Source organism: Canis lupus, chromosome 13, assembly GCF_011100685.1.
Source record: "Canis lupus familiaris isolate Mischka breed German Shepherd chromosome 13, alternate assembly UU_Cfam_GSD_1.0, whole genome shotgun sequence".
Classification (NCBI taxonomy): domain Eukaryota; kingdom Metazoa; phylum Chordata; class Mammalia; order Carnivora; family Canidae; genus Canis; species Canis lupus.
This window is the reverse complement of record NC_049234.1, coordinates 59,652,706-59,796,884: the sequence shown is the minus strand read 5'-3', so window position 1 is coordinate 59,796,884 and position 144,179 is coordinate 59,652,706. Positions and strand designations below refer to the sequence as shown.

At 37.5% G+C, this 144,179-nt stretch overlaps 3 protein-coding genes and 3 pseudogenes across 14 annotated transcripts; 5 read left to right on the top strand and 1 right to left on the bottom strand.

The window, feature by feature from the left end:
• LOC119876914 overlaps nt 1-9,174 on the top strand; it is a 12,419-nt pseudogene extending 3,245 nt beyond the window's left edge.
• Nucleotides 9,175-15,102: 5,928 nt separating this feature from the next.
• LOC119874461 (UDP-glucuronosyltransferase 2B31-like) lies at nt 15,103-29,681 on the top strand. Of its 2 annotated transcripts, XM_038556228.1 has the most exons (6): nt 15,139-16,015; nt 21,007-21,155; nt 23,224-23,355; nt 25,269-25,356; nt 26,206-26,425; nt 29,006-29,681. In XM_038556228.1, exons 1-6 carry the CDS (start codon nt 15,244-15,246, stop codon nt 29,283-29,285), a joined length of 1,641 nt encoding a protein of 546 aa, XP_038412156.1. In that variant the 5' UTR covers nt 15,139-15,243; the 3' UTR covers nt 29,286-29,681. The 2 variants fall into 2 exon arrangements, with proteins under 2 accessions (XP_038412157.1, XP_038412156.1); XM_038556229.1 differs by lacking the exons at nt 26,206-26,425; nt 29,006-29,681 and adding an exon at nt 26,452-26,883 and having other exon boundaries at nt 15,103-16,015.
• Nucleotides 29,682-33,482: 3,801 nt separating this feature from the next.
• On the top strand, nt 33,483-34,030 carry LOC100688888 (annotated as a pseudogene).
• Nucleotides 34,031-34,894: 864 nt separating this feature from the next.
• Nucleotides 34,895-63,660, top strand: LOC480777 (UDP-glucuronosyltransferase 2A1). Its single transcript, XM_038555084.1, is given in 7 exon segments — nt 34,895-35,000; nt 54,806-54,900; nt 54,902-54,961; nt 57,188-57,275; nt 60,785-60,858; nt 60,860-61,009; nt 63,409-63,660. Coding segments are annotated over 7 exon segments (825 nt in total).
• Nucleotides 58,150-60,314, top strand: LOC482177 (annotated as a pseudogene).
• A 21,550-nt stretch (nt 63,661-85,210) lies between the features above and the next one.
• On the bottom strand, nt 85,211-124,789 carry YTHDC1 (YTH domain containing 1). 11 transcript variants are annotated; one of them, XM_038556214.1, is made up of 17 exons: nt 124,409-124,789; nt 114,254-114,355; nt 113,583-113,914; nt 113,034-113,466; nt 107,133-107,222; nt 106,611-106,664; nt 105,975-106,069; nt 104,330-104,438; nt 104,131-104,248; nt 95,777-95,861; nt 94,443-94,609; nt 91,896-91,978; nt 90,592-90,628; nt 90,456-90,519; nt 90,287-90,349; nt 88,668-88,826; nt 85,211-86,220 (listed from the first exon to the last, which is right to left on the bottom strand). In XM_038556214.1, the coding sequence occupies exons 1-17, from the start codon at nt 124,434-124,436 to the stop codon at nt 85,996-85,998; spliced, it is 2,244 nt and encodes a 747-aa protein (XP_038412142.1). In that variant the 5' UTR covers nt 124,437-124,789; the 3' UTR covers nt 85,211-85,995. The 11 variants fall into 11 exon arrangements, with proteins under 11 accessions (XP_038412142.1, XP_038412150.1, XP_038412140.1 ...); XM_038556222.1 differs by having other exon boundaries at nt 124,604-124,789; XM_038556212.1 differs by lacking the exon at nt 124,409-124,789 and adding an exon at nt 123,518-123,862.
• Nucleotides 124,790-144,179: the final 19,390 nt, after the last annotated feature.

The following is a 144,179-nucleotide window of genomic DNA, read 5'->3' as shown; positions in this document are numbered from 1 at the left end:
CATCTGAAGGATGTGCAGTTGTAAGAGGAAGAGATGGGGAGAGAGGAAGACTACAAAAAATAAATCAGGTAGAGTAATAATGACATTTCCTGAGAAGTCTGAGTTCTGTCTGGTAGAAAGAGGCTGAATAAAGAGGCAGATGATGCTAGAGAAGTATGTGAGAGGCAAAGAATTACGAGGATTTTGAAGTATCTACTAAGGGCATTAGGGAGCTAAGGAAAAGGAGAAAAGGGGTGTGAAAAAGGAAAGATACGATCAGATTTGCTTTTTCAAAAGGCTCTCAAGACGCGATCACTGGATTGGACAGCAGAGGGGCAAGAGTGAAAAAGAACCAGTTAGGAGGTCGTTGCAAGAGTTCAGGTAACATGACAGAAGAACAGGACATTAAACATATGACTATGCCTACTCTTTACAATGCCAGATAGCCTCATATTTCTATCCAATGAGATAACTACTTAACATTTACAAAATTTTTGAAATTTCTCTGGCGCATATTGATACAGAAGGAATATTAAGTGCCGTCATGATTTTGTTACTATTATGTTATTAATAACCCAAACTGTCAGACTAATTTGATATGATTCCTCATTAAATAAGAACTGGTTTCCAAAAGATAAAGATGGCATTTTCTAGCACAGCCATAGAGAATAGATATTCTGTGCAGTACTTAAGAGTAAATGTGTAGTTTGGCAACCAGATGAGGGCATTGAAACGCTCAGAGTATTCGGTAAGAGTTAAGGCTCTTAACCAGTATTCTAGCTTACAGGGAAGACCATTCCCCAATAATATTGCGTGTGCCCTAAGAAAATTGGCAGCCAAACCCAAAATTACTTGGCTTCTTTACAGCCTTTAAATAATTCCTCATCTGTGATCCCAGACTTTGACATTTAGAGCATAAAATGGATTAGCTTTTATTGGAGTAAGTCCGTATACCATATACCAAACCTGTGTGAAATTTCAGTAAAGATCCCATAGGGAACACCGTTCTAGATATCATAGCTTCCTGTCAGTCAGCATGATCAAAGAGAAAATGGGCATGGCGTGTATAATAAGGATTATACATTCTGCACACTTGTTACATTTCTACACTTCTCTCTGAAAACTCCCTAGAGACTAAAATTACAAAGTGATGCTGTTAGTACATAGAATGATATTCCTTATGAGAGAAAGAGTCTATATGTTTTAAACTGATGGCATATCTTTAAGATACTAATAGACAATAAGCATCCTTTACTCAACTCTTAATTGACCTATTAAGAGATCTTTTTTGTCTACCATTTGAGGGCAACAACATAAAACTGAAATCTTGTTCAAGGGTTAATGCAATTTCTCTTGATTACAAATTATTTAGGCCACCTGTGGAAACTTTCACAAGGGTAAAGGCCGAGGTAAGATTAGGGAAAGTGCTATGCAATCTATACCTATTCTTGAGAGATGTCCCCTTCACACTAAGATAAGGTGACAACATCAGTAGGAGTGGAAAAAGAGGAAGAAGAAGAGGACAAGGAGAAGGATGAATAGATGTATAATCATAATGATTAGTACCAGTAGCTGCTGTTATTAAGTTGCAAAATAAGATCCGATTCCAAGTCAATGATTGTGAAGCCTGTCTAATATTCTTTAATATATAAAATAAATTCTTCTTCCAAACGACTTGCTTTCCATTAATTATTAGGATCCCAGGATATTTCCATACTCTCCATTTAAGAAATAAGACATTTGGAAAATTGCAATAAGAATCTTTAAATGTGGGATCCCTGGGTGGCGCAGCGGTTTGGTGCCTGCCTTTGGCCCAGGGCGCGATCCTGGAGACCCGGGATCGAGTCCCATGTCAGGCTCCCGGTGCATGGAGCCTGCTTCTCTCTCTGCCTGTGTCTTTGCCTCTCTCTCTCTCTGTGACTATCATAAATAAATAAAAATTAAAAAAAAAAAAAAGAATCTTTAAATGTGCTTATGCACTTTGGGGTGCCTGGGTGGCTCAGTCAGTTAAGCAACCGCCTCTTGATTGTGGCTCAGTCTGTGATCTCAGCATCATGAGGTGCTGAGTGTGGAACCTGCTTAGGATTCTCTCTCTCCCTCTCCCTCAGCCCCTCCCACCACTCATGTGCATGCTTGCTCTCTCTCTCTCTCTCAAAAAAAAAAAAGTCTATACATTTTGACTTCATAATATGCACATATAAAACTATACAGAGAAAAATAATCAAAATGTGCAAAAATGTATATATTTTTCACACCAAGGATAAACGTGGATGGAGACTAGGGAGTGAATCTTACTTCCTTTTTTATTCTCTTTCAAGCTTTTCCAAATGTTCTTTCAATAAACCCATGTTATTTATTTTTAGAAGAATGTTATAGAATGAGAACGACTAGTCTAAGTCAGTGATGAACCGAAGGAAAGATTATAGGGAGCTATAGAGAAGCATCTTCTACAGCATGGTTGAAGAAGGCTATCAGCAGGGAGCTAATGAGACAAAACATTGAACATAGGTAACTATCAATGTTGCTACAGGTTACTGACTCCCAGAGATCACGAGGATGCCAAATGTTAGTCATAGAAGAGTAGAGTGACCATATGTGAAACTAATATCATTAGGGTGGAATTATACTTTTTTAAAAGATTGTATGTATGTACGTATGTATGTATGTATGTATGTTTGTATTTAAGCAGGGGGTGGGCAGAGACAGAGGGAGAGAGAGAATCCCAAGCAGACTTCCTGCTGAGGGCAGGATCCTATGGGGGGGGGGGGGTGACCTCACAACACTGAGATCATGACCTGTGCTGAAATCAGGACTGGAACACTTAAATGACTGAACCACCCAGGCACCCCTGGGTAGAATTCTACCTTTGAAGAAGTCTCTGGACACCATATAGTGAACAAGGTCAACGTTTGAAACTTTTTTTTATTCTATTTTTTTTAAAAAAGCTTTTAGAGAAGCTATACAACAATGAGAAAGAATGAGAAAGCATACTCTTTGTATTGGAAGGATTAATCATTATTTTCCAGAGAGAAAATAAGAAATAATGAATTTAAAACAGAGAGACCAAAAGGAAACAAAACGAAACCAAAAAGGTAAGTGTAGTATTGACAAGATATCCAGGAAATTTTGGCTCCTTTCCATTTGTTTCTCTTCTTTCTTTATTTCTTCTTTCCTTTTTTTTTTTTTTTTTTTTGGTAGGAGAGTGCATTGAGCAATGAGGAATTATTCTAGCATACAAAGTAGTAAATATTCTTAAATTGGCAAGGATCCGGGACTACAAGCCAGAATAATTACAAAACAATTCCAGTAGAACACGGCTTTACCAAGAGCTTTATATAGTCTGAATTGAGCTACTCAGGAGGGTGACCACATCTCTGCTAAGCCCTGCTGTACCTCTGCCACTGTGGTGCAAGTGCTACCCTGGGCACTCACTGTGGGGATGACCAGGGCCCCTCCCCTCACTGCCACTAATGCATAGCACATTCTAATGAGACACTAATTACACAAAATGATTTCAGGGCAAGAGATGTCATACCTAAGGAAGACAAAAATATGGTCATTGAAGTAAGTTACTATATATTTCTGGAGTGTCAATAGGAATCACAGGACTACTTTATGCAAATTCCAAAAAGAGAACCCAATTCGTGAATGACAGCACGTCTTAGCCTCTAATCCTTAAAGAGCGTTTTGAGAGGAGGGCTTGGGAAATGCTGGCAAAGTTTAAGGTTAGGTATAGATGATGAAGCTAAGAGAAAAAGGATATAACGTCATCTCAATCACAATATGATTTTTTTTAGTGCTCACAGTCAAAGAAATAAAATACCAATGACTAAAGAAAAGCAACTTTTCAGAAAACCTGCCTAGACTAAACACAAGTAGTTTAATAGGACTATAATAATAAAGAAGTAAAGGTGAGTTCATATCCTGCTGTGTGGCCTCCTTTCAGGAATCTGTGTTAGTCATGATAACATTATAAAGAATCCAGGTATAATCCAACACATTTAAGAGCATTTCCTCCTTGACACTGCATACTGGCTCTCCTTTGTTTCTTGCTTGTACATACAAACACACACATCCACATAGAAATGCACACTCAGTTGTACAAATATACTGATAAAGGAAATCGATCTCATATCAATTGTATACTCCAAAAGGAAATGAGGGATTAGATCTATTATAAATAACACTGACGAAAAGGGGATGGAGGCTCCTGAAAAGGTAAAAATAGAATTACCATTTGGTCCAGCAATAAGACTTATGTATGGGTCCATATGCAAAAAGAATTGAAATTAGGACACCCATCTTCCTGACATCGCTATTCACAAGAGCCACAAGGTAGAAACAACCCAAGTGTCCACTGATGAAGGGATCAGTCGATGAAATGCCGTATATGCACACAATGGAATAATACTCGGAAGAAAATTTTAACATGTGCCATCACGAATGAACCTTAGGACTTTTTTATGATTTATTAAAAATTTATTTCATGTAATAAATTATATAATCCACTTTTATTTTTAAACAGTCTACACCAAAAAATATTTTTTTGAAACATCTTTTTCTTTTGGTAAAACGTACAGGGTAGCAGGCTGACATGAGCTTCAATTCTAGTAGGTAAAGTCCCCTCACAATTGTTACGGTGAAATGGGGCCATTTACAAAAAGACAAATACTGTATGACACCAGTTCTAGAGGAATCTAGACTGGTCAGATTCATAAAAATAGAAAGGAGAATGATGGTTGCCAGGGAATGGTGAAGGGAGATATGGGGCATTATGCTATAATAGGTTTAAAGTTCCAGTTTTGCCAGAAGAGAAAGTTCTACAAAGTGAACATAGTTAACACTACTGATCTATATACTTAAGAAAGCTTAAAATGGTAAATTTTATGTTATACCTATTTTACCACAATAAAAAAATCCATTACTTTAATAACTCCTGCTAATACATGATTCAGTTGTTCGTAGCAATCTTTTCAAGAGTAGTTTCCACGCTGTTATTCTTTTATGATGGAGCAAATCTTTCCCCACAGGAAATGGAAGAATTTGCCAGAGTTCTGGAGAAAATGGGATTGTGGTGTTTACTCTGGGGTCAGTGGTCAGTAACATGACAGAAGAAAGGGTCAATGTGATTGCATCAGTCCTGCCCGGAGTCCACAAAAGGTTACATAAAGTACCTTATAGTGGACAACCACGGTAAAGGTTCCGGGGCGCCTGGGTGGCTCAGTGGTTGGGCGTCTGCCTTTGGCTCAGGGCCTGACCCAGTGTCTGGGGATCGAGTCCCGCATCACATTCTCTGTGAGGAGCCCGCTTCTCCCTCTGTCTGTGTCTCTCATGAATAAATAAATAAATTTTTTTTTAAAAAAAACCTCTGTAAAGGTTCTGATCATTCAAATTTCATGCATGAAAATGAAAGGTAAACTATTATGATAGCTCCAATTTATCTCAGGTATCAGTTTAAAAACCAAAATAGATAAAGCAGGTGCTAAAGTGGGTGATTTGATTGACAATAATTTTGGCATTAATATTGTAATCAAAAGAAATAGTGTCTAAGAGGTACAGTGTGAATTTTGGTATTATAATAGTATCATTGGCAAGTACAGAAATCATGAAATTTTGTTCTGTCATTCGTCCATTTTCCTTACAGGATTTCTGAGGGCTCTGTATACACCACCCATGTTCTCAGAAGGAAGGTAATTTTAATAGTAGTGTTAAGCAGGAAATCATGAAATCTGAAAGGCATCGGTCATGCAGTTTGGGCTTCCCAAGTAATCCAGGTCTCTCTTACTTCCCCTAAATTTTGGAATAGGCCTATTCAGTGCGTTTTTCAGGGTGCTGTTCAGAGAAAGGATGGCCATGGCTCACCAAACTATGTCTAGGTATGCATCCAGCCAGGATGATTTAGAAAAAAGAGGAAAAACGGCCTTAGGTACTGGGCCCTGCTAAGGCCTGAAGAGGTGGGGGGGAGCCCTTAGAGAGACCCTGTGCTTTAATCCATCAGGAGGACTCTGCTTCTAGGTCCCATATTCTTTCAGTTCCTGCCTGTCTTGGAAGCTCTTTATCTCTCCTTCTATTCTGAATGAGAGCCTTGCTGGATACAGTATTCTTGGCTGCATGTTCTTCTCATTTAGGACCCTGGATATATCCTGCCAGCCCTTTGTGGCCTGCCAGGTCTCTGTGGAGAGGTCTGCTGTTACCCTAATATTTCTCCCCATAAAAGTTGTCTCTACCTGCTTTAAGGATCTTCTCTTTTTCTTTGGAATTTGCAAGCTTTACTATTAAATGTCGAGGTGTTGAGCGGTTTTTATTGATTTTAGGGGAGGATCTCTCTATTTCCTGGATCTGAATGCCTGTTTCCCTTCCCAGATTAGGAAAGTTTTCAGCTATGATTTGTTCAAATACATATTCTGGCCCTCTGGCCCTTTCGGTGCCCTCGGGAACCCCAATTAAACGTAGATTTTTCTTTCTGAGGCTGTCATTTATTTCCCTTAACCTATCCTCATGATCTTTTAATTGTTTGTCTCTTTTTTCCTCAGTTTCCCTCCTTGCCATCAACTTGTCTTCTATGTCACTCACTCGTTCTTCTACCTCTTAACCCTCATTGTTAGGACCTCTAGTTGGGATGGCATCTCATTTAATTGATTTTTAATTTCTGCCTGATTAGATCTAAATCCTGCAGTCATGAAGTCTCTTGAAGGACTCTGCTTCTAGGGACGCCTGGGTGGCTCAGTGGTTGAGCTTCTGCCTTGGCTCAGGGCATGATCCCGGGGTCCTGGGATAGAGTCCCATTCAGGCTCCCCACAAGGAGTCTGCTTCTCCCTCTACCTGTGTCTCTGCCCCTCTCTGTGTGTCTCTCATGAATAAACAAATAAAATCTTGTTTAAAAAAAGGAATCTGCTTCTAGTCCATAAGAATATTATCTTCCCCAGATTGAAGAAGAAGAGCATATAAAAAGGAATCAACCAGAAGCAAGCCTAGCATGGGAAAGTTTCAGATGCCTCTTCCCTATAAGATAAAATTATAAGTTGTGTCTAATATATAGAGAATACACATGGAGTTTCTGGTTTTTGTGAACTAATTTTTAGTTTTCTTACTGGGATAGTTTTCTCCTTATCACCCTAATTTGCTGAGAACCTGTAGTTACTTTAATATGTTAACCACTTATAAATTAGAATCCAGCTGATGAGGATTGCTGAGAATTCCAAAATCTATACCTAATTTATGGCACTGTACTTGGAAAGCACTTGGCTATAGGAAAACACATTAATCAATGCAGTCAAAACACTGTAACATATCCTTGAAACATTAGGAGTCAGTTAAAGAAAAGCATCCATTTCAACAGCTAGACGGCTATTTATAAAGTGACAAAATGCTCTTCATTTCTACATTTAAAGAATCTTCAAATCCAGCCATTTTGGTGACACTGGATCCATTTTCAAAATTACTGCTTGAAATTTTTCTTGGAAGTGGTCACTAATAATTAGTAATCTAAAAGAAGCTAAGCATACTTATGAAGCAGAAATGTATTAGTAATAAATTGTTAAATATCAGTTTTCATTCTAACAAATAACCGTGCTGATTTGGTAAATCAAAAGATGTAAAACTCTAATAAAATAATTTGTGGACCAAGTAGATATAAATAAGCTACTTCCCCCATCATTCAAAAAAGAATTAAATAGGAGAGAACTAGTATAATAGTTAAATGACACATCATTAGTAGTTTGCTACCTTTTCTGACTAGAATTATAAGGACTAAAATGTTTTATATTCTTTAAGTCGTCATTGATAGTCTCATTTGCCTAACCCTTGAGTATGAAACATTATGATTGCATTTATACTTGATTGAATATAAAAATAAGTACATGTAGTATGCCTCTTCCTATTACATGAGTATTTCATTGGTTTTCCTTATATAACATCTCTTGTCCTCGTTTCCTTATCTGTCATATGTCAGGCCTTTTTACTAGATGTCTCTCCATCTATTTAGATTCTAACATGCTATCACTTCAAAGTTTGACTCATGAAATAAGGTATTTTCTTTACCTTATAGGTTCTATGGTGATTTGATGGTAAGAAACCAGATACCTTAGGGCCAAATACTTGACTGTGCAAGTGAATCCCGCTGAATGACCTTCTTGGTAAGACTCTGGAAGAAAAATGCTGAAATAAGTAACAACCAACCAGACAATGATAGTTCCCCAGGAAAGAAAGACACTGAACATTTCCTTTCTCATCAAAAGCTTCAAAAATTAAAAAAAAAAAAAATTAACAGCCTTATATATATTTCCCAGTCCTTGGGAGAAAGGATAAGATACAACAGTGGTATTTTATATAATTGTTAGCATTTTATTATACACAGTCACATTCCTGTGTAAAGAAGGAAGCTTCCTCTTACAGAGCATTTTCCAACACCTTTCTGGGTGGTGTCTCTGTCTCCTAATTCTCTGCTTATACCAACTCTTTTCCCCACTGTGGGGGTGTGTCAGGGGCCACTGAAAATTAGCATCTCCTTTTTTATTACCAGTGACTCTTTTCTATAGGAAAAAAAAAAAAAGCCCAGTCTTCCATAAAGTGATAACATATTTCATGATAAAGGACAGCCTTTCCTTCCTCTGATTCCTATGCCACTACCATCATACTTCCTGCTGCCTTGACGCAGTACTGGTCAGATTCAGCGGCTTCACTACTTAATTAAGAGAATATATTCCAACATGCCTCCAGATTAATACACACTCTTGTATATTTTTCAAGTCACAAGAAATGCACCGGTCTTCTCTGGAGCCTTCACTTACCTTTCCAGCCGACTTAGTACCTCTTCTTTTAAAGAATGTCTGAAAGACATTCTAAGGCAGTTTGAAGTGTATACAAATCTGTTGTATAAATACACTGCCTCTTTCAAAGCCTTAGATTGTCCTACTCTGGTTGTATTTCTAAGACTTATAATCAACAATTTGCTGAAATTCACCCCATCCTAGGTCATCCAAAAACCAAAGCCTTTATAACTCATGGTGGAACCAACAGCATCCATGAGGCATCTGCCCCGGGATGCCCATGGTGGGCAGCCTTTGTTTGCTGATTCAACCTGATAACATTGTTCACAGGGGGGTTAAGGGAGCAGCTGTCAGACTGGACTTCAACACAATGTCTAGTGCAGAATTGCCCAATGCATTCAGGATGGTCATTAGTGACCTTTCCTGAGTATTGTAATTTTTTTCAATAGATAGAATTTATAGATAGGTTCTTCTGTCAATAGTGACTAGGAGTTTCATCCCATTCTTAAGGGGCTAATTTTGAAATTAGTAAAGTGAAATAACTGATCTTAAATCTACTTTTCTTTTCTTTTTTTTTTTTACTTTTATTTTCAACCATTTATTTCAAAGCTGTACTTTAACCTCATTGGTTTAATAGGCAACTACTCCCAAAGCGTAAAATAGTACAAGTAATTGTAAAAACGACACTTCTTTAAAAATATGATAGAACCCACAGAAAGTGAGAATGATGAATTGGAAGAAATACCATAGATTATATCAATTCAGAATCTAGAATTTCTATAATTATAAAACTTTTTTACTGGAGGCGGGGCCAGAAGGCAGAAGAGTAGGGTCTGCGGGTCACCTGTCCCCTCCAAATTACCTACATAACTTCAAATCATCATGAAAACTTACGAATTTGGCCTGAGATTTAAAGAGAGAACAGCTGAAATGCTATAGTGAGAAGTTTGCGCTCTGATCAAGGTAGGAAGACGAAAAAAGAAAAGAAAAGAAAGAAAGAAAAAAGCATCCAAGAGGGAGGGGCCCCGCGAGGAGCCGGGCTGAGGCCGGGGCGAGTGTCCCCAGGACAGGAGAGCCCCGTCCCGGAGGAGCAGGAGCTGCACCGACCTTCCCGGGGGAAAGGGGCTGCAGGGAGGGGGAGCAGGACCCAGGAGGGCGGGGATGCCCTCGGGCTCCCGGGGACACTAACAGAACCTGCGCCCCGGGGAGAGCCCCACACCCCGCGGCTGAGCTCCCTAAGGGCTGCAGCGCGCACGGCGGGGCCAGAGCAGCTCGGAGGGGCTCGGGGGCGGGAGCGCGATGCCAGCGGCGCAGGCCGGGATCCCAGAGGCCGGGGACACAGCCCAGTATCCAGCGCTCGCCCGGGACAGGCGGAGGCCAGGAGGCCCGAGGACAGCAAGGAGCTCCTGCCCGGGCAGCCCGGGCTGTGCAGGTCAGCGCCCCCTGCCCCGGAGCATCCAGGCCCCTGCAGACTGGGAGCTGCGGTAGTTACTGCGGGAGCTGACTCCAGGGCTGGAGAGCTGGCCGCTGACACCGCTGTTGTTCCTCCTGGGGCCTCACAGGATAAACAACCCCCCACTGAGCCTCACAAGATAAACAGAATAAACAGCTCTCTCACAGGAATTATTTGTTCTGGTGCATTAAAACTCATTCAATGGTGGATAAATTCGATAATTTTATTTGATTCAATTAACATGCCTCCTATCACTAGCGAGGCTTGAGAACAAATACAAGAAGTAAGATATCAAGGACGAAATATCCAGTTTAATATTAACCTACACAACAGGCCACAGAGTTAGAAATATCCAAAGTTTTCAATAACTTTATGTCATGGACTCCAGTTAGTTTACATATATATTAATCGGATGTCTTATCTGTTAAATCACACACTCAAGGGAGTAAAATCCATTCAACATAAAGAGTTTATGAGCAAAATCTGTCACATTCATTATAATCATGGCATTAGTTCCCTCAAATTATCTGGGCCAGGATCAGAAATAGAATCAAATTTACATCCAAGATTTAATCATTTTATACAAAAATAATGTTAATACACATCGTTGCGATTTCTTTAGATCTCTGAGCAAAAATAGGAAGAAACAAAGTACAGAAAGTTGTGAAAAGTTATTTCCTTAATGTGAGATAAGATTAATATACCATGCCAGATATTGCAAGAGCATGAGAGGAAAAAAAAAAAAAAAAAAAAAAAAATATATATATATATATATATATATATAAAACTTTAAGAAAAGGCACATGGGTGACTCAGTGTCTGCCTTTGGCTCAGGTCGTGATCCCGGGATCCTGGGATCGAGTGTCGCATCAGGCTCCCTGCAGAGGTTCTGCTTCTCTGTCTGTGTCTCTCATGAATAAATAAATTCTTTAAAAAAAAAAAAAAAAACACTTGAGAAATGGTGAATTATTTGTAAATCTTGGTCTTGTTCAGTCAATTAATACAATAACACCTGAAAAAAAGATCAATAGATAAATCTTAGACAAAGTTTCAATTTAGAGAGCCTGTTGACAGTAGGAATTTAAAAACTAGAAAAGGTTGTAGTTAATAAATTTAGGGCTTTTCCTTATGTGCATATAAATTATTTAACAAGAGCACTTTCCTTCTTTTCCCAAAGTGATTGTATGTAATCTCATAATTAGGATGTATTGTCATATGTAGCCTTCACAATCTGGAAAGCCTACATATCAAAAGAGACTATGAAAAAATCACCAAGAGGAAATATGAGTCAATTCAATAATAACTATGTTGGACACAGAGTGACACACAAATGCATGAAGCCTAGTTTCACATTCTCTTTCACTTTATTCAAGGATTTCTATGAGGAGGGCAGATCTTTCTGAATACACAAGTCAACTGCTAACTCTTCCAAAAGCATACAAAAAAATAAAAAGTTGATCAAGCAAACTTAGGTTAATTTGACATAACAAGAAGGGAGAAGACCACCTTGACAGAGTTTTACTATGATTTGAGATGAAGGAAATCATGGGAAGATTATCCTAAGTTGTTGGTACTTGGGTTGGAGAACCCAAGAAAAACTTTATACCACATGGAAGTGGTTGGGACTGGGCAAAGTTTAGGACATAACTTTGGATTGCTGGACATAGCGAAGTAAGATCTTGAAACCTGTCTTGCTGAGAAAACTGTATTTTAATAAGTAAACTATATTAGCTGGTCACAGTTTGGGTTTAACCAACCCTAAAGCAAACCCTTGGGGGGCATAATGTCCCTGATCTTAGAGATATGACTATAACACTAACATCTCCTCCTCAGTGGTCTATCAGCATACACTCCTCAGTCACTAGAGCTAAAAATGTAGGTCTAACAGGAGGTGAGTTTACAAAGATCTACTTTCAGCCGCCCAAGAAATGCTTCTGTCCCTAAGTCCCTTTAGTAAACCATTTGTCTTCAAGCTGGACTTGTCAGCCTTTTTATTCTGTCTTCCAGTACTTCCAGCCTTTGGAAGTGATTTTGCATATACCTCCCTCTCATGGAGCACATGGCATATTCACAGTGCTGAAAGGAAGAAGCCTATAATCCAAAATACTTTACCTCGGCAGGACATCATTCAGAATGGAACGAGAGATAAAAGAATTTCCCAGAAAAACAAAAACAAACAAACAAACAAACAAAAAAAAACCTTGGATAAACTTAAGAGCTGAAACATCTACTCAAAACTATGAAACATTGATGAAAATCATTTAAAATGACACAATCAGATGTAAAAATAGACTATGCTCACTAACTACAAGAAGTAATATTGTTAAAATGCCCATACTACCCAAAGCCATCTATAGATTCAAAGCAATCTCTATCAAAATACCAATAGCATTTTTCACATTATCAAAACAAATAATACTAAAACCTGTATGGAATCAAAAATGACCCCAAATAGCCAAAACAATCTCAGGAAGGAAGAACAAAGCTGGAGGCATCACAATCTCACATTTTAAGATACACCACAAAGCTATAGTAATCAAAACAGCACGGTGCTGACACAAAAACAAATATACTGAGAAGTGGAACAGAAGAGAGAGCCCACGCATAAACCTACACTTCTATGGCCAATTAATCTAGGACAAAAGAGGTAGGAATATATGATGGGGGACAGACAGCCCCTTCAATTAATGGTGCTGGAAAAGCTGGACCACTACACATCAAAGAATAAAACTGAACCACTTTCTTGCACCATATGCAAAAATAAGCTCAAAATGGATTAAAGACCAAATGTGAGGCATGAAATCAAAAAGTTAGAAGAAAACATAGGCAGCAATCTCCTTGACATTGTTTGCAGCAACATTTTTCTAGATATCCCTCCTCAGGCAAGGGAAACCAAAACTAAAATAAACCATTGGAACTACACCAAAGTAAGTAGGAATGTAGGAAGCACAATGTAGGAAGCCATCAACAAAACGAAAAGGCAACTTACAGAAGAGGAGAAGATGTTCCCAAATGGCATACCCAGTAGGGGATTAATATCCAAAATATATGAAGAACATATACAATCCAACACCAAAAAAGTGAAATAATCCAATTAAAATATGGGCAGACAACCTGAATAGACTTTTCCCAAAGAAGACCAGCAATGAAGGGGCACTTGCCTGGCTCAATTGGTAAAGTATATGACTCTTGATCTCAGGGTCAAGAGTTCAACCACCACTTTGAACATGGAGCCTTCTGAAGAAGAAGAAGAAGAAGAAGAAGAAGAAGAAGAAGAAGAAGAGAAGGAGAAGGAGAAGGAGGAGGAGGGGGAGGAGGAGGAGAAGATAATGATGACCGATAGATGGCCTACAGATACATGAAAATATGCTCAACGTCACTAATCATCAGGGTAATACACATCAAAACCACAAGGAGATCTCATCTTACACCTGTCAGAATGGCTAGAATCAAAAAAACAAGAAATACAAGTATTGGCAAAGATGGAGGAAAAGGAACCCTTGTCTACTGTAGGTGGTGCAGCCACTAGAGAAAGCAGTACGGAGGTTTCTCAAGAAACTAAAAATAGAAATACCATATGCTCCAGTAATTCCATGATTGGGTATTTATCCAAAGAAAACGAAACACTAATTCAAAAAGATATACACACCCTATGTTTACTGCAGCATTATTTGAAAGAGCAGCTGATGGAAATACCAAGGGTCCATCAATAGATGAATGGATAAAGATGACGTACTATATGGAGACAATGCAATCTTATTCCACCACAAACAAAGAATGATATCTTGCCATTGGTGATAACATGGACAAACCGAGAGGGTATTATGCTAAGTGAAGTATGTCAGAAGGAGAAAGACAAATGTCATATGATTTCACTCTTATGTGGAATCTAAACCAAACGAATAAACAAACAGCAGAAAGACTCACAAATATAGAGAAATGATAGCTTCTAGAAAAAAGGGGGAGAGGGAAGGCCAAATGAGTGAAAGGGAGTGGGAGATACGGGCTTCCAGGTATGAAATAAATGGAATAAATGTCAGGAGAATAAAACATAAAATGCAGGGAATATAGTCAGTAATTGTGGTGACATTGTGTAGTGACAAATGGAATTTACGCCTGTGAGCACACCCTAGCGGATAGACTTGTGGAATCACTGTGTTGTAACCGGAAACTAATTAACATTGTGTGTCAACTGTACTTCAATAAAAAAGTAATAAAAATGATTTTTATAAAGTTCTCACCAGAAAAAAAGATAAGTGTGTGAGGTGATGGATGAGAATGGTGTAATCTCGTCACAATATATAAAGCGAATCAAGTCATCATGTTGTACACCTGACCACTGCACAATGTTATATCAAGGATCTCTCAATAAAGTAAAAAATTTTTTTAAAATAAAATAGTATGCTAATTAAAATAACCAGTCACAAAAGACACTTCATTTATACGAAATGCTCAAAACAGGCAATATATATGACAAAAAAAGCAGACAAAATGTTGACTAAGGCTGGGAAATGCAGAAAATGAAGAGTTCCATTACAGAGTGAAGGTTTCCATTTGGGGTGATGAAAGTGCTCTAAAATTGATCACCGGAGCGGTTGCACAATTCTGTGAATATACTATGAACCCCTGAACTGTACACTTTAAATCTGGCACTTGTACGGTATGGAAGTACATGTCAACCAAATTTTTATGAACAAAACAAAAACATCTCTCAGGTCATCATAACCAGAAAGATACTTTTCCTGTATAATAACTTTCATTCTTGTGTCAAGAGGACTGCAGTTACCTCGCAGCACCGTCCTCGACACTCTTCCAAAATATATTACGTAAGACAATGACTTGCACCTTGACTCTTAGCTAGATGATAGGACTAAAATCATCAAACAGACATTACACACATTTGCATACAAACAAAGTCGTCTACTTTGGCTTTTTCCACTTGCCATCCAAATGCTCGGACAGTTCATATAATGTATTTACTTTGAAAGGTAGGAGTTATAGTTTAACTTCCTGATTGATGCTCCTCGGATATAAGTGCAAGCAATGGCAGAAGAAGGCAGGGATTTCAGAAGAAGCAGCGCATCCCCCAGGATGTCTATGAAATGGATTTCAGTGCTTCTGCTGCTACAGCTGAGCTGTTACTTTAGCTCTGGGAGTTGCGGAAAGGTGCTGGTGTGGCCCACGGAATACAGCCACTGGATCAATGTAAAGACAATCCTGGATGAACTTGTCCAGAGGGGTCATGAAGTGACTGTTCTGACATCGTCAGTTTCCATTCTTGTTGATCCGAACAAATTATCTGCTATTAAATTTGAGATTTATTCTGCACATTTATCTAGAGGTGATTTTGAGGCTTTGTTCATAAAACTGCTCAACATTTGGATATATGATATGCCAAAAGATTCATTTTGGACATATTTTTCAGTAATGCAAGAAATTTTTTGGGAATTTTATGAATGTGCTCAGAAGCTCTGTAAAGATGTAGTTTTGAACAAGAAACTCATGACAAAACTACAAGAATCAAAGTTCGATGTCATTCTTGCAGACGCTGTCGGACCCTGCGGTGAGCTGCTGGCTGAGCTCCTTAAAATACCTTTAGTGTACAGTCTCCGTTTCTCTCCAGGCTACGCATTTGAGAAACACAGTGGAGGACTTCCTCTCCCTCCATCCTACGTACCTGTTATTCTGTCAGAATTAACTGATCAAATGACATTCATGGAGAGAGTAAAAAATATGCTGTATGTGCTTTATTTTGACTTTTGGTTCCAAACAATAAATGAGAAGAGTTGGGATCAGTTTTACAGCGAAGTACTAGGTAAGTCATGCTTTTCATTAGTAACATGAAGTCCTAATTCTCCTAGTGCTGGGGAGGAGAGTTTGTAGAAGTACTAAGAGGGAGGAAATTTGTCTTTTAGAAGTAAAATGATGACATGAAAGTATAAAATGATCTCTCAATCTCACAAACACATGCAAAGACTTATATGACAGGGCCAGTTAGAATCCCACTGTCCATTATGGGTACATCACACTCTAGGGAGTCAATAACTGACATTAGAGCACTGAGGAATTCTTGAACCAATGACATATCCATTCCATGTGTTTGTTTGTAATAGCTTTAAAAAGGGGTTTCTGTGGTTTGCTTTTTAATTTTTTCTCAGTAAAGTATTTTATCCTTCCTTGTTTATGAAATACACACTGAAAATATTACTTATGCTATGCTTTACTTTTTTAGAAGAATTTTAAGTCACAGCATTTTGAATCACGATTTCCTATATAACCCTCACCCCCCCACAGGCATAAGTTTCTCCATTATCAACATCCCCCATCAAAGTGGTACATTTGTTGCAAGTCATGAACCTACACTGACACATTATTATCATCCAAAGTTCATAGTTTACGTAAGAGTTTACTCTCAGCTTGGTACATTTTATGAGTTTTAAAAATTTATAATGATATGCATCTACCACTATTAGAGTAGTTTCGCTGCTTTAAATTCTTCTCTACTATACTTATTTTCTATATATACATTTTATTCTACTTTTTCCATCTTAAAAAAATGGCATTAGAAATTTCACTATCTTGATGAAAGCAGACATGTCAACTGAGGAGTCATATATTTCTAGTACAACTGTCTATAGTGTTGAGGATATTATTCCCACTTGTTTGCTCAGTTTCCTTAGTTAAGAATTAAAGTGTTGGGATGCCTGGTGGCTCAGCGGTTAAGCGTCTGCCTTTGGCTCAGGGTGTGATCCTGGGGTCCCGGGACAGAGTCCCACATCAGGCTCCCTGCATGGAGCCTGCTTCACCCTAAGCCTGTGTCTCTGCCTCGCTCTCTGTCTCTCATGAATAAATAAAATCTTTTTTTAAAAAAGAACTAAAGTGTTTACATATTACCTGAAAGAAATTTTAGGATCAAGGGAATAACTTGCTGAGTTGTAGAAATTAGACTGAGTATTCTAGGGAAAAGTGTTTCCATTGGTTAATTGACAGGGGACCTCAAAAAATTGTTTACATTTGCATCTGTCACTTTCGCAGCATTTCAGAATAAACAAATGCATGTTTAATTTGACAGTGGCTTAGGTTTAATAATGTTTTATGACTGTGAATACCTCCTTCATAATTCCTTCACCACAGCCAATTAGAAGGCTATGAGATACAATGGCTATGTTAGACTCAGGAATCTATAGTATGAAGTTTCTAATGATTACATATTCTTTCACCAGGGCTTATAAATCCTGTTTTTTTTTAATTTTTAAAAGATATTTATTTATTTATTTATTTATTTATTTACTTATTTATTCATTTATTTATTTATTTATTTATGAGAGACACAGACAGAGAGAGAGAGGCAGAGACACAGGCAGAGGGAGAAGCAGGCTCCATGCAGGGAGCCTGATGTGGGACTCGATCCCGGGTCTCCAGGATCACACCCTGGACAGAAGGTGGCGCTAAACCGCTGCGCCACCGGGGTTGCCCATAAATCCTGATTTAGAGTCTAAATCTTATTGAGGGGTGCACATACACGTTAATAGTTCACATTAAAAAAAAAAAAAAAAAACTATGTTACTGCCCTAAAGACGTAATGCGCCACCATTAAGAGTGCACGTTCTATTTCCGTACTTGTGGAAAATATTCCAGCTGTGACTTGCAAATATTATTTATTACATAAATATTGTTAAGCTCCAAATATTAACTAATTACAATGGTCGGTACAAGCCATACCTCCCAAAACTCACAGTTTTCTTGGAAAATCTCGGATCAAGGGAATAACTTGCTAAATTGTAGAAATTACACTGAGTACACGCGGGAAAGGTGTTTCCATTGGTTAATTGATGGGGGGGGGCTCAATTGTTTACATTTGCATCTGTTGCTTTTGCAGAATTCAAGAATAAATAAATGCATGGTTTATTTTCATAGTGGCTTAGGTTAACAAATTGTTTGGTTTTGAACGTACTACTGTGATGTGAGAAATGAGTCTTAACACTTTGTCTCTCATATTTGCATATGATCAATATATATATGCAAATGTATATATTTGCATCAATACATGTTTGTATCATATATGTGTCTGTTAGCAAACTACAAATACTTTTAACCCTTTTTTCTAACTAGTCAAAACTCCTTTCAGAAGATTCCATAGTAAATTCACATTCCATTATTCTCATTTCTTCTACTTGCTTGTAGTAGAAGTTGCTTGTTATGAGTTTTTTTGCTTCTTTATTTACTGCTAGTTTTCTACCACGTTTTAATTTTCATTCCAGGATAGTTAACAGAGTGTTATATTGCTTTCAGGTGTACAATATAGTGATTCAACACTTCCATACATCACTCAGTGCTCATCATGAGTTCACTTCTTAATCCCCATCACCTATGTTACCCATCCCCCACATTCCCCTCCCCTCTGATAACCATCAGTTTTTTTCCCTACAGTTAAAATCTATTTCTTGGTTTCTCTCTCTCTTTTTGTATTTTGCTTGTTTGGTTGGTTCATTAAATTTGACATATGGGCAGCCCGGGTGGCTCAGCAGTTTAGCGCTGCCTTCAGCCAGGGTGTGATCCTGGAGACCCAGGATCGAGTCCCACCTCAGGCTCCCTGCATGGAGCCTGCTTCTCCCTCTGCCTGTGTCTCTGCCTCGCTCGCTCTCTCTGTGTCTCTTATGAATAAGTTAATAAAATCTTTAAAAAAAAATGCCTATGCATGTCTCCTGCCCATTTTTTAAATGTGTTATTTGTTCCCTGGGTGTCGTTGTTGAGTTTGATAAGCTCCTTATAGATGTTGGATACCATCTCTTTACTGAAAATGTCATTTGCAAATACCCTCTCCCATTCTGTAGGTTGCCTGTCAGGTTTGCTGATTATTTCCTTGGCTGTACAGAAGATTTTTATCTTGATGAAGTGCCAATAGTTCATTTTTGTTTTTGTTTCCTTACTACCATCAATATATCTAGTAAGAAATTGCTCTTGCTGAGGTCAAAGAGGTCACTGCGTGTTTTCTTCTCCTGGATTTTGATGGTTTTCCTGTCTCACGCTTAGGTCTTTCATTCCACCTTGAATTTATTTTTGTGTATACTATAAGAAAGTGGTCAAGGCACCCCGGGTGGCTCAGCGGTTAAGCACCTCCTTCAGCCCAGGGCATGATCCTGGAGACCCTCCCACCTTGGACTCCCTGCATGGAGCCCGCTTCTCCCTCTGCCTGTGTCTCTGCCTCTCTCTCTCTCTGTCTCTCATGAATAAAAAAAAATAAAATAAAATAAAATAAAATAAAATAAAATAAAATACTAAAAATAAAAATAGAATAAAAAAGGGATCCCTGAGTAGTGCAGTGGTTTGGTGCCTGCCTTCGGCCCAGGGCACGATCCTGGAGACCCGGGATCAAATCCCACGTCGGGCTTCCAGTGCATGGAGCCTGCTTCTCCCACTGCCTATGTCTCTGCCTCTCTCTCTCTCTGTGACTATCATAAATAAATAAAAATTTTAAAAAAAGGATAAAAAAAATAAAAGAAGACTAAAAAAAAATGTGGTCCAGTTTCATTCTTTTCCATGTTGCTGTCCAATATTCCCGACACCAAGAAACTGTCATTTTCCCATTAGATATTCTTTCCTGCTTTGTCAAAGATTAATTGCCCATATAATTGTGGGTTCATTTCTGGGTTTTCTATGCTCTTCCATTGATCTATGTGTCTATTTTTGTGTCACGATCATACTGTTTTGATCATTATAACTTTGTAGCATGACTTGAACTCTTGTATTGTGATACGTCCAGTTTGGTTGTTTTTCTTTTTCAAGATAGCTCTGGTCATTTGAAATCTTTTGTCGTTCCAACAAATCTTAAGATCGTTTGCTCCAGTTCTGTGAAAAATGCTGTTGGTATTTTGATAGGGATCACACTAAATCTAAAGTTTGCCTTGGGTATTATAGACAGTTCAATACTTCCAAGTTTTGTGCATGGAATGCCTTTTATCCTCAATTTCTTTCATCAGTATTTTATAGTTTTCAGAGTACAGGTCTTTCACCTCTTTGGTTAAGTTTTATTATTTTTGGTGCAATGGGAAACAGGATAGTTTTCTTAATGTCTCTCTTCTGCTGCATTATTAGTACATAGAAATATAACAGATTTCTGTACACTGATTTGTATCCTGTGACTTTACTGAATTAGTTTATCAGTTCTAGGACTTTTCTGCTTAAGTCCTCAGGGTTTTCTATACAGAGTATCATGTCAACTGCAAATAGTGACAGTTTTATTTCTTCCTGACCAGTTTGGATGGTTTTATTTCTTTTCATTGTCTTATTGCTGTAGCCAGGACTTCTAGTCCTATGTTGAATAAAAGTGGTAAGGGTGGACATCCTTGTCTTGTGCCTGACCTTAGAGGAGAAGCTCTCAGTTGTTTCCCATTGAGTATGATGTTCACTGTGGGTTTTCCATTTTAGCCTTTATTTTGTTGAGGTATGTTCCCTCGAAACCAATGTTGCTGAGGGATTTTATCTTCAATGGCTGTTCTACTTTGTCAAATGCCTTTTCTGCATATGTGGAAATGATCATATACTTTTTATCCTTTCTCTTATTTTTTTTTTAGCTTTCTAAAGATTGATTGATTGATTGATTGATGATAGACACAGAAAGAGAGAGAGAGGCAGAGACACAGGCAGAGGGAGAAGCAGGCTCCATGCCAGGAGCCCGAGGCAGGAATCGATCTCGGGACTCCAGGATCACGCCCTGAGCCAAAGGGAGGCGCCATACTGCTCAGCCACCCAGGGATACCCATCCTTTCTCTTATTGATGTGATCTGTTTGTTTTTTCCCCTTCAGGAAGACCCACTACACTATATGAGTTAATGAGGAAAGCTGATATATGGCTCATTCGAACCTACTGGGATTTTGAATATCCTCGCCCACTCCTACCACATTTTGACTTTGTTGGAGGCCTCCACTGCAAACCCGCCAAATCCCTGCCTACGGTACCTGATTCCTGTTTCTTTTGCTTTGTTTCCTCTGGGCCATTTTTGTAGCTTAAAAAGATCATTCCTCAACAATGGTGTGTGCCCCAACAATATCTGCAGGCAAATCTAATGTTTCCTTGCTGTCATTCCAACTTTACACAATTCCTCATTTGAGATTCCAAGGTTTGACGACTTAGAGCATTAACAGGTTTAATTAATATATGAGAACATATGTTTTCCGCCACACACCAAGGCCAGACAAAATCTCAGTAAACCTGAGCACAGAGAAAGCTACACTGTGTATATAATGAGGACCATGAATTCTGCATATTTAATAAAGACCAAATAACTTCTACCACTTATATCTGAAAAAATCCATAGTATAAAATTGCAAAAGTACACTCTTAGCATATAAGGTGATAATCTTCATGAAAGCTACAATGTGTATTTAATGAGGACCAAGAATTCTGCATATTTAATAAAGACCAAATAACTTCTACCACTTATATCTGAAAAAATCCATAGTATAATATTGCAAAAGTACACTCTTAGCATATAAGGTGATAATCTTCATGAAAGCTACAATGTGTATTTAATGAGGACCATGAATTCTGCATATTTAATAAAGACCAAATAACTCCTACCACTTATATCTGAAAAAATCCATAGTATAATATTGCAAAAGTACACTCTTAGCATATAAGGTGAAAATCTTCATGAAAAAAGCAATGATGTAATAAGTTTTAGGTTGATATTGAACCTTCAAGACATAATTGAAAAATAAGCATCCCTTACTGAATTACTTGATGGTCTCTTCATCATGCTAGATGTCTACTAGAGGAATGAGCCATTGTGATTACATCTACCCTTGCCCAGATTCCACAAAAGGTTAGATAAATAACCTTAATCATATATAACTACTAATGAGTCTGTTAAACTCTGCAAAGGGTCTGATTACCCTGAAATTAAGATCTTATTCAATGGTTAACCTAATATCGATTTTGATTGCAAAATATTTAGGTGTATATGGTAACTTTCTCAAGGTCTAAATCCTGATGTAAAACTAGCAAAAGTTCTATTCAGTCTAACACAAGTGTCCATCAACAGATAAATCCATAAACAAAATGTATTTACACACAACGGAATATTCGGCCTAAAATAGAAGAAAATTCTAACACCTACTCCAAAGTGGCAAAGCTTTGGGATATTATGCAAAGTGAAAGTGGGCAATCATAAAGAGACAAATACTGTATGATTCCCCTGATATAAGGTATCCAGATCACTCAAATTCACAGAAATACAAAGTATAATGATGGTTGATAAAGATGGTCAAGGAGGGGAGATCAGTGGGTGGCTCAGCGATTTAGCACCTGCCTTTGGCCGAGGACATGATCCTGGAGACCCGGGATCGAGTCCCAAATCGGACTCCCTGCATGGAGCATGCTTCTCCCTCTGCCTGTGTCTCTGCCTCTCTATCTCTGTTTCTCATGAATAAAAAGATAAAATCTTTTAAAATAAATAAATAAATAAATAAAGATGGTCCATGAGGGAATTGGTAATTGTTATATAATGGGTACTGAGATCCAGTTTAACAAGGTGAAAAAGTTCTGGTGATTAGTTGACCAACAGTATAAAATATACACACTATTGAACTGCATACTCAGATATACTTAAAATGATAATTTTTATGTGTAGTTTATCACAATAAGAATCAATATAGGCATTACTCTAATAATTCTTGATGATATTTGATATCTATCTTTAATTGAAGAAAAATTTTTAAAGATTTATTTATTTATTTATTTATTTATTTATTTATTTATTTATTTATTTATGAGAGAGAGAGAGACTGCACATTGGGTGGGGGAAGGGAGCAGAAGGAGAGAGAGAACACCCAGGAAAGTCCCCTCTGGGCAGAGAGCTAGACCCAGGGCTCAATCTCACAATCCTGCAATCATAACCTGAGCCCAAATCAAGAGTCGGATGCTGAAACGACTGAGCCTCCCACGCAACCTCATAGAAATTCTTTCAATAGTGTTTGCTATGCTATTTCTCTTTTGTGATGGAGCAAATTTTTTCTTCACAGGAAATGGAAGAGTTTGTCCAGAGCTCTGGAGAAAACGGTATTGTGGTGTTTTCTCTAGGGTCAATGATCAATAACATGCCAGAGGAAAGAGCCAATGTGATCGCATCAGCCCTTGCCCAGATTCCACAAAAGGTTAGATAGAGTATCTTAATTGTATATAACTACTTAATGAGGCTGTTAAACTCTGTAAAGGGCCAGATTACCCTTTCCTTCATGATATGAACATCATTATGATAGCTCCAATTTACCTCAAACATGAGGAAAATATAAATGGCAGATGCTAAGTACTACAGAAGTTGTTTTGACAATAACTTTGCATTAACATTGAGATTGGAAAGAAATATATTTAGGACGTGCAGAGTAAAGCTTGGTATTGTAATGTGTCCTGGGCAGGAATAGCAATCACCAAATTCTGTCTGTCATTCTTTCCTTTTCCTTACAAGATCTGCATTCCTTTCAAGATTTCCAAGGGCACTGCCTACCTCATAGCTGTTCTCAGAAAGGAGTTAAATTTCAACAGTTATGTTAAAGAGGAACTGATAAAAGTCTGAAAAGCACCCTGCAGTTTACCCTTATCAGATAATCCAGGTTTCTCTTCCTTCCCCTAAATTTTGAGGTAAGCCTCCTCAGTGTGCTGTTCAGAAAAACAATGCCCAGGGCTCACCAAAGTATGTCTAGGCTTTCCTCCAGCCAAGATGACTTAGAGAAAGAGAAAAATTGACATGACTGATGGAATGGGCCCTATTACGAGTGAAAGAGTAAGATCAATGAAAAGGGAGAAGATGGGTCCACTCCTCAAGGTGACCAAGTGCTTATTAATATCTGGTTCCAAAGGACTCTAACTTATCAGAATAATAACTGCTCCCAATTAAGGAAGGAAAAAGAAACATATTAAGGAGTCAACCGGAAAGAAAGCCTAGCATGGGAAAGTTTCATATGCCTCTTTCTACATAAACTACAGTAGTAAATTCTTTTCCAATACATAGAATGCACCTGGCATATTTGGGTATTTGTGAACTACTTTTTGGTCACTGTAATAGTTTCTCCTTATGCTAATTTTTGCTTACCATCGCAAGTTACTTTAACATGCATATAGCAAATATATGCTACCCAATGTAAACTATAATCCAGTTATGAGGATTGCTGGGAAATTCTAAAATCAGAATCTATTTAGTACTGGCAATGGAAATTGCTTGGGCATAGATTTCATATCAATCAATGCTGTCAGTGCTTTGTAGTGCATCATTGACATGTCAACAACCAGTTCAATAAAACTTAGCACCACTACACTTTTGGAGTTTTTTTGACACGTATACTGTTATTTCTGAAGTGCCAACAGGCTTTTCTTCCCACATGTAAAGAACTGCCAAACCAAGAAATACTAATAATATTCTGCATTCATGTAAAAAAATTACCTTTTTCTTGGAAGTAGTGCCTAATCATTAGTAATGTGAAAGAAGTTAAACGTACTAAGGAGAAATTATTGATATTAATGAATTACTAATAAGCATAATTACTTGTTTCTCACAAGCAGCAGATTGCACATTTAGCTTTTTTGGGTATCAAAACATGTAAAACTCAAATAAAATAGCTTATGGAACAAGTGGCTATGAACAAGTAGATATAAGGGAACGTCCTTCTGTATCACTTAAAAAGATGTAAATAGGTTGGTATTACATTGGAAGATGAAAGCAATGATAACAGACAAAGGTGTGGATCTTAGTAATTTCCTATTCGTTTGCACTAGAATTATAGTAACTGCCTAAAAATTTCTTAAATGCTTGTTTTGTCCTTGATAATCTCATCTAATCTTCATGAGTGAAATATTATGATTACATTCATATTTGCTTGAATATAAAAATAAGTAACAAGATGGGGGTATTCTTACTATACTAGGGTTTTAGTAGTCTCATTTTTAATATCTTTTGCCTTGTTATTTATCAGTCAATGAAAGGAGTCTAACGATCATCTCTTAATTTCTTTAAAATGTTCACAACCTATAACTTCAAAGTTCAACTCATGAAATAAGGTATTTTCTTTCTAAGGTTCTATGGAGATTTGATGGCAAGAAACCAGACACCTTAGGGCGAAATACTCGGCTGTATAAGTGGCTTCCCCAGAATGACCTTCTTGGTAAGAATCTGGAAAATATTGAACTGAAAGGAACTCTAAACAAAATGATAACAGTTCACCAAAAAGCAATCTGACTGAGCATTTACTACTCAAAAACTCAAAACTAAAACTTAACTTTCTTATATTTGTTTTGCAGACCTAGAGGGAAAAAGATAAGCTGCAACAGTTGGCATGTTGTTATACACAGTCCCATTCCTTAGGGCCAGAATCAAAGTACCTGTATTTCAGCTGTAATTACTGCTCCCACATAATTTGTTACTAACTACCTAGAACATCGCTCTGTCTCCGAATTTTCCCACCTTATTCCTATCCTTTCTCCTTCTGCATGGGGATTCAGTGCCAATGAAAAATAATAGCCTCTCTTTTATTACCAGTGACTCTACATTTTCTCTAGAAAAATACCATAATCTTTTCCATGAAGTCACAACACATTTCATGATAAAGTGCTATCTTTCCTTCCCCTGATTTGAGCCACCAGCATCACACTTCCTGCTGCCTTGACACCTTACATGTGAAACTCAGTGACTTTACTGTGCCTTTAAGAGAATATGTTCTAACATGCCACCTGCCTTTCTTTTTTTTGCACCCTTTCCCTTTTTTTGGTGATAACCAGAATGTTATCGTTCAATTTGTCTGTCCAGCAATCTTGTATTCATTTTTCAAGTTACAAGCACCACACCAATCTTCATTTACCTCTCCAGCACATTTATCTGCTTCTTGCGCTGAGAGCCAAAAGACATTTGAATGCTGTTTCATGTTTATATAATAACATATGTCTTATGTTGCCCAATTCTCATTTGATTTCTAAGACTTACAGTTAATAATGTGCTGAGATTCATCCAATCCTAGGTCATCCGAAAACCAAAGCCTTTATAACCCATGGTGGAACCAACGGCATCTATGAGGCGATCTACCACGGGATCCCCATGGTGGGCATTCCCTTGTTTGCCGATCAAGCTGATAACATTGTTCACATGAAAGCTAAGGGAGCAGCTATCAGACTGGACTTGAGCACAATGTCTAGTGCAGACTTGCTCAATGCATTGAGGACGGTCATTAATGACCCTTCGTGAGTATTACTTTTTTTTTCAATAGATGGAATTTATCGATAGATTCTTCAGTCAACGGTGGCTGTGGATTTCCTCCCATTCTTAAGAAGCTAATTTGGAAAGAAGCCAAGTGATAGAACGGATCTTAAATCTACTTTTATTTTCAACCAGACATTTATTTCACAGTTGCATTTAAATCCCTTTGACTTAATGGGCAACCAATTACTGCAACATTTTTCTACATACACAAATGCAAACTATTATAGAGTAACTGTAAGAACATTTCAAAGTTCCTATGATAGAAACCATAGAATGAAAGAATGAAGAACTTGAAGTCATGTAAAGTGACTCAATTCAGTACCAAAATTTCCAAAGCTATAAATCTCTTTTTGCTCAAACATTGATTTTGGTTCTCATTGTTAATATATTTTATAATATGTAATTTGTGTACCATAAAACTAAAAGTATAAAACTCAAATACGTGTAGTGTATTATGGAATTATGAAACCATCACCATAATCTAAGTTTGGGACATTTTCATTAGCCCAGAAGAAATCACATACGACTGACTTAGGAGTTTTTGCCCATTACTCTTGCCTCAAGTAAACATCAATTTACTTCTGTCTCTACAAATTGCTGTGTTCTGGGTGTTTCATACAAGTGGGATCATACCACTTATGGGCTTTTGCATGTGGCTTCTTTCATTTGGCATGTTTTTGTGTTTCATTTGTGTGGTAGTTTTGTTTTGCTGAATGATAAATATCCTATGGTATGGATATGCTACAATCTATCCATGTATCAGTTCGTGAACATTTGGGTTATTTCCACAAATTTGGTATTATAAATATTGCTACACATTTATTATGTGAACAAAATTATTCACTTCTTTTGGGTAGACATCTAGGAGTAGAATTTTGGGTAGACTTCTAGGCCACAGATTATCTCTATGAGGAGCTGCCAAATTGATGTCCAAATAAGTTGCACTATTTTACATTTCCACCAGCTAAGTATGGGAGATTCAAGTTCTCCACATCATTTTCAATACTTGCTATCATCTTTTTTATTACAGCCATCCTAGTGGGTCTCTCCTTGTGGTCTTCATTTCATTTCTCTTACAGCCAAAGTTACAAAACATCTTTTCATGTACTTATTGTCATTCACATATCAGAAATACTGAAAAATGTATTATGGGGAGAAAATGGTAGAGTAATTGCATAATAAAAATACCTTAAAACAAGAGAGAAAGGTAAAGAAATATAAGGCAGGTTGGCCAAATAGAAAAGAAAACAGACTAAGACAGTAGATGAAAATATAAATATGCCAAGACATTAAATCTAAACAGACTAAATAATTTAAAGACAAAGATTGTCAGAACACATTTTTTAAACTATATGCCAGTTATAAGACATGTTCAAATAGAAATGTGCAAAAAGATTGTAAGTACGAAGAAGGTAGGAAATGATCTATTCTAGCAGTAACCGCAGAAAGATGTTGGACCCATGCTAATATCAGACACACTAGTCTAGAGTCACCAACAAAAATAAAGAGAAGTATTTCATAATGACGAATAGATTGATCTTTCAAAACAGTACAAATTACCAATTAGTGACGCCTACTACAAAAAACATCAAAATGCAGTAAAAGGGGGCCAAAGAACAAACATTCAAATTTACAGTCATAATATTGAATTTTTAAACATCTTTCTCAGTAACATAGAAAAATAAGATCAAAACAAGGGAAAAACGATAACAAGATAATGGAAGGGAGAAATACCTAAGTGTTTTGAAGGACACAATTTAAAAATGCAACCCATCTGACATATATATATATATATATATATATATATATATATATATATATATATAACAACAGAGAATACCCATTTTTCAAGAATGGAATAGATACTGGAATTAACCCTATGTGGGCCATAAACCAAAAGGAATTGAAAAATATAAATCATCAAGAGCACACTGTTCGGCTCTACTGGGATTCACTTAGAATCATCAAAAAGAAAGACAACTAAAACCTCTCTACATTTTGGAAATTCAGCAATATACTTCTACATAACTCAGCCAATAAAGAAATCCTACTCATAAATACACCTCTTCTCAGCAATTCCACTTCTACATATATACAAACACATGTACAAACATGTAAATCAAAAGATACAAGATTTTTATGGCAGCATTGGTAGTAATGGCCAAACAATTAGTAACACAAATGACTATTGACCGTTAAATGATGAAATCACCTGCGGTATTGCCAAACAATGGAATACCATACAGTGTGAGAAGTAACCAACAACTCTTACACAAAAGACAAAAGGAAATGAGTGCTCACTTCATATTCTAACATATAAATAATAAAAACTAATCTATGATGACTAAAAGGATCAGGGCAGACGGGGTGCTTCTGGGTAGCTTGTGACACCCCATACCAACATCTTAGTAGTAGGTACATTATTACATCCACTTCACAATAATATTCTAGCTGATTCTGAATGTATGGGTATTCCGTGAAGACTATTCCTCTCATGGGAATTCTTTGGTTTGGCAAATTAACTTCCTTTCAATGTCGGCATCTTTACGTTTCTCCCTTAGGTACAAAGAGAATGCTATGAAGTTATCAGGAATTCACCACGATCAGCCTATAAAGCCCCTGGACCGGGCAGTCTTCTGGATCGAGTATGTCATGCGCCACCAAGGAGCCAAGCACCTGCGGCCAGCCTCCCATGACCTCACCTGGTTCCAGTACCACTCCTTGGATGTGATTGGGTTTCTGCTGGCCTGTGTGGCAACTGCTATATTTGTCACCACACAATGTTGTCTGTTTTGTTGTCGGAAGGTCGCAAAAACTGGGAAGAAGATAAAAAAGGAGTAGTCGTATCTGAGGCCTCCAGCTGGTCGGCCTCCTAGACGGGCTCCTCCGGTTTCTGCCAGCAAGGAGTTATGATGCAAAGTTCCCTTCCCTGTGAAGAAACGACTCCTCACAACTTAGGTTCTGAGGTCAACATCTGTTCTCAAGGGATTTATTGCCTGTTTAAGAGTCAGAAATATGTCATGCCAACAGAAAAACTGGCAAATTAAAATTAAATTAAAATAAAACTCTACGGGAATTTACAGAAACTTCTTATTCTAAATGAAAAGTTATCCCCCTCCAAAAATTACTGAGCTTACCTGTGTTTCCAACATTGGGCATGAATATAAGAACATTAAGTAGGCTATTCACAATATCACTGTTACTGTGCAAATAAATACTCAGAATATTTTCACTTCATTTTGGTGCAAAATTTGTCGTTCCGTCCTTTGCTGGAGAAACTACAGATAGTTAAAATTGTATAAAATGACTTTTCCATCCATTTTGTTTTGGGTGACCACTAATTCTCCTGGGCTTTTATCGTGTACCCAGCCTGAGCATCACTCCTTACCAAAGAACATAGCAAGTTGATGGCCTTCTTCCAGTTTACTCATTTTTCAGTGAAATGTTTGTGAAATTAAAATATAACAACCACTACCTGCATCCTATTATAAAAATGAACTATATGAAAGTCTTTGATTTCAAGACCAAATTCTCTTTTCTCTCTTCTTGACCTTTAAAAACATTCATCTCGGGGATCCTTGGGTGGCTCAGTGGTTTGACGCCTGCCTTTGGCCCAGGGCGTGATCCTGGAGTCCCGGTTTCAAGTCCCACGTCGGGCTCCTGGAATGGAGCCTGCTTCTCCCTCCTCCTGTGTCTCTGCCTCTCTCTCTCTCTCTCTCTCTCTCTCTCTCATAAATAAATAATTAATTAAAACTTAAAAAATATTTAAAAAATATAAAAACGTTCATCTGGTTGCTTTCACTCTCATGTTCAGTCTTTGATCATGCATGCAAGGTCTTATTAACTGGCTAGTCCCCTCATGGTTCAACAGAGGCAGCAGACAGAAATGCCCATCTACCTTTTTCCTGAAAGAGGCTCATTTGCTTACTTTAAAACTGCTGCCCAAGGATTGCATTTCAAATTCAGCACCATCTAGCAACAGACTTTAATCCTCCCTCGCGTCCAGTGGGTGCCATTTTCAAGATCACCACTGTCTCACTGGAATGAGAATGTACACATGTCTGGCATGCTGGCTTTTGTGGCAGCCGCACAGAAGGCATAAAATTTGACCACCTGGCTCTGAGATATTCTTCAAATACATCATATGTTAGGCCACAAAAATATCTAAATAAATTTAAGAAAATTGAAATCATGTCAAGCAACTTCCCTGATTTGGTGGCCAGAAGTGTAAGAAGCGTTGTATTGTGAAATAACAAGAAATACATATATTGATCTTGGCTCCCAGTTCCTAACAAAGAGCTTCTAAAATCTTTATGAATTCCTTAGTGATAAGTACACTAGTAGCATCTTTTGTCTGTGACCCTAATCCCCGACATGGAGCTCCTAAAACCCTTATAAAATCCTAAGTGATAAGAGCAGTAAAAGCATCTTTTATTCTAATGAGGTAATTCTCCTGGATGACTGGGGGAGAGGGGACGCTGGAAAAACCACAGCTTAATTGAAGCTTACAATTTTCAACTTCACCCTCCACTTCTTTAGAGAGGGGAAAGGCTAGAATTGAGATAAATATTGATCATGCCCATGCAAGGAAGCCTTCATAAATATTCCCAAAATACAGTGTTCAGAGAACTTTCAGATTAGAGAACATATCTATGTATTTGCAGGTGGTACACCTCAAATTCACTGACATAGAATCTGCTATATTCCAAAACCTCCTAGACCTTGTGTTATGTATCTTTATTTGGCTGTTCATATCCTTTAATAAATTGATAAGTGTAATTTAGTGTTTCCCTGAATTTTGTTAGCTATTCTAGCAAATAATCAAATCCAACGGGGAGGAGGTCATAGAATCTTCCAATTTGTACCCAAGTTGAACAGAAGTTGTGGGTAGCCAGAAGATGTGCTACTTATACTTGGCATCTGAAGTGGCACATGAGACAAGAGCCCTCAATCTGTGAGATCTGATGTTGCCTCCAGAATCGAGTTAAATTCAGGGACACCCAGGTGGTATCACAGGGAATTGCTTGATGTGGTAGGAAAAAAAAATGCATAGTTGGTGGCCAAAAGTGCCAAAAGTATTGTGAGCATGGTAGTAGTATACGAGTAAAAGAGAAACACAGGAAGAAGATTGAGGTGTTTTCCTTACATAGTTCTGAAACTAGACATCAATTCAAAAAAGAAAACTGGAAAATTGACAAATACGTGGAGATTAAACAATACAGCATTAATCAGCCCACAAGTCAAAGAAAAAATTAAAGAGAAATTGTAAAATATCTTGAGACAGGGTTGCCTGAGTAGCTCAGCGATTGAGTGTCTGCCTTTGGCTCAGGGCATGATCCCAGGGTCCTGGAATCGAGTCCCGTGTCAGGTTCCCTGCAAGGACCCTGCTTCTCCCTCTGCCTGTGTCTCTGCCTCTCTCTCTCTTTGTGTCTCTCATGAAAAAATAAATAAAATCTTTAAAAAATATATCTTGAGACAAATGAAAACACAAAGTAAGAAAACTTAGAAGATGCAGTAAAAGCAGTTCTAGGGGGAAGTCCATATGGATAAACCTAAAAAGAAAGATCCCAAATTAAAAAAACAAAACAAAACAAAAACAACTTAATTTTATACCTCAACGAGTTAGAAAAAGAATAACTATACCCAAATTAGTAGAGGGAGGGAAATAATAAAGATCAGAGCAGAAATAGAGACCAAAAAGACAATAGAAAAGATCAATGAAACTAAGTGCCATTTTTTGGAAAGGATGAACAAAATGTAAAACCTAGAGTTAGACTTATGAAGAAAAAAGAGAAAGGGCTCAAATGAATAAAATTAGAAATGAAAGAAGAGACATTATAACTGATACCACAAAAATATGACAGATCATAAGAGACTACCATGAAAAAGTACATGCCAGCAATTTGAACAACCTAAAAGAAATGGGAAAATTCCTGGAAACACACAACCCACCAAGACTAAATTATGAAGAAATAGAAAATCTGAACTGACCAATCAGTAAGAAGGCTGATTCAGTAATCAAATCTCCCAACAAATAAAAGTCTAGAACCAGATAGCTTCACTGGCAAATTCTACCAAACATTTAAAGAAAAATTAATACCAATCCTTCTCAAACTCTTCCAAAAAAATAAAAGAAAACAGTTCCAAACTTATGTTATGAGGCCCACATTAACCTGAAACCAAAACCAGACCAAGAACATACATGTAAAGAAAATCACAGGCCAATATCCCTGATAAGCATAGATGCTAAAATCCTCAACAGAATATTAGCAAGCTGAATTTAACAATAAATTAAAATAATGTATTAAAAGAATCACACACCATCATTAAGTGTGGTTTATTCCAGAGGTGGTTCGACATCTGCAAGTCAGCCAATGTAATATACCACCTCAACAAAATTAAAGATGAAAGTCATATGATCATTTCAATAAATGTAAGAAAAAACAACTGAAAAAAGTCAACATCCATATATGATATAAACTCTCAACAAAGAAGGTATAGAGAGAAAACACCTCAACCTAATAAAAGCCATATATGGCAATCTCATAGATAAGATGACATTCCAAAGGTAAAAAGCTGAAAGCTTTCCCTCTAAGATCAGGAGTAAGACAAGGATATCCATTCTTGCCACTTTTATTTAACACAATACTGGCTGGCAATCCTTCCCAGAGCATCAGGCAAGAAAAAATAAAATCAGCCAAATTGGAAAGGAAGAATTAAGACTGTCTCAATTTGCAGGTGACATAATATTATATATAGAAAACTATAAAGACTCCACGAAAAAACAAAAACCAATTACTAGGACTGTGTCATGAGAATGAACCCTTATGGAGAGACCCCAGCTTCCCCACAGGGAGGAGACTGAGGCTGCAGCCTGAGTTAGGACCAGGCCTCTGTGTCTGGCAGAGCCAGTGTGAGATGAAATGGCGATCCTTCCCTGCTGCCCGGACCATCAAGAGTTTTGGCCGGACCTTTGAGTATACACCTTTGAGTACACACTGAGGATACATCTGAGGAGCCAGATGAAAAGCACAGACTATGGCACTGAAATGGATTAGTAAGGAATTTAATGATTTGGCCCATGATCCACCATCAGAATGTTCTGCAGATCCAGTTGGGGATTATATGTTTCATTGGCAAGTAACAATTATGGAACCTAATGACAGCCCATATCAAGGCAGTGTATTCTTTTTGACAATTCCTTTTCCCATAGATTACCCCTTCAAACACCAATGGTTGTATTTACAAGAATTTATTCATCAGGTATTAACAATAATGGTAGCATTTGTCTCAATATTCTAAGATCACAGTGGTCTCCTGCTTTAACTGTTTCTCAAGTTCTTTTATCCATTTGTTCACTGCTATGTGATCCAAACCCAGATGACCCTGTAGTACCAGAAATTGCATGGATCTATAAAACAGAGATAAGTACAACAGAATATCTGAGGAGTGGACTCAGAAGTATGCCATGTCATGCTACCTTAAAGTCAGAATAACCTGCATTATAGCTGGAATAAACTTTAAGTTACTGTTCCTTTTTTTATTTTCTTATCCAGCTGCTCCCTTATCAGACCTCATCTTTTTAAATTTTATTTTGTGTTTACCTCCCTCCATTCATTCACATGCTCATCTGAGAAAACTTAAGTTCTTCCAGCTTTAGACAATAACTGCTTTTAGAAAATGAAGAACAGTTGCCCAAGATTCAGAATTTTTTTTTTAAAAATAGAGCATATTTACTATGTGGCCAAAGTCTTTACTTTAACTTGGTTATGAGACTAAAACCATTCCTCACTGTTCTAACGTGCTGAAGAAATCATCTGGGCGGGGGGGGGAGATGAATGCTTAGTTTTCACATCAAAGGAAGCAGCATTATTCTGGCACCCAAACTTTTTTAAGCCTTCCATTGTTAGAGATTTGAGGTTAACATGATATACTTTATGCTCATAACTGATGTGGCTAGAGAATTGGTATTGTATTTATAGCATCAGTAGAACAGAAAATGTGATATATTTTATGTATGTCAATGAAAGAATGACCTGTCTTGTTCTACAGAGAATGGAAATTGGAAATCAAACACTCTTTGCATTCCAAAATAGGGCTCAAACATTTTGTAATTCTCATTTAAATTGTTAGGAGGCTTGGAGCTATTAATTAATCTATCTTCCAATATACTGTTTAATATAGCACTGAATAAATGATATAAGTTTTTGATGGATGAGTGATCAACTAGTAGCTCTGCTAGTAATTGATTTATTGCTCTTCAATAAAGTTGCATAAACCAAAACAAACAACCACTAGAATAAAGGAAGTCAGTAAAGTTGTAGTATACAAAATCAATATGCAAAAATCAGTTGCATTTCTATACACTAACATCAACTATCAGATGGAGAAGTTAAGCACTTTTTGTAAGCATTGCTGGAGAAGGTAGTAGCCAGCTCTTACTCAAGATCATGGCTGCCCTCATACCTCTGGTGAAGCCCAAGATCATTAAAAAGAGGACCGATCTAAGGTCATTGAAAAGAGGACAAAGACATTCATCCAGCACCAGTCAGACCGGTATGTCAAAATGAAGCACAACTGGCAGAAACACGGGGGCACTGATAATAGGGTGCATAGAAGATTCAAGTGCCAGATCTTGATGACCAACACTAGTTATGGGAGCAACAACAAAGCACTACTGCCCGTGACTTCCAGAAGTTCCTAGTCATGAAGGAGCTTGCAGTGCTGCTGATATACAACAAATCTTACTGTGCAGAGATTGCTCACAATGTCTCCTCCAAGAACCACAAAATCATGGAAAGAGCAGCCCAGCTGGCCATCAGTCCCCAATCCCAATGCCAGGATACACAGTCAAAGGAAGTGAATACACAGTTTATGTGCATGTTGTACTTGTGTTAGTAAAGCCATAAAACTGCAAAAAAAAAAAAAAAAAAAAAAAAAGAGAAAGAGAGAGAGAGAAATTAAGAAAGCAATCCCATCTATAACTACATCAAAAAGAATAAAATACTGGGGTGCCTGGGTGGCTCAGTCAGTAAAGCATCTGAATCTTGATTTTGGCTCAGGTCATGATCTCAGGGTTGTGAGATCAAGCCCTGTGTCAGGCTCTTCCATCAGTGTGGAGTCTGCTTATCCCCGTTGCTTCCCTTGTTTAACACTCACTCTCTCTCTCTCTCTCTCTGAAATAAATAAATAAAAATATTTTTTTAGAAAAAGAGTAAAATACTCAAATACATTTAACTAGGGAGTTGAGAGATCTATAAATTGAAAACTAAAGAGAGAGACTGATGAAAGAAATTGAAGAAGACTCAATTGGAAATATAGTTTATGCTCATGTATTGGGAAAACCAACATTGTTAAAATGTCCACACTACCCAAAGCAATCTGGAGATTCAATGCAATCCTTAAAAAAATAGTATTTTTCACAGAAATAGAACAAACAATCCTAAAATTTGTATGAAACCACAAAAGACCCCAAATAGTGAAAACAATCTTGAAAAACAACTACAAAGCTAGAGGCATCACACTCCCTGATTTGAAATCACATTACAAAGCTATAGGGACCAAAACAGTACAATATGGGCATAAAAACATCGATCAATGGAAGAGAATAGAGGGCCTAGAAATAAACTCGCACATATATGGTCAATTAACTTAAGACAAAAGAGGCAAAAATATGCAGTGAGGAATGGGCACTCTCTTCAATAAGTGTGTGTGTGTGTGTGAATATTATTCAGTCATAAGAAAGAAAAAAATTCTGCCATTTTTGACAACATGAATGGACTTCAAGGGCATGATACTGAGTGAAATAAATCAGAGAAGACAAATACTATGTGATCTCATTTACATGTGAAATCAAAAAAGCTGAGCTCATAACAATGGAGAACAGATTGGTGGTTGCCAGAGCTGGAATTTGGGGGAAATGGGTAAAGGTGGTCAAAAAGTATAAACTTATTTATAACATAAGTAAGACCTGTGGATGTAATGTACAGCATATGGACTATAATTAATGATATTGTATTATTGTATATTTAAAAGCTGTTAAGAGAGTAGATCTTAAAAGTTCCCATTACAAGAAAAAAACTATACCTATATGAGGTGATGATGTTAACTAAACTTACAGTGATCAATTCACAATATATACATATGCCAAATTATTAAGTTATACCTTATAGTGTTATATGCCAATATATTGCAGTAAAACTGGAAAACAAATTTTAAAAACATAGAAACTAAGGGAAAAAAGAGCAAACAAAACCCAAAGCTAGTAGAAGAAAGAAAATAACAAAGATTAGAGCTGAGATACCAAAAAATAGAGAATAACAATAAAGCAAAATAACTGAACCAAAATTTGTTTTTTTCAAAATATCAACAAAATTAAAAAACCGTTAGCTAGAAGGACTCCCAAAAAAAGAGAAGTCTCACATTTCTAAAATAAGAAATGAGATTGGAGATATTACTACCAACCTTAGGCAAATAAAAAGGATAAGAGAATATTAACATAAATTGTATGCCAACAAATGAGGTACCTAGGTGAAATGGACAAATCACTAGAAAGACAAGAACTATGAAATGAACTCAAGTAGAAAGAGAAAATCTGTATAGACCTATAACAACAACAAAAAGAGAGATTGAATTAGTAAAAAAAAAAAAAAAAAACTACCACAAGGAAAAGTCCAGGGCCAGATGGATTCACTGAATGTTTCTACCAAGAATTAAAAGAAAAAGTAATACTTTTTATTTTTTAAGATTTTATGTATTCACGAGAGACGCAGAGAGAGATGCAGAGACGTAGGCAGAGGGAGAAGCAGGGTCCCTGTGGGGAGCCTAGTGTGGGACCCATTCATTCCCAGGACTGGAATCATGCCCTGAGCAGAAGGCGGATGCTCAACCACAGAGCCACCCAGGTGTTCCTTAATATTCTTTTTAAAAATTCTGCAAAAAATACAAGAGGAGAAAACACATTCAACAAAACATGATACTAAGACCAAACAATGACATCACAAGAAAACTACAAACCAATATTCCTTATGAATGTACAACAAAATGCTAACAAACAAAATCCTTAACCATATAAAAAGAATTATACACACACAAAAAAAGTAGAATTAATCCCAGGAATGAAAAGTAGTTGTAATATCTGAAAAATCAATTAATATAATACCACATACAATAGCATAAAAGCCAAAACTGCATGATCATCTCAATAAATGCAAACAAATTTACTGTTAGTTTATGAACTCCAGCATCTTTCCTGATTAGAATACTCAGTAAACTAGGAATAGAAGTGAACTTCCTCAAATGAAAGAAAGCATCTACCAAAAACTCTTGCCAACATCATACTTAATGGTGAAAGATTTAAATATTTTCCTTTCTTAGATAAGAAAAAATAAAAGATAAGGAAAGCCACTCTCCACTTCTGTTCAATGTGTTATGTAGGTCCTTCCTAAGACATTAGAAAAGAATGAGAAGTAAAATGATTCCTAATTTAAAAGGAAGAAATAAAACTATCTCTATTGTCAAATGACATGATCTTACATAGAGAAAATCTAAAGACTGCCACTATTAGATCAAAACACAAATTAAGCAAGTTTTCAGGATACAAGATCAATATATAGAAATCAACTTCATTTGCAATGACCACTCCAAAATGAAATTCAGAAAACAATTCCATTTACAATACAATCAAGAAGAATAAAATACAAATAAAGTTAACAAAAGAAATTCAAAACTCATATTGTTGCACACTCTAAAATATTGTGGAAGGAAATTAAAGAAGATCTAGTTGCTTCCTGATTTCAAAGCCAACTCTCAATCGACAGTACTCAAGAGAGCATGTTACAGGCAAAGAGAGAGACATATAGATCAATGGAAACAAGTTTATAATCCAGAATAAATTCTTCTGGAAAAATTAATTATCCACATGTAAAATAATGAAGTTGGACCCCCCTCACCTCAAACCAGTATATATCTATGAAAAAGATATGTCTACACAAAACTTGTACATTTAATGGCCAAATATCAGAAAAAGAAACACAAATGTTTACCAACTAAAAACAATATGTAGTACATCTATCCTATATAATATTATTTGACAATAAAAAGGAATGAAGCCCTGATTCATGGTACAACAAAGATAAACCTTTAAAATATTTTGCTAATTTAAAGAAGCAGGTCACAACCACATATTGTATGATTTCATTTACATGAAGTGCCTAGAATAGGCAAATCTGTAGAATTATAAATTCATTGTTGCCTATGGCTGGAGGAATGCGAAGTTGGTGAGTAATGGCTAAAGATTATAGGTTTTCTTTATGGAATGATGTAAGTGATATAATATTGATTATTCTCATGGTTGCTCAATTCTGCAAATATACTATGAACCACTGAATTATGCATTTTTTTAACTGGCCAATTGTATGGTAAGTGAATTGCATATCAACAAAGTCTAAGTCTAAAAAAAAACCCAGAAATGTCTGAATATTGATATCCAAGAAATTGTGATTCAGGTGTATAATTATTTCTAATTCTTTTTTCCCAACTTTACTCAGAAATAATTGAAAAATACAATTATATGTGTGCATATATATGTGTGTTTGTGTGTGTGTGTGTATATATATGCAGCATGATAAATTGATATTTATATTGTAGAATAATTACCATGATCAAGGTAATTAACACATTCATCACATCATTAAAGCTGTATGTGTGTGTGTGTGTCTGTGTGAAATGCTTGAATCTACCCTCAGCAACTTTCAACTATACAATATTGTATTATTAACTACCGTCATACACTGCAGATTATATTGACTTACTCTCCCTATACAAAAGTTTACCCTTTGACCTACATTTTTCTATTTTCTCTTCTCCTCAAGCATTTGACAACTACTATTCTATTGTTTCTAAAAAATCTGCTTGTTTTTTTAAAGATTCCACACATAAGTGATATAAACCCTGTCTTTCTCTCACTGACATATTTCCTTTATCATAATGTCCTCCAAATATATCCATGTTGACTTTTGGCAAATGGAAGAATTTTCTTCTTTTTTACGGCCGAATGACATTTCTTTGTATAAGTACCACATTTTCTTCTTTATCTATTCATTTGCCAAAGGACAATTAGGTTGGCTCTATATCTTGACTTTTATGAATAATGCTACAATAAATATGGAGGTTCATACATCTCTTTGAAATGGTGATTTCATTTCATTTTGATATATACCTCCAAGTGAGATTACTCAAACATATGGTATCTTAACATTTAATTTTTTGAGGAACTTGATAGTTTTCTTAAATGGATGTACCAATTTAAATTCCCACCAAAACTATGAGTTCCCTTTTCTCCACATCCTGACTTTTAAATGTCATCTTTTTGAAAATAGCTCTATTAACAAGTGCAAGGTGATACCTCATTGTGGGTTTGATTTGCATTTCCCTGATGGTTCATGATGTTGACCACATTTTCATGTTTCCTGGCAATTCATATCTCTTCTTTGGGAAAATGTCTATTCAGGTCCTTTGCCCATTTTTAATTAGATTATTTGCTTCTTTTGCTATTGATTTGTATGAGTTCTTTAGATATTATGGATATTAATCCCTTATCCAATATATGATTTGCAAGTATTTTCTTCCATTCTGTAGATTGCCTTTTCAATTTTTTTTAGTTTCCTTTGCTGTGTACAAGATCTTTAGTTTGATGTAGACTTCTTTAATTTAGCTTTTGTTGCCTCTGCTTTCAATATCTTATACAAGATCATTGCCAAGACCCAAAAGACCTGAATAGAAATTTCACAGAGGAAGACATAGACATGGCCAACAAGCACATGAAAAAATGCTCCGCGTCACTTGCCATCAGGGGAATACAAATCAAAACCACAATGAGATCCCACCTCATACCAGTGAGAATGGGGCAAATTAACAAGGCAGGAAACAATGTTGGAGAGGATGTGGAGAAAGGGGAACCCTCTTGCACTGTTGGTGGGAATGTGACTGGTGCAGCCACTCTGGAAAACTGTGTGGAGGTTCCTCAGAGTTAAAAATAGACCTGCCCTATGACCCAGCAATTGCACTGCTGGGGATTTACCCCAAAGATACAGATGCAATGAAACGCCGGGACACCTGCACCCTGATGTTTCTAGCAGCAATGGCCACAATAGCCAAGCTGTGGAAGGAGCCTCAGTGTCCATGGAAAGATGAATGGATAAAGAAGCTGTGGTCTATGTATACAATGGAATATTCCTCAGCCATCAGAAATGACAAATACCCACCATTTGCTTCAACGTGGATGGAACTGGAGGGTATTATGCTGAGTAAAGTAAGTCAATCAGAAAAGGAAAAACATTATATGGTCTCATTCATTTGGGGAATATAAAAAATAGTGAAATGGAATAAAGGGGAAAGGAGAGAAAATGAGTGGGAAATATCAGAGAGGGAGATGAACATGAGAGACTCCTAACTCTGGGAAATGAACAAGGGGTAGTGGAAGGGAGATGGGTAGGAGGTTGGGGTGACTGGGTGATGGGCACTTCAGGGGAGCACTTGACGGGATGAGCACTGGGTGTTATGCTATATGTTGGCAAATCGAACTCCAATAAGAAAAATATACAAAAAAATAAATATTAAATTAAATTAAAGATCATTGCCAAGATCGAAGTCAAGAAGTTTTTTCCTGTTTCCCTCCTAGATGTTTTATGGCTTCAGATCTCACATTTAAGCCTTCAATCCACTTTGAGTTAATTTTTGTATAGGGTATAAGGTAGGGATAAAGTTTCACTCTTTTCATGTGTATATCCAGTTTTCTGTGAAAAATGCCATTGAAATTTTGATAATAATTGAATTAGTGGATCGCTTTGGACTGTATAAACATTTTAAACAATATTAGATCTTCCAATTCATGAGCATGGGATATCTTTCCATTTATTTGGGATATCTTCAATTACTGTCACCGATGTCTTACAGTTTTCAGTGTACAGATTTTTCACCTCCTTGGTTACACGTACGTACACCTAAGTATTTTATTCTTTTTGATGCAACTCTAAATAGGATTGCTTTCTTAATTCTCTTTCAGATAGTTCATTGTTAGTGTATAGAAGCTAAACTGGGTTTTATATGTTAATTTTGTATCCTACCGCTTTACTGAATTCATTTATTAGTTGTAACAGTTTTTTGGTGGAGTCTTTAGGGTTTTCTGTATATATCACATCACCTGCAGAGATAATATTACATATTTTCCGGTTTGGATGCCTTTATTTCTTTTTCTTGCCTAATTTGCTCTAACTAGCACTTCCAACATTATATTGAATAAGAGTGGAAAGAGTAGGAATATTTGTCTTTGTTTAATCCTTTTTTCCTTTCTAGGGAAGGGATTTCAAATTTTTATCATTAAGTATGATGCTAACTATGGGATTGCAATATATGGCTTTGATATACTGACCTATGTTCTTTATATAAATAATTTTATGGGAACTTTTATCATGAAAGGATGTTAAATTTTGTCAATTGCTTTTTCTGCACCTATTGAAATAATTATGACTTTTACTCTTCCTTCTGTTAGTGTGACGTATCACATTAATTTGTTGAATCATCCTTAATTCAAGAGATAATTTCCACTTGACTATGGTGTAAGATCCTCTTAAAGGTCTTTGAATTTGGTTGCTAGCATTTTGTTGAGGATTTTTGCATCTATGATCATCAGAGATACTGGTCTATCATTTTGTTTTCTTATAGAGACCTTATTGAGCTTCAGTATCAAGATAATGCTGGCTTTATAAAATGAGTTTGGAAGCTATCTCTCCTCTTTTGTTTTTTGGAAGAGTTTGAGAAGGTCTGGTAAAAATATTTTTAAGTCTTTGACAGAATTCACCCAGAAATAATCTGGTCCTGGGCTTTTCTTGGAAGATTTTTATTAGCAATTCAATTTTTCTAATTATTGGTCTGTTCAGGTTTTATGTTGCTTCATAATTCAGTTATAGTTAGTTGTATGTTTCTAGAAAATTACCATTTCTTCTAAGTTATCTGATTTGTTGGTATATAATTGTTTAAAGTAGGTTTTTTTTTTGTTTTGTTTTGTTTTATTTATGATAGTCACAGAGAGAGAGAGAGAGAGAGGCAGAGACACAGGCAGAGGGAGAAGCAGGCTCCATGCACTGGAAGCCCGACGTGGGATTCGATCCCGGGTCTCCAGGATCGCGCCCTGGGCCAAAGGCAGGCGCCAAACCGCTGCGCCACCCAGGGATCCCTAAAGTAGGTTTTTATGATCCTTTGTATTTCTGTAGTATCAGTTGTAATGTCTCCTTTTCTTTACAATTTTATCCTCTTTTTGCTGAAGATTTGTCGATTTTATCTTTTCAAACACCAGCTCTACTTTTATTGATTTTGTATTGTTTTTCTGGTCTCTATTTCATTTATTTTGCTCTGATCTTTGGTATTTTCGTCAACTAACTTTGGGCTTAGTTTCTTCTTTTTAATTCCTGCAGGTATAAAGTTAGGTTATTTGAGCTTTTTTTCTTACTATAGGCATTTATTGATATAAATTAGCCTCTTAGTGTTGTTTTTGCATTATCCCATAAGTTTTATGGGTTTTTTTACGATTTATTTATTTATTCGAAGGAGGACGGAGAGGCAGAGGAAGAGAACATTCAAGTAAACTCCCTGCTGAGCACAGAGCCCATTGCAGGAATCAGTCTCATGACCCATGAGATCATGACCTGAGCTGAAACAAAGAGTCAGCCACTTAATCAACAGAGCCACCTAGGCTCCCAGCATTTTATGTTTTTATTTTCATTTATTTGAAGATATTTTTTATTTTCCTTTTCTTCTTCAACCCATTGTTGTTCTGGGGTGTGCTGTTTAATTTGCACTTATTGGTGAATTTTCCAGTTTTTTCTCCTTTTATTGATTTCTTATTTCATACCATTGTGTTTGCAAAAGATAATGGTTTGATTTGAATCTTCTTAAATCTGCTAAGACTTGTTTTGTGACCTATCACATGATCTATCCTGGAGAATATTCCACATGTGTTTGAGAGGAATGTATATTTCCTGTTGGATGGTTATGTTCGGTATATGTCTGTTAGTTCCATTTGTTCTAAAGTATAGTTCTAAAGTATAGTATAGTATAGTCCATAATTCCCTTTTTGACTTTATGCCTGGATGATTTCTGTGGTTATAGGTTGGCTACCAAAATCCCTCATTATTATTGCATTGCTCTCTATTTTTCCCTTCATATTATGGTTGTTCAATATATTAAGTGCTCCAATACTATGCTACTGGGGCTGCCCGTATTAGAGTACTTTGAGTATGATTATATATTTACTTTTACCAGTCAATTGTATGTTTTCAAATGTTTTCATGTCACTAATTAGTGTGCTTTCATTTCAGCTTGAAGAGCTCCCTTTAGCATTTCTTCTTAGAGAGGTATAGTGGTAATAAAATCCCTCAGCTTTTGTTTGTCATGGGAAGTCTTTATCTCATTTCTGAAAGACAAGTTTTTGGGTAAAGCATTCTTGGTGAGCAGTTTTCTTCTTTGAACACTTTGACTATATCACTACTCTCTTCTGGTCTGCTAATGGTCTTATGAGGTTCCCTTTTTCTCTTGCTGTTTTACAAAATGATCTCTGTCTTTAATTTTTGAGAGCTTTCTTATAAGGTTTTCAATGAAGACCTACCTCTTTGTGTTAAATCTGCTTGAGGATATTTGAACTTCATGTACTTGAATGGCCATATATTTTCCCAGATTTGGGAAATTTTCAGCCATTATTCCTTCAAATAAATTTTCTGTCCATCTCTCTCTCTTCTTCTGGGATTCTCATAATGTGAATATTGCTTCCTTGGTAGTGCCTACAATTCACATAAGCTTTCTTCACTAATTTTCTTTCTTTTTTTTTTAAGATTATTTTTTATTGAAGTTTGATTTGCCAACATATAACACCCAGTGCCCATCCCATCAAGTGCCTTCCTCAGTGCCCATCACCCAGTTGTCCCATCCCACTGCCCGCCTCCCCTTCCACTACATCTTTGTTGGTTTCTCAGAGTTAGGAGTCTCTCATGTTTTGTCACCCTCTCAAATTTTTCCCACTCAGTTTCCCTCTTTTCCTTTATAAACCCTTTCACTATATCTTATATTCCCCGTATGCATAAATCATATGATGATTGTCCTTCTCTGATTGACTCAGCATAACCTCCAGTTCTAACCACGTTGAAGCAAATGGTGGGTATTTGTCATTTCTAATGGATGAGTAATATTCCATTGGATAGATGATAGATAGATAGATAGATAGATAGATAGATAGATAGATAGATATTGTTATAGATATTGTTATCTCTTTATCTATATATACACCATATCTTCTTTATCCATTCATCTTTCAATGGACACCGAGGCTCCTTCAACAATTTGGCTATTGTGGACATTGCTGTAATAACCACTGGGGTGCAGGTGTCCTGCCATTTCACTGCATCTGTATCTTTGGGGTAAGTCCCCAGCAGTGCAATTGCTGGGTCCTAGGGCAGGTCTATTTTTAACTCTTTGAGGAACCTCCATACAGTTTTCCAGAGTGACTGCACCAATTCACATTCCCACCAACAGTGCAAGAGGGTTCCCTTTTCTCCGCATCCTCTCCAACATTTGTGGTTTCCTGCCTTGTTAATTTTACCCATATTCACTGGTGTGAGGTGGTATCTCATTGTGGTTTTGATTTGTATTTCCCTGATGGCAAGTGATGCGGAGCATTTTTTCATGTGCTTGTTGGCCATGTCTGTGTCTTCCTCTGTGAGATTTCTGTTCATGTCTTTTGCCCATTTCATGATTGGATTGTTTGTTTCTTGGGTGTTGAGTTTAATAAGTTCTTTATTGATCTTGTACACTAGCCTTTTGCCTGATATGTCATTTGGGTTAGCTTGTGTTTTTTAGTTTCTTCCAAATTTAGTTTTGTTAACTGTTTCTTTTGCTGTGCAGAAGCTTTTTATTCTGATTAAGTCCCAATAGTTCATTTTTGCTTTTGTTTCCCTTGCCTTCATAAATGTATCTTGCAAGAAGGTACATACTGTGGCCAAGTTCAAAAAGGGTGTTGCCTGTGTTCTCCTCTAGGATTTTGATTAATTCTTGTCTCACATTTAGATCTTTCATCAATTTTGAGTTTATCTTTGTGTATGGTGTAAGAAAATGGTCTATGGATTCTTTCCTGCTTTGTCAAATATTAGTTGACCATAGAGTTGAGGGTCCACTTCTGGGTTCTCTGTTCTGTTCCATTGATCTATGTGTCTGTTTTTGTGCCAGTACCACACTGTCTTGATGATTACAGCTTTGTAGTACAGCTTGAAATCTGGCATTGTGATGCCCCTGACTTTGGTTTTCTTCTTCAATAAAGACCCCTGGCCATTCGGGGTCTTTTCTGATTCCACACAAATCTTAAGATGATTTGTTCCAACTCTCTAAAGAAAGTCCACGATAGGGATTGCACTGAACATGTACATTGCCCTGGGTAGCATAGACATTTTCACAATATTAATTCTGCCAATCCATGAGCATGGAATATTTTTCCATCTCGTTGTGTCTTCCTCAATTTCTTTCAGAAGTGTTCTGTAGTTTTCAGGGTATAGATCCTTTACCTCTTTGATTAGGTTTATTCCTAGGTACCTTATGCTTTTGGGTGCAATTGTAAATGGGATTGACTCCTTAATTTCTCTTTCTTAAGTCTCATTGTTACTGTGTAAAAATGCCACTGACTTCTGGGCATTGATTTTGTATCCTGTCACACTGCCGAATTGCTGTATGAGTTCTAGCAATCTTGGGGTGGAGGCTTTTGGGTTTCTATGTACAGTATCATGTCATCTGTGAAGAGGGAGAGTTTGACTTCCTCTTTGCCAATTTGAATGCCTTTAATGTCTTTTTGTTGTCTCATTGCTGAGGCTAGGACTTCTAGGACTATGCTGAATAGCAGTGGTGAGAGTGGACATCCCTGTCGTGTTCCTGATCTTAGGGGAAAGGCTTCCAGTGTTTCCCCATTGAGAATGATACTTGCTGTAGGCTTTTCATTAATGGCTTTTAAAATATTGAGGGATGTTCCCTCTATCCCTACGCTTTGAAGAGTTTTGATCAGGAATGGATGCTATATTTTGTTGACATATAGCTGCTCATAAAACGTTTTTAAAATATTGTATTTCCTTGGTATTGGTTGTGATCTCTCCTCTTTCATTCGTGATTTTATTGCATCTTTTCTTTTTAATAAGGCTGGCTAGGGGTTTATCTATCTTATTAATTCTTTCAAAGAACCAACTCCTGGTTTTGTTGACCTGTTCTACAGTTCTTCTGGTCTCTATTTCATTAAGTTCTGCTCCAAACTTTATTATCACCCTTCTGCCTGGTGTAGGTTTTACTTGCTGTTCTCCAGTTCCTTTAGGTGCAAGGTTAGCTTGTGTATTTGAGTTTTTTCCGATTTTTTGAGGGAGGCTTGTATTACGATGTATTTCCCTCTTAGGACGACTTTTGCTATATCCCAAAGATTTTGAATGGATGTATCTTCATTTTTATTAGTTTCCATGAATCTTTTTAATTTTTCTCTAATTTCCTGGTTGACTCATTCATCTTTTAGTAGGATGCTTTTTAACCTCCATGTTTTTGAGTTTCTTCCAAATTTCTTCTTGTGATTGAGTTCTAGTTTCAAAGCACTGTGATCTGAAAATATGTAGGGGGCAATCCCAATCTTTTGGTATCAGTTGAGACCGGATTTGTGACCCCGTACGTGGTCTATTCTGGAGAAAGTTCCATGTACACTCTTCACTACTTTTCATTCTTATTTTCTTTTTTCTCCTCTGACTAGATAATATCCAGACATCTGTCTTCATAGATTATTTTTTCTGTTTGATTGTGCCTGATATTGAAGCTCTCTATTGCTTTTCATTGTATTCATTGTGTTCTTCAGTTCCAGAATTTTTTTTTATGATTTCTACTGCATTGTTCAACTTCTCATTCTGTTTATGCAGTTTTCCTGATTTCATTGAATCATTTATTTGTGTTCTCTTAAATCTCACTGAGGTTCCTTAAAATAATGATGTTGTTGTATTTTCTTTAAGATTTTATTTATTTATTCATGAGAGACACACAGAGAGAAGCAGAGACAGAAGCAGAGGAAGAAGCGGGCTCCCTACAGGGAGCCCAATGGGGGACTCAATCCTGGGACTCCAGGATCACACCCTGAGCTGAAGGCAGATGCTCAACCACTGAGCCACCCTGGCGTCCCTGTTTTTATCCCCTAATAATTTTTTCAGATCTCCATTTCTCTGAGATTACTGAAAAACTGTGTTCCTTTGGTGGTGTCATGTGTCCTTTTTCATCTTTCTGATGGTTTGTATTGATATCTGTGCATTAGAGGTTGCAGTCACTTTCTCAGCATTTTTGGAGTTTTTTTGGGAAAGACTTTCACCTGAAGGTTGCTGCAAAGCCACTGGATGTGTAGAGTGTAGTATCTTTGTTCCTGGGAATACACAGTGATATAGCCTTTGTGCAGCTCAATCAGCATAAGCCAAATCCGCAGACTGCAGGAGGTTCTATGGCCAAGACTAGAGAGGCCTTGCAGGTGGCAGTAGCAGGTAGGGGGTATTGAGGTCACTAAAGGTGAAGTCTGCTGGGTACACGGTAGATAGTTCTAACCAAAGAAATCCCTCTTAGCACCACGTCTGGTGCACTGGCACTCAGAATGGCAGCAGGGCTGAGGTACTGGGATCAGGCTCATGCAAAAATACTACCTTGCTCTGGCCATGGCATGTAAGTACATTTGCTGTCACAGTGGTGCCAGTCAGAGGTGCAAGCATCTGCAGATTTCCTGTGGAACTGGGTTCTGTGTCTGGGGTTTGCCTCAGTGACTTGGGCCCAGGAGGGCAGCAGGGGTATGGTAGTAGCACAAGCCCTTAGATGACAGGGTTCAGCAGTGGCCTGCACCCAGGTAGACAGGATACACTTAGCAGCCCAGCCTGAGGATAGTAGATCAAATTTCCAACTCTGGTGCCAGAAAGAGTCCTAGAGCAGCAGCAGCACATATCCATTAATAGCCCATTAAAGCCATATGTCAAGACCAAGGGGGTGAGTTGCAGAGAAGCACCAGCATGGCCCTAGTAATGGTAGTTCAAAGTCCTGAGTTAGGACTCAGGGGTGAAGCTCAGAGTAGCAGCAGTGGCCCCAGCAATAAAGGGTTGAAACCATGAGTTAGGACCCAGGGACAGGGTATAGAGCAGCAAAATATACCCTTTGACTGCAAATTGTTTAAGCTATCTATAACTTTCAGAAGATTCAAAAACTGAGACAAGATTAGTGAAAGTTCTATGTTATCTAACCTCATTTTTGAAAGATTTCCTCATTTAATTTTGAAAACAACTCAATAGGAAGGGGAAAAATAGGAGGAAGAGAGGGATGAGAAGGATAAATATCAGAAGGATAAATATTATAATAATAACTAATAGTAGCTGTTGTTAAGTTGCAAAAACAAGATTTGAATCCATGTCAGTGATTGTTAAGAATATATAAAGAAGTGGTTTCTCCAAACTACTTATTTTTCCATTAATTAAGTTCTCAGAAAATTTTTGTACCATTTTTAAAGAATTAAGACATTTGGCAAAACACATCAAGAATCTTAAAAATGCTTTATAGGCTTTGACTTCATAATATACTCATTAAAACATACAGAAAAAATAATCAAGATGTGCAAAACCTATTTGGGGTAATTATTCATAAAAGTAAACACTGGAAGTAATCTAAATATCCAAAATTATGTAATTATTAAACAACTTATATTTGTGTATATCACACCATTATAATAGGTTTAATCAAAGAATGCTTAATTACACTAAATTAGCTGTAATATGCGATTTAGTTGAAAATGGGCAAAATGATAAATAGATCACAATTTTCTTGTAGGGTAAAAAAGAATACAAATTAGGATTGAAATTTTCAAAACATGTCATAAGGTAGATTTAATTACAGGAATAAAGTTTAGAATGAAAACATACAAGTTTTTGCATAATGTCCTAGAAATCCATCCAGGTGGTCACAAATGGTACTTAGGCTGTTTCCATTGGTTGTTGGGAATAATATTTCAACAAATATGGTAGTGCATAGATCTGGTCAATATCCTGTTTTTCTTTCTTTTCACCCAGAAGTGGCATTGCTGGATTATATGGTAGATCTATTTTTAATTTTTGAGGAATCTCCATATTGTTTATCATTAGTGACTGATCCAATTTACAGTCTCATGTACAGGGTACAAGGATACCCTTTTTTCTCCACATTCTCGCCAATACTTATCACTTCCTGATATAGCTATTCTAATAGGCATGAGGTGATAGCTCATTGTGATTTAGATTCATATTAGCCTGATGATTAGTGCTGCTGAGCATCTTTTCATGCACCCGTTGGCCACTTTGATGTCTTTGGAAAAATGTCTATTTAGTTCCTCTGCCCATTTTTTAATCAGATTTTTTTATAATTGAGTTGCACAAGTTCCTTATATATTTTTGATATTAATTCCCTTATCCATTATATGGTTTTCAAAAATCGTCTCCCATTCTACACGTTGCTTTTTCATTTTGTTGCTGTGTGAAAGCTATTAAGTTTGATGTAGTCCCACTTGTCATTTTGTCATTTGTGGTTTTAATCTCATGTCCAAAAAAAAAAAATCACTGTCAAGGCCAATGTCAAGGAGATTCTTCCCTATGTTTTCTTTTAGGAATGTTATGGTGTCAGATCTCATGTTTAAGTCTCTGATATATTTGGGTTAATTTTTGTGAGTGGTGTAATATAAGCATCAAATTTAATTTTTCTGCATTAATACGCTGTTTTCCTAATACCATTCACCGAAGAGATCATCCTTTCCCCATTGGGTGTTCTTGTTCCCTTGCTGAATATTAGTTGACAGTATATACAGTTTGATTCTGGACTCTTGTATTTTTTTTTAAGGTTTATTTATTTGAGGGAGAGTGAGCATGCATGTACATGCACATGAGTAGGGGAGGGGCAGAGGGATAGAGAATCCTCCAGCAGACTCCTTGCTGAGCGTGGAGCTCAACACAGGGCTTGACCCCAGGACCCCGAGATCATGACTTGAGCCAAAATCAAGAGCCGGCCACTTAACTGACTGAGCCACCCAGGTGCCCCTGGACTCTTGTATTCTGTTCTACTGGTCTATGTGTCTATTTTTATGCAGGTTCCATACTATTTTATTTACTATAGCGTTGTAATGCAGTTTGAAATCAGGGAGTGTGATGACTTTGGCTTTGTTCTTTCTGAGGGTTGCTTTGCCTATTTGTAGTCTTTTGTGGTTGCATGTCAGTTTTAGGACTGTTTGTTCTACTTCTTTGAAGAAGGTCATTGACTTTTTTTTTTTTTTTTTTTTTTTTGAGAGAGAGAGAGCATGAGTGGGGGGAAGAGGAGGAGAGAGAGGGAAAGGCTGGTAAGCAGGCTCCATGCTCAGCACAGAGCCCAACTTGGGGCTCCATTTCATAACCCTGAGATCATGACCTGAGCCAAAATCAAGAATCAAGACCCTTAACCAACTGAGCCACCCTGGTGCCCCTGTCATTGACATTTTGATAGGGACTTTTTTCCAGTTGGATGCCTTTTATTTCTTGTCTAGTTGCTCTAGTTAGAACTTGTAGCACTATACTGAATACGAGTATCAAGAGTAGCATACTTATCTTCCTGATCTTAGAGGAAATGCTTTCAAATTTTCACAATAAAATGTCAATTATCGGTTTGCCATATATAACCTTTATTGTGCTGAGGTGTGTTCCTTCTATATCTAGTACTTTAAGGTTTTTTTTTTATTTTTATTTTTTATTTATTTATGATAGTCACAGAGAGAGAGAGGAGAGAGAGAGAGAGAGAGACAGAGAGAGACAGAGACATAGGCAGAGGGAGAAGCAGGCTCCATGCACCGGGAGCCCGACGTGGGACTCGATCCCGTGTCTCCAGGATCACGCCCTGGGCCAGAGGCAGGCACCAAACCGCTGCGCCACCCAGGGATCCCCGTTAAGGTTTTTTTTAATGAAAAGATACTATATTCTGTTGAATCCTTTTTTGCCTCTATTGAGAAGATCATGTTATTTTTATCTTTCATTCTATTAATGTGATGTATCACTATTACTGATTTCCAAGTTGAACTATTTTCTCATCCCAGGAAAACTCCCACTCGGTTATGGTGTGTAATCTTTTTAATATGGTCTTAAATTCAGTTTGCTAATACTCTGTTGAGAATTTTTGTATCTATATTCATCAAGGATATTGATTTCTTTCTTGTGTCCTTATTTGGCTTTAGTATCAAGTAATGCTGGCCTCAGAGAATAATTTTGGAAGTGTTCCCTCCTCTTCAAGTTTTTGGAAGAATTTGAGAAGGACTGGAATTAATTTTTCTTTATATGTTTGGTAGAATTCACCAGTGAAGCTGTCTGTTCTTGGGGAATTTCTGTGTTGGGAAGCTTTTGATTACTGATCCAATCTCTTTACTCATTATCAGTCTGTTCAGGTTTCTGTTTCTTCATTATTCAGTGTTGGTCTGTTCTGTTTTTCTAGGACTTTATCTATTTGTTCTCGGTTATCTAACTTGTTGGCATATAATTGTTCATAGTAGTCTCTTATGATCCTATGCACTTCCGTATTATCAATTATAATGTCTCCTCTCTCATTTCTAATTTGGTTTGGAGTCTTTTTTCTTGGTCTATCTAAAGGTTTGTCAATTTTGTTTATCCTTTCAAAAGGAGAGAAAAATGAATACTATACGATCACTTGTATGTGGAATCTAAATAGGCCAAACTCATAAAAACAGAATGGTTATGATAGTTATCAGGGGCTAACCACCCTGGCAAGTGGGGAAATAGGAAAGATACTGTTCAAGGGTGCAAACTTGCAACTAGCAGTAATAAGTCTTAGAGAACTGATGCACAGTGTAGTGAATACAAAAATAATGTATTATAATCCCCCCACTTGCTAAGAGACTAGATCTTAATTATCCTACCACAAAAAAAAAGGAAATAATTATGAGACATGATAGAGGTGCTATAATTACAATGGCAATCATACTACAATATATAAATGTATCAAGTCAACATGTTGTGTACCTTAAGTTGCACGTTATATATATTTCAATTTTTAAAAAATAAAGCATACAAATTTTAAACCAGGCATATTCCCAGATAGCATGAGTGAATCTTATTTCCTTTTTTGCAATTTTTTATATTTTTGCAAATTATCTTGCAATAAGCTTATTTTCATAAGAATGTCAGGGAATGAGAGCAACTAGTTCATATCAGTGACTAATCTGCAGAGAATATATTACTATAATACTGTAGGGAACCATCTTCCACAGCATGGATGAAGAAGTTTTAGGCTAATGAAACAAAACACTGAAAATAGGTCATCTTAACTGTTGCCACAGGTCACTGGAATCACACACACTACCAGGATGCACTATATGAGACACAGGAAAGTTCAGTATCTTCATATTAAAATTAATGCCATCAGGGTGGAACTATTCTTTTGAAGAATGCTCTACAGTATATAGTCTACTAGACCACTGAGGTTTAAAACTGTTTCCTTTCTCTGTAAAAATGATTTTGAAAAGAGGTTTTATGACAACGATTAGGATGATCAAGTATGTATAGTTTTTATAATGGAAAACTAGATCATTATGTTCGAGGGAGGGGGGAGGGAGGGAGGGAAGAAGATAGGTAGGTAGTTAGGTTGGCTTTGACTGAATACCCAGGAAACTGTTGCTCCTCTACATTTTTCTTCCCCTTTGGTAGGAAAGTACACTGAATTATTCTAGCATAGAAAGTAATAATTTTTTTTTAATTGGCATGGATCAGGGACAAGACAGAATGATTCTGAAACAATTCCAGGCAAACATATCTTCAGCAGGAGTTTTATATACTTCGAACTGAGCTACTCAGGAGGGTGACCACATCTCTGCTTAAGAAAACCCTGCTGTACCTCTCCCACTGTGGTGCAAGTGCTCCCCAGGGCACTCATTGTGGTGATGACCAGGGCCCCACCCTCACTGCCAGTTACACAGAGCACATCCTAATGAGACATCAATTTTACAATATGATTTCAGGGCAAAAGGGCATCATATGTAAACAAACTCAGTAATATTGTCACTCAAATATGCAACTACACAAGTATATCTCTGGGTTATAAAGAAGACTTGTAGGATGATTTCACAGAAATTCCAAAGTACAATATCACCCTCCTCAATGTCAGCAGTTAGTAATTTATGGAGAGCGTTTGGGAAATTTTGACAAAGTTTAAGTAAGGAATAAAGGACTCTAGGGCTGAGATAATGATAAAGTTACTTTAATCATAAGTAACCTTTTCTTAGTGCTCATAAGTCAGGGAAATGAAATACTAATGACTAAAATAATTCTCCAGAAAATCTGCCTAGAATAAACACAAATGATTTAGTAGAACTGTAACAATAAAGAATTAAAGGTAAGTTAAGATCTTGCTGTGTGGCCTGCTTCCAAGAATCTACATATATTGTCTATTATTGTCTAAAGGTATCTATCTCCCCCTCACTATTGTACACAGGTTCTATTTCATTTCTTGCTTACACACACACTCATTTGTACAAATATAGATAATAAATTGACCTCGTGCACATATCTCTTTCTCAAGAACCTGAGGACTTAGGTCTGTTAAAAAACAGCCATTACTGAGAACAGTAAAGAGTTGCCTGAAAAGGTTAAAACAGAATTACCACATGATCCCTCCACCCCATTCCACTTCTGGGTATATATCCAAAATAACTGAAATCGGGATACAGAAGGGATATTTGCAGACTCATGCTCACAATAGCATATTAACAAGTGCCAAGAAGCCAAAGCAACCCAAGAGGCCACCAACAGTTAATAAACAAAATGCGGTATATACAAACAATGGAATATTAGTCTTTAAAAGGAAAGAAATTCAACACGTCACAACATGGAAGAAGCTGTTGTGAGTGAAATGAGTCAGTCACAAAAAGATAAATACTATACAATTCAACTTACAAGAGGTTTCTAGACTTGTCAAACTTATAGAAACAGAAAGTAGAATGATAACTGCCTAGCGCTGGGGAAAAGGAAAATAGAGAATTCTTTTAATAAGCATAGGCTTCTAGTTTTAGAAGATAAAAAAGTTCTGAAGATTGATTGCACAATGAATATATTTCCATTACTGAACTGTATACTTACGTACAAGATGGTAACATTTATATATATTATACAATTTTCCATTTTAAAAACACAGATGCTACTTTAATTCCTGACTATATTTGATTTTCTCAATTTGTTTATAGTAATCCTCTCGATAGCGTTTGCTTTGCTGTTCCTCTTTCATGATAGAACAAATTCTTTCTTCAAAAGGAACAGAAGAGTTTGCCCAGAGTTCTGGACAAAATGGTATTGTGGTTTTTACTCCGGGGTCAGTGGTCGGTCCTTAACGGGACAGAACAAAGAGCTAATGTGATTGCATCAGCCCTTGCCCAGATTCCACAAAAGGTAGAGAAAGCACCTTTTGTGAACAACTACTTAATGAGTCCAACTCTGTGACAAAGTTTTGATTACAAACAATTCCTACAAGAAAGGTAAACTATACAATTTATCTCAATATCAGGGGTTTTGGGGGGAGTAGGGGTGGGGATTTATTTACTCATGAGACACACAGAGAGAAAGGCAGGCTACCCAGAGGGAGCCTGATGAGGGACTAGATCCTGGATCCTGTGATCATGCCCTGAGCTGAAGCCAGATGCTCAACCGCTAAGCCACCCAGGTGCCCCTCAGATATCAGTTTGAAAACCTAAACATGGGGATCCCTGGGGGGCTCAGCAGTTTAGCGCCTGCCTTTGGCCCAGGGCGCGATCCTGGAGTCTCAGGATCGAGTCCCACGTCGGGCTCCCTGCATGAGCCTGCTTCTCCCTCTGCCTGTGTCTCTGCCTCTCTCTCTCTATCATGAATAAATAAATAAAACCTTTAAAAAAAAAAAAAAAACCTAAACATACACAGCAGATGCTAAAGTAGTACAGAGGGTGTCTTTTATTGACCATAACTTTGACATTAAACCGTGATATATATCCTTAGATATACATATATAAAGGGGGTAGTATGAAATTTTGGTATGATAGTGGTATTGTGAGCAGGTACAAAAATCACCGAATTTTGCCTTGTCATTTGCTCCTTTTCAATGAAGGATTCCTGAAGGCACTGTACACACTATAGATGTTATCAGAAAAAAGTTAAACTTTAACAGTAGCTGTACCAGCACAATATTAAGCAATATTGATAAAAATCTGAATGTGTCATGCAGTTTTTGCACTTCCCATGTAATCCTGGCCTCTTTTATTTTCCCTAAACTTTGGATATGCCCATTCAGTGTCTTTTCAGGGTGCTATTCAGAAAAGGATGGCCAGAGCTCACCAAACTGTGTCCAGGTGCCCAAGCCAGCCACAGTGATTTATAAAAAGAAAAATTGGTCCGCTCCAGTTGGCCGGGCCCTACCAAAGTCTGAGATAGGAAGATAAAAATAAAGGGTGGAGATGGGTCCTGTCCTAAGGAGAACCCTATGCATTATAAAATCTGGCTTCAAATGGACTCTGCTTCTAATCAATCAGATTAACTACTACTGATTCAAGAAGGGAATAAAGGGAGTCAAGCAGAAGGAAGAAAAGCATTCAGATGCCTCCTCCATAAAATGTATTGGTTTTACTAATATATAAAATATCTTTTTCCTGTCTGATAGCATCTTCACCTAATCACCGATGTTAATTTTTTGCTGAAAATCGGAAGTTACTTAACATTTACGTAACAAAAGAAGTTAAACACTAATAAATCATAATCCTGTTTATGCAGATTGCTTGGGAATTCCAAAGTTGGCACTTTATTTTGGTACTGGCATATAAATAAGTTATATTAATCAGTACTGTCAATGCTTTATGCCTTATTTTTGAAGTGTTAAAAGCTGAATAAATTTTAGCATTCCGATTCTGGAATTTTTTCCAACAGCCACATTGTTATTTATGAATTACCAACAAACTCTTTCTAAATCAAAAGAATTCCCAAACCTAGCAATAGTGATACTATTCTGGGTTCATGTCAAAAATTATCAACTGAAATTTTTCTTGGAGGTAGTGTTTAACAATTTATAATCTAAGAGATACTTACTAAGCAAAATTATCAATAAATTATAAGGAAACACAAATATTTCTCACAAGCAACTGATTGCATAGATTAGCCTTTTGAACATCAAAAGATGTAAATCTTCAATGTCAGAACTTGAGAAACAAGTAGATATAAGTAAATTCCCTTCTATAAGTCAAAAAGAAATAGAGGTTAATAATAAGTTTATAAAATAAGAGCTAGTATATACAGCAAAACAAATGTGTAGATTAATTTGCCACTGTTTTCTGCTCTACAATCATGACTGCCTAATAATTTCTTTAATGTTTGAATTTGTCATCTATGCCACTGTGATTTGTCTATGCCATGATGTGTGAAATGCCATGACTTTATTCTATACCTGACTGAACACGAAAAACATGTACACGTTATATAAGCATTTCTATTACATCAGTGTTTTATTGGTTCTCATTACCTAAAAGCTCCTGTCTTCATTTCCTCATCTGTCATATGCAAGGCATTTAATTAGATATCTTTAAATCTCTCTAGAATTCTAACATGCTGTAACTTTGAAGTTCAACTCATAGAATAAGTATTTTCTTTACCTAACAGGTTCTATGGAGATTTGATGTGAAGAAACCAGAAACCTCAGGACCCAATACTCGGTTGTATAAGTGAGTCCCCCTGAATGACTTTCTTGGTATAACTTAGGAGAACAAATACTGAAAACATGAATAACAGCTGATAACCCCTGGGCAGAGTGATAGCTCAACAAAAAAACAAATTCATTGAGTATTACTGAAATACTAAAAAATAAAACTTAAGTTCTTTTTTTTTATATAATTCTTTTTTTTTTTAATTTTTATTTATTTATGATAGTTACACAGAGAGAGAGAGAGAGGCAGAGACTCAGGCAGAGGGAGAAGCAGGCTCCATGCACCGGGAGCCCGACGTGGGATCCGATCCCGGGTCTCCAGGATCGCGCCCTGGGCCAAAGGCAGGCGCCAAACCGCTGCGCCACCCAGGGATCCCAAAACTTAAGTTCTTTGTATTATTTCCAGTCCTAGGAAAAAAAAGAAAACAATATGAGTTGCCATTTTATTACACAGTCACACTCCTTATGGCCAGAATCAAAATATTTTTATTTTGGGTGTAATCACTTCTCATAGATGAATTTTTCATTAACATCCTAAATTGTTTGTTTTTTTTTTTTTTTTGCTGTCTTATATATATATATATATATATATATATATATATATATATATATACTTAAAAGATATCTCCTTATACTTATCTTTCTCCTACATGCAGAGGTACTTCAAACACTATTGAAAAACAACTCTTGGGGATCCCTGGGTGGCGCAGCGGTTTGGCGCCTGCCTTTGGCCCGGGGCGTGATCCTGGAGACCCGGGATCGAATCCCACGTCGGGCTCCCGGTGCATGGAGCCTGCTTCTCCCTCTGCCTGTGTCTCTGCCTCTCTCTCTCTGTGTGACTATCATAAATAAATAATAAAAAAAAAAAAAGAAAGAAAAATAACTCTTTTGGCAGGGGTAGGCGGGGCCCGGGAGCGGCGGCGGCGGCGGTAGCGAGGGGAGCGCGGGGCCGGCGATGGCTGCGAACCTGAGCCGGACGGGCCGGCGCTGCAGGAGGCCTATGAGGGTGGTCACCGAGAAGTCCCCGACTGACCGGGCGCTCCTTACCTATGAGGGTAGCAGCGATGACATCCGTGTGGCTGGCACAGGGGAGGGGCCCTGGAGGAGATGCTGGAGGAGCTCAACAGCGGGCAGGTGATGTGCGCCTCCTGCAGGGTGAAGGCCCCCAGTCTGGCCTGCCCAGGTGCGTCCTCATCAACGGGACAGGCGAAGGTGTGAACGACGTGCGGAAGGGAGCGTGGCCAACCACGTCAGCACCACGGCCAGCTCTCTGAGGACGTGGAGCCTGGGTGCATCGCGCGGCAGGTGGCCAGGGCCTCGGGAGCCGACCGTGCCTTCCACAGGGAGAGCGGCCGTTTCCAGGACAGGCCCTCAGGCCCCAGTGGGCTCCGTGTGCCAGAAGACCGACGCCGTCTCTGAGGTCAAAGGGTCGGCAAGGACAGCTTCTGGGCCACAGCAGAGGAGGAGGAGGGGAACCGCAGGCTGGAAGAGGAGCGGGGGCAGAGGACGAGCGGCAGCGACTGCAGCAGGAGCGCGGGGCCGGAGCCGCGGGAGGCCGCCCTCCGGGAGCGGCGCTATCAAGAGGCGCAGGCCAGCGAGGGACCCCAGAGCCGGAGTGAGCAGCGGGAAGTGGCTCCGGGGAACATAGGGCAGGAGCCGGTCAGCCGGCCAGCACACCCGCGGGAGACCTTTAAGCAGAAGGAGAGGGCCATGTCCACCGCTGCCATCCCCAGCCCCCAGCCAGGGAAGCTGCGGAGCCCCTTCCTGCACAAACAGCTCCCCCAGCCAGAGGCCCATCGCAGCCCGGAGCCCACCCAGGCCTCCTCCAGGCCCGGGGCAGACAGCCCCGAGGAGCCCGTGTCCAGCGGTCCGCCAGGTGTGGTGCAGGCGGAAGAGGAGGCTGCGTACGAGGAGCCCCCGGAGCAGGAGACTCTCTACGAGGGGCCCCCAGTGGTGCTGCAGCAGGACCCGGTTCTGAGCATGTGGACTCCTACCCGGGGCTGCGTGCCCGGGCCCTGCACGACTACCAGGCGGCCGAGGACACTGAGATCTCCTTTGACCCCGAGAACCTCATCACAGGCATCCAGGTGATCGATGAGGGCTGGTGGCCTGGCTACGGGCCAGATGGCCACTTTGGCATGTTTCCTGCCAACTACGTGGAGCTCATTGAGTGAGGACCCTCCACTGCAGGCTGCAGCGAGGCCGTCCTTCCCTTCCCCACCCAGATGTGCTTTCCTTACTTCTGGGAGAGGTGGCGTGCCCCGCACAAGAGCCACACGGTGCTCGTGCTCCTCCAGGAATGGGACCCCCCCCACCACCACCAAACAAGACAAGCCCTTGGGCTCCCTCAGACTTGGGTGCTCAGCCTCTTGTCACCCTAGATGCAGCAATATCCTGTGATTCCCACACTTGGTCTCGCAGCTCCCAGGCTCTCCCAGCCTGGCCTTTGACCCCACAGAGGACATGGAGCCACACCCTGCCCATGGCCAGCCCTTCCGTGGCCTCTGCCTGAGGGGGACAGCACTGCCACGCCGGGCAGTCTGCGCAGGGGTATTTGCCTTTTCCTTTGCCTGGCTCTAAAGGGTGCTGGCTACAGCTGTTAGCGAGGCTCAGCGTCAGTGAACTGAGAGCTTAGGACCAAAGTCTGAGTGGGTCGTGACAGTTTGGGCAGCAGTAGGTGATCTTTCCGGACCCTGCCCTGTGCTCCCAGTTCTGTCCCCCTGCCTGCGTGGCAGACAGTGAGCAGTGCGGACGGGATAAATAACTAAGCCCCGATCTGTGCGTAGGATCAGCAAACGTGTCCTTCCATGTGGCACGCCCTCTTCCACTGGCCCTGGTGTGTGCGCTCCCCTGACTCTGGCTCAGAAACCAGAGCAGCCCGTGCCTGCTGTCTCACCCTGTCTGTCCTGGCCCATTCGTGTCTGCTTTTGGAGCGAGCACTGCCCTCTTGTGACCCGAATACCCCCGTGTAGAAACCAATCCCTTCCCGGGTGTCTGGGGGGTGTGTGTGTGCACGCTGCGCCCTCAGACCTGGGGCCCACCGTGGTCTCCTGGGAGAGGCATAAAAGTAAAGATGTGACTGAAAAAAAAATAAAAAATAACTCTTTTATTGCCAGTGATTCTCCATTTCCTATAGGAAAAAATCTATAATGTTTTTCATTAATAATACATTTTATGATTAAATGTAGCTTTTTCTTCCTGTTTCCAGTACCACCACCATCATCACCCTTCCTGCTGCCCTGACACCCTTCATAATCAAACTCAGTGACTTCACTATTTCTTTGACAATGTTTCTAACATGCCCCCACCTTTGCACATATTTTTATCCAAAATGTTCTTTCAGTTTGTTCACCTGCCAATCTTGTGACATGTCACATCTACCTCCCTAGCAGACTTACATGATTCTTGCTCTGAGTTCTGAAAGCAATTTAAATGCAGTTTCACATGTATAAGGTTATCTAAAATACTGCCTCTGAATTCAGTGCATTATAAGGCTCATTTCTCATTTCAAAGACGTAAAATTAATAATTTTAGTGAAACTCACTCAATCCTATGTCATCCAAAAACCAAAGCTTTTATAACTCATGGTGGAACCAACAGCTTCTATGAGGCCATCTATCACAGTATCCCCTACAGTGGGCATTTCTTTGTTTGAGGGTCAACCTGATAACAACCTTTATATGAAGGCCAAGGGAGCAGCTGTTGGTTTGAACTTGAACATAATGTCAAGTACAGATTTGCTCAATGCATTGAGGACACTCATTAATGATCCTTCACTGGTACAACTTTTTTTTTATTTTTACTAGATATTATTTCTAGAGAGATGCTCATATGAAAGCCAGGCAGGCAGCAATGAGTCCTGATACGAAAACAATTAAATTATGAGTAAGATTTGCTCAATGCAATGAAGACAGCCATCAATTACATTGTGTCAGAGTAAGTTTTTACCTGTGGTTTCACAGGAAAAGTTTGTAAGATGCTTAAGGATAGTAGAGAAATTTTGACTTAACCAATAAAATGAATCAGAAAAATGGTTAACAGAAAGATTAAAAGGAAGCACTGAGAATTAAGTTGAAGGAACTATGAATGTTATAACAGTACTAATCTGCACAATTATGACTTTCAACCTGAGAACTCAACTGTCTTAAACTCTTCTAAAGTGGTTTATTTCTGTAAACCAGTATGACATTATCAATCTCAAATTCCCATTAAACACTTCCAAATTTTCTATGCTAATATTTTGATCCCATCACTGATAAAGAACTACAACTTTCAAATTTATCCAATTAAAACTATGTGAATACTATTTTTTTAAGATTTTATTTATTTATTCATGAGAGACACAGAGAGGGGAGGCAGAAAAAGAAGCAGGCTTCTCACAGGGAGCCCGATGTGGGACTAGATCCCTGGACCCAAGATCACACCCTGAGCCAAAGACAGATGCTCAACTGCTGAGCTACCCAGGCGTCCCTGTGAATACTACTTATAAATGCAGTTATAGTCTTAGTAATTTTGGTTGTTCTTGTTTTATTTGATAGAACTGTAAAATCAAAAAGCAAGTAACTTGGAAGAGATATATTGGAATATTCCTATTTAAAGCCAAATTATCTGGACCAGAAATATTTCATTTCCAAAGTATTTGAGGATATACATTAATTTGCTATACTCTTCCTATTATTAAAATAGTTATGTATATATATTTTCCCCTTTTTGTTTCATGACTTTAGAAATAAAACTGAGATTAGAGATGCCTGAGTAGCTCAGCAGTTGAGCATCTGCCTTTGGCTCAGGGCATGATTTGGATCTAGGGATTGAGTCCTGCATCAGGCTCCCTGCGAGGAATCTGCTTCTCCCTCTCTCTCTGTCTCTGCCACTCTCTGTCTCTCATGAATAAATAGGTAAAATCTTTAAAATAAATAAATAATAAATTTTGAGATTATTTGGTTATATTATCATAGTGAACATTTGCATTTCAAAAGCAATGTTAATTTTAATTTAGCCCAACTATTATTCACTCTAAAGAAGTACATGAGAAGCACATATTTTGTTTTTCCAAGGACTGTAGTTTTCATTTGGTAATTTTATGTGAAAGCACATCTTTCTAAAATAGATGTCTTTCTACATTTTTAAATTTTTAACAAGGTTAAGCTGTGCTCAAAAATGAAAACTTATTATCTGTTAAATAGTGAATGTTATTATATTGGTACACACTGTACCCAATTCTTTGTAGAGATTAAGTAACTTTTACAAATATGTTTCAGGATTACTTACCTCCTTTCAAAAGCCCAGTGCTGTCACCATGGTTTTCACAGGACAGGGACAAAGGTTACCTCCATGGTTATTGCTACAGTGCTGGACTATAGCGCTTCATGATTTAGTTTGTAAGCCCTCTCTCTTTATTCACCCTTCTCTTCCTTGTCTGTTATAGTCCATAATCATTTCAACAGTAGAAACAAATGCAATTGGCAATGCCCGCAAGTGAAATGTTGAACACTTTCCAAATTCTAAAATGACAATACTAACAAGAAAAACCACAATACCAAACACAGAGTCTACAAATGACAGGAACTCCTGTCAATACATTATTCCTCAAAATAATCAGATAGGATACCATTCCTATCCACTCAAAAGTGAAAAACTGAAGAACAGAAATGATTTAAAAAAAAAAAAAAAAAAGCATACAAGGTGTCAGAGTCAAGACTCAAACGAATACAATCCACTTCCACACTGGTAATCACTAATTTACCGCTATACGGTCAATACCAGCTCCTGATCAGCTCTGCCTGGACACATCCCTGAACCTCATTATGGATTTGTCTCCTATCTCTAGATTATGATAGTATTTTGAAACCTGCTTATTAGATCTATTAATAATTCCTAACTGGATAATTCAAAACTTGTGTGTCAAGATGTTTTTTGTTTTTGCCTTTGGGACTTAAATCATTCTACTTTCTAAGCTAGAAATACTTGTCATCTCCCATCTTTTTTTTTCTTTACAGCTTCAAGTCCTAGATATCCAACAAATTCCAGTCCATAAAGATCTCTGTAATTGCCTCTAAGAAAAATAATATTTTTCTTCTAGTGTTATGTGGCACTCATTTTTATCATCCACATGAAAATTTCACTTATGTATTTTTTCTAGTTCTACAAATTATTTGATTTCCCTTCAGCTATAAAGAATGCCATGTGGTTATCAATCGTTCATCATAATCAGTTTACAAAGCCTCTGGATCAAGCAGTCTTCTGGATTGAGTTTGCCATTCATCACAAAGGAGCCAAGCACCTATGCCCAGCTTCTTACAACCTCACCTGGTTCCAATACCACTCTTTGGATGTGACTGGGCTCCTATTGGCCTCTGTGGCAACTGTTACTTTCCTCGTCATAAAATGTTGTTTTGTTGTCAAAAGTTCAAGAAAAGAAGGGGAATAGACTTTTGAGACATAGTAGGCATAGTAAGCTAGTAAGTATAAGTAAGATCACTTCATTTAATTCAACCACTGTGGATCAAGTTGTGACAGACTCTCCTCCATATAAGACCTGTACCTCACCCAATATGTTTACTCCTGGCTAACCATATTGTTAGTTAATCCATTCTACCCTAAGAGGGAAATAACCCTATATATTTTTTGACTACTTCCTTCAATATTCTTCTTGAGAGTCTTCAATTCTGTTCATCAAACCAAAGAGAGCATGGTACCTATAAAGATGGATTACATTCTACTTATAATTCTAATTTATAAATCCTCAAACAGTTCTACTTTACTACTGACATAATTTCATAACTGAAAAAAACTCAGTAGAGCTTTAGTCTTTGACTTAAGAAGCCTGATTGTTTTTATTACACATCTTCAGAAAACATCTGTATATGTAAATCAATCAAATAGAATACATGTGTCCCTGACAAAGAAAAACACAGCTGAACACTTGTTAAAAATGGACAGTTTTTATTCATACCACTGCAGCAGGGGAGCTCACAGTATAAACTGAGTTCAACTCCAACTAAGACAAAGGTGACTGATGTTTTTAAGGGATGGCAGATAAAGAACAAAAAAGATCCTGGGGGGCTATATGGAAATGGAAAATCACAGAAAATCACAGAGTAAGTAGAAAATTACTGAAAATGGCATGGCAAGATGAGTTAGACGATGTATGTGTTGTTGTCAGGATCACATTTTCTTGAGCAAAGATTCAACATGGAAGGTGGGGATATTTTTAAGGACACAAGCCATGACCTAAGTACAAATGGAAGAGAAGCTAAAGTTTGGTCAAGTCCCTTAACACAGTGTTTAAGCAAGTCCTTGTGTTTGTAGTTCACACAAAAATATTCTTTCCTGTAAATTTCCTTTGTTACAGGAATCCTGAATGGTTTTAACTGGCTTCCTACCTAAAACTATGCAACCAGTAAAATCTTTGGTTAAAAGGACTAAAGATATTTTCCCCCCAAAGCTTTGGATGTCTGAATTCCTGTTCTCATTTTATTGAACAACTCTTTATAACTGGATAGGAAGACACCAAAAAAAAAAAAAAAAAAAAAAAAAAGGCAGAGTAATAATGATAGGTGGGGCCCAGTGAGATTTAATCCAATCCCTATGGATTATAGTGTTAGATTTCCCTCCCCCTCCAATAAGATCTCCCATTTTTTGGCCTTACCTTGTGTCAAGTCAAATATTTCTAACTCCTTTAATACCTGGGATACTGAGGATATCAATACAGAAACTTAGGGACGCCTGGGTGGCTCAGTGGTTGAGCGTCTGGCTTTGGCTCAAGTCATGATCTCAGGATCCTGGGAATGAGTTCCACATCGGTCTCCGCACAGGGAGCCTGCTTCTCCCTCTGCCTGTGTCTCTGCCTCTCTCTCTCTCTGTCTCTCATGAATAAATATATTTAAAAAAAAAAAACAGAAACTTATATAACCTTTTATTAATTCTTTTCTCACATCACATAGAAATATAAATTGCAGATGGCATAAAGAGCCAAATACTGTAACAATTTTTGAAGTCCATGCATAACAAAGTATTTAAATAGCAAAAAAGGTCTCAAAAGCTTTCCTTCAAATACTGGCAATAGAGCCTTTATTTATTTTTTTTTTTAAGATTTATTTATTTATTTATTCATGAGAGACACACAGAGAGAGATAGAGGCAGAAACACAGGCAAAGGGAGAAGCAGGCTCCATGCAGGGAGCCCAATGTGGGACTCAATCCCAGGACTCCAGGATCACGCCCTGGGCCAAAGGCAACCGCTGAGCCACCCAGGGATCCCCTTAGAGCCTTTAGACTTAGAACACAACTTACAAAGTGAATCACAAAAAGAAAAAAGAAACCAAGTTAAGAGCAGATCTTCTGCCTGACAAGAGATGTATTTAAACAGTTGGGTGGGGCAGCCCAGGTGGCGCAGCGGTTTAGCACCACCTTCAGCTCAGGGCGTGGTCCTGGAGAACTGAGATGGAGTCCCACGTCAGGCTCCCTGCATGGAGCCTGCTTCTCCCTCTGCCTGTGTCTCTGCCAATCTCTCTCTCTCTCTGTTTCTCCCATGAATAAATAAATAAAATCTTAAAAAAAAAAAATAAACGGATGGAAATGAGGCACACTTAGCACTTTTGATTATATGGAGATTTTTATAGCATTCTTCTATACAACAAAGATTACTTTTAGCAATAATCACTAATAAAACTAAAGATAATATCCAGAAAGGAAACAATGAATATTTTTATTAGACTTGGAATATATAATTATGTCACTAAAAAGTAAAAAATAAATAGCAAAGTACAAAGAAAAAAGTAATGTATTAATGTTCTTCAATTGCATTAATATCTTCTTAGAAAAATAGTCAGGTCGGGGAGGGGACTGCGGAGAAAAACCCTACACATACACATTAGCCTGAAGCACAACTCTGTGTGTACTACCCAAGCTGAATTTGAATTTACTTGTTTAATGAAGTAACTTCTACAAATAAGATAATGACCTTGTCAAAGTTGATCTTTCCAATCCATAGACCATATAGCCAGATACATAAACCTATGTCCAATCACAGGTGATCAAGAATTCTCTCATTCCTTTTAATTCTGAACGGCTTCATATAAAGCAATATAATACTTATAGTTAGGAAAAGATGTAAACATAAAGATACATTTAACAGAGTCACAAAAATCCCATTATAAATTATAAAGATTGCAGTACTATCCATGTGTTTCTTCAAGACTGATTCTAGCAGCTTTCAAATGTCTAAAAAGTCCAAAAAACTTAAACACAAGACTCCAAGTGGTTACACAGAATGACAGAACTGATGCAATTTTTTCATCTTTATAATCCCTGTACTAGTATTGTTTATTTCAAATATATTGCTTACAATCAGAATTATGTAAGCACCATAGAGGTGGAAGACAAAAATCAAATGATTATGAACTTAATGCAGGAAGCTGGGTCCATTAAGTCAGGAATTGTGTAACTAAGAGTTTTAACTTCCATATTCCATATATGGAATGTTTATCAAAGGATAAGTAATTCAAATATACTACTAGCTTTTTCTCATATTTTTAACTACATATTTAGATTTCTTTCATTGTTAAAAATCCTATTTACTTGAGAGCTTGTGCACAGCGAGAGAGAGAGAGAGAGAGAGAGAGAGAAAGAAAATAGGCAAAAGCAGGGGGGAGAAGAGAGGCAAACGGAGAAGCAGACTCCTCGAGGGCAGGAAGCCTGATGGGGCTAGATCTCAGGACCTGGGATCATGATGGGAGCCAAAGGATGAGCTTAATGGATGAGCCACCCAGGTGCCCCTCAGATGAGTAATTTCAAAATGAAGTTTATGAAATGGCAGCTATATAGAAGTCCAGCTTCAAAGATGGGGCTGAAGAAGGCCCATTGAGTCTGTAGCCTCACTGATCTCAAATGTATAATCAGAATAGACACACTAGCAGGCTAGATTCTTTGTATGAGTGGTAGCTAGCACAGTAGTGGTTAGAGGGAGTCATTTTGTTAGGCCCCCATGTAACCATCTCTGTATCTATCACCAATCTGTTCAAACAGCCATCATAGTAGCACTAGAGTGATCAGTCACTTGGTGCCTCTCCTCTGGCGGAATCATTCTATTGCTTCATTCTTAAATATAAATGGATAACCAAAGATGAGCAAACATTTGGAGAAAACTAATAAAATGGCAGAGGTAAGGCTAAAATAGACACTCACACATATAGCCCACCCCCTCGGAACAGACATAAGAATTTTGAGAAATGAAAGATTAGTAACTTCAGATACCAAAAATACTTCATTCATATAAAGAATAATATACTAATATAAAGAATATACTATAAAACAAAAAAGGGAAGGCTCTTGTATATTTTACCCCTCTTATGACCCATTCGTATCTTTTCAGTCCATTTTTCCCTCCAGTTTTTGCTGGGACAAGGAGCTTCTGAACGGTTATAACCTAACAGCACAGAACTCTCACATTCTGCACTATGACTGCATACAACTACTGACAAAACTCACCTAGCACTCACATGTGTATAATCTAGCAGTATGTTCAACACAATCTCTCCTACCCTATAGGTAGTCATTTGCAGGTATATTCCACACAGTTTTTCACTGGGTCTCAGTGGGATTAAATCCCAGATGTTCAGGGATAATCAACTTGGTAATATACTTGTACTGACTTTCCTCCCTCCCCTGGACTTCCCTGTTGCACTTTTCCCTGTCTCTTACTCCTGTAACCTTCGGATTTCTCAAAATACACTACTGCATTCTCATCTTTATCTCAGGCTCTGAGAAGAACACTGAGATCATCTGTACCAGAACTGGCTTTGTTTTTTTAAATTAATTTATTTATTTATGAGAGAGAGAGACAGAGACAGAGACAGAGACAGAGAGGCAGAGACACAGACAGAGGGAGAAGCAGGCTCCATGCAGGGAGCCTGATGTGGGACTCGATCCTGGGACTCCAGGATCACGCACGCCCTGGGCCAAAGGCAAGGCACTAAACCGCTGAGCCACCCGGGCTGCCTCAGAACTGGCTTTATTTTTTTTTTTAATGAATTCACACTTTTTATTGGTGTTCAATTTGCCAACGTATAGAATAACACCCAATGCTCATCCCATCAAGTGCCCACCTCAGTGCTCATCACCCAGTCCCTCCCACCCCCCGCCCACCTCCCCTTCCACCACCCCTAGTTCGTTTCCCAGAGTTAGGAGTCTTTATGTTCTGTCTCCCTTTCTGATATTTCCCACTTATTTTTCCTCATTTCCCCTTTATTCCCTTTCACTATTATTTATATCCCCCGAATGAATGAGACCATTTAATGTTTGTCCTTTTCCAATTGACTTATTTCACTCAGCAAAATACCCTCCAGTTCCATCCACATCAAAGCAAATGGTGGGTATTTGTCGTTTCTAATGGCTGAGGAATATTCCATTGTATACGTAAACCACATCTTCTTTATCCATTCATCTTTCGATGGACACCGAGGCTCCTTCCACAGTTTGGCTATTATGGACATTGCTGCTAGAAACATTGGGGTGCAGGTGTTAAAAGCAGATCCAGGGCAGCCCGGGTAGTTCAGCAGTTCAGCACCGCCTTCAGCCCAGGGTATGGTCCTGTAGACCCAGGATGGAGTCCTGCGTCCAGCTCCCTGCATGGAGCCTGCTTCTTCCTCTGCCTGTGTTTCTGCCTCTCTCTTTCTGTGCGTCTCTTATGAATAAATAAATAAAATCTTAAAAAAAAAAAAGCAGATCCACAAGATGAAACTTGGGAATTGGACAATTAACTAGTAACTGGCAATAATCATCTCATTGCTGATGACATGTGCAATGGTGACACTCCTAGGATTCAGTAAAATCACAATTTATGATTCACATAGAGGAGTAAAGAATAGGGAAGGTAAAGTACTGATTTACGGACTATATGGACATAATAGTAATTACATAGGAATGGCTTTTTTAAGATTTTATTTATTTATTCATGAGAGACACACAGAGAGAAGCAGAGACAAGGAAGAGGGAGAAGCAGGCTCCTCAAGGAGAGCCTGATGTGGGACTCAATCCCGGGACTCCAGGACCACACTCTGAGCTGAAGGCAGATGCTCAACCGCTGAGCCACCCAGGCATCCCCACAAAAATGGCTTTTGTTAACAGTTTTATTTTTTTTAAAGATTGTATTTATTTATTCATGAGAGACACACACACAGAGAGAGTGAGAGAGAGAGAGAGAGAGAGAGGCAGAGACACAGGCAGAGGGAGAAGCAGGCTCCATGCAGGGAGCCGACGTGGGACTCGATCCCGGGTCTCCAGGATCGCGACCTGGGCTGAAGGCGGCGCTAAACTGCTGAGCCACCCGGGCTGCCCATGTTAACAGTTTTAAAAGGCTTGTAAAGGGCAGCCCGGGTGGCTCAGCAGTTTAGCGCCGCCTTCAGCCCAGGTCGCGATCCTGGAGACCCGGGATCGAGTCCCACGTCGGCTCCCTGCATGGAGCCTGCTTCTCCCTCTGCCTGTGTCTCTGCCTCTCTCTCTCAATCCTCTCTGTGTGTTCTCATGAATAAATAAAATCTTTAAAAAAATAAATAAATAAATAAATAAAAGGCTTGTAAAAAGAAAACAACCGCTCAGTTTAAACAAATATCAAATCGAAACATGCTGTGAAAGTCAGAAGTTCTCCTTGTCAGTATATAGACTTCTTCTGAAGAGCAGAAAACCAAACTTAGAATTTAATTGCAAAGATAACAGAGCTACAATGGAGACCCAACTCACAACTTCAACAATCCTCCTACACCAACGTCAGCCCCTGGCTAGAACAATGGAATCCTGAGACCTAGGGCGGGGGAACAAACCTGAAAATATTGAATCCCCATATTTTTCTGGGTTCTGCTTCTGGGGGTAGGGTGGTAAAGAAAAATCTATCAGGGAACACAGTAAGGTTTCTACTCAACTAAACCTATGACTTGGTCATTCTGGACTCATATCAGTGAAACAGAAAATAGTTATTATAAGTGGGGACAAAAGACTCTGACAATTACCCTGATTAGGATCACAGTTCCAGGATAGAAACAACAGGGATTTTTCCACAACCCAGAAGATGTAGAGGAATGCCTAAAATTCAGAGAGGTAAGAACTCGGTGCCAAATGATAACTCTTAAGGGTGTACATACAGCAACCACGATCCAAGAAGGATAAGGTAATAACTTGGGAATGAAGGCTCATGTCATCCCATCACACTAATAATTTAGAACAGCCAAACTGGTGGCCCAGAGAGGGAAATATGAAATTGGTAATAGAGGAGGAGGATGATAAATACTTATTCCCTCAGGCCCAGGTGCATAATGAGGACAAAAGTTTGTTATTAACACCCCTTTGTTGTAAAAGCTGAACTTGGCCACCATCTTGAAAACTCTATCATTGATTGGACTTAATAGAGGGCACCAAGGGATAAAAGTATTGCAAAATGTGGACTATATTTATCATTCATTTTGTCCCACCTTACCCCTTCATTGATTTCTACCTCACCACCACTCTCATTTTCCTTCAGCCATTGCATTGTCAACCAATTCCCTTAAAGGGATAGCCACTGTCACTTATCACCTGTCCTGACAATTTTGCTTTCTGCCCCAAGTTTCTCAGTTACTGTGTAGAGCATCTAATAAGAAGCTATGTTGACCACATGAATATCCAAATACGGCAGAGAGCACCATACGCAAGCCTTGACAAATGGGAGACAAGAGCCAATAATACATTCTCTTCTTTACCATTTTTTAGGTGGCCTGACCTAAGAAGCATTCTACACACCACTTTAGATGGTCCCAGCAGGACAGAAACCACAGCAGGGTCCAGGATGATAATGAAACTTGGTACTGGCTTTCCCTTCCTCCTTTTCCTACACACCTGTTTCATAGGATCAATTCTAGAAACAAAATAGTAATATGCAAGCCCCTTTCTTAACTGCAGCTTTCTACAGGAAAATAAGCTCAGAGAGATACTCCTAGAAGATAAATTATAGTAGCTGAAATGGAAATACATGAAAACAAGACACGTTGAAACATAAGGCAATCTCTGAAAATGTATAAACAAAAAGACAAAAATGACAGAAATTGTGAGAAAGCATTACTCTAGGTAGGGGTCCAAGTAAGATAAAATGAAGAAAAAAAGAACTGAGAAGAAAAAGAGCAGCAATTAACAGAACAAAGCAATGAAGTTTTCCAGAATACAGACATGAATGTGATCTTCAAAAACAGCCAATGGAGGGACCCCTGGGTGGCGCAGCGGTTTGGCGCCTGCCTTTGGCCCAGGGCGCGATCCTGGAGACCCGGGATCGAATCCCACATCGGGCTCCCGGTGCATGGAGCCTGCTTCTCCCTCTGCCTATGTCTCTGCCTCTCTCTCTCTCTCTCTCTCTCTCTCTGTGACTATCATAAATAAATAAAAATTAAAAAAAAAAACAGCCAATGGAGAATCAAGCTGGATGCATAAAATATTCATCACCATAAAATTTTAAATGAGGATAAATGGAAGATCCTAAAAGATTTGAGAAGGAAAAACTTTTGATTATCTGCAAAGGAATAGGAATTGCACTTCCCTAAGCGTCTCATCAGCAAGAAGAAAGGCTAGAGGACAACAGAGCAATGTCTTTATTTTTCTGAGAGAAAAGCATTTTTTAATCTAGAGTTTTAAATCTCTCCAAGTTAACTATCAAGTATTCAGAAAGTAATACAATTTTAAATATTTTAGAAATTAAAACAAACTCACATATCCTTCCTATATCAAAATATATTGTTATGCTGCAATAATAACCCAAAAATCTTCCAGTCTTAAAACAATAAAAGTGTATTTCTCTCTTATGTTTCATGTCCACTGCCATTAAACTGAAAGTTCTGTCAAATTATCCTCATCCCAGAAACCAGGCTGACAGAACTGCCACTATCTAGAAGATTTTTGGTAACTCTCACATAAGACAAGAGGGTTTTTCACTAAGGAAAAAGCAAGTTAATTTTAGACAACAGAAACATACAAACTTACAGTGTGCCTGGAAGGTCGCTGGTGTGTGCAGGGGAGAAAAATATATGGTAAACAGCACTAATGACCATTAGACTTTCTAAAGCAGTCACGTGAAGAATTTGCTCCAAAAAAAACCTCTAAATCAAGAAACAAAAAGAAATTGGAACCACTAAACAGTGGACTCTTGGTGGATTTGCTGTGCCAAGTCGTATAGTTAGGTTGGAGAAGGAAGATACACATGGCTCCAGGTAGAAGACCTCTTAGTTAAAAATGAATGAAAGAGAAGATGACCGAAGAACTGGAAGAAAGGGAGGACATGACGAAGAACATTATGGGGGGGTGGGACTACAGGGAGTTTGAGGAGGAAGCAATGGCAAAGAAAGAGGAAAAAGAGGAAGAAGAAATATGGGGGTAGAGGGGTGAAGGAGTAAAGAAATGCAGTTAAAATTTACCCTAGGAATATTATCCATTCAGGAGCATGGGTGTCATGACATGTGACACGTACAGAAGTAAACAATATTATTTGGCTTCGGAGTGAATAATAGTTGCAATATACAAAGCAAAGAAAATTATATTTACTGACTGTTAAGAATCAATCTACAAGGGATAGAAACTTTAACTATGGTTACAAAACAATATAAATGTTATTAACCTTGACAATGTAAAAGCAGTACATTTTAGAGTAGTTAGTTGAAGGCAGGAGGTTAATGGAGGTACAAAGATAGGTGCAAGGACAGAAGAACCAATGTCCTCATCTCACAAAATAAAGAGACGGGTGAAGTTCTCTCTAAAAAAAGACATAGTGGTTGCAGTTTCTCAGAGAAGGAATGGAGACGAAAAATGTGGCTGATTTGGAAAGAGGCAGTAAGTTTTATGAAGGTTGGGTAAATTTATTAAATACATTATCTAAAATACAAATCTTGAAATAGCTATATATTATTTAGCTTTAGAGATAAACAACTATCAGCAAAAAAAAACAAAACAAAAACTGAAATGGTTAAATAAGGCTGATTATCAGAAGATACATCTCTTTCAATATAAGCCTGATAAACCACATGGATGAATTCTTAAGTTTTTGCTAAGTTGCTTTCTTTTTTTCCCCCTTCCCCAATGAAGTATTATCATTAAAATCAAGAATTAGACAAGAATGTTTAGTTGTTAGTCTCTTACTCAGTATTATACTGGAAGGCCTGGCCAATTCAAAAGAAAACTACGTACAAATAAAATTTGGAGCACAGGAAGAAAATTTGTCCTCACTTGTGGGTAATATGGTATCAAGAAAAATCAAACACAACAAATGAAAAGTTATCACAGGTTATTTAAGTTCTCAAAACAGTGTATTTCTGGGGTACCTGGGTGGCTCGGTGGATTAATAAGCTCGTGATTTCGGCTCAGGTTGTGATTTCATGAGTTGTGAGATTTAGCCCTGCTTTGCTTTGGGCTCCACATTCAGTGGAGAATATACTTAAAGATTCTGCCCCCCTGCCCCTCCTACCCACGCACCTCTAAAAATAAATAAATAAATAAAAATCAGTATAAGAGAAAAGAAGTCCATCATAAGGTATTGTAGAATTTGTCACAATAGCAACAGAAACATAAAATAAATAAAAATAATCCTAATGAGGGCAGCCCGGGTGGCTCAGCGGTTTAGTGCCACCTTCAGTCCAGGGCATGATCCTGGAGACCAGGGATCAAGTCCCACTTCGGGCTCCCTGCATGGAGCCTGCTTCTTTCTCTGCCTGTCTCTGCCTCTCTCTCCCTCTCTGTGTTTCTCATGAATAAATAAATAATTTAAAAATAATAATAATAATAGTCCTAATGAGAAATGTGTAACACAAACTGGAAGAGAAATATAAAGATTTACTTAAAAACATAAAGACATGAAAAAAAAAATGGCAAGAACTACCATGTGCCTGGATGGGTAACCTCAACATTTAAATTATTCTCTCCAAATAATTAATGGGCTTGATGAATTTATTCAAAATCCTGAAAATATTTTTAAAAGGCATAAAAATGCCTTCGTGGATGTATCTTGCAAGAAGTTACTATGGCCGAGTTCAAAAAGGGTGTTGCCTGTGTTCTTCTCTAGGATTTTGATGGAATCTTGTCTCACATTTAGATCTTTCATCCATTTTGAGTTTATCTTTGTGTCTGGTGCAAGAGAGTGGTCTAGTTTCATTCTTCTGCATGTGGATGTCCAATTGTCCCAGCACCATTTATTGAAGAGACTGTCTTTCTTCCAATGGATAGTCTTTCCTCCTTTATCGAATATTAGTTGACCATAAAGTTCAGGGTCCACTTCTGGATTCTCTATTCTGTTCCACTGATCTATGTGTCTGTTTTTGTGCCAGTACCACACTGTCTTGATGACCACAGCTTTGTAGTACATCCTGAAATCTGGCATTGCGATGCCCCCAGATATGGTTTTCTTTTTTAAAATTCCCCTGGCTATTCGGGGTCTTTTCTGATTCCACACAAATCTTAAAATAATTTGTTCTAACTCTCTGAAGAAAGTCCATGGTATTTTGATAGGGATTGCATTAAACGTGTATATTGCCCTGGGTAACATTGACATTTTCACAATATTAATTCTGCCAATCCATGAGCATGGAATATTTTTCCATCTCTTTGTGTCTTCCTCAATTTCTTTCAGAAGTGTTCTATAGTTTTGAGGGTATAGATCCTTTACATCTTTGGTTAGGTTTATTCCTAGGTATCTTATGCTTTTGGGTGCAATTGTAAATGGGATTGACTCCTTAATTTCTCTTTCTTCAGTCTCATTGTTAGTGTATAGAAATGCCACTGATTTCTGGGCATTGATTTTGTATCCTGCCACGCTACCGAATTGCTGTATGAGTTCTAGCAATCTTGGGGTGGAGACTTTTGGGTTTTCTATGTAGAGTATCATGTCATCGGCGAAGAGGGAGAGTTTGACTTCTTCTTTGCCAATTTGAATGCCTTTAATGTCTTTTTGTTGTCTGATTGCTGAGGCTAGGACTTCCAGTACTATGTTGAACAGCAGTGGTGAGAGTGGACATCCCTGTCTTGTTCCTGATCTTAGGGGAAAGGCTCCCAGTGCTTCCCCATTGAGAATGATATTTGCTGTGGGCTTTTCATAGATGGCTTTTAAGATGCTAAGGAATGTTCCCTCTATCCCTACACTCGAAGAGTTTTGATCAGGAATGGATGCTGTATTTTGTCAAATGCTTTCTCTGCATCCAATGAGAGGATCATATGGTTCTTGGTTTTTCTCTTGCTGATATATAGTTACTATGGAATAATCTTAAATGCATAAAAATAAAAGGAAGATTGAAAGTGAACAATACACAGTTATAAAACACTGTAGCCCCTGGTGCAAATACAGATATGTAGATCAAAGAACAGACTAGCATCCAAAATTGAACCAGGTGTATATAGATACAGTGTGTATGATAAGAGGCTTGGAAAATCATTCAGACATTATTACTCAATGATAATGGTGTTGAGACAATATGCAATGAGATCTCAGAGCCATATTCTTACAAAATCAAATTTTAGATCTGAGTATTACAGATTTAAACGTAATAAACAAAAAAAACTTTAAAATTTAAAAATTTATGAAAAACTGAAAATGAAAACAGCAGAAAAATCAAGAACCCATAAATGAACTAATTACATATTTAAATGTATGAAATTTTAAACTTTTAAATGAAAGATGATACCATAAAAAAAGATAACCTATCATTAGTAGAGAATATATATCAGAAATCATTAATATTCATACATGTATTATTCATGTGCTTAAAGTACTCCCAAATGTATGAGCAGAGACTAGGAAAAGGCAATTGCCAGGAAAAGAAACCTAAATGGCTAAATGAATTTATGAACAGATGCTCAAATTTATAAATAAATACAAATTAATACAAAAATGAAATGCTGTTTTTCTCCTGTTAAACTGGCAGGAATTTTTTTTTAATATTTTATTTATTTATTCATGAGAGACAGAGGGAGAGAGAGAGAGGCGGAGACAGGCAGAGGAAGAAGCAGGCTCCATGCAGGGAGCCCGACGTGGGACTCGATCCCAGGTCTCCAGGATCAGGCCCTGAGCCAAAGGCAGGCGCTAAACCACTGAGCCACCCCGGCTGCCCCAAGACTGGCAGGAATTTAAGGGCTCTAAATATTCCAGTACTGACAAGAGAATAGGGGCAAGTCCCAGAGACTATTTAAGTAAATTGTACAACTGTCTCAAGAATGACTTGACAATGCCTATCAAAATGTAAAATGAGGGATCCCCGGGTGGCTCAGCAGTTTAGCTGAGCAAATATGAATTTGCTCACCATTTTTAACAGAAGCTCTAAGACTAGATATTTGTGTTGGGACAATATGCAATGCAGTTCAAGACGGTAATGCAGAAAAGATCCTGAACTTGCCTCTTACCACAGACACATGGAATCTACAGCTACACATGTAATCATTTCCTCTGAGAAAGGCTTGAAAACTAGCTGAGCAACTCTTTTACATAGGGCAAATGAGAGAGGTCACACATTTAATAAGGCAGACAGGAGAGCCTGAGATCCAATTCCACCATAAACCCCACCCCCAGTGCACTGAACCACAATTAGAAGGGAACTCACAACCCCAAAGCTTCTTCCTGAAGAGCAATAGCTTAGTTTCCCAAAATTGGGTACCCCAACTTTTAAGACCCCCAAAACATACAGTTTGAAAGCTCATGTCCATAAGACCCAAAGGACTGTAATGAACTGAGAACAGCTCTTAAAGGGTTTGCATGCTGACTCACCCACCACAGAGCCCAGCACAGAAGCAGCCATCTAAAAAAAACCTCCAAACCTATGTGAAAGAAACATTTGCTAACCTTAGAAGCACTGGCCAGGAGGCAGGAGTTTTTTGGGATACTCTCAGGGGATGGAGGTTGCTGAGAGCCACTTTTGACACTTTATCTCCCCTCTCCTCTCATCACCTTCAGACTCTCTACCACTCTCCAGAGAACCAGAACCCCCCAGAGGGAAGCTTTTACACTCATCTGATCCCCAGGTCTTACAGCTCGTGTCCCTGATTTTATGGCTGCAACTCAAGGGAAGCTCTTGATTACTTGGCCCTAGGAGGCCTGTGGGGCTTACATTTCTGGGTTCCCTGGGACTTAACAACTGGAAAGGCAGCTAGCTCTTGGCAGATTATTATCCCAAGGGTATTGCACAGCTAGCAGACAGAAGCACATCCTCTTTCTGAGACAGAGCCTATCTCCAGGAGCTTTGGCTGAAGGGCCAGGCTTCTGGTCTGGCACACTTCTAGTGGTTTATGGAGATGCTCTCAGGGAACTGTTAAATAAATTCAGTAAAGTTAATAAGCTACAAAATCAGTATAAAAAATCTGCTGCATTTCTATACACTAATAATGAACTATCAGGGAGAAATTAAGAAAAACAATCACAATTAAAATTGCACCAAAAATAAAATACATAGCAATAAATTTAACCTTGGAAATGATAGGCTTGTGTACTGAACACTACAAGACATTGCTGAAAGAAACTGAGGAAGACGCAAATAAATAGAAAGATATTCTGTACTCACAGATGGGAAGAATTAGTATTGTTAAAATGTCCATACTACCCAAAGCAGTACACAGATTCAATGCAATTCTTACCAAAATTACAATGGCATTTATCACAGAAATAGAACAATCATAAAATTTATATGGAAACAAGTCTCTGAATAGTCAAGGCAATCTCTTAAGAAACAAAGCTGGAGGCATCACAATCCCTGATTTCAAACTGCATTAAAATGCAATCATAATTAAAACTGTAGGCTATTGGTGGGGCACCTGGGTGGCTCAGTCAGGTAAGCATCAGATTCTTGATTTCAATTAGGTATTGACCTCAAGAGTGGTGAGTTCAAGCCCCACCTTGGGCTGTTTTACATCAAATACAAATTAACACAAGATGGATTAAAGACCTAAACTTAAGACCTGAAACCACAGAACTCCTAGAAGAAAACAGAGGTGGCAAGCTCCTTGACATTGGTCACGGCGATCTTTTAAATAGGACTCTAAAAACAAAAGCAAAAATAAACAGATGGGACTACATCAAAGTAAAGAGCCTCTGCACAGCAAAGGAAATCAAGATGAAAAGGCAACCTACAGAATAGCAGAAAATATCTGCAAGTCACTTATCTGATAAAGGGTTAGTAACCACAATATAAAAAAGAATTCATAACAGCTCAAAAGCAGAAAAAAGAATCCAATAGGGCAAAATGAGGCACATGGGTCGTTCAGTCAGTTAAGCATCTGCCTTCAGATCAGAGTATGGTCTCAGGGTCCTGGGATCAAGCCCCACGTCAGGCTTCCTGCTCAGTGGATAGTCTGCTTCTTCCTTTCCTCCCCACTCACGCTGTCTCTCAAGTATATAAATAAAATCTTTATTTATTTATTTATTTATTTATTTATTTATTTATTTATTTATTTATTTATTTATTTATTTATTTATTTATGATAGTCACACAGAGAGAGAAAGAGAGAGAGAGGCAGAGACACAGGCAGAGGGAGAAGCAGGCTCCATGCACCGGGAGCCCGACATGGGATTCGATTCCGGGTCTACAGGATCGCGCCCTGGGCTAAAGGCAGGCGCTAAACCGCTGTGCTACCCAGGGATCCCTAAATAAAATCTTTTTAAGAAAACAGGCAAAATATCTCAATAGACATTTCTTCAAAGGCGGCACACAGATGGCCAACAGGTACATGAAAAAGTGCTTACATTGGGGATCTCTGGGTGGCTCAGCAGTTTAGTGCCTGCCTTTGGCCCAGGGCACAGTCCTGGAGTCCGGGGATCGAGTCCCGCGTCGGGCTCCCAGCATGGAGCCTGCTTCTCCCTCCTCCTGTGTCTCTGCCTCTCTCTCTCTCTCTATCATAAATAAATAAATCTTTTAAAAAAAGTGCTTATATCACTAATCATTAGAGAAATGCACATCAAAACCACAAGGTATTACCTCTTATCTGTTAGAATGGCTATTATCAAAAAGCCAAAAAAAACAAGTGTTGGTGAGGATGTGGAGAAAAGGAAACTTGTGCACTGTTGATGGGAATGTAAATTGGTTCAGCCACTGGAGAAAACAATGTGAAGGTCCCTCAAAAAATTATACAGTTGGGCAGCCCATGTGGCGCAGCGGTTTAGCACCACCTTCAGCCCAGGGCGTGATCCTGGAAACCGGGGATCAAGTCCCCCGTCAGGTTCCCTGCATGGAGCTTGCTTCTCCCTCTGCCTGTGCCTCTGCCTCTCTCTCTGTCTCTTATGAAAAAATAAAATTTTTAAAAAAATTATACAGCTACCATGTAACCTAGCAATTCCACTACTGAGTATCTACTCAAAAAATGAAAACACCAGTTCAAAAATATATTATACACACTCCCATTTCACTGCATTACTTATAATAGACAAGGCATGGAAACAACCTAAGTTTCCATCAGTGGACAAGTGGGTAAAGATATGATACACACACATATATGCATGTGCGCACACACACAGGAATATTACTCAGCCATAAAAAGAATGAAATCTCATCATTTGCAACAACATAGAGAAACCTTGAGGGTATTATGTTAAGTCAAATAGATCTAACAGAGAAAGACAAAGATCACATGATTTCATTTATGTGAAATCTACAAAAAAAAAAATCAAAACTCAGACTCAAATACAGAGAACAGATTGGTAGTTGCTAGAGGGGAGTGGGGTAGTGGTGGGAGAGCATGGTGAAGGTGATGAAGTACAAAGGTCCAGTTATAAAAGTAGTCATGGGAATACAATGTATACCACGGGGAATATAGTTATATATACAACACACTGCATTAACTTTGCAAGGTGACAGTAACTGTTGGTGGTGACCATTTTGCAATATATACAAATGTCAAATCACTATCATTTATACCTAAAGCTAGTATATCGTATGTCAATGATAACTCAATAAATGTTAAAAAAATATGATTATTGGCTATGGAGTTAAAACAATGAGGCTCAAAATAAAACAAAAACAATGAAGCTCAAAGCCTGACTTTATTTTTTTTTTTTTTAAGATTTTTTTTTTTAATTTTTATTTATTTATGATAGTCACACAGAGAGAGAGAGAGGCAGAGACACAGGCAGAGGGAGAAGCAGGCTCCATGCACCGGGAGCCCGACGTGGGATTCGATCCCTGGTCTCCAGGATCGCGCCCTGGGCCAAAGGCAGGCGCCAAACCGCTGCGCCACCCAGGGATCCCAAAGCCTGACTTTATTAAATGCAATAAAGTCTGAAGCACCCACCAGAAATGCTGTGATGATTAAATGACATCATAAAAAGTTTTTGCTTTTCCTAATTTGCCTTATTTTTTACTCTGCAACTCAACTGTGCTGAACACCTTTCCTCCACATCCACACTTGGATCTGATGGGTCTAGTTATAAAACATATCGCTGTAGGACTTCTGGATGAGCTGAAATGTACTTTAATATGACGTTTGTCCCTATTGATCCTGTGCCCTCACCCTCTACTTTATCCAGATCCATAACCTCTTCCCAAATGCTTGACTGTACTTTAGTCTTTGTTTCAAGGTCTAGTGAAAAAGCAAAGTTCCTCAAATATTAAAAAAAAAAATTCCATTCTATTCTATCATGCAACATAATTTTGGCTTTGTCTTCTTGCTTGTTGGATTTATCTTAAACCAGTTTCCTGAAGCTGGCAAAATAGTTGAACAATTCCAGGCTTCAGTCACATAATTTAGTTCCCCGAGGTGAAAAAAGTATTTCTTCCCTGAATGTCTCCTGAGAGCAAGTAAACCTCTTTCCCGGAAATCCTCAAAAAAACTCCCATGGCATTTCACTGGCCTATCTATGTATGGTAAACTGCTCAGTTCTAAGCCAAGCCCTGGCAAAATGAATTTCCTAGGGAAATAAACTAACATAGGCCAATCAGGTCTGCTCTGATGATGGGGCTAGCTAGTCTTGAATGACATGGGTTATAGTGGGACCAGATATGTAAGCGATAGTTGAACGGTTTGGATAAAAGAATGAAGACCATATAGGAAATCAGTAACCCCATTAAAATCATTTAAAACTTATAAATAAATAAATAAATAAATAAATAAATAAATAAATAAATCTTATTAATACAGTCAGTAGTATCTGTTCTCAAAGCTCTCAAAACTGTGTGCTCTCATGGCAGCAATGACAGACAGCTGCTATACTACAATGTATAGTTCTAAAGATGTCTAGTTATAAAGTATAATAGCCCATTTTTGAATGACGTTTCCTATACTCCAGAACATGGGTGTGTAATTTTGAAATAAGACACGACAGAAATGAGGATTTAACCTTACCCAAAATCCCCAGAAGGAAATCTATATGTAGTACATATAGATTTCATGTGCACTTAAAGTTTGAAAATACAAAAATAAGAGCAAAAATTAATCTCAATTAACATTCTATCCCCATAGATTTCAGTTAAAAACTCTTTAAACAGATGGAAAACACTTCTCTCATCTGAAGAGAATGTTCTATGAAAACCACTTGTCTTCATTTGTACCATAATTCTCATCCACTTCTGAAACATACTACAAACTGGGAAGCATGCAGTTTTACAGTCTATAAACTAGTTATTTGCCAACGGATATATATCAGCCAAAAACTGAGCTTATATTTCAGAATTAGAGTCCCTTAGAAACTTTGAGAGGCTAACTGCAGCTTCCTGTCTTCTCACCATATAATTTAAAAACAAAGTTCCTTTCACTATTATTCAAAGCCGTATCTCTAACAAGCATTTACTGACCTGTTATACCCTGAATATCACTAGTAGGATTGAACAGTCTTTCAGATGCTACACAGAGACACACAGAAAGAAGAAACTGAAAGGGAAACAAAAGTAGATTTAGAAACAAGGAAGAAGCAAAAAATTAGATGATTTGTAGGACTATAAATCAAGCTTTAAGATTCCTCCTATTCCTACTACAATGAACTTGAGGTCTAAAGTTTGCATCCCACCCCACAAAAAAAAAAGTCTGGGCCAATGTCACACCTCATTTTTAATAAGCGTATCAAATTGGATTAGGCATTTTTTCTATACGTTATCTAACCATTTTAAAAATCAGGATAAAATGATTTATATTTCAGTCACCCTTACCTTGAAGTCAGGGAATTCTAGAATAGTCAGTGAAATGCAGGCAACAATTCTCATTTCCTTCTTATTCCATACATCCAACATCCCCTGGGATAGTTTTAACAGTATGACAAACAGAATCTATGTCCTTCAGAAGACTGACCAATGCATTCTACAGCAGGATGAAAAGAAATATCCAGAAAGAAGCTATGCCTATTACAAAATACTCTGAGTGTAAAGTCAGACATTCAGATATTAGTTCTATATGAAATCACGCGTTTGATTACGTTACTTTGATTTGGAAACTGTGCTTTCTGATGTAATTTCCCTGCAGCTGACCATATTATCACCTGCTTCTTTTGCTTTCCATACTGCCTGGTCAAAGAACCCCACTTCCCTGAACACACATTTTATCAGAGCTGGCTCTGTGAAACTAGCATGGCTATTCAGTCCTTTTGAGGAAATGATACAGAAATTCAGCGGAAAACTGACACTGGTAAGTATATGGATGATGGAAGCCTGGAGGTGGTGATAGACTACAACTAAGAATAAGGCCATTATAGGAGAAAGAAAAACCAAAAGAGAAGTGACATACCTGAATTCAATTTCATTCCCTTGAACTTTTACTCTAGCTAATAAAATTCCAGACTGATTTCTAAATTTTGGAGGATCCCTAGGTGGCTCAGCAGTTTAGCGCCTGCCTTTGGCCCTGAGCACAATCCTGGGGTTCCAGGATCGAGTCCCGCGTCGGGCTCCCAGCGTGGAGCCTGCTTCTCCCTCTGCCTGTGTCTCTGCCTCTCTATGTCTATCATAAATAAATAACTAAAATAAATTCCTAAAAACTAAATTTTAAATAACTGAATCTTGTTTTTGACTTGAACACGTTACAATGTATGCTACTGATACAGAGATTTTTAGGCTTAACATCATAGAGTTCATGGAAGAAATCATGCCTCTTACAGTAAGAAAAACTATGTCTTCAACTAATCAAACATTTCAATTTTACAGGTCTATTATTTTGACTCCTCTTCACAGGGGGTAAAAAATTTATAAAGCAATCTTTTACACTATGTTCCTGTCAGTTTTGTCATCCAAAAGAGAGAGAGAGAGAGGTTATTGGGAAAATTAAATGAGCTAATAGAAGTATACAGAATAATTAGTAAGAAATCAATAAATGTTAGCTCCTTAGAATTAAATGGAGAGTTAATAAGCTTAACGCCCAAAATACAAAGCATAGGGTAACATCTATGTGACTGGACACGTCAGGAAAAGCCTCTCCTTAATAAGAAAGCTTGAAGAAAATATGTTTAATATCCTTAATAGAACCTACCACCATTGTTTTAATAGATGTTCTATAAATTTATGTTCTGTTTCTTTCCAAAACAGATGAGTAACTTCTTTAGAAACACCAAATTAGATAAAATATGGGTGGAATCTTGCTCATCAATTGCTACTTTTGTACTCTGGGGCAAGTTTAATCTCTCTGAACCTGCCTCTCCATCTATAAAAATAGGAAGTAGGATGTTACAGGATGAAATAAGTCAGTAATGGAAGCAGCACAAAGTACCTTTACATCCTGTCAATTTGATTTCTAATTTATTACTATTATTTCAGGGACATGACTTTAATATTACCTATTTTTGTATAATTGGTTATTTCTTAAAATAACATTTTTGGGGATTCTTGTACATCTCAGAAGATTTCAGTTTAAAAACCCTTAGCTATTTATTTCTGTAACTTATTGATGAATACAAACATCAGTGAAGTAACCTCCCTTATATTACTATTTCCAGGCTAATTAAAGGCAATGCTGCAACTAGAACCCAGGTTTCCTAAAACACCCAGCTAAATATTCTTTCTTCTCTACCACACTGCACACATTTAAAATAAATCCTTAGGCTTTATTTTTTAAACATGTTAAGTAAAACTAATAATTATGAATGCATGAAAAAAATTTTCTAAATGCCACGGAGAATATAAAGCAGTAAACTGATAGTTTCAAATATCTTTCAAGAGTTAAGTTCCCTCAAGTCCTTTTCAGACCAATACAGATTAAATGTAAAATTGTGATCGTGACTTGGAACAGAGTGCAATGTAAATAGGTAAACAGGACACTATGTGAAAAAAGTGGTCAAATATTTATATATCCCAAATGTTTAAATATTCAACCTAATAAAAGCCAAACTTTCAGGTATAACTCAAGAAACTGAAATGCAAAAAAAGGCTTTCATAAACTACATTCTAGCATGGCCCTCTATTTTATATACCTTGTTACCACTGGGAAGGATTGATGGTTAACTTAAACTATGCAACTGTAAAAGATTAATTTAAAAGTGCATTTTAAAAGTAAAATAGGGGATCCCTGGGTGGCTCAGCGGTTTGGCGTCTGCCTTTGGCCCAGGGTGTGATTCCTGGAGTCCCATGATCGAGTCCTGCATTGGGCTCTGCATGGAGCCTGCTTCTCCTTGGGCCTGTCTCTCTGCCTCTCTGTGTGTGTGTGTGTGTGTGCGTGTCTCTCATGAATAAATAAATAAATAAAATCTTTAAAAAATAAAGTAAAATAGAAAAACAGCTTTAAGGTAATTCACTTATCAAAGATGAAACAACAAAAAACCTGAAATAAAACAATCCTGTGACCACAGTAGATCCAAAGCTGTTATCAGATGAATACTTAACCAAATATCAACATAATCCCATCTGTGCCATTAGTTCTTATATTAGAATAGAACTAAGCTTTTAATATAATTGGCCTAAGTCAATCATTTCTGCTAAATAGGCAAGGGAGGAGGGGAGCAACCAGGGCTCCTACAGTTCCTAAACACAAAGCATTATTTTATGCCAGTAATGGTTAAAACAAACTTGCAACCAGACAAGAAAGAAGTACAAAAGGTAAGTGTCAATCTTTACCAATTTATTTTATACAAAACAGTAGCAATGTAGAATATGGGAATTATCTTCTGCTGCCACACACGCAAGTTGTGAACATTCCAAGCCAATGTATACAGTTCGGAGGGGAAAGCTAAACGAAAGCATTAACCATGCTACTGAACATAGGAATTTTTTATTTAAAAAGATTAAAAATTAGATAGCAATGTCTTCTTAATATTGCTCTCATCATTGAAGACTGAAGAAAAATAAAAAGTGACTTTTTAAGATTAAAAAAAGAGGAAAAGGGAGAAACAAAGAGGCTGCTACAACACTGCCATACTGTCAAACCATCATACTTCAATATTTGCATACTTGATAGCAGCATTATTTTTACTGAACCATGTGCAACTACATTTAGAAACACATCAAAGCAAAATATCATGGCAGTCATCAATCAAGATCCAAAAGAAAGAAAACAAACAAAAAATAACTCTAGGATAAACACACTATAAGTAGATGAACATTTATGGAGAATGAATCAATATCTACATTCTTGGACTGTTCCATTCTGCTCCAATAAAAGTGTCAACTCAAATTGTCAACTGTGTATTTTTGGAGGATCTGAGTTTTTCCAGTTCTTATTATACTGCATGCTTGGAACAAAGAGGGATATAATAAACCCTTCTACACAATGAACTTTAAGTAGACCGCTGAAAATAAATTTACTACTTGTAAACACACACAAAAAAAAAAAAAAAATACAAGATTTTTTTTTATCTTTAAACAATCAGTGCTTCCAAAAGCGCATTATCTTCTATATCGACCTCTCTCCCCTCGGTCTCTGTCCCGGTCACATAATCGCTCTCTTTCTCTTTCTCTATCACGTCCTCTATCTCGTTCTCTGTCTCTTCTGTTATCTCTAGGGCGGTCTCGCTCTCGCTCTCGATCTCTTTCACGAGGTCTACTTCTCCGACCACTGACAACAGCTTGTGTGCGACGAAGGAAATCATCCACCCTCATGTCATAATCATGCTAGAAAAGGTTAAGAAATGGGTTAGCTATGTCAAAAGTCAAATGGAACTTATGAGTCTCTATATTATGAATTACTGTACGGTAAAGAAAAAAAATCTACAAAAAGGCACTAATGCATTAATTTGCAAATGCAATTTTGACACTGCTTAGAAAAAAGACCTTGATGTCTTACTAGACACCTACAACAGAGTATTTAAATCTTATTGAAAGTTACTTCATGCAGTTTCCTATATAACTTCAGTGATTTTTCCAACCAATCTTTTTTAATAAGATTTAGGTCAAAGTAATCAACCTAGTGATGATCATCAACCATCATGGATACAAGCCTGATGCCAACTATGCTAAGTATCATCAGTGTTTTTCTACAACTGAACCCTTTTTTTCCTTCTTTGATTCTACAAACTAACCCGAACCCAGTCTGCCCTCTCATGGTAAAATCAGGAATTCTTACATTACAGATTTTCTTTCAAACTAAACCACTGTTAATGACAAACAACTTATGAAATACAATAGAATTTTAAGAAAATAAGTACTCTAGTAAGATTCTCCACATAGATCTACTCCACATAGATCTAATAATACATAAAAGGCTGATAATAGATAAAAGGCTGAGGAAGTCAAGAGAAGGTAAGATGAACAACTGTCCAAGTGAGGTACAAATTATCATAGTGGCTACTTCTAAGCTTGAGCTCTGCTCTAGCTTTCTACTCTTAGTTCTCATCTTTACTTACTGACCTTGGTCTTTTTTCAAAAGTCATCTTAAATATTCAGAATATAAGGTTCAAAAACACAATGCCACCTTACCTCTCACACACAATGAATACATGAATATTAGCATAAAATATATATACTAACCAAAAATTTACACAAAAAAGACAAATACCCTTTAGTAAAAGACTCTTACAAAGAATTCCTATTTTGAAAACCATGTAATCATCTGTATAAAGCATTTTTTAAAATACAACTCATCGGGGATCCCTGGGTGGCTAAGCAGTTTGGCACCTGCCTTCAGCCCAGGGTGTGATCCTGGAGTCCCAGGATCGAGTCCCGCATCGGGCTCCCTGCGTGGAGCCTGCTTCTCCCTCTGCCTGTGTCTCTGCCTCTCTGTGTGTGTCTCTCATGAATGGATAAATAAAATCTTAAAAAACTAAAAATAAAAATACAACCCATTTAGCCAACTAAGATTTCATCATACATAGGCTGTGTAGTCCTGTGTGAATGAAAAAAAGCCTCTTAGGATTCTCAAATTGTTTCACTATTAAAGAACCTAATATGATTTGGTTTTGAATTAATATCTTTATAAGAATAAGAAAATAAATAACATAAAAGTATTTCAAAGAAAGGCTAGGCTGCTCTGACTGGCCCTCTCAAATATGCATGCTCTTCAACTAAGTGGGAAGATTAAAAAAAACTCATCACCTCAAGGGCGGGGGGAGGGGGGGGGAGGCGCACAGGATGTGTCCAAACTGTACATCCTATTTTTAACAACGAACTACTTTTCTAAGACTATCAAATTTACACACAAAGGAACTGTAATAATAAGTACAAGGAGACAATTTCAGTTTAAAAAATAAAAGTATTAAGGGGAAAAAAATGAACATCAATCATTTAATGAACACACACCCAACTAGTATAATGAAAACCCAGAAATCTCAAACTAGAGATTGCCTTTCATTCATCCTGTTTTGAAGTGATCAAAAAAGCTTTTCAAATCAACCATATCAAATTATTATTTTTTAAAAGACTATTTATTCATGAGAAACACAAAAAGAGAGAGGCAAAGACACAGGCAGAGAGAAGCAGACTCCATACAGGGAGCCCGATGTGGGACTTGATGCCAGGACTCCAGGATCATGCCCTGGGCCAAAGGCAGACACTCAATCACTGAGCCACCCAGGCATCCCCATATCAAATTATTAGAACCAATAATTACTAAAGGACAACCATTCATCTGCCTTCCTTATTAACATGTTTATCGTTTGTTAGCATCATCTTAAGAATCAGATACAGGAGGTGAACTGACAAAATTTGGAAGAGAAATAATAAGTAAATGAGACTAGAGATGACCTGTTAATTTACTACATACCATCTATCCTATGAAAACTGAGTCAAAATATACAGAAATCTTAGAAATATCTATTTGCAATAATAATTACAGTTATAATTGAAGACCCCTATACAGAAATAAAATATCCTAGTATACTTCATCTCTAGGATATTACCTAAGAGTTATATGTAGGAGTTGCCTCAACATATACATCTGTTTGATTAGTGGAAATACAGCCTATTTAAATAATCCAAAGGGATTAGCCATTTCTAATAAAAACAAGTTGTAAATTACTTCAAAACAGTATGCACTATGAATATGAATATGAAACAGTCTACCACTCAACATACTCTGGTATCCCTATAGTTATTATCTACAGAATTCAAAGTAGTTCCCTCACACTTGAGCCTTCTCGTGCACTTACTACTCGTTTATCTCTGTATCTTGCTTCATGTGGTACTGGGTGATGTCCTGAGTAAGGGGGATGAGCTTGAGGAGGTGGAGCATGGTGCTGATAGTAAGGATGGTGTGGAGGTTGTTCCATTCCAGGATAAGGAGCCTAAAAAAAGAAAACCACTTCCATAAACATCTATCGAATACCCTTGTAAATAAACTGTTCTTAGAATTCCCCTACCCAAACTACCTATCCCAAATAAATAATTTAATAATCTGTACTATCCATTTACTTTGATGGCATTAAGGTTCTTCAAAAACCTTCCTAATGTACTTGTTGAAAATATATGTGTGATGAATTAATTTTACATCCTTTAGGATTTAACATGCTTACACTTTCAGACCATATCATTTAAATAACAGAACACAATGAACCCTCACACAGTGCTTACAATGAGCCAGGCACTGTCATAAGCACTTTCCACATCTTATTTCTCACATCAACCCAATAAGATTGGTACTGTTATTCCTAGGTTACATAAAAGAAAACGGAGCCACCAACTGGTTAAGCAATTTGCTTAATATAAGACTGCTAGTAAAAAGGTGGAGCTGGATACATCATCAGGCATCCTGCCTCTAGAATCAATCTTGACCACTATGTAAACATCTACCCTCCAGGACCTAATTAATTTTTAAATGCCATTAATAAAATAAGTAAAGGCAAATCAAAGGTTACTTTCCTAGTTGGCACCAAGATAATACTTTGGCTTTTTAAAACTTTCACAGAAAAGGAAAGTAATCTTATAATTCATCTATCTGTATACAGTACCTTAAGTGAAATAAGTCAGATGAAGAGACCACATTACAGGCAGCATTTAAAAAAAAAAAGATAAACACAGTAAGAACTACTTAAACATCCAAGTTCTTTATTTCTCAGGAATTAATGCTTCAGCTATCCTCAAAACCTTAAAAGATACTCTAAGAATAAAATTCAGCTTTCTTACAGAAAGAAAAAAATTAAAAATTATATATGGGAAAAAGTTATGTGCAGGATTTAATCTTATTTTATAGAAAGAATTTACTAATAAGCACTGGGATCAAGCACTATGCTAAACTTTACATGTATTTTGTAAATTATCTTCTCAACACTCGCATGAGGTCAACATTGATATTCATTATATTTCAAACCATACAAAGATAAGCACAATGCCCGTTTAATTCACCAACCCAGTGTAAAGCAGAGCACCTTGCACAGAATGAGTGCTAAATACTAATTTGATGGGCCAAAAAATGGACAAATACCGAGTTTTATAGATAAGGAAAACTTATCTTGCCCAAGGGAAGAAAAGGGAATTTGCAGAAAAGGGAAGGCATTTGAATCCAGTCAGTTTGCAATACTAGCCACTACAATAAACCATAACACTTATCAAGCTTATATTAACACAAATCAAATTATTCATTAGTCACTTTTTTTAAAAAAGCCTCCAACTATTTATCACTGAAGATATTTATTTTAGGTCTCTTAAATGGGTAACTTAACAATCACATTCTAAATAAGCATTCAAAATAAATGAAACTGTGAATGAAATTAAGTAATTTGCAAAAAAAAAAAAAATGAATACAAACCATTCCTTGCCAAGGTGGTGGTGGTCCCATGTTATGAAACTCCCTCACATAATCATTGTAGGACTAAAATGAAAAATATTAATGTCAATAATAAAAATCCAACCCAGCACTATAAAATAAATCAGATCCTGGTTTTGTGAACATTAGATATATAAAATGAAATACTTACCCCATTTAAAAACACATCTCGGCGAACTCCTGAAAATCGTCTGTTGGGAATAAGATTTGTGAAACTAAATTCAGGTAATTCATAAACTAGTTCCAAGAATGTAATTTAAAACTAAGCAAGAGTGAACCCAACTTACCTGTCTACTTCCTGGTATCGAGGATCCTTTAAATACCCTGTTCAAACATCAAGCATTTTAGTAAATCAAATTTATATTTTTTATTATGGCATTACAATTAAGCCTTCCTTACCACTCATTTCAATTCTTCCCATGAAATATAGTGATGCTATTATTGTATTATTCCATTTTCATTTTCTTCTCAGATTACATGATAATCTAGGAAGTAACTAAGTAACTTACTGATATCACAGAATTATAAACTGCTAGAGAGAGAGGTTTTCATATGAATCTTCTAAATCCATACCCCAATTCTCGCTAGATAGAAAATTTCTTCATTCTGCACCATAAGGAAAGTAAGGGCAGAGGAATTATCTTGAGGACACTGTAACAGGACTTCCTTAAAACAAATGTTTACCTTCCATCTTAGGTATACACAAGCTTTGCTAAGTCAACCAGATAGTTTTAAAAAATGCAAACTTAAGGGGGAGAAAAACAAAATTGCAAAAGTCACAAAAACAAAGCTTATACATTAAATGAAAGAGCCACAGTGAAAAAAGAAATATTCTTTCTCAAAAAAAAAAAAAAAAAAAAGGAAAGAAAAATATTATTTCTCCCCTTCTTTAATAAAGGACTCAGCAAATTAAAATGTAAAAACATTTGCGTGGCCATGTTACTCTCTGGAATATCCCACTTTGAAGAATGAGGTTTTGTTTATCAAGCCACTTGTTAGGTAAAAATGCTGTTATGCTAACACCAATTTTCAAATTACTTAAATTTTATATTACAGTTTTAAGTATTATCTTCTCTTAGTTTGCCTTTTTAAATTCTGATTAGAGGAAACACTAACTGAAAAGCTGCTATGTAAATTACAAACCAAAATATTTCTCATTCCCTCTAAAAACATGTTAAAGATTTTTTTGTTTAGAAAAATATGGTATAATTTCAGTTTCCAATTAAAACTATGCATCTCTTAAGATACTAAGCATATTAGGAAAAATAAGCATAATAAAGTATAAAATCACTGCTTTCCCTAACCACTTTTAATCTTGAAACATTTGTGCAGTTTCCATTTGTGAAATAATTATAAATTAGCAACTCTGGGTAATTAACGAATTATGATAATAAGTCACACTAAAATAGATTAGCTAACCTTCACAAAGTAGAATTTAAGTGACAACTATTGATAATTTCTTATGTTTAAGTAGTCCTGTCCTAAAGTTTTCTCACTTTTAGAAATACAGGATTACAATAAAATGGTTTTGTGTTGTTGTTGCTGTTTTATAATTTTATGTCAAATATCTGCAGGATTATAAAATATTAACCTGGTCTCTGGTGAAACTCAGGGGCATAGTCAATCCTTGGTTTCTTTCTGCTGTTATGAATATCATAATCTTCTGGTCGACGCCTACACAAATTAGACACATTAGAAATTAAACCAAAAACTGCTGGGAGAACAAACAGCAATGCAAGAGTTTCTGACAGAAGTACGTACAAAGAATAGCCCATTATTTCCTTTAAAATAACATCATAATTTCTGGTAAACAAATCTTAAAATTTCTAAATTTTACTTCCTCTAATTATTGTGAATCAATCGTTGAATATATTGCTGGAAATAGATATTCTCTATAATCCTCATACTATAATGAAAAACTTGGAAAAAGTCTGCTCAAAATATATAAATCAAATTTCAGTATTCTAAACAAAAGTAAATGAGCTGCCCTCAAATTAATGTAATTTCCAGTTTAACAGAACATTTTCTCAAAATCTCCATTCAGATGAAAAATAAATTTAAAAAAACTATCATCATTACACAACAGGTAACTCTAAAATCTATATATTCAAACTTAATACCATTTTAGAAGAACTCTAAACAAAATTAAGAATTTCTTAGTTCTTTTTGTTTTGCACAAAATTAAGCTTTTCACATGATCATACAGAAAATTTGATACTTATTAAAAGTGATTTTACAGGAAAGTTTTGAAAATCTTAATACTTGGAAAACTAATTTCTATAGTTAATAACATTTAGGAATTAAGGGAATTTTTTTCTAGAGACAATGTCTTATGATAAAATTGGAAAGTAATGGGCGGTTTTTAACAGAGTTCATAAAACATGTTCAATTCTTTTACTGTCTTCAGAGGGCTGCTCCTTACGATCTCCCATGAATCTCAATGGTTAATGTAATACATCATCAGTATACTTCATTTTATTTAGCATTTTAATAAAGAGCTACACAAAATAAAAATTCCAAGTATTTTTGGTATTAAATATATCTTTTTACCCTTAATGTCAAATAAAAACTCTAGAATAACCTGGCATCACTAGCTTTCCAGCTATTTATCAACTGCTTTCATTATCTTTTCCAACACAAGTTCACTTAAACTTCAAAGTGCAATAACCCCAATCCCCCCAACAAAATAAAAACAGTTCCATCTACAATAAATAAGACTAAGAAAATTAAAAGCTGGTTTAAAAAATAAACATACCGCTTTCTTGTAGTTTGGGGAGTGCATTTACGACCGGTATAAAACATGATAGTAACAGTTCATATAGTAGTCCAACTACTGACTTTAAGCTGTAAGCCACATACATATATGGAGGCCCTGGCAGGCTTGAGAGAAGGTGTAGTGGTGTAATAAGTATAGTTTGCAGTCCATTGCAAAACTGAGGTAAAAACTTCACTTGTATATATTGTATTGCACTGGAAACCTCTTAGCTTAAAACTCCAAAAGACATCTTGGTGTTCAGTCCTTTAAGGCCAAAAATAAGGGGGCTCTGCCAGGTTTCCTCCTACCTACTCGACAGTGTCCTTTTTAAGCTCAAAGAAATGGGGACTCTCTTGTTGGATTATCTGTACCTACCACAGGATGTTTCCACCAAAAGGAAACTTAACCAAAGGTTTCATCCCATCAACCATACATCCAACAGTCTTTAGCAGAATATTTTAGGTTTAGCTGTATGCAAATCTACACAGGGGAAGGTGTTGGGTAGAAGGGCTTAAATCAGTCCTTTGCAAAGACTTCTCCAATTCTGTAACAAGTTAAACCCCCTTTTCCTGGAAAATGCTGCTTAGTTCATAAAGTAGTGATCAATAACCATGGCGATCCTCTAAAAAACACTTTAAGTCCACAGGTACTGCCAGCATCTGGAAAAGTTGTAAACAGACACAGCAACAGCCCTTCTTTTCGGTTTGTTGCCGGGTCTCCCAGGGCCACTTGATCCCCTTTGGAAAGAACCTATTGTTTTCAGAAGCTCAGCAAGATGTGTGAATTCACTGGGTACATGTTAGAGAATATCTGGCAATGGGGTTAACACATCACGGTGATAAAATTTGAAACAGTCCCAATAATGCTCCTCTTGAATATCAAAATAACTTAAAATATTTTATCCTCTAAATGAGGCGTCATCTTCTGAAAAAACATTAGTGATCCTTTATAAAAGTCCCATATCTGATAAGGCTTATCCAGAGACACACCTGAAAGAAAAGGCTTTTTACAAAATATTAACAATTTTTGCAAATAAAGACTTCCTCCTCTTCCTCCTTTCTAGCCTGTTCTGAGCAACAAAGGCCTACCTCATTTCAATCGTATACATTGTATATAATCAGATTATCTAATTTAAACTGGTTATCACTCTTTAGCAAATTATTTTTTCTGCATAAGGAAAGATCCCCATTTTCCTCTTGAAAAATGACTGAGACCAAGGTGACCATGTGAAATCCTCAATGAAGCCACAAACTAGTCCATGCAGCTTGATTTGAGGATTTTCTCTTTCTTCTTTACCGCAGGACAAACTTTTGACGAATCACATTCCTCCATCATGTTATTCTGATACATGTGCCTATTATCAGTCCAAAGAACGTTTCTAACCTTCCCACATCCCGGACTGGTTCTCGACGGGATGGACGTCCTCTTGATCGGGGCTGAGAATGCATTCTTCTCTTGTGACGCATTTTATGAATGACCTGATACAAGTCAATACTTTCATCAGGGGGAAATAGAAGACAAAGCTGGGTTCCACATTCAAGTTCAATTTCCTAGAATAGGAAAGTAGCAATTTACAAGACGAGAACAGGAGAAACTTTCAATAGACTTGTATTTTCCTGAAGTACAAGAACAAAAACAGACTGACTTGGAGACTTCCTTCTCAAGGTTGATGTTCATACAGGATTCCAAAAACTTCCTTAAAAGATTTTGAAAAAAACCTTTCAAAAGTGTTTCATGGGGACGCCTGGATGGCTCAGCGGTTGAGCATCTGCCTTCGGCTCAGGACATGATCCCAGAGTTTCGGGATCAAGTCTGGCATCAGTCTCCTGCATGGAACCTGCTTCTCCTCCCTCTGCCTTTGTCTCTGCCTCTGTGTCTCTCATGAATAAATAAATAAATCTTAAAAAAAAAAAAAAAGTGTTTCATATATTCATAGAAGGATAAAAACTAAAAGTGTAGAATCTCCAAAAGTGTAAATACACCAATGTAGCTGCTTAAAACTCTGACAGTTATCCTCTGCAAACAAAGGAACATTTCTTTGTGCAAAATACAAAAATATCAGGACAAAGTTATCTACTTTAACTCAGCGGAGGTAAAGAGCGTTAGTGTGTGCCAAAAACTTTGATAATTAGGACTGCTAAATACACTAATGCAGTAGATTAACTACAAAGACTAATGTATGGGCTTTTTTAAATGAATTTTTAACTAACAACAGTTTCATCTATGAGCAATGAGGGTATACCACTTCTGGTTCAAAGTTACTTATAGAAACTATGAGGGTCAAAGATTTAGGTTTATTTTAAGACACCACGCTTTTAACTTCGTTTGCAGACTTGAAAACCTGGGCACATATACTTTTCATACAGCTTCCTTCTTATTGAGAAAAACCTCAGTGAAGATGGCATATATAATGGCATTTCTAAAATTATACAAAGTGCAGTAAAAACATAATGAAAAACAATTTAAAATTAGGACCAGAATTTCTCTTCAAAAACTTTCCTTTCAATTCCATTAATGAAAGTAACATATAAAGATACCTATCTTTCAACATTTATGGAGAATGATCAAAATCACAGTAATCATGAATTCCAAAGAGAACATTTTCCTGTAATCTTTTACATGAATTATTTAAAAATATGGCTTAAAAATGTCCTTCAATAAAAATCTTTAAAAGGATTAAATGTGTGTGTTTTAAATAATCAATTAAAACAACAAACCTGTCCATCACGTCCAATCTTTACTGGTTTATGTTCATTCCAAGGATTGGTGAGATGAGCTGACTTAGTGAAGGGTAATTCACGCCTAAATACAAAGTAATATCAATTATATTCTTTTCTAGAATCCTTTAGGGACCTTATACTACACTTCAGCAGTTAATCCTGATTTAAATGTGACTAAAATTTAAAGAATCACTTAGACTAGTAGCACTTATCTCCCACAGAGGGAGCCCCTTTAGAGATGCATTCCTTCTGCATTCTCCAGGGTTCTAAAAAAATTTTTAAAAATAAAAAGAAAATAATAAAAAGCTAAATAATATAGTGCTTAAGAGCATGAGCTTAAAAACCAAAACAGTCTGGGTTTAAATCTCCTAACTTCTCTTGAGCCTGAGTTTCTTCCACTTATAAACAGGGGTATAATTACCTACACTTCAAACTTGTTCTAAACAGCGTGCAAATGAAATGATATATAAAATGTTTAGCTATCTCTTGCTTCTGTGTTCTCAAAAAATTGTATTAACTCGTCAACAAAAAGCTGAACCTTAATCAGTTAATACCAAATCAAAGTAAGCATCCCCTATCCTTGGTTCAGAGCTCCTCTCCCAGATTCAAATATCCTTCCCTCCTCTTTTTCAAAATAAATATTTTATTTTACTTTTTATTTATTTGAAAGAGAAAGAGCAAGAGAGAACACACTCATGAGCATGAGGGGAAGAGGGGGGCGAAGCTGAGGGAGAAGCAGACTCCTCGCTGAGCAGGGAGCCTGACATGGCTCCATCCCAGGACCCTGGTATCATGACCTGTGCCTAAGGCAGAAGCTTAACTTCTGAATTAACGACTGAGCCACCCAGGCACTCCAGTCCTCCTCCTTTCAATAATGCAATACTTCCTACCACCCATGGAATGCCTCTTGACAATATATTTACTTATAAATTCATGTATCTCCACACATTAATCATGCTCTTCACTTATATTATAGTGCAGTACCTATATAACTTAAATCCTGGCTCTAAACTCTGAGCCACAGGGTAAAATGGTCTCATCTCACCAACATAAAAATATCCTATACTTTTATATTCTTTACCAACCTAGCACAATGCTGAATGCAAACATGACATGTAACCTGTTACTTGTCAAGGAATAATCAAATTAACAACACCTGATAAGGTTTTATCTATGTGTGCATAAAGTAAGGCCAAATTAAATAAATGCTTTAAGGAACTATTCATTATATCCATGATACACATAAACTTGCTCAGCCCAAAGACATACAAAGATGAGTAAGAAAAAGAGCTGTTTGAAGGGTGGCTCAGTTGGTTTAGCAGCCAACTCCTGATCTCAGCTCAGGTCTGATCTCAGGGTCATGAGCTCAAGCCCCATGCTAAGCTCCTCACTGAGCAGGGAGCTTACTTTAAAAAAAAGAAAATTACCCTTAATTTTCTTTCACGGTTACCAAAAAAAGAATAAATGAACATACACAATTATTTGGGTAAAAGAATGGGTACCACAAATAGAACAGAGAAGTTTTGTTGTTTTTAATACGGATGGTCATACCTATTTTGGAGAGAAAGAAAATAATCAAAAGATGTTTCCTGGAAGTAGCATATGGAATATGCCTCAAAGAAGAGTGACCCAGGAAAAGTCAAATGTTAGTAGCTAAGGAAGGGTCACATTTGAAGCAATGAAAGAGCTTGTGCAAAGGTATAAAATAGAGAAGAAAAAACACAAACAAGTGATTTGATCCAGTGGATAAGCTATATAACCATTTATTCTGATCTTATACGAATTTTCTTAAAAATGAACACAGAATGCTAAATTTTTTAACTTCTTTAAACCTTGGGAAAAAAGAAAAGTGTATCTAAAGTCAAAATAACACAGTGGCATACTCTGTGGCAGTGGTGATGCGAACGTACAGGAGAATTGGTTATGAATGCTGAAAATGCCCACTAGGTTTTAAAGCTTGAATTCCTAGTGTAACACTCATCTTACTTCACACATCAAGAGTGGTTCAAGAATACATATGTCTAAAAAAATAAAAAATTTTAAAAAGAATATATACGTCTACAAAATATATACACTTTTTTTTTTTTTCAACTTTTCAGCCTATCAGAAGTTAGGAAAAATAAGACTATCACTAACAAGTCTATACACAGCCTAGAATATCCAGAGGGAAATCTCTAGTTCCCTATGCTTTGTACTTTAATACTTTCTTAGATTTCCCCTCTAAACTGCCAGTTATTTTGTTTCAAAGATTTTATTTATTCATGAGACACAGAGAGAGAGAGAGAGAGAGAGAGAGACAGAGAGAGAGACAGAGACACAGGCAGAAGGAGAAGCAGGCTCCATGCAGGGAGCCCGACATGGGACTCGATCCCAGCTCTCCAAGAGCAGGCCCTGGGCTAAAGGCAGCACTAACCTGCTGAACCACCCAGGCTGCCCTAAACTGTCAGTTAAAAAAAGTTACAGGAAAGGAATAAATAACCTACAAGCCACCAAAATTTAGGAAAATTACAATTATTACTATATAAAATTAGTTATTTAAATATTAATGGAATACTAAAGGTCCAAAGTAAAACTGTATGTTATGCTGGTTGAGTCCCTTGGAGTTATTAATCTTTGGTGGCACTGGTTCTAACTAGCTAGATTTCAGAGATATTTTACCATGTTGACAAATCTCTACCAGGTATCAAGTGAGAATTATGAGGTCTTTGGAAAAACAGGACTCTGAATACATTAAAAGAAACCGCAGAACTGCAATCCTCACTATTATAGAATAAGCATCCTAAAAGTTACCTTTGGAACAGATGTGTAATGACGAAGCCTACAGATGACTAGCTTTACTGTGAGCACTTTAGAGAACATTGAAATAACTCACTGATTTAAGGGGCCTGGTTAAATGGGGCAAACTTAACAAAAGAACATATAACCATACAAAGGTTCTATTGTACTAGGTAGTGTTTGATTATTAAAGTTAAAAGAAGTAATGGAGAAATTCTAAAAGAAGAGAGAAAATGGGTTATTTGGAATGGACACTAAAGGGGTGAGCATAAAATATCAGTAGATTTAAATCTGGATAAATGACATTTCATAGCACACTGCCTTATTTTGAGCTAACTCCTAGTGACAACTTAAGTAAGTCACTTTTTGTGGCTCCTCTTGTATCTAACATGTATCATGCAGTCGTAAACTTCAGTGTGTCCACAAAATACCTGAACTATCAGAAATTCAACAAGTGTGGGGTGTCTATCAAGATACGGCATTTTGACAATCAGATACTACTGATACAAGTAATCTATGGACCACACCTAATGAAACAAGTTTAGTTATTAAATTCAAAGGGTACTTAAACAAGTTTGTCATGACTTTTGTATCTGAAAAAAAAAAAAAAAAACCTGAGCAGTTACTGTTACTGATAGCAAAGCCTTAATTGTTTATAAAGTTTGATACAGAAAACTTAAGAGTACAAGAGACTTACCCTAAAGAAATACCAATGTAATAATTACATGACCCTCCAGAACTTTTAAGTATAATAAAACTACGCTTGAACGTAAGTATTTTAAAAATTAAACTTACATATAGAAAAAAATTAAAGTTATAATTTTATTTAAGAATATTTTTTTCAGGGATCCCTGGGTGGCGGAGCGGTTTGGCACCTGCCTTTGGCCCAGGGCGCGATCCTGGAGACCCGGGATCGAATCCCACGTCGGGCTCCCGGTGCATGGAGCCTGCTTCTCCCTCTGCCTGTGTCTCTGCCTCTCTCTCTCTCTGTGACTATCATAAATAAATAAAAAATTAAAAGAAAAAAAGAAAAGAAAGAATATTTTTTTCAGGGCAGCCTGGGTGGCTCAGCAGTTTAAGCGCCTGCTTTGGCCCAGGGCGTGATCCTGAAGTCCCGGGATTGAGTCCCATGTCGGGCTCCCTGCATAGAGCCTGCTTCTCCCTATCCCTGTCTCTCTGCCACTCTCTTTCTCTACCATGAATAAATAAATAAAATCTTTAAAAAAAAAATAAAAAAGAATATTTTTTTTCAGGAGGTGCCTATCTACTGGCTCAGTCGGTTAAGTGTCTGACTTTGGCTCAAGGTCCTGGGATGAAGTCCTGTGTTGGGATCTCTGCTCAGTGGGGAGTCTGCTTCTCCCTCTCCCTCTGTCCCTCCTCTCTCAAATTAATGAAATTTTTAAAAAGATGGGGGAGTCCAGGGCGGTTCAGTCAGCTAAGTGTCTGCCTTCAGCTTGGGTCATATTCACGGAGCCCTGGGATAGAGCCCCCACACTGGGCTCACCACTCAGCAGGGAGTCTGCTTCTCCCTTTCCCTTTGCCTCTCCTGCTGCTGCTTCTCTCTCGATCATTGTCTCTCACTCTCTAGCTCTCAAATAAATAAAATCTTTTAATTTTTTTCCAAAGATTTTATTTATTCATGACAGACACAGAGATAGAGAGGCAGAGACATCGGCAGAGGAAGAAGCAGGCTCCATGCAGGGAGTCCAATGCAAGATTCGATCCCAGGACCCCAGGATCGTGACCTGAGCTGAAGGCATACGCTTAAAAGACGCTGAGCCACCCAGGCATCCCTCAAATAAATAAAATCTTAAAAAAAAAAAAAAAAAAAAAAAATGAACATTCTTTCGGGGGGATGGGGTGGCAGTCAGTTTTAAGCATCTGACTCTTGGTTTCAGCTCCGGTCATGACCTCAGGACTGTGAGAGCAAGCCCCAAATCAGGCTCTGTGCTCAGCACAGACTACTTGAGATTCTCTCTCTCATACTCCCTCTGGCTCCCTCCCACTCATGCACGCATGAGCGCTCTCTCTCTCAAGTAAGTCTTTTTATTATTTTAAAGATTTTCTTTATTTTTTTGAGAAAAAGAGAGCGAGCAGGCACAAGCAGAGGTAGTGGCAGAGGAAGGGGCAGAGGAAGGGGGGCTCCCTCCCCGCTGAGCAGGGAGCCAGATGCGGTGCTCTATCCCAAGACCCTGGGATAAGGACCTGAGCCGAAGGCAGATGCTTAACCAACTGAGCCACCCAGGTGCCCTCAAATAATTAAATCTTTAATAAGAAAAAAATTAGAAAGGGCAGCCTTGGTGGCTTAGTGATTTAGTGCCACCTTCAGCCCCGGGCATGATCCTGGATACCCGGGATAAAGTCCCATGTCAGGCTCCCTGCATGGAGCCTGCTTCTCCCTCTGCCTGCCTCTCTCTCTCTCTAATAAAAATAATCTTAAAAAAAAAAAAAAAAAAAAAAAAAGGAAAAAAAAAAACAATTTGGAAAAAAAAAAGAAAAAAGAAGAAAAAGGAAATTCTTTCCAGGTAAACCTAAAACTTAATTAAAATATAATAAAGAGGGCAGCCCCGGTGGCGCAGTGGTTTAACGCGGCCCCGGGTGTGATCCTGAAGACCCAGGATCAAGTCCCGCGTCGGGCTCCCAGCATGGAGCCTGCTTCTCTGTCTGCCTGTGTGTCTGCCTCTCTTTCGCTCTCTCTGAATGAATAAATGAATGAATGAATGAATGAATGAATGAATGAATAAATAAATAAATAAGTCTTTAAAAAAAAATACAATAAAGAAACTTTACAACCCAAAATCTTGTACAGAAAGTTAGTAAGATGGACTAGCTGGTTTTGTACGCCTTCTGCTGGTATACACATTTCAAACAAGTTAATAAAATAGCTAATACGTCAATGGAGAGAAACAGGAAGACAATAATATATGAACAAATTAAGCTCATCTTCTGAAATTAAGTAAAAGGGCAGCCCAGGTGGCTCAGCGGTTTAGCGCTGCCTTCAGCCCAGGGTATGGCCCTGGAGACCTGGGATCAAGTCCCACATCGGTCTCCCTCCATGGAGCCTGCTTCTCCCTCTGCCTGTGTCTCTACCTCTCTGTCTCTCATGAATAAATAAATAAAATCTTAAAAAAAAATAAAGAAAAAGATTTCTTTATCAAGAATTTGGAAACAAAGGTTAATAGAAAAAGTAACATTCAAAACAAAATGTACTGCAACCAGTCTAAAATTGGTTATTTTGCCTCCTAATCCTAGGACATCATCTCCAAATATTTTCCAGTAACATCATTAACATTTCTAATCATAAAGCCATGAACTTCTTTGGCCTTCACAGTTATAGCCATCCAAATAAATCAATCTGCTAAGAAATTGGAAGTACTTTGTTTTCCCTATAAAGAATTTAATTTTATGATTTTAATTTGATTATAATTTAAGTATAACTTAACTACAATCCTAATTTCTTTTTTTTTAATTTATTTTTTATTGGTGTTCAATTTACCAACATACAGAATAACCCCCAGTGCCCGTCACCCATTCACTCCCACCCCCCGCCCTCCTCCCCTTCTACCACCCCTGTTCGTTTCCCAGAGTTAGGAGTCTTTATGTTCTGTCTCCCTTTCTGATATTTCCCACACATTTCTTCTCCCTTCCCTTATATTCCCTTTCACTATTATTTATATTCCCCAAATGAATGAGAACATATAATGTTTGTCCTTCTCCGACTGACTTCACTCAGCACAATCCTAATTTCTAAACAATCATAAATTTATAATTTAAAACTGTAGGTGTAATAGGAGCAGAGTAATATGACCTACAGTCTCAGCACCAACACTGCATTCCAAAATTATAATTATCCAATTTTTCATTATGTTTTTCTATGTTGTTACATGGATAATTACTTCTGCATACTACATTTAAGTGACAAACCATAATTTACTTAACCAATTTCCTATATGGAAGAATTTAGATTGCTTCTAATTTTACACTATAGAAAGTAATGATGAGATGAGGAGTAATGATCTATTTATGCAGATAGCTTTTTACCACTCTATCAACAATCAACCTAATGCACTATTTTTAACAGTATCATTGCCCGTGTATCTTCATAGTCCTTCACTGTCCCTTAAGTAAAAGTTTAACTCCTAGGGTGGCCCACATTACTGTTCATCTTTGCTTTTTTTTGTTCTCTTTAACATCTGCTTCATAAAAAAAGGTGGCTCCCTATTCTACTCACATATCAAACCCCACCTTCCCACCTCCTTATCCCCATGGTTTGTTTTCATGCTCATGGGCTGGTTTGCCTTCCAGAATATTAATAGCACTTTTTATTCTTATTATCCAATCTCTCCATCTCCATCAAAATCCAACACCTAAGCTATCTTTAACTTACAAAAAATACATATGATCTGTTTATTTTTTTTTACTGAAATTAATTTTACAGGCAACAGATGTGTGCATGCCACATAAAGTTCACTCAAATAACTAGCTTTTTATGTTAAAATAACTTTCTAGGTCCAGAATAGAACTGCTTGTGTCCAAGGAGCCATTTCAACAAGCTTCTTTAACTTTTGTATCCCTGTTAAGTGCTCTGTTTGACAGAAATGCAGTATATCCAATCAGCCAATTCCCAAACACCAAGCCACCTCAGTCTGGACTTTCTCATCCCAAACGAGGCTGACAACGTAGCCCTATCCAAACATTTTCTATTTGTCTCTTCCTTTTTCCTCATTCTTTATCCTACAAAAAGCCTTCTACCTTCTGCCTCATCCTATAGTTCTCCACAGGACACTGTCCTGAAGTGTTAAAAGTTTGTATCACCTAAATTTATTTTAATCATTTTTAAACAATGTACAATCATTCAGTAAGAATATAAAAATAGGGATCCCTAGGTGGCTCAGCGGTTTAGCGCCTGCCTTCAGCCCAGGGCGTGATCCTGGAGACCCGGGATCAAGTCCCACATCAGGCTCCCTGCATGGAGCCCGCTTCTCCCTCTGCCTGTGTCTCTGCCCCTCTCTCCCCCCACCTCATGAATAAATAAATATTAAAAAAATAATAATAAAAAAATAAAAATAGTGGTAATAACTCAGAGCTCAAAATGAGTCTATTCTTCTAAATAAATACATTTAAATCTTAATTACATCAGTATCAAAACATTATAATGCCAACTAAACACGATTTGCCAACTTAAGAAGCCAGTTGTTCACAGCTAAGTCACCTCCAAAATGTTAGCCAAGTTAAAAAGTGACTATTTTCCTACTCCAGTTACAAACTTACTATTCTATTACTAACATAGAGAATGGAATACATAAAACTCCTGACTAAATAAACTTTTGCCCTTCACATTACTATATTAGATTATGTAGACAGTGAACAAGACAAGCAAAACACGGTGATATTAGTTTTATTTTAGTACTGCCAAACTTTCTGGATCCAAATCAGCCTAGGAATGAGACCAAAAAAAGAGTAATAAGAAAAAATAAATTAAAACTAAATGACTGTGGAGTTTTAACATTACTCCCAACTGGTAGCCTATTCAAAACAAAGGCAAATTTAATCATCTACACAACTGTGCAATTTACCTGCAAATCCAGTCAATTTTAAAAACTCCTCCCAACATTTTAGCATTCATTCCAGCTGGCAGCACCCAATGTATAGGAGATCCTCCATGATGTGATTCTGAAGAAAGCCTTGCAAATCCTAAGGGAATCAAATCATAATATAAAATATACATGCTACTATAAATGATGCTTTTATATATCCACATTATTGTTTTCTTACCTTGAAATTTTCCACTCTCTCTGACAGAAAATATTAATATAACACTCCTTGCAGATCTGAATGCAGCATTTAATTTCTTCTCATTTACAGGCAGTGTGGACCAAACACCCTACACAAATGATGTAAAGATCAGACAGAAATTAATGCAAATCTTTCATCTTTGCAATTTTATCTGCAATAGACCAAGACTACTGATACTGTTTGCTTTAAATTCAAGTAAGCTATAATAAAGTCTTATTTATCAACTGTCAAAATAATGTACTAATTTATTAAAAACTCAAGAAAAATATGGAGAAAATTCTCAACCTTCACAAAATCATTAAAAACATTAGAAAAACACGTTGTGTCAGGGGTGTCAAAACTTTTATGAGCTAGAATTCTATATAACAGAAAGAACCACCTACAGCTATTTTAATATCACAACCATTTACTATGGTAAAAATAAGATGTTTGAAGGTGAATAATATATATATATATATATATATATATATATATATATATATATATACACACACACACACATATTTCTCCTTTAAAAACCACCTAGCCAAAATAATTAAAGAATACTGTATTGGTAAATCCATCAGTGAAGAATTTGTCCAGTTCCTAGCCTTTCTCATTTTTTCTATTTAAGTTCAAATTTTTATTCATCAATAGTTTGACTAAGAAACCTGTGTTGTACATAGCACCAGAAAAAAGTTATTGATTTCTAAAGACACTTTAATTACTTGTTTGTAACAAGATTAAAATAGAATGATAAAGTAAGGCAGAAACTCTAATTCAGTTCAATCTGTTCATACAATCAAGATCTCATTCACACTAAGTGCTTAATACTTTTGCTTTAAATTCAATCTAGCAGAGCAACAGGATAAACTTCCAGTACATAGCTATTTAATATATTATTCCTTCCATTTAAAAAGTTTGTTGGGTAATCATTAATGTGAAATATATGAGATTTTTACACTGACAAAAATAGGGTTGGAAAAATTATTTACTTTCTAAAAATCAATAGAAGCTGAAATGACTCCTTTTAAACCAAGAAAAGAAATATTTTATAATGCTGTAACAAACAGATGTATGTTTGTAGCAAAAACGTAGCAGAAAATTAGTATCTTACAATATCCTATAGCAACTGGACATACCATTTTTGCAAAGCCTTGGGTGGGCATTTAAGCTAACTCTCCCTTTTCTTCTAAATCCAAGTGATGTTACTTCTAAATATAAAAAAATAAAAAAACCTCTCCATAATAGAATGATTTCTTCTTAAGAAGATCTCAAGGTATAAAATCAGCATTGATATAAAACAAAAAATGTTAATTGCATAAACTTTTAAAGTGTTAGTACAATAACTTAGCAACCAAATTCAGAAACAAAAAAATCAAAAGCAGCACTATTTTACAGTACAAAGTATGAAACACACATATTCTTCAATATCAAGTATTTTGACTTCTAATATCATCTTTAAAAGACTTAAATTACTACCAAGATGCCTCATCAGCCACAAAGCAGACCCTAAATGGCAACTGGACTGTGAATCCTGAAAGCTTTAATGAAAATCACAGTATACTACTCAAAATATTTTAAGTCTACCTTCCATTTAAAATTTTCAAGATTGGGATAGTTTCAACAGAACTGATGCTAATACCTTAGCTTTGGCAAGAGACACATTCTCATGGTTGTTACTCTTTATGAGAAAAAATCTTGCATCCTGTAGGACATATTTGAGTTTACTGGTTTGATCTGAAAAAAAGAAATCCAAAGTGATTAACCGGAGGCCATTATCACAAAGGTGTAAAGCTGTACTGAAATTAGCCCTCCACAACCCAACTAAACTTAAAATTCATCATCGCCCATTCGACCTGGAAAGCTGAGCCACAACACATAATAGAGCAAAGCTAAGAAAAGACACCAGCATTCTGTAAGAAGTTAAATCTAATCTAGTGATGTTCCGATATATCAGATTCACATTTAATTATGAAACGGCTATAAATTTTATTGATTTCTTTTACAAGATTATTCATTTAAATAGACCATTATATGCTATTAAAAATATATATTCCATCTGTGCCCAAAACTAAAATACCTTGCTATCGTTCTAAAAGATATGCAGTAAGTATATGTGGAGCTGTACCTTTTGTAAGATTACATTATTAACCCTTTTTTTAAATGTAATATATCAGAACATTACTACATTAAAACCAACCATTAATGGAGAACTAATAAGGCAAAATAATGACTTTATGCAGCATGCAATGAAAACAATTTCAAATTTAAATGATACCTTTTCGGACAGCACGAACGGAAGATGATAATTTCTCATGCTTCTTTTCTGAACCTGTATTTAGCCAAAGTACATTTGTTCAGATTGAGCTTTAATAGAGATAAGACAAAATTTCTACAGTCTTGTCACATAAAGTTCTCATTCAAGACAAATTATTCTTCCTGGCGCACCCACACACACAAAAAAAAATACTTCTCAATGTGTACGAGTGTTTTGTTTTTTGGGTTGTTTGAATTTTTTTTAAGTATGTATATTTGAACAGTTTCCCACTCAGAAAACTAGTCACTGAATCATCATCTTCCAAGAAAAAAAAAGTGAAATTCCACTTAAGCAGTAACAGAACAGGATTAAAATAATAAGAAAAAGCTTAGTTTCCTCTAGAAGTATTACACTGAACATGCCAAAAATCAATACTAATGAACATCAACAAATTCACACTAAACTACAGCCTCCACACTTTCTACAGCAAATTATATTAGAATCAGTCAGATATGATCACAAATAAAAGTAAAATGAGGATACCTGCGTATGATTCCGATGCAGAGCTTCCACTTCTATCAAAAACAATTGGAGAAATGCCTCTAGCTCTCTTCCTTTCCTTCTTTTTCTCATCTAAAAAGAATCAAACAAGATTTTTTAAAACATTACAATATAGGTACAGGTACTCAAATAAGAATATATCTTACGCCTGGTTTTTGCACAATCCCTAAATACTACTCATTGCTAATCTCTTCTCTAATCCCTCAGTTTCCTCAGAAGGTATTCCATTTCAAAAACACTGTTCAGGGCAGCCCTGGTGGCTCAGCGGTTTAGTGCCACCTTCGGTCTGGGGCGTGATCCTGAAGACCCGGAATCGGGTCCTGCATCAGGCTCCCTGCATGGAGCCGGCTTCTCCCTCTGCCTGTGTCTCTGCCTCTCTCTCTGTGTGTGTCTCTCATGAATAAACAAAAAAAAAAAAAAAAAACTGTTCAAAAAACAGAAACATGTTGTTTCTCCCATCAACTTCAACCAAATTAAAAGCACATGGTCATAACTGAGAACTACTTATCCTACATTAAAGTAGTACTGAATAACATTTTCCAAGAGAAGGAAAAATCTGCAAAGCAAACACTGCTTTAATTTCAGTAAAAAAATAGTGTTTCTATGTACCAGATACCACTGTTCTAGTCGTCTCTCTAAAAAGTATACTATCATTCTTCATTACAATTCCAATGCTGATTCTTAGATGTCTGACAAACCCCAGAACTCAAAACTTTTCAACTGTCAAAAAATAGTAATACACTATAGTAAGTTAGTGATTCCTTTTCTGGCTGCCACTGCTTGCTTTTATGTCTTCAATTCCATTCTTCTTGACCATTTCCCTCTTGGATTACTGTTCTTTTCAAATTGAATTTAAAATTTACTTCTAAAATGTTATGAATAGCCTATGTGTTTCTACTAAAAAGCTGAGAATGTCCAGTCGACAGAAGAGGTCTGCATTACCCGTCATTTAAGAACAATTTCAAGCTTAATTTGGAACTTTATAAGCATATAAACAAAGACTTAAAATGGAATTAGGCTCTCCTGTCTATGTTTATTGGTATTTTAATTATATCATTATAAGTTACTTTTCAGCCAGGAGAGAAGGAATAAACATGGCAGAAAATGCACACATTTATTTTTATAAAAATAGCAAAAGCTAAAACGAAATGATCCTGCATACAATTTTCTATTATGTAACAAAAAGGAGTTACCTATTTAAAAAGATTTAGCTAAATTACCTCCCTAATCCTCATAATAAGCTTATAAGACTCTTAAAGCTATTATTCTCATTTACAGAAAAGAGGAGTAGCTAGGCAACTTGGCCAGGGTCCCATGTTCCTGGATGGTAGAACCTAGTTTCAAATGCAAGTTCCTCTACCTTGAAAGTACAAGCCCTGAGCTCTCTTCTGATTGAGCAAATAGAAAAGATATTTTACTACTACTCCTGAATTCCAAGTCTAATTAGTTTGAAGATGGAAAATTCCAACGACATTCTACATTCCTTTTCTTTTAAATATCTTCTTTCCTTTTATTATGTACTGCTGTCTGTCCAAATAGACATAACACGAAGTTTGTTACGTGATGATTTTCCTAACACAGGGCTGAAAGAGCAGGGCAGTAAATACTGGCACAATTACAAAACCAAGCTCATTTAAAGCCAGCAACCATGGGGGCATAATAATATCTCAAACAACCAGCTACAGAGAAAAGCATTTATTTCCAGGCTTGCTTGCTTTGAATGATGTCTGAACTTCTAAAAATTTTAAGAATCCTTTCCCTAGGGCCAACTATAAGACTTCAAGTGAACAGACTAAAGCCTTTTTAGTGTAAAATTACTAGAAAACCTCACCCAAATAGATGAGAAACAGAAGGTTTTGTCAAATCCTCAATCTCTCTCATACATGTGTTTTGTTTACTGGATACACATATACACATTCCTATATCGTGCCTAGCACTGAGCAGAAACCCAATTCAGTGAATCGATGAAGGACAGAGACTAAAAAGTAAAACCTTACTAAGTTATTTAAAAATTTCAGTATGTTTCTTATAATTTTTCTCTTTGCACATGTAAGAGTCTAGTCATTATGAATCGATCACTAATAATACACACCTGTTGCTGATTAAAAACAATACCTTATCGTTTAAAGTATTGAAAGGATCTCTCACTAATGTGATACAGAAAAAAAAGGAGCAAAGTTGAGATCCTACTCAACTGTTTGGTTTTCTAAGAGAAAATTTCAACTTTTAAAAATAAATTATCATTAGAAATCTCCAAGGATTTTTCGTCTGTTTTTGTATAAAACACTCCCACTGCTCTTAAATTTATGATCTCCTCTATTATTCTCAGGTCAAAAAAACAATGAAAGTGATCTAACAAACTTTCAATGACCACCCAAGTATACCCCTTCCGAATCAAAAAAGGGTAAAATAAACTAGAATCTAGAAAACTCATATTATAGAAACTAAACCGTGATCCCTTGTGTTCAAAAATAGACATCTCCTGGGGTGACAGGGTGGCTCAGTCAGTTCAGTGTCCAACTCTTGATTTCAGCTCACGTCAGGAACTCAGCGTCCCGAAATTAAACGCAGGGTCAGGTTCCACACTTTGCAGGGAGTGCTGGAGATTCTCTTTCCCTTTACCCACCCCAGCACCCCCAGCCTGTCCCTCACACTCTCTAAAACTAAAAAAATCTTAAAAAAAAAAAGACATCTCCTACTTAAGGAGTTCCAAATTCACCCCTTTTTCTTTCACACATTTTTATGAGAAACTACTCCCTGATTAAAAATAGTAACTTCCAGGACACCTGGGTGGCTCAGCAGTTGAGCATCTGCCTTTGGCTCAGGGAATGATCCTGTGGTTCCTGTGGTCCCAGGATCGAGTCCCACATCAAGCTCCCTGCAGGGAGTCTGCTTCTCCTCTGCCTATGTCTCTGCCTCTCTGTGTCTCTCATAAATAAATAAATAAAATCTTTAAACAATAACTTCCTGCACACCAGACACAGTCTCTAATAAAACATGTTGCACATAAGGAATCTTCCAAGGAAAAGCCAGTTTCCTTTTTCTTTCTTTCTTTCTTTTTTTTTTTTTTTTGTTAAAGATTGTATTTATTCATGAGATGCAGAGAGAAAGAAAGAGAGAGAGGCAGAGACACAGGCAGAGGGAAAAGCAGGCTCCATGCAGGGAGCCCGATTGTAGGACTCCATTCTGGGACTCTGGGATCATACTCTGAGCCAAAGGCAGACGCACAACCGCTGAGCCACCCAGGCATCCTCCAATTTCCTTTAATAAGCAAAGTAAGAATTCCAGATATCTCTTTTAAAACAATAAATCTCTTCTAATAAACAGTTTTGATATGAAGGTTCATGAACCCATGGGCTACCATTCAAGTTGAAATATCTTATTCACAAAAAATTTGAATTATCAAGTACCTTGCTAGTGATTAACATCACCTAGGAGCTTGTTAAAAAATGCAGATTTTTAAAAATGCAGATTATTTCAGATCCTACTCATTTAAACAAGTCTCCCTTGTTTGACTTATATTAAGACAAATAAGAATTCTTAACATGGATATAAAAAAAGATTCCTATAATAAAATGTCCCCGACGCCATGGATGTTTCACACATTCATCACAATAAATGAACATTCACTGTCATGCACTTTTTGTTCTCTATCCATTATTATAAATTATTAAAGATATGTTATCCCATCAGTTTGCAAAAAAAAAAAAAAAAAAATGATGGGAGAGTGCAATTAAAGATTCTACATAGTTTGGGGCACCTGAGTGGCTCAGCTGGTTAAGCCTCTGCCTTCAGGTCAGGTCAGGGTCCTGGGGTCAAGCCTTGCATTCGACTCCCTGCTCAGGGGGAGTCTGCTTCTCCCTCTCCCTCTGCACCCCCACCCCTGCTCACATTCTCTCTTGATTTCGCTCTCAAGTAAATCTTTAAAAAAAAAAATTCTACCAAGTTTTATATCAACTGCAACTACTCATCTACTCAGTTTAACTCTTTAACCCCCTTCAAAATCCTCACTAGGGGCACCTCGGTGATTCAGTGGTAGAGCGTCTACCTTTGGCTCAGGTTGTGATTCCAGGGTTCTAGGATGGAGTCCTGCATCAAGCTCCCTGTAGGGAGCCTGCTTCTCCGTCTGCCTATGTCTCTGCCAATCTCTCTGTCTCTCACAAATAAATAAATAAAATCTTAAAAGAAAAAAAAAATCCTCTCTAAACTCCCAAGCCTAGAATTTCAGTGAGCAAAAGGTTGAAAGCACTTCAGTTACCAATCTCTAGAAAATAGCTGGCCATCTGCTCTATCATCTATTCAATTTTAAGAATATGATTTACTAACAATGTACTATTAAAATGATATTACTAAGAATGTACTATAAAAATGATAAAATTGTATAATAATGAAGTTATGGGCTGCCCTGGTGGCGCAGCGGTTTAGCGCCGCCTGCAGCCCAGGGCGTGATCCTGGAGACCCTGGATCGAGTCCCACGTCAGGCTCTCTGCATGTAGCCTGCTTCTCCCTCTGCCTGTGTCTCTGCCTCCCTGTCTCTATGAATAAATAAATAAAATCATTAAAAAATAATAGTAATAATGAAGTTATAATGATCCTATATAACAAAAGAATGCATTTTTTCTTAATATTCCAACGTTTCATTCATTTAGCGTATGTAGCATATCTGGCTGTATCCTGACAAAGGATAGCCATGACAGTAAGCATAATCATCATAAAATGGCCAATAGATTTCTTAAGTACCCTGACTGCTCCTTGTTGTACACTCTGAATTTCCCCTCAAAAGAGCCCCCCACCTTAAACTAGTGACAACTACCTACCATTCCTATTATTTACATCTCGTAGATCAGATAGGGATAAAGTGGTAGGACATGTAGTACTGAAGCAATGACCCAAGAAAGCTCTTAATTTCTCCACAAGAATTTTAAACTCCTATTTTCCACCTCTTGTACTTTTACACCCAGCCTTTGGGAGATCCTGCCCAAGTCAGTCAGCCTACAGATAGAGAAGTGGAAAAAGAGTGTGTATGCCCAAGAGAAAGAGAAAGTTGTTTTAATTTCTATTACCATATGACAGAAATCTAGAGGCACTGAACGTGGAAATACTGTAATACCTAGTAGACAAGTTCCATATCAATGTATTTCAAGTACATGGGCAGCCCCGGTGGCTTAGCGGTTTAGCGCCACCTTCAGCCCAAGGTGTGATCCTGGAGACCCAGGATCGAGTCCCATGTCAGGCTCCTGGCATGGAGCCTGCTTCTCTCTCTGCCTGCCTCTCTCTCTCTCTCTCTCTGTCTCTAATTAAAAAAAAAAAAAAAAAAAAAACTTAAAAAAAAATACATATATATGTATTTCAAGTACATCAGACATCAGTGTTTAAATAACCTGTTCACTAGAATGAAAATCTAAGAATTGGGACCCCTGGGTGGCTTGGCAGTTAAGCACATCTGCCTCCAGTTCAGGGTGTGATCCTGGAGTCCAGGGATCAAGTCCTGCATCAGGCTCCCTGCATGGAGCCTGCTTCTCCCTCTGCCTGTGTCTCTGCCTCTCTGTGTGTGTCTCTCATGAATAAATCTTTAAAAAAAAAAAAATTTAAGAATTTATAACATTAAAACCTGAAATACATTTCCATACAGTAATCAGATTTGTATTCATTTAGAATACAATCAATATGAAGCTGGGAAGCATATTTACTAAGATATATAAATCTTACTCAAATGTATTTATAATACTCAAAAGCATATAATTATAAAAAAAAAAAATCACAAGACAACCTTACTAACATCCCACATCTCAAAGTATTTCATAATTCAACTAAAGCATGTTCAGAAAAAAATCAGGTATTTTTTTTTTTTAAAGACAAACTTGTATATACAAAAATTAGTACCTGATCCATCTGTGCCTGAACCAGATCTAACAGATCCATCTGTGAAGGAAACGGATTCAGAATCAGAGTCGCTAGCTTCACTTCGAGTATCATAATCATTTCCCTCTTCCTTCTGGTCTCTCTCATCCTGTTCATATTCTTCCTCCTCCTCCTCCTCCTCCTCTTCTTCCTCCTCCTCCTCCTCTTCTTCCTCCTCCTCCTCCTCTTCTCCATCTTCATCTACTTCTTCATCTTCCTCTGCATCTTCTTCTACTTCTTCATCTTCCTCCACATCTTCCACCCCTTCCTCTTCATTCTCAGTATTATTGCCTTGTTCATCAGAAGAACCACTGCTGCCAGTCTCATGGTCAGAGCCATATTCTTCAGAGTTTACTTCTTCCTTAGAAGATTGGCTGGATCTGCTTGCACGTCTATCCACTTCAAGCCCAATTCTCTGATGTTTAAAGAAAAAGGGAATCAGCAGTCATATAACAGACAAGGTCAGAGTGAATAAATAGTTCTAAAGCCTCAATAAGAATTGCTTTGTTTTACATCTGCAATAACACTTACTACCTCAGAACCATCTGGTGTAGGGGATTTGGTCCTCCTTTCAGGATCTCTTTTCCGTAGACAAGTTTTTTCAGGTTGACTCTTATAAGGTTCTCTAGAAGCACTGCTAGACAAACGAATCTTCCGATCAGCTTCTAAACGCTTGCTTCTTTCAGATCTTTGATATTCCTCATTTTTATACTCTCCAACTGACTTTCCCTTTGTACTAACTATTCTTTTGTTATTGCTAACAGATGAGCTCAATGGCTTAGAAAGCAACTGTCTTGAATGAACAGAAGGTTTTTGTCGCTTGATGTCAGTAGATTCCATTCGGTCACTTTTTCTTTTTGATCCTTAAAAATACAATTTAAAGAAAGCATATAAAAGTATTTTAGGCATTCTATTTGTTTCACCAAAGACTGACAGATAATATGTATCAGAGAAAAAAAAAAAGGCTAATTTCTTTAAAATATTTTCTAAAATGTTAATCATTAAAAAAAGCTTGCAAATATAAATATTACACATTTGAAAAACAATAGATCACTTTTATTCATATAGAATTGGGTACCATAGTTTGTTATGATTGTACTTTGGTGTTAACAGATTCAAGGAATAAGAAAAAAAAGTCACTTTCTTAATAAATTAAATCTTTATTTAAACTTATTTTAACAAAATTTAAAAATATTACATACCCTTCTTCTCGTTTTTATCTTGTTCACTCTCTGGATTATAAAGTTCATCATCCTGTTCTGGTACTTCAGTCAAAATATCATCAAGAACATTAAGTTCTCCATCTGAAAGCAAAGAATTAAAAATAGGGAAAAATCATTACCATGAAGCATTTATCTTCTACTACTACTATGTTGGGTCTAAGTAAATATGAAAACATAACCCTCAAAGACCTTTTATTTCAGGACCAAATACAAGACTAATTCTATAAAACCATTCACAGTAAAGAACATGATACAGACCTACAAAGCCAGGAGTAGTATACACCCACCCCATAGGATATGAAAGGATAAACTACGAAAAAAGAAAATGTCAAGAACTTCTGTATCTGTATCTCATCACATAATTTCTCATTTTTCTAACTGCTCTAAAACGTACACAAAATATTAGTACAGAAATACATGCAGGTAACATAAACACACACACTTAAATAAGGATGTGTACTCAAGATACTTATTGATTACCAAGAAAAAATAATTTTAAGTAGAGGAAGATGACAGATTCAAACTTAACCAAGGTGAGTCAAATCAGTATCACAGACCACCTGGCATGATGCACACATCTGTGATATTCAAACTCTGAACCTATATGTGAGAAAATATCAAATAAACCAAAATGAAAGGTCATGCACTACAAGCAGTAAGAAATTACTCCAGATTAAAGGAGGATAAAAAAGACATGATAACTGAATAAAAAACATAACTGGGAAGCTAGTGAAATTATAATAAGGTCTATAAATATCACTGTTTCCTGATTTTGATAATACTATCATTAAGTAAATGTCCTAATTCTTAGGAAATACATACTTAAGTATTCAAGAACAAAAAAGTATTATGCCTGCAACTGACATTTGGTTCAGAAAAAGTGTCTGCATGTATCCACAGAGAAAATTAGGGGCAAATGACCTCAAGAAAAATAATATGGGAAGTCAACATTTGTGGAGTGGTTGAAAGGTAAAAAAAATAAAAATAAAAAATAATAATAATAACAATAATATTGTACTATTCTTATAGCTATTCTGTCCAAATGTCAACACACACACACACACACACACACACACACAGAGTACTTTTGTGCTACACAATCAAAAGCATTTCAGGCTGCTGATACAAACTATAAAACATGTTAACTTATTTAGACAAGAGAACTACTGACTATAACTGACATACTAATGATCATGAAAACCTGTAACTCAGTATTTGCACTGCATCCTTAATTCCTGCCACATCCAACAGAACAAAATAAATCCTAGAAATACATGCAAATATTTACTACTTTAAATTTTTTTTAATAGGGGTGCCTGGGTAGCTCAGCTGGTTAGGCATCTGCCTTCAGTTCAGGTCCTGGGACTGAGCCTCAGGTCCAACTCCCTCCTGCAGGGGCGGGGGGTGTGTCCTGCTTCTCTATCTGCCCCTGCTCATGCTCACTCTCAAATACAAAAAAATCTTTTTAAAAATAAATAAAATTGATTTTTTTTTTAATAATACACTAAAGCTAATGGTAAATGCTTTGAACCTAAGCATTCTGGTGCTTATCTTCCCAAATTTAAAGTGTGGTAAAGGGAAATATAAAGTCATGAACACTGATGAGACAGGACAATTACATTTATGGTTCCAGTCAAAAAGCAAAGCCCATTCAAAATTATAGCAAGGGCTACTGACCTGACTTAAGGTCTATAAACAGGTTAATGAAACTAAAGTATCTCCAAAGGGGGACAGAAATCAGTGACTGAAGAGAACTAAAATATTTAATGTAGGTATATGAAAGAAAACAAGGTTACACAGGGTACAGAAAAAGTAACATCTCAGTATTTGGAGTCAGACACAGTTACTGTTTAAGAGAACATCTTCCTTAGTATTTTGAGTCAACAGTTGCTGCCAAGAACATCAAGGGGGCACCTGGGTGGCTCAGCCGCTGTGCACCCTGTCAAATAAATAAATCTTAAAAAAAAAAAAAAAAAAAGAGTGGACTTTACGATTTTTCTAAAATGAATATACATACTATATGGATTTCCTTACTTTAGCTCTCTAGTCAATAAAAAAGTAAATCCAACAATCTTCACAAAAATTACATTTCTAAACCAAAAAAAAAAAAACCTATCACAATGAAATAGGCAATTAAGTAAGTATAGTGCTACACAAATCTTTCCATGAAATTACTAGCTTTGTATTACAGAATCAACCGGAAAGCCTGAACATTTAAATGAAGTTATATACTTTATATATGCTAAATCTAACACAGAATGAAGGAACTGCTCAGGTTAATTTAAATCAATGCAAATTTCAGGCATATTTAAATCATGGGTTCCCTACAAAAAGGTATTGTTTTAAAAAGTCTTAACTGTATTAAGTCAAATGCAGAGACTGGCTGCTGTTTTTAAGCTACAAATTTTTAGGACAACAAATATTAAGCAATACTTTTTTTTAACATTTGGCACTTTCACACGTATCTTATATACATATACGAAACACCTAAAGTATGGTTTATCATCTATTACTTCACAGATACATAAGTATAGGGTGGCCAAATTCATGTCTAGAGATAGATGGGTACAAGCCTACAGTTCAGGTTTTCTAAATCTAGAGTTAAATTAGATGGGGAGTATTAAAAAAAAAAAAAAAAAAAAAAAAACCTTTAAACAAAGTATAACAAAAATGCAAAATATTATTAAAGAGTCATGTTTAGGGGATCCCTGAGTGGCTCAGCGGTTTGGCGCCTGCCTTTGGCCCAGGGCGCGATCCTGGAGTCCTGGGATCAAGTCCCAAGTCGGGCTCCCAGCATGGAGCCCGCTTCTCCCTCCTCCTGTGTCTCTGCCTCTCTCTCAATCTCTGTGTCTATCATGAATAAATAAATAAATCTTTAAAAAAAAAAAAAAACTAATGTACCACAGAGCTCTGTATAATTGACATTATAGCATCTTGAAATTTACTTTAAGATCAAACACTACATCCTCACTTAACGGTCCACTTATTTTTATCCATTTTATATTTCATGATATCAATAATCGAACTGTGGGGGCAGCCCTGGTGGCGCAGCGGTTTAGCGCTGCCTGCAGCCCAGGGTGTAATCCTGGAGACCTGGGATCGAGTTCCACAGCGGGCTCCCTGCATGGAGCCTGCTTCTCCCTCTGCCTGTGTCTCTGCCTCTGTGTGTGTGTGTGTGTCTCTCATGAATAAATAAATAAAATCTTAAAGAAAAAAAACATTAAAAAAAAATAATCGAACTGTGGTATTTAATCACAATACTGGCAAAAGACCTACAGAACAAATTCAGCCTATGGTTTATTTATCAGTAAGAATGGTTTTTGCATCCTAAAGAGGTTATGTTTAAAAGGGGGTGGGGGGGACATAGAACAACATGTGACAAACCCTTATGTGGCCCCCAAAGCCTAAAATATTATTTACTATCTGACCCTTTACAAAAAAAGTATGCCAAGCCTTAATATAAATGGCATTTTAAACTATTTTCTCCATTACTAAAACCCCTTATATATATATTTACTTAAATATAATATACAGGAGAAAGATCTGGATCTAGAAGAAAGAAAATCCAGGTTATCATATAAGAGCTAGGTATCTTCAGGAAGGTCCCAGTCTGAGCTCCACAGTTTCTTCACTTCTGGTAAGAGGCATTTAGAATAAAAAGACCAGTGTTTGGGGAAAGGAAAAGGAGCACACTTATTTGAATGTGTTTTAACCTATAAGCCATTCCGTATCACTATCAGATTCTAATAAGCCCTGCCTGCCACAAACCTTGTGTTCATGACTAGGGTACATGATAACACAAAATCTGGTCCAGAACACAAAAATCCTCTTCTTTTTTTAATAAACAAATAAATACATGTTCCGAGTACCTATTGCTGTATAACTACAAATCCCCAAACTTAGTGGCTAAAACAATATAATCATTTGTTATTTATTTCTGCTGATGGTTCTGGTGCTCAACTAAGGTCTCTCATGTGTTTGCAGTTCAGAGGGTGGCTAGGGCTAGAATCACCTGAAGCCTTGTTCATTCCGTGTCTGGCTGGCACCTATACTGGGAAGACTCAAAACAGCTAAAGCTTCGAGGGCATTTCTTTCTGTGGGCACTCTCCATCATGGCAGCTTCAAGGTAGGCAGACTTTTTACATGGTGGTTTAGAACTCTAAAGATGTATATCCCAAAAGAGAAAAGGCCAGGTAGAAGCTCAGGTCACTATTTTATTCAGAGGTAATCACAAAAGTCAACCCGAGTTTCAAACAGAGGAAAACAGACTCCACCTAATAGATGGTAGAAGTGTCAGATACTTGGTGGGTGTTTTCAACTATCACCAACCATCAACTTAGTTTTGTTTAAACTTAAGGATTTTAATTACAAATGTAAGGTGTGTTTTTAAAAACCGAAATACAGTTTTAAAAGGTTGAGTATTTACAGTACTGAGTTATTACAAAGCTAATTTAAGCTGCTTTCTCTGACCACTTCTTTCATTGGCTAGAAAAAGTACACTTTGTACATATTTCACTTTTTCAACCCAGAATGAAGTAATTATAAAGTAAACATATTTTTTAAGATTTTTTTTAAAATTTATTTATTCATGAGAGACAGAGACAGAGGCAGAGACATGGGCAGAGGAAGAAGCAGGATCCATGCAGGGAGCCTGGCATGGGACTCATCCAGAGTCTCCAGGATCACGCCCTGGGCTGAAGGTGGCGCTAAACAACTGAACCACCCAGGCTGTCCTAAAGTAAACCGTTATTTTAATTTCTCAGAAGCTACTGCTGCTGAAGACTAATCATCACTGGAATATCCTTTTTGGGGAAAAAAAATTCTCTTAAGAGACAAAATAACACCCAGTAGTTCTCTAGAGTGATCTTTAAAGTACCTTAATAAATTTAATTTTATTTAAAAAAACTTAATTTTTATTTTTAAAATAAATGCTTAATAATTTTGAATCACTGTCTTAAAATATACTGTATATTATATTATCATTCTGTGTATTTTACATTCAATTCCTTCATAGTAGCCTGACAGCTGCACCCCAACCTAAGACTATTAATAAAAAGTGAAATGGGGATCCCTGGGTGGCGCAGCAGTTTGGCGCCTGCCTTTGGCCCAGGGCGCGATCCTGGAGACCCGGGATCGAATCCCACGTTGGGCTCCCGGTGCATGGAGCCTGCTTCTCCCTCTGCCTGTGTCTCTGCCTCTCTCTCTCTCTCTCTCTGTGACTATCATAAATAAATAAAAATTAAAAAAAAAAAAGTGAAATGAACAAAGGTTAACAAATGTCAGATTAAGAAGAATTCTATGAACATACACAATTCACATACTACAAAAATAACTAGTAATATTTGAGATAAAGCACTTCATGTAGTTTTTGGGTAAGTCTGTATAAAGAATACAATATTTTGGGGATCCCTGGGTGGCTCAGCGGTTTAGTGCCTGCCTTCGGCCCAGGGCGCGATCCTGGAGTCCCAGGATCAAGTCCCACGTCGGGTTCCTGGTATGGAACCTGCTTCTCTCTCTGCCTGTGTCTCTGCCTCTCTATGTCTGTCATGAATAAATAAATAAAATCTTTAAAAAAAAACAAAAAAAGAATACAATATTTTTTAAATTATTTTAAAAACTCAAAACTGTTTAAGATGCCACAAAATGAATTTTGTCACAATTAGCTCAAAATTATTCATTAAATAGTACTGCTATTTACAACTAAAATTCATCCAAAAGTTATACCCTAACAATTATAATATGAATCTAGCTCTTAGACACTGTTGTGAAGACTACAAGGATTCAATACAAAAATGCACACACCTTGCATTTTTAGAAGGGCTATTTGGTCATTCAAGACCCAGATTCTCACCTGCAAGCAACCAGCAGGAGCAGTCCTGATACAGAGAAGGTGGAGTATGTCAAGGTTTACAAAAGACAATCTGGGTTTATGCCTGGTAAATATGTATATGTGTGTGTGTGTGTGTGTATATATATACACACACACACAAATACTGCCTGCACACAAACTATCCTTGCTCTTTTACTTTTCTTTAGCCTAACACCTACATTAACTATTAAACAAGTACTTTATCTGCCTGACCCCAGTATGCAGTAACTCCCAAATAATGTTAAATAGCTGCAAAAAAATTTGGCATGTAAGAGACTTTATGAAATAGAAATAGCAAGGACAATCCTACACAATTCTAGTGGATTAACTACTTCAACAAAATTCAAGCACCATGTTGTCCAATCTTCCAAAGTTTCAAGAGGATTCCCAAACTCGTATTTCCATTTGAAACTGACTTAAATGTTGCTTCAAAAATAAAACAAAAATGAAAAAAATAAAATAAAACAAAAATGCAGGTTGCTGCTAGCTTGACTCCTCTGGGGAAGTGCAATCATCTGTGAAAAATTCAGTGCTCTTAGCATTATACCGGAATTACACCTTAATCTTGAAATTCCTGGCCCAGGAAGGCCAAAAACCTTAACTCTGGGGTTATCAGTGTAGAAAATTAACCTTTATCTGAGACACAGCCGCAGTCCTTTGTTTAGGACCCTAAAGCTTCTGGATCAGGAGATACAAAGTATTATTTATTTGAGGGTCCAGAAACAAACTAAGACCTAGAGTACTTAAACAAAGAAAACCTGGCAGTTAAATATACTACACATCCTGTTTTACAACACAGAACACCGAAATACACTGTATCTTTTAATTCATTTAATATAGTTTTAATGGGCTTTGACACCAAGATTTTCTGGAACCTCCCCTTCTGTTACATTTAACATTAGACCAGTCTCAGTTACTGTTTTGTCATTCAAAACTGTCACTCCGCTAAATGAAGTGTAGAGACTTAACATTTTCCGCCCCATCCAAATTTGCTGCTCTCCAATAAGCATACAATCTGAAGTCTAAGGAGAGCATTTTAAATTTTTTATCCTATTTCTATTGAGTAGAACAAATACACTGGAATACCAAATACATAGTCCATGCTTTCTAAAACTCTAACTAAAGTGGACCAAAATAAGGTCAACCTTTGGGGCACCTGGGTGGCTCAGGGCGAGATTCCGGGGGTCCTGGGATACGAGTCCCACATTGAGCTCCCCGCAGGGATCCTGCTTCTCCCTTTGCCTGTCTCTCTCTCTATCTCTATCTGTATCTCTCCCCCTCATAAATATATAAATAAATAAAATATTTTAAAAACAGTCAACCTTTTTCTAAAGGTTGTTCTACTACGTACATAGAACATGTGTATGTATATACTACTGTGTGTGCATGTTTATATGTACTTGCCTGTGTGACTGTGTGTACAGACAAATTAAATGGAGAAAACTCTTAGCTTTGGATAGAAGTAACAAATGTCTCACAGTTACCAATGAAGTCCAACCTTGGAAGTCATTTATTCAAGGCACTGAGTCATGATTAACTGTTCACCAAGAATCTGGTGAACAAGAGAGACACACTCTTGGCCCTGATGGAGCTTTCAATCTGGTAATGTGGAAAGCACGTTACTTATTAAAGTGGTAACTCATTATCCTCATTTTGGATATATTAAACTTTTACATTGTTTTTCAGAGAGAACTTCCTAAGAGCTTAAGAAATAAAATGAACACAAGAGGTTTAAAATAGAAAAGACATGCATTCCTTACATAGAAAAACTACCATTATTTAACACCACCAACATTCCAGTATCTTTCAAATCCACTTTTTGGACATAGAATCACCACAGGAATCAGAGGGAGTTGGCAATTTGTCATATATAGGTTTCAGCTTCTAAGTATGGGTATTATAGAGCATTATAAAAGTTAATGTCTGTTATACAGTTAAGGTACAAAGCCCAATAATCCAAGGACTCTATAACCAAGTCTTTTAACTGTTCTGTGACTAACAGCAAATTTCTGCAACTTAAATTCAGTTCTTATCATGATTCTACACCATTCATGAAATCATCGAAGGCCTGTGACAAGTCTAAGATTCTTACAGAGCTTAACTTTATAATTTCGTAATGCTTCATATAAGATTACTAATGACAGTAAGTACTTCACTTCCCACTTTTTCTTGTTCAAGTATGGGAAGGAAGAGTGAATTAGGTATTCTGATTCTGCTTATTATTCTAGTTGTGTGACAATGATTAAGTGAGACACCTTGGACCTTAGTTTCCTGATTTGCAAAATAAGTTATCCTAGAAATCTTACTACACAATAAACAATTCCAAGTTTGTATTTGCTAGCTTTCCCAGTAAACTAGAGACAATCTTTGATCTAAACTATAAAGGTAAGCACTTATATCAGAGATTTTAAAATAGATGTAAATTCAACTACAGAAATTAAGTTTTTTAAAAACTACACAAATGTAAGGTCTTTCAAAAGCTGGAGGACTTATCCTAAGTATTGCTAATAGGTGGCATTTTAAGTCCCTAAAGATGTTATAAAGTGTGTTTGGATTGCACTAAATCCATTTCAAAAAAAAATTTTTTTAAACATAACCTACTTCTCTTCCACAATGTACATTACATTACTGTGTCTCCATCATCACTGGCAACAATTATGTTCGTTTTAACAATGAATTCTTGGGAAGTACTTGACTTTTACTCATTTTGTATTTGGTCTATTTCACCCACCACAACCACCACCCACTCCCACACACACAGCTCATAGATGACACTCTGATACAAATGGTGACCGAATTAATTTTTATTAATTAAAATCATCTACTTTAATAACTGACTTTACTAGTAATTAAAAGCAGTTTCTTCTCATCACTATCACCGTGCAACCTGAAGTGCACATTCCTTTCAAACTTCTGGGGGGGGGGGGGGGTAAGATTTAATGAAAATTCCTTACACTACTACAACCCAATCACTAAATTGCCTTAAGACAGCATCAGTATCTTAAAACATATTCCCACGCACCACTTCCCAAGCCTGTCCCTACTCTTGAGCAGTTTGCTGAAGCACGAAGACTCTTCTTCCTCTTAAAGAGAAAAATTAGAGAGATCATGGCCTAAATGCAATTTGACCCTAGGATCCATTTAACAAACCCCCCACCCCCAGGTTAATTAGCCACACAGACAAGTAGATCTGTGAGACACAGAGCAGCAGCTGTGCCATATATATATATATATATATTTTTTTTTTTTTATCAACTATAACCTTTCCAAAACTACCAAGGTAATCTTAAAGTCAGAAAAAGACTCCCCCTAAAAGCAGCATCCAGTCCAGATCACTCGCTAGACGGGTAATGATCCGGGATATGTATTAATACCTGTAGGCCTGGGAGGTCGGCATTTCAAAGCACATGACATTCCATTCTGCCAACACCAGTTCTTCCTGTATTTCACTGTAATGTTATTCCTACAGCTTTCTATAAATCACTCCCATTTGTTCCCGGTCGTATCCTTTGGGGGCTAGCACAATTTGTTTCTATCAGAATAGTGGCCAGGATTTTCTTTCTTTCTTTTCTTTCTTTTCTTTCTTTTTTTTTTTTTTTTTGGCCAAGTCTAAATCAGATTAAGTATCTTTCCAAACATAATGTCTTCCAAAATAAGGGTTCGGAAACAAACAAACAATAAAAAAAAACCAAAAGAGCGATTCTTGCCCCTTTGCCTGTTTAACAGGAAGCGCCGTAAGTAACTCGGTAGGTATTTTTCGGGATCCACTACTGCACCTGCACAACTTCTTAAACACCGCTCTCACTCGGCTACCAGTTTTGATCGCGCCATTAAGAGCTTTTCGAAATTCTGCCTAAAAGAAAAGAGCCGTTCGGAAAATACGCATTACATCCGCGGCCAGCATCCCACCGGGAAATAAACCTGGGGGCCGGCCGGCCACTCACAACAGGCCCTCTCGGCCGCGCCCAGGGCTGCCAAACGGAAAGCCGAGAGGGGAACGGGATCAAGAACCACCACCCTAGGCGACGGGGAGCGCCAGGTCAGACGGGCACCGAGGACCAAAAGGCGGGCCTGGTCTCTTCCAGGGAGTGCGGGAGTCTCGGAGGGGCAGCGGCGGCCGGGCGCGGGGCAGGCTGAGGCTGAGGCTGAGCCCGAGCCCCACCCCCACCCCCTCCCCCTCCCCCTCCCCCACCCCGCAACGACGCCGCGGCTCCTCCAGCACCCCGGAGCGTCGCCTCCGCCCGGTCACCTTCCTCCGCACTAACCTTTCTCCTCCCGGCTGTCGGCCGCCATTGCTCCCCTCCTGTTTCCGCCGCTGCCGCCGCCGCCGCCGCCGCCGCCTCGATGCGACTCGCGCGGGCGCCGCAGCCGCGGCAGCCGTGGCTCGGGCACGTCCGTCAGTCCGGCCGCTGGGCTGCGCGCTGCTCACTGGGCCTCCACGGCGCTCCCTTCTCACTCACCCTTTTCCTTCCTGCTCCTTCCCTTTCTCCCGTCTCTCCTTCCACCGCAACCCCTGGCGCCCTAGGCCCGGCCCTCTCGTTGGGGTTTGGGGACGGGAGGGGGCGAGGGGGAGGGAAGGGAAACAGATGGCGACGGCGGGCGGCGCTAAAATGGAGCCTGCTTCCTGCGCGAAACAATCCCGCTCCCGAAATGCCCTGCGCTGTTTACGCTTCGTTCCTCGCTGGAAGCGTCACAGTGCGGAGAGGGGCGGGGCGGCGGGGCGGCGGGGCGGCGGGCGGGCAGGGGCGCGTGGTGGCGTCATCACGTCGCTCAGCCTCCCGCAGCCCGGATGTCCGCCGCTGGAGGCTCCGTTTAGGGACTGGGTCGCCGGGGTTGTAGCTTGCCCGGCGGGGGGCCGCGCTGGGTGCGCCAGGGTGGCGCCGCCTCCTCCCCGGAAAGCCGACTGACGGACCTCCCTCGGGCAAAGGTGCTTCCGGCTGTGCCGCGCAGCTCGCGGCCCCGCTCGGAAACCGGAGGCGGGCGCAGTCCGGGCCGGTCCCTTGGCGGCCGCCTCTGCTCCGCTGCCCTAGGCCGAGCCGCGGGCAGCGCGGACGCCGCCGGCTCACCTGGCCCAGAAAAGCCCGCCTCGCTCGCTGTGCTTGAGGAGGTTAGTCCCGCTGTACTCTAGCAGCTGCGTAAGTCACGAAGTCCCAGGTTTGATCTAGACACTAGCGAGGCGCGGGGCGGGGGGGGGCGCACGGTCGATGTAAACAGACTCTGGAGAAATTGAAACTCCACAAGTGTCCAAAAGTCACCTAACTACATAATACGGTAAAATCTGGAAGGAGGGGGAAAAAATCTGCAAGGAAATCCTCATAAAGTTCATAGTCAAAAAAAATAAAAAAATAAATTAAAAAAATTAAAAAATAAAAATAAATTAAAAATAAAATAAATTAAAAATTAAAAAAATTAAAAAGGAAAAAGGAACAAGGAAAACGAAAAAAATGAAAAGAAATAAAAGGAAAAGAAATTGAAAAATAAGGAAGAAAATAAAAAAATGTAAAAAGAAAAAAGAAAAAAGAAAAGAAAAATAAGACGGATAAAAAGAAAAAAGAAAAATAAGAAAAAAGAAAAGAAAATGGACAAAGAAAGATGAAAAAGAAAAAATAGAAAAAGAAAAAAAATGAAAAAAAAAAAATAATAAAAATAAAAAATAAAATAAGGTAAAAAATAAAAATATAAAAATATTTAAAAATAAAAATACAATAAATAAAAATAAAATATGAAATATAAAAATAAAAATATAAAAATAAAAAATAAAGATAAATAAATAAATAAAATAAATAATAAAAATAAAAATAAAAAATATAAAAATTAAAAAATTAAAATTAAAAAATTAAAAAAATTAAAAAATAAAAATAAAAAATTTTAAAAAGTAAAAAAATACAAAAATATAAAAAATATCTTAAAAATTAAAAATTTAAAAAATAAAAAATAAGAAAATAAAAGATATAAAAATAAAAAATATAAAAAATTAATTTTAAAAAATAAAAAATATAAAATATTAAAAATTAAGATATTAAAAATAAAAATATAAAAATATTAAAAGAAATAAAAAAATAAAAATAAATTTAAAAGTTCATTGTCCAAAAGATTGAAAATGTCCCTTAGTTTCACTGTCCCATAACTGAGTTCACAAGTGAAGGAAATTTTGAAGGGAAGCAAGGGTAACATTGTCACATAAAAACTAACAGCTTGTTCAAAGGAAGACAAGTAGTGTAGAGTGTCTTGGTTTTTTGCTGGCCTTTGTAACAAATTGAGGCCAAGCTCATGTCAGTGGGAGGAGCTCAAAGAGGGCCTGCGGGGGGGGGGGGGGGGGGGGGGGGCGGGGGGGGGGGAAGAGGAAGAAAAAAACAGGTAATGTAAAACCCAGCTGCTTATCAGACGCTTAGGAATGAAGGATAAACAACAGTATTTCTGCCCTTAAGGAATTCTCCAGTAAAATGTATGGAAGAAGCAAGATAACAGAAGATTGGTGTGTAATAGGAATAGCTGAAAATTGTGTGTGCTTACTGTGTGCCCAGGTACTGCTCTAAGTATTTGGCCTGTGCAATCTAATATCATCTTCCAAAAGCCCAATTCGATTATTTCTAGCTCTACGTTACATAAAGGGAAAGTGAGGAAATATGAAATTAAAGTGCTCAGGGTCACCAGGAGTGGTAACAAACATAATTCAATTCCAGGCAATTTACCTCCGGCCCCCACCCAATTGATAGTAGTGCCTCAAGTAAACGCAGTGTTATGGGGACTCTCAGGGGCGTGTCACTCAGACTGGTGGAGGGTACAGAATAGAGTCCAGGAAAGCTTTCTGGGGAAGGGACAATTAAGCCTACCTGAGAACTGAAACACTATTATTAACCTAGGAAGAAAGGGTAGAGGTGGTGGGTAGAACGATGTTTTTCGGGAAAAAAAGGTCCAAGGTGGCAGAGCTGCCCTGGTTGGATTCAGGTCGATATTCAATGGTTAGGTAAGAAAAGGCTGAATCAAGAAAAGCATTATATCATATTCTACTCGCTTATTGATTCAGTCAGCGAGTGTTTATTAAATTCCTGTTCCAGTCCCAAATATTGTTACAGACTCTAGGGTTTAAAGATTCATTTATGGGATCCCTGGGTGGCGCAGCGGTTTAGCGCCTGCCTTTGGCCCAGGGCGCGATCCTGGAGACCCGGGATTGAATCCCACATCGGGCTCCCAGTGCATGGAGCCTGCTCCTCCCTCTGCCTGTGTCTCTGCCTCTCTCTCTCTCTGTGTGACTATCATAAATAAATAAAAATCAAAAAAAAAAAAAAAAAAAAGATTCATTTATTATATAGAATCTAATTTCTTCAAGGAGTTCAACTTTACATTCTAATTAAGGAGACAAGACATAAGTAAAAAAAAAATTAAAAAATCATGATGAACTCTATGAAAGACACAAGTAAGAGGCAATTATAGTGAGGCAGGGTTGGGGAGGCGAGCTTTTTATGTGGAAAAACTAGTAAAGGCCTTATTGAGGTGAAGTTGAGACTGATACCTAGTAACAGGTGAAGGAAAGAGTCTTCCAGGAAGAGAACAGCACATACAAAGGTTCTGAGGGAAAAAGAGGCCATGGTATGGTCAAGGATGTAAGGAGAATGCCAATGAAAGGGATCCCAAGGGCCTAATCAGGACCTCGCCTGAAACAAGAGCAGTACAAGATTTGAGGAGACAGAGTTTCAAGGTTGAGCCCACTGGAGGGCAGGAATGGAAAACACCTTGCACCTTCCAAAGATTAATGGCTATAAAATGTAAAACCAGTCATACATAAGTTCAAAGTCATCAGCACTCCTCAGAGGAAAACAATAAAATCTGGAGTCTCCGAAACATATGTTTCACAATACTCAACTTTAAATCAGGCAAGACTAAAGAAAAAAGAATAAATAAATCAGGCAAGACTAGATTACATTACACACCTTGCAAATTGATGCCTGCTGATCTAAGACTTTCTTTGAACCAACACAGTGCTTGTGTGCTTTTGTTGACGTGTAATGCTTTTAATCACTTTTCAATAAGAATCATCCCTCTCAATTGCCTTTACCTGGCCAATATTACTGATTGAAGTGTCTATGTATCAAGTGTGCGTTTGCCCTGGAAAAGGTCTATAGAGTAAGGAAGACTCAATCCCAAGTCTTAAAGAATATCAACATAGGGAAGGCAAATATACAATGTGAATCAAAGACATCTGATCATACTGGAAAACTGATCAGAGAATGCTAGGATCCTGTCAAAATGACTCAGAAGAGCTGCTAACTGAAGTGGCTCCCACTAGCCAAATATGAGACACTTTGTTCCTCTGTAAAGATAAAATTGCATTGGATTATGTTTCAATCGATAAATTCTAAAATAGTTAAAAAGAAACAGGCCCCTCGGTCCTCTTTGGATGATGCTAACTAAGGAACAAATTATTTTAAAAACTTGTAAACAAAGAGAAATCATCATTAACCTTGTGTTTCCAGGTAGAACTGTATCTTGGGGTTACCAAGCAAATAGTTGATAAAGTTTCTCTATGAACGTATATGAGCTAATACATGGCCGGGGTGAAGCAATGATAAAGCTAGGACTGCTATTTTATGGCTATTAATGAAATACAGATCAAGGCAATGATTATTAAAGGTTGCTAATTTATATATCAGAAAGACAATCAGATTTTATGTGCCCCTTGATGGAAATACATAACATTATCTATGAAATAATCTTGCCAAAAAACTAAACCAGGGAAAATTCTGTGCCATGGGGATATTTGGCAATTTTTGGAGAAATTTATGGTTGGCCCAACAGAAGAAATGCTAGTAGCTCATAATGGGTAAAAGCCAGGGATGCTGTTAAACACCCTATGATGCACAGAAGTCTAAAGCTATCCACATACACACCCCTACCCACTAACGAAGAACTATCTTACCCAAATGCCAATAGTGCTCATGCTGAAAAATCATGCTCTAGGGAATAGGAAAAGCACAGATGAATAAGTTAAGTAATCCATACAAATACCATTAGCAAAATCCAGACAATAAGAAATTCTACAGGAGTAAGTATTCTATACATTAAACATATGAGAGATGTAAAAACTATAAACCAATTATAGTACATCGATGTTATAGGTTGAATTGTGTCCCCCAAAAGAATATGTTGAAGACCTAAACTGAAGTACCTCAGAATGTAATCTTATGTGGATATAGGGTTTTTTCATATGTAACTCATTAAGGTGAGGTAAGAGTGAAGTAGGGTGTGCCCTTAACTCAGTATGACTGGTATTCTGACCAGAGGAAAAGAGACACAGTGATATACACAAAGAAACACGCACGTGACAACAGAGTTGGGTTGGGTGATAAAGCCAAGGAGCTCCAAGGATAACGTGCTAAAACCAGAAGCTAAGAGAGCCAAAGAAAGAGTCTCCCCTACAGGTTTCAGAAGGAGCATGACCCTGTCTACATTTTGATTTCAGACTTCTAGCCTCCAGAACTGTGAGAATAAATTTCTATTGTTTTAAGTCACCCTGTTTCAGGCATTTTTTTTTTTTTTTAGCAGCTCTATGAAACTAATACCTTGGACCTTATTTAGACGCTGATTTGAATACATGAGTACACACACAAACACATATTCATACTCACATATACCTATCACAAACTTCAAAAACTGAGTGAATTAATTTTAAAAACTTGTTGTTGATTTTTTTTTAGTTGTAGTAAGTTATGTTTTAAAAAGAATTCTTATAAAAAAAAATAAAAATAAAAAGAATTCTTATAATTTCATGACACCCACTAAAATATTTGCAGATGGTAAGATACAGAATCCAAGATTTGCTTCAAAAGAAGCGATATAAGAACAGAAGTTATAGGGTGGTTAGCTATGAAACAAGCATGCTTATGAGTTGAAAATGGGTGATAGTGCATACATAGAGACACATACTCTCCTCTCTACTTTCTTAAAAATATATTTGAAGTTTTCTTTAATAATCTTAAAGAACAAGAGAAACAGCCAAAAAAAATTGAGATGATATCAAAATACCATTTGATAATCCATGATTATGTTATCAGAGCTAAGCAGTAACTGAAAATATCTTCTCTCATGCATCCTAAAGATGAGATCTTTTTATAAAATAACACAATCAAGAAGTTAGAGAGGGAATGTCCTGAACCATGGGAGATAGGTTTATAAAGATTTAAAGAGGGACGCCTGAGTGGCTCAGTGGTCGAGGGTCTGCCTTCGGCTCAGGGCGTGATCCTGGGGTCCAGGAATTGGCTCAGGACACAATCGAGGATCAAGGCTCACATCAGGCTCCCTGCGAGGAGCCTGCTTCTCCCTCTGCCTGTGTCTCTGCCTCTCTCTCTGTGTCTCTCATGAATAAATAAATAAATAAATAAATAAATAAATAAATAAATAAATAAACAAAATCTTAAAAAAAAAAAGATTTAAAGATACCTTGATGGGAATCAATAAGCATATTTCAATATGTATTCTGCACCATCTTCTGGAATCAGACTGAATTCAAGTCTGGTTCCTAGTAACACTAGGTCCTTTCTGGTTAACAAATTGCTTGAAACTCTTCCAGAACTGCCAAAGAATGAGGAAGGATCACATTTACCAAACCACAGTAAATATTGCTGAACAATTGAATGTAATGTAGCAGAGTGCTTGGTGTAGCGTGTTCTGGCTTGCACAATTCAGCATAGTATATAGTCTTAAAATAACATTTGACTGGCACGTTTACTTAGAACTTTAACTTTCTTTCACGTATATTATCTCATTTAAACCGCATGCTCAGCGGATGGAGTTATTTATAACAACAAACTTTTAAGTTGAAAAAGTCAATAAAAATATGAATACTAATTAAATATTACACAGCATTCTTACATTTGAAATTATATTAGTCTTCTGATTTGAAACCAGGTACCTGAACCTTTTCTTCTGCATCTAGATATCAACATCAAGTTTCTTTTAGTGTTCTTTTTGTGTGTGTACCACAGAAGACTGCCTTGCCTCCTTTAACGAAAATTATATTGGTTTAATTCTTGAAATAGGAAACAGATTTTCAAAATATAGTATTAAAAATAACCAGGGTTTTGCACAGCATTTAAAAAATAATTACTCCTAGGGTATTTAAAGATTCTGGGCTTCTAAAATTGTTCTATTTCTCAATAATATCAGTAGCTGGCATTTACTCAGTACTGACTGTGCAACTCAGCTACAAATGCTGGCTATATTCTTCCTCACTTAATCTGGATTCCATAGCACTACACTAGGCTAGAATGAGAAAATTCAGGGTGAAGTTACCAGAATCCAGATAGGATAACTGTATAGTATTGACTGCTAGGAATTGGGGCCATGGATAGAGGGACAGAGCCAACCTCTGGTAAACTTACAGGGAGGGAGTCATGAAAATCAACAGGTAACCCTTACTTTCCTCCTACTTAACCCTGAATATAGGTGTCCTTGCTCCAATGTCATTCTCAGTCTTCTGTTTGTTTGTTGGGGCTGTAATGGGAATCCAGGCTGGCAGAGCTGGAGCGAGTTAGGGAGCAGGATTCAGGGAGCTCTACAAAACCAGTAAACCAGTAGCAAGTGCTGTGAAAGGCACAAGCCAAAAAGTAAAATGGATTTGAGGTACTAAGAGCCTCTCGTGACCTGCTTGGGCTAGCCCAGTGAAGAAGGAAACCGACAAACTCATGTTCCACAGAATTAAATCTGTGAAGCAGAGAAGACCTGAGTTTGAGACCAGCTCAGTCCTCCAGCTCTGGGGTTGTGCAGGTCTGGGAAATCTAAGGAATGTGCCTAATGGTGCTCTACTTCCAGTTCTAAAAAAAGAAAAGAAAGAAAAAAGAAAAGAAAAGAAAGAAAAGAAAAAAAAGAACAGAAAAGAAGAAAGAAAAAGAAAAGAAAGAAAAAGAAAGAAAAGAAAGAAAGAAAAAAGAAAAGAAAAAAGAAAGAAAGAAGAAAAGAAAAAAAAGAAAAGAAACTCCTTTTGTTCCCTTCTTCCTCTTTGAATGGGTACAAATTTAGTTCTCTTTAGTACTGGAAGACATTCCTCCTACCCTTTCTCCCTCTTGGCCAAAGAAAGCACCCAGACAGACCTGGTCTCCCAGGTATTAGGGACAGTTGGATCACTGCTTGGATTCTGTTTCAAAGTAGGACAGTAAAGGCATTGCATGCATGATTTACCCTCTCCTCCCCCATCCTATTCCCATGTCAGGCCTCTCTGGTTATTACAGAGTTTCATTGAGCCCAGCTGCAGCTGTCTGGTGATCTAGACATTGTCCTCTGGATAGCCATATGATACATTGGGGGCTGAAGCCTGTTTTTCTACTCTGCTCAACACGATGTCATCATAGGAAACTGGGAAGAGAATGTGGTCTCTCTTGTGTCCCACTCTACCTCTCACTCACTCTTGTATATTCCCCATCTGTGTCTCTTGTTCAAAGGAAAGGAAGAGGCAATAAGGAAGAAGACTTTGTATTACTTATCCATTTCTAAATAAACATTTGTTACTCTTAAAAACAAACAAAAAACAGGGAAAAGATAGCATCTTTAATATATGGTGCTAGATATCTACATGCCAAAGAATGAAACTGGGCATCTATCTTATACCATACACAAAAATCAGCTCAAAATGGAATAAAGACTTGAATATAAGACCCGAACCATAAAACTCCTAAAGGAAAACATAGGGGTAAGTTCCTTGACATTTGTCATGACAATGACTCTTTGGATTTGGCAACAAAAACAAAAACAAGTGGGTCGGCTTGGTGGTTCAATGGTTGAGCCTCTGCCTTTGGCTCGCTCAGGGCATGATCCCAGGATCCGGGAATCGATTCCACCTCTGGCTCCCTGCGAGGAGCCTGCTTCTCTCTCTGCCTATGTCTCTGCCTCTCTTTCTGTGTCTCTCATGAATAAATAAATAAAATCTTTAAAAAAAAAAAAAGTGAAACTACATCAAACTAAAAAAGCTTCTGTATTGTAAAGGAAACTATCAACAAAATGAAAAAGTAACTTATGGAATGGGAAAATAATATATCTGATCAGGAGTTAACATTCAAAATGTATAAAAAAAAACCTCATACAACGCAAGAGCAGAAAAAAAAAAGACCAAAAAAAAAAAAAAAAAACCCGTCCAATTAAAAATAGGTAGAGGAACTATTTTTTTTTCAAAAGAAGATGCACAAAAGAAGATGCACATAGCCATCAGGTATATGAAAATGTGTGCGACATCACTGATCATCAGAAAAGCAAGTCAAAACCACAATGAGGTATCTCACCTCATACCTTTAGAATGACTATTATCAAAAAAGAAAGAAAGAACAAGTATTCAGTAGATATGGAGAAAAGGGAACCCTTGTGCAATGTTGGTGGGAATGCAAACTGGTACAGCCACCATTGAAAACAGTATGAAGGGGCAGCCTGGGTGGCTCAGCGGTTTAGCGCCACCTGCGGCTCAGGGCGTGATCCTGGAGACCTGGGATCGAGTCCCAAGTCAGGCTCCCTGCATGGAGCCTGCTTCTCTGCTTGTGTCTCTGTCTCTCTGTCTCTGTCTCTGTCTCTCATGAATAAATAAGTAAAATCTTTAGAAAAAAGAAAACAGTATGAAGGTTCCTCAAAAAATTAAGATAATATTACCATATGATCCAGCAAGTCCACTTCTAGTTATTTATCTGAAGAAAATGAAAACATTATCTTGAAAAGATATCTGCACCTCCATGTTCATTGTAGCATTATTTTTAATAGCCAAGATGGAAAAGCAACCAAAGTGCCCATGGATTAATGAATGGATAAAGAAAATATTGGTGTGTGTGTGTGTGTGTGTGTGTGTGTACAATAGAATATTATTCAGCTATAAAAAAAAGAAGAAGAAGAAGAAAATCCTGCCTTTTACAACATGGTTGGACCTTTGGGACATTATGCTAATTAAAGTAAAATAAGTCAGACAGAGATAGACAAATACTATATGACATCATTTATATGTGGAACCACATTTATATGTGTGAACCACAGGCCCCTAGGTGGCTCAGTCAGTTAAGTGTCTGACTCTTGATCTTAGCTCAGGTCTTGATCTCAGGGTCATGAATTCAAGCCCCACAATGGGTTCCACACTAGAAATGGGACCTACTTAAAAATATAGAAAATAAAATTAAATAAATATAAGTAAAATTTAAAATAAAATAAAAAATTTTAAAGCTGAATTTATAATTATAGTTATATAATATATAGTTTATAATCAACCAGATTGATGGTTGTCAAAAGCAAGGAGTAGGAAGGTAGGCAAAATAAGGATAGGTGGTCAAAAGGTACAAACTTCCAGTTGGAAGATAAAAAAGTCCTGGGAGTGCAATATATATCATGGTGACTATATTTAATAATAGTGTATCGCATTTTTCAAAATTGCTGAGAGAGTAAAGCTTAAAAGTACTCATCACAAGGACAAAATTTGTAACTATGTGTGGTAATGGATTTTAACTAAATGTCCTGTGGTAATTATTTCACAATATATACATATATCAAATCATTATGTTGTACACCTAAAACTAATACAGTATTATATGTCAATTATAGCTCAATTTTTTAAAAAAAGTAAAATCAGCAGAAACAGAAACAGATAAGCCAGAGGCCATGAATAAAAAAAAAAAAAAAATCCACAGGGTCAAGAGCAGAAGACTAAAATGCTGTTTATGGCATAAAGAGCAGCCAAAGTAAAAAAACAATCAACACCAACTCCCCATAATGATGACTTGATTCTGGGAGAAGGAAATAAGAAAGATATTTGCTAGAGATGAGATTAAGTCAGCAAAATCTGTGAAACAATCAGAGCTATTTCTTGTATCTTAAATTATATTCCAGTTGTTTTATGTGGCATTTGCCTAAAAGGCTGTGCATTGGTACCCTCTGTGCTCTGTATAAGGAATCAAACATGCTTCCTAACTGTGACATTTTCTTTCTACTTTTCTTTTATTGACCGTAATTTTATTTGCTTACATTTTTAATGATTTTATTTATTTATTCATGAGAGACAGAGAGAGAGAGAGAGAGAGAGAGACAGAGACACAGGCAGAGGGAGAAGCAGGCTCCATGCAGGGAACCTGACGTGGGACTCGATCCCAGAACTCCAGGACCACGCCCCGAGTGGAAGGCAGGCCCTAAACCATTGAGCCACCCAGACGTCCCTATTGACCTTAATTTTTAATCAATGTTAAGTATGTATACCTTGTATAAAGGAAAACTAGTATTTTGTGTGTGTGTGTGTGAGAGAGAGAGAGAGATATCCCTCAGTTTGCCTCAAGTGACCACAGCATGCTCTGTAGTCCCATTACACTTGCTGTTCTCTTTGTGGCTACTTGTGTACATGACTATCCAAACACATAGTGAGCAGTAATTTATCCTCCTGGTGAGCAGTAATTTATCCTTAAAACCACCATCTTAGTTTTTGAACCAAAATTGGGATATATATACTTGGAGTACCAGAATAGTACAATTCTTTATAAAGTGTTTATGAAAATAAATGGTAAACAATTTTTAAAATTTTTTGAAAATTTTAGAAATGTATGATCCGGGTAGCTCGGGTGCCTTAGCAGTTTAGCGCCGCCTTCGGCCCAGGGCGTGATCCCAGAGACTCAGGATCAAGTCCTATGCTGGGCTCCCTGCATGGAGCCTGCTTCTCCCTCTGCCTGTGTCTCTGCCTCTCTTCTCTCTCTCTCTGTCTCTCATGAATAAATAAATAAAATCTTAAAAAAAAAAAAAAAAAGAAATGTATGATCCTTGAGGTACTTGGGTGGCTCAGTTAAGTGTCTGCCTTTGATTCAGGTCATGATCTCAGGGTCCTGGGATAGAGCTCCACATGGGTCTCCCTGCTTAGCAGGGAGTCTGCCTCCCCCTCTCCATCTACCTCTCCCACCACTCATGCTCTCTCTCTCTTTCTCTTTCTCAAATAAGTAGATAAAATATTAAAAAAAAAAAAAGGGGGGTGGGGGACTCCTGGGTGACTCAGCAGTTGAGCATCTGCCTTTGGCTCAGGACGTGATCCTAGGATCCAGAATGGAGTCCCACATCGAGCTCCCTGCATGCAGCCTGCTTCTCCCTCTGCCTCTCTCTCTCTGTGTGTGTGTGTATCTCATGAATAAATAAATAAATAAATAAATAAATAAATAAATAAATAAATAAATAAATAAAATCTTTTAAAAAAATGTATGATCCTTACCCTATCTGTAGTTTTATCCTCCCGTAGTACTAAACAAGGAGCTGTGCAGCCATTATTTGTTGAATGCAGACATGAAAATGAACTCAAAATGCTTTTTTTTTTCCAGTAAATGTTTGAGATTCTAACTTGGAAATCTAAATTGAGTACAGGCCCATTATACCGAGGCAATGCGTAGTACAAGGGTGAGGGTATTATACATGTGTGTTGGGAGAGTTAGGGAAACTAGAGATGAAGCAACTGATACATGGACAATAATGTCCTAAGATAACAGTTCAAAATTTACTGAGTAATGATTAGCTGCCAAGCACTATAAAAAGTGTTTTATGTGCACTGTCATTTAACCCTTATTTTATAGATTGCTAGATAGAAGTTCATGGCTAGTATATTGCAGAACTAGAGTCTGAACTTGCCTTTTCTGATTCCAAGGTCTGTCTATCCTCTATCCTTTACTGCCACTGGTATTAGAAAAATATAATCCAATCATTTGAAGAATGAATTCTACTATAAAGAGTATATTTGGATGTGGTGCCTTTAAAACATCACAATCAATTAGATTCAAATCATGCTAACCAGGGTACATACTCAGTTTTCTTGTAACTTGGTTAGAATATCAAAAATCAGGAGCACCTGGGTGGCTCAGTTATTTAAACAGCTGCGTTGGCTCAGGTCATAATCTCAGGGTCCTGGAATTGAGCCCAACATGGGGCTCCCTGCTCAGAGGGGAACCTCCTACTCCCTCTCCTCCCCACATGTACTCTCTTTCTCACTATCTCTCTAATAAATGAATAAGATCTTAAAAGCTATATCAAAAATCATAAAAGAAACTACTATATTAGAATCAATTGTGTTACAGCCAGTTTAAAGGAATTTATCATCTAGTGTAGTAGAAGTAGTAAATAGTAAAGGGTAATTGGACTCCTTTAACTGGTGGTGAGCTGGTAAATATTTAAAAACCAGCTCTCCAGAAAAAAAAAGTCTTCTCTGTAGTGTTTGCCCATTTCTGTGGTATAAATACTCCCACCATGACCTATTTCAAGCTACAAATGTGACATCACATCACTCAATAAAGTTGAGAAGTATGCAGTAGCATACGTATATATTATTTCCACTCTGCAGATGCAATAGATGTAAATATAGATCACCTCAAGAACATAGACAATACTAAAATTTAGTTGAAAAAATTGGGAAGTGATCAGTCTTGAAATTTGTTACTTTTGTTTTAAATATAATGCACTTAACTATCGCTTTATATAAATCTAATTTTTAATAATCCGTGTGTTTAACAACCAGCTTCCAGGGGCGCCTGGGTGGCTCAGTGGTTGGGCGTTTGCCTTCAGCCCAGGGCATGATCCTGGAGTCCTGGGATCGAGTCCCACATTGGGCTCCCTGCATGGAGCCTGCTTCTCCCTGTGCCTGTGTCTCTGCCTCTCTCTCTGTGTCTCTCGTGAGTAAATAAATAAAATCTTAAAAAAAAAAACAAAAACCACACCCAACAACCAGCTTCCAGAATTTCTGAAAATCTAACAATTGACACTTGTAGGGCATTATGACCAGCTCTACAACTGTGCTTAACTGCTCCTCAGATACACAGCTATTGGTAGACACTTTTGTATAATGGCAGAGTTATCTTATGGCCACAGCTTAGGAAGGTGAAGTAGGAATAGGAATAAGTTCCAAGTCACTTCCCCCAGAATTTAGAATTCAGGAATCAGACTGGGAATCATTTTCTCTGTGTGGCTAAAGCTGTAAGTAACACATGAATATTGAAGGCTAATAATTTTTTACCATAATGTGGACTGAACAGCAGATAAGATGAAAACATGATGGTCCAAAACCTTTGGGATGGAACAATGGCAGTCATAAGGGGAAAGTGTATACAGGCCCACCTCAAGAAGCAAGAAAAATTTCAAATATGCAATCTAACTGTGGAGGCCGAGAAAAATTAAGGCCATCCCACCTCAAGTTTAGCATTAGCACAAGTACAGCCATCTTAGGCCTGTGAATAAGAGCTGAACTTTGGGGGTGGGGGGGGGGACTACAGAATGTCCTCAATGTACTCGGCAGAGAATCCCATATCAGAAAGACAACAGAGCTCAGAATTGCCCTCGGCAGAGAATCCCAAATCAGAATGACAACAGAGCCCAAGCCCAGGCAGAAAGTCCCATATTAGAATGAGAACAGAGCTCAATGCCCTTAAGCCCCATATCAGAATGTAAACGGAACTTGAGAAATTCCTCCCCCCCTTCTGAAAAATCCCCTAGACCAGCCTATAAAAAACCCAGCTGTAACCCACTTCGGGGTCCAAGTCCCTGCTCCGCTGTGTCGGTAAACTTGGACCCAAGCTCGAGCTTGCAAATAAACCTTCATTCACTTGCATCGGTGTCAGCTCCTTGGTGGTTTCTCGGATTCTCAATATTGGGCACAACACTAACCTTACACCTAAAGAAGCTAGAAAAAGAACAACAAAAGCCTAAAGCCAGCAGAAGAAGGAAAATAATGAAGATTAGAACACAAATAAATGATATGGAAACAACAACAACAAAAAAGAACAACACAAAAACTATTCATTAGAACAGTAGAGCAGATCAATGAAACCAGGAGCTGGTTCTTTGAAGAAATTAATAAAATCGATAAACCCCTCCTAGACTTATCCAAAAGAAAGGAGAAAGGACCCAAATAAATAAAATCACAATGAAAGAGGAGAGATCATAACCAACATCACAGAAATACAAACAAAGAGAATATTGTGAAAAATTATATGCTAAGAAATTGGGCAATTGGGAAGGAATGGGTAAGTTCCTAAAAACATATAAACTACCAAAACTGAAACAGGAAGAAATAGAAAACTTGAACGGACCAATAACCAGCAAAGAAATTGTATCACAATTAATTGTATACAATTTATGTATAATTTTTAATTGTATCAAAATTAAATATTTCCCAATAAATAAAAGTCCGGGGCCAGATGGCTTCATAGGGGAATTCTACCAAGCATTAAAAAAGAGTCAATTAAGGATCCCTGGGTGGCTGGGGGGTTGAGCGTCTGCCTTCGGCCCAAGGCTTGATCCCGGGATCCTGAGATCCAGTCCCTGGATCAAGTCCCACATCAGGCTCCCTGCATGGAGCCTGCTTCTCCCTCTGCCTGTGTCTCTGCCCTCCTCTCTCTCTCTCTCTCTCATGAATAGATAAATAAAAAAAATTTTTTAAATCACATTGTTGTAAGGATCCTTGAGCTCAGGATGGTCAAGAAAGAACTCTTGAGACATTTTACGTGGCAACTTAATATATTTAAGTAGCACGAGGACCAGACTGATGTGTAGAAAAGGCTGCGCTTTGCCTGTCGGAAGCTGGTGGTTATATACTTAGTGTTCAAGGGGGAGGGCCGGTGCAGGGACTATTAGATCATAAATGTTTGCTTCAAATTTTCTTTCTTTCTTTTTTTAAAGATTTTATTTATTCATTCATGAGAAACACAGAGAGGAGAGAGAGGCAGAGACCCAGGCAGAGGAGAAGCAGGCTCCATGCAGGGAGCCCAACCTGGGATTCTATCCTGAGTCTCTAGTAACAGGCCCTGGACTGAAGGCGGTGCTAAACCGCTGAGCCACCCAGGCTGCCCTGCTTCAAATTTCTACTTGTAAAATTACTTTTGCAAGAGTTTTCTGCAAGAAATTCAGCTGGGTATTAACTATCAGTAAGATGTACTGTCATGAGACCCTTTAAGAATGTAGCAGCCAGCACGTATTTGATCCTTATCGGAATTATGCAGGCTCTGAGTCAGCTTTCTGGGCTAAAGGTGAACATTTTTTTTTTCTTTTTGCTTCTATTGCTCACAACATTGTCAAAATTAAGATTTAATGATATACGACTACATTTCTAATTTCTTTTACTGGCTCAATTTACTTCCCACTGATTTATAATTTATCGATCATTACTTATGCCAAAAACTATCTTCTTAAAGGGCCTCTATGTCTTTAAGAACAAGCATTCAAATTCACGGAATAAGTTCGAGTTCAACCTGGTTGTAAGAAAAATTACATACGATTTTTTAACTCTTAAGAACTAAAAAGACTTCCCGTCTGCTGTTAACCTTAAAATGCTGTTCTACCCAGTTTCCCTCAAAAGCGTTTTTTAGGAGTAATGCAGTTAATCATCTAGCCTGTCCTTCAATATTCAAACAAATTTGGCTCAAATTCACATAAATGGCATAAATCCTGCATATCTCCTGCTTCCAATTGTTCAGCTAATTCTTGGGAAGAGATGGAAGGTTGGAGGATGGCTTCCATTTGGTGTTTTTTTTTCCTTCTGAACAGTTAATCTACTGGTCTTCCGCTTGTTGTCCCCATTCTTTATAAGAGGGTAAGGGAATAGGACAGAAATGTTTTTCCCTCTCAAATAAATTACATTATCCCTACCTGTATCAAATTAATCAACCAATGAGGCCATTGGATTGAGGTGGCTCTAAACATCCTGCTGACCCAGGTAAGCAAACCAAACCCTAAGCTTGTAAATGCCTCAATGTTACTACATCAAAAGGTAAAGACAAACAACAGCTAACTAGGCTTTAAGCTATAGCCAATCACTAATTTCCTTACTGTGATGAGCACTGGGGATTACGTACAACTGATGAGATATTGAAAAGTACATGTGGAACTAATGATCTACTATATGTTGACTAATTGAATTAAAGTGAAAAAATAATCTCCTTACCTTACTTCAGCTTTTTCTTTATAAAAGTCTCTTTGCAGCTCTTGTGGGTGGAACACCCTAACTATTTCTGGTTTGGCACCACCCAATTTGAATTGATTTTTGCTCAGCTAAACTCAAAATTTTTAATATGCCTCAATTTATCTTTTTAACAGCACATAGGAGAAGCACAGTCCATTTTAGTTTTAAATACATTTTCTTTTTTAAAAATATTTTATGTATTTGAGAGAAAGAGAGCAGGAAAGGGACTAGGAGGGGGAGGGATGATGAGGGAGGAGGGGAAGAGGGACAAGCAGACTCCCTGCTGACTGGGGAGCCAGACCTCCGCTGGATCCCAGGACCCTGAGATCATGACCTGAGCCAACATCAGACATTAACCAACTGAGCCACCCAGGTGTCCCAAGTTTTAAATATGTTTTCTACCTCCATTCTATAAGATGACACAGTCATCATATTTTTATTTGAAAAACTTATAAACCTGAGACCACACCAATATGATCTGTATATGTTTATAGACACTTTTAGAATAAAGACTATGCAATGCAGATAAAAGGTAGTCAGTCATTCAGAGGAAGGACTACAAGACAGTTCTTTTTTATTTTTTATTTTTTTTTAAGATTTTATATATTTGTTTATGAGAGACACAGAGAGATAGGCAGAGACATCGGCAGGAGGGAAAAGCAGGCTCCCTGTGGGGAGTCCCATGCAGGACTTGATCCCTGGGATCATGACCTGAGTCAAAGGCAGAGGCTCAACCGCTGAGCCACCCAGGCATCCCACAATGTGATTTTTAAATTGATGTGTCATATTCCATCATACAAGATGAGTTATTGGACATGGTGTTCACTTGCAGACTGTCATACCTAATTTAAGCAAAATTTTAATATTGGGTGTTAGATGGCTTAAACTCTTTGGAATGGCAGGAACTAAGTGAACTTGTGATTACTTCCACTTGCCTGCTAATTCCCTGTTCTGGAGGCAGCACTGCCTCTGGGAAGTCATCAAATCACAAAGCGGTGACCAGCAGAACCATGCGAGCTCCCATGGGTTTGCAGCACCATAAATAGCCACTGCCATGAGTCCTGCCTCCATGGACCTGGTGTCCAAACCTACCCAGGACCCTAACAGTGAAGCCATGTGGGAAATGCAGTTTTTGCCTTCCAACCTCAAAGGCACAGGACTATCAGAGGTATTAGAAGTAGACTAATATGGAAAGTGGAGCATTGAATCATAATTTATTTAACCATTCTTTGAATTTTGACTTTAGATTGATACATATTTTCCCTCTGATAAATAATTAAATTCCTATAAGTGAAATCTCTGAGCCAAACAATATGAATTCTGTTCAAGTTTTTTATAATTGTTGCAAAATTGCCCTGTTGGAAACTTATACCAGTTTATACTCTTTATATCTGTCTTTGTTCCATATTGTCAATCATGATAAATGCATTTGTACTTTTCTTTCTTCTTCTTTTTTTTTTTTTTTTTTTTTAAAGATTTACTTATTTATTTGAGAGAGAGAGAGAGAGAGAGCCTTAAGGATAGGGTCAGGGGGAGGGGCAAAGGGTAAGGGAGATACTCTCAAGCTGACTCCCTGCTAAGCTTGGAGCCTGGGGGCTTAGCTGATTTAGCCATCCAGGTGCCCTGCATTTGTACTTTAAAAAAGGAAAATGACACAGGACACCTGGGTGGTTCAGTTGGTTCAGCATCTGACACTTGATTTTTGGTCAGCTCATGATCTCAGGGTCAGGAGATTGAGCCCCTCTAAGGCTCTGCACTGAATATGGAGCCTGCTTGACATTCTCTCTCTCCCTTGCTCTGCCCCCATCCCCTACCCTCGCATTCTCTCTCTCTCTCTCAAAAAAAAAAAAAAAAAATTGTTTAAAAACTAAGAATTTCAGGGGCATCTGGCTGGCTCAGTACATGGAGCATGTGACTCTTGATCTTGAGGTCATGAGTTGGAGCCCCACATTTAGGGTAGAGTTTACTTAAAAAACACACGCACACACACAAAATAACAACAAAAAAACCTTAAGAATTTCTTTTGCTAGTGAGTTTGAACATTTTAATTCTTACATAGGTGAATTACAGTCAAGTCTTCACCCATTACCCCAATATTTCTCAACAATGCCTTTATTCATTATCTCAAATGATAAGAAATGTAACGTTTGTTTTGTTCATCCATGCACACGTATCGCTAGTTAAATAAGTGACTTAAAATCTAGTGGCCTCTTACTATAGCTTGTACTGATAGACAGACAATCCTTTGTATGTCTTTCAAATAAATATTTAAGGAAAAGTTCTTCTTCTACTGTCCTAAAATTAAACTTAGGTAAGCCTGTAGGCTTTAACTTAAAATAAGGTTATATAACTTGATTATGATTCAGCCACTTCAATTTTGGTGCAAATGCTAGACTTGAATTGTATTGGAATATCTATCAGTATAGTTTTATGAGGTCTGTGGGTTACTTGTGAATGGGTCCAGCCTCTGAATGTCTTGCCACTCGCAGTAAGAGCTCTGGAGGGAAAGAAGCTCTATAAGAAAGAGTTCTTTGATTCAGGGGGGTCTGAAAGGCCCAAACAGACAGCTGTCATTCCATCTGCTGGAATCTGCTAAGGGAATCACTATCCTTTCCTGATTAATGTGGCTGGATGAATTCTGGGGAACCCTTAGATTTTCAGGACAACAGTTGATACATCTTTTTCTTCTACCAGGTGGCAAGTTCAGCATCTAGACTGAAATGTTAAGAGAGATTGATGGATAGATGGACCGACTGATTGATTACTTGCTATTACTGGAGGCAACAATTCTTCCTTTTCTTCCCAAACAAATATAGAGAGACTTAGAGGAGGAATTAAAAAGAAGCCTTGTTTTATTCATACTTAATGAGTTAGAGGGGAAAGAACTCTTCTAATTTTACCTTTGAAACCAGAATATTAACCTTTTGCTAGATTAAGGCAAGGCTTCAAACATATGCAGCACCCTAAAAAGCTATCTTTAAAGGCTGACTGGTTATGAGACTGTACACTGTCATCACTCTCCATCTAGTGGCAAGATAGGCTAATTGAAAGCAAGTTCCTAGGAAGAAATATTCTGACCCTTGAATATTAGACCCAAATATTTTAAAAGAGAA

Bases quoted from the DNA above. Each gene is read 5' to 3' on its own strand.
- LOC119874461 (XM_038556228.1), top strand. From the start codon at position 15,244: ATGGCAGAAGAAGGCAGGGATTTCAGAAGAAGCAGCGCATCCCCCAGG. The intron at 16,016-21,006 runs GTAAGTCATGCT...TTTCCCCTTCAG, and splicing joins GTTTTACAGCGAAGTACTAG to GAAGACCCACTACACTATAT. The intron at 25,357-26,205 runs GTAAGAATCTGG...ATCCAATCCTAG, and splicing joins TCCCCAGAATGACCTTCTTG to GTCATCCGAAAACCAAAGCC.
- YTHDC1 (XM_038556212.1), bottom strand. From the start codon at position 123,557: ATGTCATGTGCTTTGAAATGCCGACCTCCCAGGCCTACAG. The intron at 104,249-104,329 runs GTAAGAAAACAA...TGATTCCCTTAG, and splicing joins AGAGAGTGGAAAATTTCAAG to GATTTGCAAGGCTTTCTTCA. The intron at 91,979-94,442 runs GTTAGAAACGTT...TAATTTGTGTAG, and splicing joins CCAGTCCGGGATGTGGGAAG to GCGTCGACCAGAAGATTATG.